Here is a 144,179-nt window from a genome sequence, read left to right on the forward strand (position 1 = left end):
CAGTGCCGCAATCGGCGGCCACTCAGGAAGTCCGTACGGCAATTGGCGGCGACTCCGGAAGTCTGTACCGTGATTGGCGGCCACTCACAAAGTCCGTACAGTGATCGGCGACACTCGGAAGGCGGGGCTCTGCGCAGCGGCAAGAGCCATCACGCGCCGCAGCAGTGGGAGTGGAGCCAGGGACGATCGCGGGTCCGACGCAGCGGGCTTGGATGTCTGGCGACGCCCGCAGGTCCTGCAACGCAGGGGTGGAGCCCGATGGCGGCCGTGAGTCTGATGACGCCGGGAGGCACTCCAACGGCGGCCGTGGGTCCGGCGTCGCGGCACCAGAGTCCGATCGCGGCCGCAAAGCCGCTGCCGCCAGAAGCACTCCGATGGCGACCGCGGGTCCGGCGTCGCGGCAGCGAAGTCCGACGACGGTCGCAGAGGCGATGGTGCCGGGAGGAACTCCGATGGCGTCCGTGAGTCCGACGTCGCTGGAACAAGCTCGGACGACGATCGGGCGTCGCAGCGGGAGCTGGTGGTGGAGGGGGGTCCAAGCGCTGGTCGTTGTGATGGTCGGATCATTCTGTCACGGTCGGTTGTGGTGCAGCATGGAGCAGGACGACCAAGTGCAGCTTGGACCAGGGTTTATTGGCGGAACTCAAAAGGCAACTGACATGACATAGCAAACAATAACTTGACTGACTGACCGGGACGTGAAACAAGACAGCAGGACATGACGGCACCAAGACAGGACAACACACCGAACGACAGGAACCAAAACCAATGACCAAAACCAACCCAATAACAATACCAATACCAATACCAATGATCCGACAGGGAGTGAGGGGCAGACAGGACTTTTATACACGACAGGTAACGAGAGGCAGGTGGGAACAATCGCACTAATCATGGGCACACAGGAGGGGAGGGGCGAGCACACAGACAGAAACCAAGACAACAGACACATAGTGGAGCAGTTGGGGGCGACGTGACAATTTTGTTGAGTGTGAAGACATATACAAATCCATACATTACATATGCAAAATTGAGAGAGAATATACTTCCGTAGTATTATAACTTTATAACTTCTACCTTACTTCCTTAAGACATTTTTTTTAGAAGCGGTTTTCCCATGAAGTCCTTAAATCCACTTTGACTTTACTTTGAAGGAGAACACATTCACAAAAGTGAATATATTTTGAGTAATCAAAAGCATTCTCATTTTACATGATTTTTTTAAGATCCTTTTGTTTTTTTTCCCTCCTGTCTTACATTAAGTGCCTTTTATTTGTCTTTTATTTCTTTAACTGTGAATGCTGACATTGCCAAGTTCTCATTGGAGGCAGTGTGAAGAAGTTATGGAGCTCTATGGGAGCTCTAAGAGAGTTCATGAATGTACAACTACAAAGAGAACTTTTATGAAGATAGAAGCTATAACTTTCATTATGTGTTAAGAGAACCCGTTGCAACAAAAACATTTTGCTTGCTCAGTTTACCTTTTGATGAATAACCACAATGGTGAAGTACACTTAAACGGCAGGTTGACAATTATTTTATTTAATTAAATGATAGTCTTACTGCACTCACTGATCAAACCCTAATACTTTATGTAATTTAATTTAATACATATTAAGTTGAAATAAGATCTTCTGCTATAATCACTATTATGTGAGCACATATAGTTTTCAGGTCACAAAAGATTTGGATTTAATACTTAATGTTGGCTGCACGGTGACGCACTGGTTTGCACGTCCGCCTTACAGTTAGGAAGGTGCGGGTTCAATTCCACCTTCGGCCCTCCCCGTGTGGAGTTAGCATGTTCTCCTCGTACCTGCTTGGGTTATCTCTGGACACTCCGGTTTCCTCCCACATCCCAAAAACATATTTGGTAGGCCGATTGAGCACTCCAAATTGCCCCGAGGTGTGAGTGCGAGTGCGGAGAGTTGTTCGTCTCTGTGTGCCCTGCGATTGGCTGGCAACCGGTTCAGGGTGTTCCCTGCCTACCGCTCGATGACTGCTGGGATAGGCTCCAGCATGCCAGCGACCCCCGAGGGGACAACTGGTATAGAAAATGGATGGATGGATGTTATTCTTTTCATTTTGGGCTATGTCTTATTTCCTTTGTACCTCAAGTAATCCGTGGGGGAACTGTCTCCATCTTTTTGTAGACACCAGACTGTCAAGAACCAAAGTGGGCAATGGAGGAAGGACACAGATGTCACATCCGTAATGACCTACATGCATACTTATCATCTTATGTTTAGCCTACTGACCGTGTGTGTCTGTCATTATCAAACTTAATCCTGTCTACCACTCTTTGTACTTCAAATAGAGCATTGAGCTTTGAATTTGATTCATCCCAAATTAAGAATGCATGATTAAGAGCAGAAAGTGACATTATAATGACCACAGGAACGCTTTGAAACATATTATTAAGGAAATGGATGAAGAAAGAAATATACCATGATTACTGAGCGTGACCTGGCAGAGAAACATAATAACAATATTGTGATTACCAAGCAGTCCACAAGATTACCGCCCCCTTGAGGACTAGTGGTCTGATTGTGATGGCATGATTATGACTTCAGGGGCTAGTCATGTCCCATCACAGTCATGCAGGAACTGTCTGTGGCGTTTATTATTGCTGCTTCTGACTCTGACTCACTCTAGAGAGTAATTAAACTAAGGTTTGTCAAATGAGGAGAGCTCATAGAGTAGCCTGTGCTCCACTGTTATCGTTACATTACACGTTGTGATGTTTATGAACGTCTGTCTCTAGAGATGTGTGATGAGATGTTATATTTAGAGAAAGTTCATGGCAAAGTCATGTCTTGCCAAAGTTTAGGCATGGTTTTCAGATCACCAACACATTTTGGATTACAACACTGGACAGCAAAACCATTATATGTACTTCGAATAAGCAGCACGATATGCTGATTTTGTATTGCACAGTACAAGCTTGGCTCCCCACTCCTATACAGACTGATACAGAACGCGGCTTCAAATATATTATGTTGATATGTTTACAGGGCAGCTCGGTGGAGCACTGGTTAGCATGTCCGCCTCACAGTTCAAAAACATGCATGGTAGGCTAATTGAGCACTCCAAATTGCCCGTAGGTGTGAGTGCAAGTGGGGATGGTTGTTCGTCTCTGTGTGCCCTGCGATTGGCTGCCAACCGGTTCAGGGTGTCCCCTGCCTACTGCCCGATGACTGCTGGGATAGGCTCCAGCACACCCATGACCCCTGTGGGGACAAGTGGTACGGATGATGTATGGATGGATATGTTTATACATTCAACAAGGGACTTTTTTTCCACACAATTGCCACTGGGAGTTGCCTCAAATTCATTTCTACACATCTATTAAACATACATACATACATACATACGTAAACCCTCTATGCCAGGAAAATGTGTGATAGATTTTGTTTGGCAGGTATTCAGTGACCTTGTCATGACTGCAAATGCTCAGTTGTTTGCCTCTTCAGTCGAATTTGGAGGATATTGCTTTTCCTTCTGCTCCGTCTCAGGTCTGAGAGCAGGGAGTTGAGTCCAGAGATTGTCAAGGTAGCTACCGAGGCAACAACTGGGTATGCGCATGGATGACATTTGGTCAACACAGATAAAGACCTGTTTGTGCTGTATAAAAAAAATGTATAAAAAAAAAAAAAAATGTGCATCACGTCTCCATACTTCTTGATATAATATCGATGTGTGTGTGCAACTGTTTCTTTGTAAAAGGCTCCAACATCAAGCTGCCTATTCCCCAGCCAACTTAGACAAATGGAAATTTAAACCGCCAAGCTAACAAGGCAGTTGACAGGGTTATATGAGGTCTATTTTCATTCTGGCATTTCCTAATGTTAAACACCAGTGTAATCAACAAGCTGCCTGGCTTCCTGTCTGTGTTGCTCGCGAAACCCTTGCTCTTTCTGTCTCTGCTAGAATTCATTTAACACATCCATATTGGATTTCCTAATGTGTGGCCCAACAAGTGGCTTGTACAACTTGCATCTGGGCTGCCTTTCTTACAGACAAGCCCAATTTGTGTTTGTGTCCAAGGCACCTGTCTGCTGGAAGGCAGAAAAGTGTGTGCCTATGTCTTGTGTTTTCAATTCAGAATGTGTCCTTGCCACTGTGTTACATAGAAAGGTTCAATTTGTGGCACAGGGATGAAATTCATTTCAGAGGAAATGGCCTTCAGAAGCAATACAAAAATTTATATGGAAATTTCAGCTGGAATTATTCAGAAGACTGTAAGAAAGCACAGAGATGGAGTCAGCAAATCAGACCTAGGGCGGTGCAATAGACCAATTTGGTGTTGACGTCACACACATATCTGTGATTGTGCACTTATCGCGGTGTGACCAAACTTACAAAAGAACTGGAAGAATTTTACGTCCCTGATTTTTACTTTAATCTGGTACTGTGTTAAGGGGTCGAACTTGAGGAAGCTTCTCAAAGACTGGGCATGACGTTACCTTTACACCAGCTATCCAGAATAAAATAAAAGTTAAGTTATACAGGGTCCGGCAAAATGATCTGACACATCTGTAGGTTTAATAAAATGCAAATAAATTAAAGAAACTTTTTTTTTCCTCGAAAAGTGCATAGGCCCTATAATGTCATTTTGTTTTGCTTCATTTCGTTCCATTTCATTTTTATTTCGTTTTTGAATAATGTTATTTTGGTCTTACCACTGCCACATTTTCTGGAGTTCTGGCAGTGATTTTCGTTTCAATGCTGATCCACTGGCTCAGAAGTTAGCAACCCATAATAAGGTCGTGTTTCGAGCAGGTACGGGATCATGTCTACCAAGTCTGAAGCGCAAACGGAACGCTCGTTGCGTTGCAGTTCCAGATTCGTTCTTGATAAACGTTTCCACAATGAAAGCGCGATGCTCACCGGTCCAATTCATGTTAGCAACTGAAACTAAACAAAATAACATTATTTGAAAACAAAACAAAAATGAAATGAATTGAAAAGAAACAAAGAAAAAAACAAAATGGCATTATATAAACATTTGTGTTGTCTTTAATCTATTTCCATTTTATTAAACCTACAAATGTGTCAATTAATTTTGTCGAACTCTGTATATACTTTTTGCTGGTTCATTTTTGTTGGTTCTATATCCCATCAAAACTAGGAAGAGTGGGCCTCATTTACTTTTTGTAAAATGTTTTCTTTGGTGCTATGAAATGTAAAACAAGTGCGTATCTGTGTTTTTGAAAAGCAGTGACCTTCGACCATATATTGATACGCGGTTAGCTCAGTCAGGTACTAATGTGTTCAAGCTTGTTTTCCTTCACAGCAGAAATTCCAATAATAGTCTCAAAGACTGAGCTGGAGACTCTCCCTCGTTACTTGTACTAAAATTAACTTTCTCTGAAATACTCAACACTTTGACACACATTCAAGCAGAGATGAGCATCAGATATAAAAAGGCATTAAATTATAATTATGATTACTTCCACATTCCCAAGTTTTTTTTTTTTTTTTTACTTTTCTGCCAAATGTATGAGGTCTTTCTGTTGATTGAATGAAGCTGTAATCTATCATTTCAATTTTGTGTGAATGCCTGACGTGATGCACCTAGGTGATTTTTTTTTTGTCCCAGGGTCAGTTGTGCAAAAGGCAGACAACAAAAGATGCCGGGATATCATCTATCATGAGCGACACTTTTCCTGCAGCTACCATAGGGATTTTATTCATACCTTACATTAATGTACTGCCTTGATTGGAAGATAATTGTCAAATTACTTCACCATTGCAAATTTGTGGCACATTTTAACAATATGCACATTTAACAAACTTATCAGATGTGAAAGAAGTATGGGTTGTATATGAAAAAAATGCATGGACCCCATGGAGTCTTTTTTTGTGTGTTTTGGGGTATTCTAGGTATCAAGGGGGGCTGTTTGGCGGACCTCGGGATCATTTACAATATTTAGGCCTCTCACCAGCTGGCCTGCTGTTACCTTTTTTTCCTTGTTATTGTCTTTTTTGCTTTGCTTTAGTGACTTTTAACTTCCATACTTATTGGGTTTCTTTGTGGCGCCGTTTTGACAATGGCATATTTTCTAGAAGCCTATTGAGTTCTCCTCATGTCATCAGTATGTCTTGTATACCCACGTGTGGTATGAATGCTGCTGGAAACCCGAATACTGCTGGAAACCGGGGATCAATAAAGTATCCATCCATCCATCCATCCATCCATCCATCACATTTTTGGCATTGAATAATTTGAATATTGAAAAAGACTGAACAAGAACATAAAATGTGGTCTCAAACTTAAAATAGGTTTCAAAAAGTACAAGCGTAATAGCTTCATGTCAAAATGTGTGTGTCCATGGAGCATATGTGACCACACATCTTTGTCAAATGTAACTCATTCACGCTGCATTTCCGTCTTGATTTCCATTCTTTCCCGCTCTCGGTCATCATCTTATCTCGAGATGTTATCCAATGAGGAGTCAAATCTCCAGTAGTGCTAATCTACCCCAAGGGAGTTACGATACCTCGTTACCATAGCGCACATACAGCAGCCCCATGTAGCATTCTCTCTGTATGATATCCTTTTCCAGAGAGGAAACAGACAAATAGAATACAGAGACAAGAGAATAGGACAAGTGGGAACGCAACATTGTTTAGCGAGATGAAAAGAGAAGAGAAGGTGCTTCAAGCATGTGTTTATCACATACATATTTGGACCCTAGAGGGATTTGAAGACTGGGCTTTGCTTTTCTTCTATTTTTATTCGGTGTCTTGTTGCTTTTGTTCATTTACCAAAATGATTGAGCTGTAATTAAATACATAAACATTCATTCATCTTCTGTATCGCAAATCCTGCACCACCGTGTCTACATATACAAAAACATATAAAACATATTTAGACCTTCCCTCCCTTTCTATACTACATCCTCATGAGGGTTACCAGTAACTAAAGCATCTCACAGCTGACTTTTTGTCTGAGAGATGAAGTAAAACCTGGATGAACTGGTCACCAGTCAATTGCATTATCGTCGCATTGGCATGTCAGATTAGTAGCTTTACAAAACCGTCAAAATACACAACATGCATTGCATTAAACAAACCACCTTTCAACGCCATTCCAGCATTCAATATAGTGGATTTTCTTTTCAATATGTTTTCCAATGTAATTACAGTATATTTATTTTCATGCAGGTATGATTGCCCATCAATACATTCATTTTCTATACTGCTGACTTTGGATGAGACCCGGGATAAAGCTTGGAGGGAGATTACCAATCATTCGCAGAGCACTTATAGGAAACAACCATTTACATTCACGGTTAAAGACATGTTAGAATCTTCATTTAACCTAACATTGACATTTCTCAGATGTGAGATTAAATTGGAGGATCCAGAGAATAAAATATGCAAGCATGGAAAGAGTCTACAACCTCCACAGATATTTAACTGACTCTGTTAACTGCTCAAGCTAGAATGTGAAGGAGTGCCGAATTAAATGTCTGGTCAAGGACCCAAAATCAAAACAAAACATTCATTAAATTCACAGAGAAGGAAGAAGTTTGGTGTCGAAAGGGTCAAAAGGTGAAAAGCAAGAATCAAATAGGAGGATTATCATGACATTGCAGTCTTCCAAACTGAGACTGGTTTCAACAAGCCCTGGGTCAAACAAGCCTTTTCCCCCCCCACTGTTTAAACCGATCATGGATTCTCATAAGCACAGTTTGGGGAGTAAAAAGTGGGAAAGAGGCATGTCAGGGAAAGCAGAGATAAGCAGGCATAGGCACACAGTGAAGAGAAAGAGCAGCAGAGCTACAAGAAGATGAGACGAAGGGGAGGTGGGAGCAGGCGAGGGTAAAAGCAGGAAAATAGAAAGGGCATCCCCAATTAATGGCAAAGGCAGTATGCTCCGAATAGACTCAAGTATTGTTTCCATCTCCATTCTGTCATTTTCTGTCTCTTTTCACAGTGCCTGTCATTCTGTCTTTGAGTCACATTCCTTTTAATGTCATCTCCCTTCATTTAATTTCTGCAGAATCGTCGAAGCAAGAGCCCTCTCCCTCCACCAACTACAAAGGCTGTTAGGAACAATCTCCTCACTCCTTGCTACTTTGGTGTTTTCACTGGCTTTCTGTCTGGATTTTAATGGGGTCAATCAGTAACTCAAAGTAATATCCCAGCAAGAAGTAATTAAGTTGTCAAAATAGGGTTCTTTAAACCTCTGCCCACATCTGATGGTGCAATTCAGTCTCTGCCTCCTGCTGGCTCATTAGCATATTTTTTATTATCCATCATTAACTCAGAGTTGACACTATGCTCACTTGGCAGACAGTTGTGTGCGAGAGAGTGGATGAGTTTGGGTATGTCTGCATAGAAACGTGTTTTCGTTTTGATTTGTGTATACATGTGTTCAGATGTTAATTATTACTACTTACTAAATTCTAAAGTCAAACCCAATCCATTCTGTTACATTGGATCTTTAAATTTAATGTTTTCTGTTCTCAAACTGCCGTCATTACATCCCATTTATTCATTGTAATGGCGACGTTTTAACATAAAACGATATAAAGGCATTTGTATTGTTTAAAGTAAAATATTTACCTAGACATGATGTGAAAAATAACTGTAGTAATATTTAATTATTTCTTTATTTTTACTTTTATTAACAGAATTATGTACTTCAAAGTTTCTCGCACATGCAGCATTACCATAAACACAAATTAGGTCCTGAAGGGTATTGGGATCTACCACTTGACCTTGTACAGTTTTTTAACACTAACATTTTTTTAATAAAATGACTGACTGCAGGGTCCTCAGGCAATATGAGAGTAGGGGGAGGGTGAACAAATTAAGAGAAAATATAGAGTCGAGGAGAAAAGATGAGCAGCATTAAACAGTAATCTGGTTAGCTACAGATGGAAATAAGCTTTCATTATTACATATTCCCAGTCTAATCTACAAACTATCAAAGCAAGTGTGGGGGAATTTTCTACTCCACTGGTTCCGTTTTGCACATTTATGAGCACTGAAGTGTCATTATTGCAGCCATCATGTATCAGACAGTTTGACAGTTTGTCAGGCGATGAAAAAAAAAACATAAACACATTGGATTATAATTACAAATACTACAAACCCTCCGATTTCCAAGTTATTAGTTGGGATAAACAAACTGCAGTGGGATGTGTTCTAAGAAATAAATCATTTAAAATTGATGCATGCTTGTCACAAAGGACTTCCAAAAAACACAGAGTGGCTTGGTTAGTTATCTTTAAATCATATTGACAAAAAAAAAAAAAAAATCAGTACAGCCTATTTTAAACAATGTGTATTTTTCCATTTCAAGTTACCAAAATTTCTCTCTGTATTTGAGTGTAAGTGTATATGACTGGCAGTAGAGAAAGGACTGACATTTTATGTTACATGTTCTCGTCATTATTTAAATACCCACGTGTTGAACCCAAAAAGAAAAGCCCACAAGCAAATAAATCCAAACGTATTCTGTTAGGCTTCAATGATTCCATCCTTGGATATTGAGGCACCTCGCATTCACACATTGCATGTTAGCACTCGGTGTCAGGTATAATGATGATTTTAAGTCAGACCAATGGAAGTCTACACCCCAGTGTACTCCCATGGTCTTTGCAGCGCTTCCATGTGCTCCAGAAATGGGCTGTATGACTGTATGAATAACTCCCACTCTATTAGTTCTTCAGGAATAATTCATTGTGGTAGCTATCGCACAATATAATGCAATGTAATGTGTCATATATAAGTATCATATATAAGGACGTACTTTTATAGAGTTTATCAGTGGGAATTTGCATCCATTTATCCATTGTTAGTTCATAAGTCACTGATGTTGGACAAGAAGAACAGTTTTTGTTCGAGTTCATCCCAAAGGTTTTTGATGGGGTTGAGGTTAGTGCTTAAACGTTTTACTACACTATAAATCCAAGCCTTTCCAGAGCTTGCTTTGAACACTCAGCCATTCTCTCAGAGGAACAGAAAAGGTCCTCAAATTTGGATGCATAAATTAAACAAAAATGTCTTGGTAGTATAAATATTGTATATTCAGGGGATTTGAAGCGGTCTGTACAATCTGTTAATTGAGTCATTTTGCCTCTCTGGCCAGCAGAGTAGTCCACAATTCCAACAACGGGATGGCCAGAAGAGAAAACGGATGGAAGGGGGTGTCTCAATACTTTTGCTCCTGAAGAAATATATGTATGATGCAATATACATCACCATTGGAGAGGGCGCACAAGAACTATATTTGTACTCACTTGTATGTACCGTATTGGCCCGAATATAAGACGGTGTTTTTTGCATTGAAACAAGACTGAAAAAGTGGGGGTTGTCTTACATGCGAGGTCTAGACATTATACCCATTCACAACGCTAGATGGCGCCAGATATCTTTAAAGCGAATGCTGATCTTAACTCCCCAGGCCAAAGCCAACCCCTGTCACGAAGAATAAAAATAAAAAATAGCGGTAAGAAAGAAAAGAGAAGAGAAGAAAATAAGAGAAGAGATAACAGAAAAGGGAAAAACCTGAAGCCATTCATTTACAAATGTGATTGCACTTTAGTTTATATTTAAATATTCAGATATTAAGATGTGACAGACAGTTTTTGCATGATTTGAATGAGGCAAAATAACACACTTTTTTCTCTCGAATATATTGTTATATTCATTTGTTTCGGATGTACAGTAATTATTTTCTGTATAAAAATTAAATTTGGTGTTCAAAAATTCTTTTTTCATACTTGAGTCTCGAAAAAGAGGGGGTCGTCTTATAATCAGGCTCGTCTTATATTCGGGGCAATACGGTATGTACCTTGCTGGCATTTTTCTGTTCCTCACAGAGACCAAGGTGATCGAAGAGAATATCACAACGGGGAGTTATGAACAGAGAAAAATGAATTGTTAAGATATGACAGCATCTCATTGATGTGATTACTTATTTCAGGGCCCATTTTCTGTATAGAAATTGAACAGAGCTTTTGTTCAGGTAGGCCAATTTTTCAAGCTCAGCCTTACTTCCGACACCTGTTAAGAAGAATAGAGACCAAGTCAGCCCACATCATCTTGTTGACCCACTTACAGACTTTCCATACCTTGATTTGCCTCAGCTGATTCCCTTCCAAGCAGTCAGCTGGCAAATCTCGTACAGAAAGGGAACAGTTATTTAAGCTGCTTTAGTCTGCCCGAGACTTCCTCCTGCTTCGCCTGGATGTCACTTTGCAGCTAGCCATCACACTCGCTCCTCGTTTGCATGCTGCGTCTGACTGCATCAGTGTCACTTGTATTGTCATTGGTGCTGACTGCTGTGTAACCTACGGGGTCTTTGCCTGTTTGTCTACGTGCCAGTGGCTTCCTTTGCATGTACATGGAAGGGCATACATAGAAGTCCCAGAACAGCGTTTTATAGTTATTTACCACACGCGAAGTTGTAGCACAGCTTTGTATACTCATTAACATATTTACTTTTAATCAAGTTTTAATAGTGATGTTGGAGTCATGGAATAGCCTGTTCTGTCTTGGGGTATATATATATATATATATATATTAGAAAACACCTTTTTTCTGGGTGGCCAATATAACTACAGTGATTCAAAAGAGAATGTAGCCAAAACGTAAATAAGTGATAAACACAGCCGTAGAAATGTATTATTTTGAATACCGTATTTTACGCACTATAAGGTGCACCTAAAAACCTCAAATTTTCTCAAAAGCCGACAGTGCACCTTATAATTAGGTACGACTTATATATGGACCAATATTGAGCCACGACAGCAGGTGTGTCTAAAGTCCGGCCCGCGGGCCAAAGGTATATATCTTATATATGGACAAAGTTTTAAAATGGGCCATTCATTGAAGGTGCACCTTATAATTCGGTGCACCTAATATACGGACAAAGTTTTAAAATGGGCCATTCATTGAAGGTGCGCCTTATAATCCGGTGCGCTTTATAGTGCAGGAAATACGGTAAATGTATCATTTTCCAAGGTACTTGAAAATGTGGTAATGATTTATTTGACATGTGGCCACAAAGGAGGTTTCTCTGTGTTAGTTTGATCCTAACTGTCATTGTAATGCATTTGCTTGCCTGCATCCTTGCAGTGTGAGTGTGTGTCCTGACAGAAGGAACAACAGACGCTCCTCATTCACTCAATGGCTTTACAGCACTGAGGGACCTATCCATATTTAATATCGAGTCTTTCATAATTAACAGACAGAATCTCGGTGCTGTACTAGTAAAGCTAGGACATCTCTTTCATTTTTGCACTTGTACTTGCCTGATCAGTCACTGTCATTGCTGGTCTCATTCATACTTGTTAGGACATGCTGAATCAAGCTTTTAGTTTTATTTTAATGCTTTGGGAATTAGTGGTTTCTTAGATTTGGGCTTGGTAAATATTCGATCAAGAAGAACAAATTACTCAATTTAACAATTCAACATGGACAATTTAGATTCTACAGGTAAAATACTATTTTACATGATTTGGAATGTCAGAGGATGCCAGAATATGTGGAGAAAGACCAAGTGAGCACAGGTAAAACATGCATACTCCAATAAAAAAGGCCCCAGGCAAAATCCAAACCTAAAACCTGTCCATCAAACCATCGATTTTGTATTCTGCTTATCTTTAATAGGCACCGGTTGGGGACCATCAACTTTTTCATGACTCATTTCCCTTGTTATTTTGTACTATTATAACTGTTATGACACTGGGGCAATTCTTTGATTTATATGACATGTAGCAGGAATGGGCAACTTAAACGATGGAGGGTACCGCAACTACTGATGGGCCACACACTTAATAAAAAGATATGACAAAAACGATGTTTTAAATATGAACAAAATGGTTTAAACAATCAAAATATAAGCACAGATGTTTTTTTTTTTAGTGCACAAGGACTCTCTTGCATAAATACCATTCAAGGATGTCACCAAATTGCTGAACAGTAAATCTACATTAAGTGCAAGAATTCCCTTTTTAAGAGTTCATTAAGTGGAAGAAATCATTTTTTTAACAAATATCAACTCACTTCATATTTTAATATTATTCAGGTACAGTTTGATCCTGCATGTTTTTCCAAATCCCAAAATTATTAGGCCAAATCATGTAGTTGAGGGAAGTTTAAGACTCAATGCAAGAGGAACTAAAGCAATGTGTGCAGTGGACACCCAGTCCATGCATGATTGATGCCCATTGAAATGCATTAGGATTTCTTTTTTTTCTATTTTTTGTTAAGCCAAAAAACCCTTTAAAACCCCTGATAAATCTCCACAGGTTTTTTTTTTGTGTTTTTTTTTTGTTTTTATGAACAACTGTGGTTGCTAAACTTAAAAAATGATTTCAGAAGGAATTTCAGTTTCTCTGACCATTGTCATATGATGACATGTTAGGCCTTGGCATGATGGTTCCATCTAAATTCCACCAGATATTCCATGAGGGAATCATGAGGAATTGTCGGTTGCTTGTAGGAATGCTTCGTTGCCCTCCAGCAAGTCGAATGGTAAGAGTTTGCCGTGATTTGATGTATCAAGGGAGATGTCAAAGTCATAACACACGATCTTAATGCATTATAGAGTCATCAACATTAATCAGTGTACTAATTATCTGCTTAAATTATAATTTAAGTAGTACATCTATTGAAGTTTTCCAAGCATATCAGATTGGAAATTGTGTTGCCTTCCCTTCCTCCCTCCTCATTTGCCTCAATCAAGTGATATGCAGCCATTATCTTCCAACATTTTTTTTAATTTCTGCCCCCACACCTTTAATCTCATCATTATGTCCTACCAATATAGCAAATATCCGATTATGACGAACGATCCTCAAGCTTCCGCCCTCACCTCGTTCTTTGTTCATATCCTTTCCAGCCCACTTTGCGCCCCTGGGATTTTGGTTAGTAATTACGGTGGATACGGGACACACTTTCACAACCCTTTTGCCAAGGATGCCTTTACAGAGATGCCAGCATTAGACTGCACACTAATATGTGTGAGACAAATCAGTAGCTTACTCTGTAACAAGAAAAAAAAAAAACACTGAAAACTGAAAAAGGTGCATGCAATTTTCCTGCCATTAGTAAATTCATAATAAATTATAAAAAATGCTAGCGGACCAAAACATTGAGTGCTCAATTTGGTATTACGCAAGCTCACAAACTCTCTGATGTAAGCACATTTTATTCAATTTAACAAGTTCCCAAATTACTGCATATAATTAGATGCTTAGAGGGGATTATCTGATTATTTTTAGTTGAGTACATTGTGTAGTGGAAGCTAAAATGCTATGAATGAGAATGAGTCCAGAATTTACACATTATTATTATTATTATTATTATTATTATTGTCAGGGTTTTCCAGATTATCCTTATCGTATGATTATGTTGGAATGCAACCTGTAATAAATAACCTGGTTAGATTAGTTTTATGCTTATGTTGGAATGCAACCTGTGATAAATAACCTAGCTTGTCCCATCCTACACAAAGTCGTAAAACACCCCTTGCTATGTTTTGACTAGAGGTCAACGGCTTTCTCTATTCAGTCCACTCTTGCCCCCACCTTGTTTCTCTTAATAAAAATGCTCTTGCAGGAGCCGAGAGTCAGACCTCCATTCGATCATCGTTGTACGCACAGCGACGAATGGACTCTCCACCTGCAGGTGTCTAAAAGGATTTACATGTCTCCCGTGTGGTTCTTGCAAAATAAGTTGGAGTGAGCGAATCTCTAACAATTATCATCGTAGTTTGTTGATATATAAGCTGAATGCACTGGACTATAAAACGCAGGTGTTTTAAATGAAATGTCCTGTATTACCAAAACAAAATATTTTTACAATCTCATCAAAATCATAAAAAAAATCATAGATAATACGCAGAGTTCAAGTCATGTTCAAAAGGTTGCGGCTTATCATCTGGAAGTAATAATAATTATTATTATTGATGCAATAATAATAATATTTCTTATTTCTTTATTGATTTTAAAGTTTTTAAATGTATTGGCAATTTTAAATGCTGTGATAAACTGGCGACCAGGGTGTACACCTCACCCTCAAAGTCAGATACTAGCTAGGATAGGCTCCAGTACACCTGTAACCCTATTGGATAAGAGCTGCAGACAATAGATGGATGGCTGGATGGATGATGCCACACACTTGAAATCAGCCTCACAACAGAATGATTAATTTTGACCTCGAGCTCCTGAACTTCTATCTACCCATAAAACTTACAGTATAGGTCTGAAAATGTTAAAGGTAATGTTTAAAAATAGGTATTTTTGTGATTCACACTTGATTTGATTTGACCCTAATAATGTCCTTCAAAATTCTAACAGCAAAGAGCTCTTAACTTACTGTGGACCTTGTAAGACAAAAATATTTTGACAACAAATATCTGTCTGCTTACAAATTGTTTTTCATGTTGCAGGTGAACACTGACCATGGAGTATGTGAACATAAAGGTCAACCAGCATTTAAAAGTAATTAGGGGCAAAATTACCAGTGGGTAATGGAGTTAGAAATTGCTCTAATGTACTAGACAGCTATACCTACTAATGACATTCAGTAAGCAAAATGGACAACACCGTGTGACCGGATTTAAAGCTAATGTAGTGAGAAGGTGCATAAATGAAATAAGCATGCATATAAATTAAAAATATGCATCAAAAATAAACTGTGAAATTCAAGGCACCAGTCCCCTCACATAAACAGTTTGCACACAATCTAATGGTATCCTCTGACATTCAAATGAGGAGCTTCAAAGGGTTTAGCTCAAAATACTTCTGTTTCTGATACCTTAAACAACTCCCCGAAGCATTGAAATGCTGATGTACACGTACTCATATATTTATGCATGCACACACACTTGCTTGAACACCTCGCACCTCAGCAAAAACACACTGATTGGTCCCAATGCAGAGACATTGAAACTGCGATTTTTTTTTTTCTCCTTGGAGATTCTGCATAATGGCACATTTATTATATTTTTCCCCGTGTGCTTAAGTTGTAAGCCTTGTTTTAAAACTGCAGGTGTCCCATAATTTATATATAAGTCTACCAGTTCACGAGCATTGCACCTATTCCTCGTAGTAGGTATAAAAGGCATTTGGCATCAGCTGTATATATACGAGTGAAAGAGCGACAGCGTTTCAGAGTTTCAAAATGTTCGCCGTTCTAAGGGTGACAATGTGTAGCCTCAGTTCAATTTCACACATGCTTTGCCCTAGAGCAAAGCCATCGGGGTTGAAGCCAGATGCTGACACCTCCCAGGCTGCTCTCACTCACCTTCTTTGATTTCACACAATACCGCGCAGAGTCCAACACAAAAACTCACCTCTGATCACATCTGAAAGGCAAGGAGTGTGTTGGTTCCTGGAAAAGAGGATTAAAGTACCCAGCAGGCCTATGTTTGTGCATAGACAGCGTGAGCACACACTTGCATCAATGCAAGAAAAGCAATCTCAGGACACTTACAATGCTTACAATGCCACTTTTGGCAGCACAGATATGCGTGCTGATGAGCAGTTCAAACATGCCCTTCTGCAAACAGCCCAGCTTGAGATGGAGCAATAAAAGTGCACTAGTGCTGCCTTTTAAACAAGCTGTGCTGGTGATGCCCATTCAATGCCGGAGCTTCTGCTCTGTTGACCTTGCCGCATTTGAGGTTCAGCTAGTTAAACAAAGGGTGAGATCTGAAAATAAATGCGTTGACCATACCATTATCCAGGTCTACAACAAAGAATATTTTATTTATTGTGCCTCCCCTTCCATATTACTTTTCACGTATTTTAAGTTCTTGTTTCTCCATAAAAAGGTGACACTCAGTGGCTTCAGATTCCACTGTATAAGGACAAACACATTTTCTTCAAATGACACTCAATATGTCACTTGTGAACCGCCCGCTGCATATTCTCCATGTCTTGTTCTTTTAGCTGTGGTCCTCTTTTTTTCTTTTTTCTTTTTTTTAATCTTTCTCTCAGTCTGCTTCTTACTCTCCTCTCATTCCTTCTTGGAGACACTGCTTGTGAATTATGTATGAACTGGGCTCTGCTCAATTCTTTGGTGAGGGGATTGTCAATACATGCTTCCGAATTGTCACTATTGGGTTTTGACCCAAATTATGATAATATCGCCAACACATCACAATGTTGTCCTGGGAGTATCGGAGATGTCTGTGTGTGTTTGTGCACAGAAGATGAACATATTTCTATACAATTCTATTTTATGTATTAGAAAAAATCCATGTCAGAGTACAAGGGCAGTTGGGGAAGTAATCAGGGTCAGCAGAATATAAACTGCTGCCTCCACAGTTTGTTGTTTGTTTCCCTTGGCCAGTGGAGCAGTGTGATTGACAGGAGGGCTTATGATGAACCTCATGTCTTGCATAAAAAAAAGATTGATAATGTTACTGCTCCGCAGAGATAAAATGTGTGTGCTCTGTCGATGAGAGAAAAATAAGAACGGTTACACTGTCTACATGGCATGCTGTCACATTGCATTATACATAACAAATAATGAAAACCATTTTTATGTGTTAATGTTATATTGACTCAGTTGGTGTTAAAAATACCACAAAACAGTTTCAACTATTTCCCTTAATAGAATTTTCCATAAATTTAACCAAAAATGAGAGTTAAATTTACTATAAATGCATATTTTTAACACTTTTGAGTGTAACTTTTAGAAAGAGTGAAAAGATCAACTATAGGTAATTAAACACTTTAAAATATAGAGGTAGGATGTGCACTCAAAAATAGTTCATTTTAGGTTTCAGAGAGTTTATTCCCAAGACTCAAATTTGCAGTTTGTGGTTTAATGCAGTTTTTCCCAACCAGAACGGATACAAATTGAAAACTAAAGTCTCATGACTGGACAATATCGAATGAGATTCTTGCTTCTTCCTGCAGACATATTAGTCATTACCATATTTTATACTGAAGGTGATTTTTTGTCAGATTCATTTCAGTCGTCTGGCATAGCACACCATGTCTTTCACAGCTCCTGCATATTTAAGTTAAGCTGAAGTACATTTCGTCTCATTTAAAGTCATGTAATTGCCCTCAAAGTTAAAATATTCATCAGACTCAGCACAGTTTTAGCTACGAGTAGTGCGAAAGCCTCCTGCCATTCTTGAAATAGTGCATCTTTAATGGCTTGAATTCACTCTCTGCGACACTTAGTGACTTTTCATGTTTTTGGTAAAACTGTCACATCATGTTGTAAAATTTGTTTTTTATATGAGAGACAAGTAGTACAACTAGTTGACCAAATGCAGCTTGGACCAGGGTTTATTGACGAAAACAAACTAACAGACTCGGTAAACTGACGTAACTCACTAACAGAACCAACAACAGGACTGACCGACAAAGACGTGAAACAGCAAAACAGGGTGACATTAACAATGATCCGACAGGGAGTGACACACAGACAGGACTTAAATACAAGACAGGTAACAAGAGGCAGGTGACTGAGATTACAATGATTGTGAGGTAACACAGGAGGGGAGGGGCGAGTACACAGACGCGGACAGAAACCATGACAACCTACATATAAAACAACCAGGGACGAGTTGTGACAAAGTGTTTAAGAATACAAAAAACATTTAAAAGTACAATATACAGTGTTTAAAAATACGATAAAATACAATAAACGTTAATAAAAGTCTTTTATGGATATTGTAACAATATATTTTCTCTACATCGTGGATTTTCACCTCTCGCGGGTGGTCCTGGAACCAATTATCCGTGATAAACGAGGGATTATTGTAATTTGTTTTGCAGTCCAACTAGATTACAATTTATTTAATTAATAATTAATTAATTAATTAATTAATTATTCAAATTACATAACATGAACCTTTACTAGGCCAGCTCAGTGGCCTAGTAGTAGAGTGTCCGCCCTGAGACTGGAAGGTTGTGGGTTCAAACCCCGGCCGGGTCATACCAAAGACTATAAAAATGGGACCCATTGCCTCCCTGCTTGGCACTTAGCATTAAGGGTTGGAATTGGGGGGTTAGATCACCAAATGATTCCCGAGCGCGGCACCGCTGCTGCTCACTGCTCCCCTCTCCCCCAGGGGATGGATCAAAATCACATGGGGATGGGTTAAATGCAGAGGACAAATTTCACCACACCCAGATGTGTGTGTGACGATGATCATTGGGACTTTAACTTTAACTTTACTTTTCAGAGTGTTATGTTATGGGATGCAGTATCATTGGCCATGCTTGTACGTGACTGCACTGTGGCATGCTATGATGGATGACAGTCATAAGTGCACATGGCATTAACATTTTAAGTTGAACTGTAACAGCTAATGCTAAGCATTGTTATTTAATAATGTAATGTGTCAAATGGAAAGTGCAAAACCTGGTTGTGTGTCAAAATCTGATTGTCAGTTTACATCACGATAGGCATGCAGGACTGAGAAGTAGCCATAATGCAAATTATACATTTTTGTGGAAATATGATATAAAAAAACAAAATCTTAATACATTTTATTATGTACATTTATATAAATTTGTTACTGATCCGTTTTTGAAGAAACCTTTCCTATGACGTATTTTTCACATAAATCAAACAAACCGATTTACCACCCAGGTATGTTTGTTGAATACTGAATGTTTCAATGCTGTAGTACACAAAACTTAAGAAATACTGGTTTGTTTTTTGAAATTGTCTTTTTATGTGTAAATTGCTATTTCGGAATTGTATTTCTATGAGCAACAAAAGATGTACTCATTTTCGGTCCAGCAAAAGTGAGAATATAAAGTATGAAAATAGCTTCATTTATTTTCATACTTTGAAATATCTACTTACCTGCAACCGAAGTATGGCCACAGACAAAGAGACTATGCCTGCCCTGTCTGTACACTACATGCACATTGGTATAGTTTACATAGTTTTAGTTTGGTATTCATCAAGTATGTTTGCTTCCATGTGTGGCAATGACACAATCTGCTAGACTACATTTGTCCAGACAATGCAAAAGCGCATGTCAGTCATCCATTGGGTATCGTGCAGAATGACAGACCAATATTGAGCTCAAATTTGCTTGAGGCTCCAAACCAGGCAAGGGTAGACATAAACACATAAATACACATAGGCACACCAACCATCTGCCACCCCCACCTCCAGTGGTGCTGAAACACAGCCATTCTTCAGCAGGGACTCGAATGCAAATAACTGACATTATCTACAGATCACAGGGATGACACTCTTTCCTCAAACCTCCACAGACGGTGGTGAGCCAAATGAGCTGTGCTGATTTCAAACAATTTCTATCTGTGCTTTGGGAGAATGACAGGCTGATAGGCAGGTCATGTATACATTATCTAAGTGCAAATCCAGAAGTTATTTTTATTAAGTTGTACAATCAAACTGTGCATTTTAAAAAACTATATTTTTTAAAAGTCACACAGTCACAACAAATTACAGTAATTTAGAAAGGGAACAAATATATTATATAATATAATTCTCCTTAGATGAATGTTGCATGAAGTAGGGAACTAAGATAAGTTGTTTACAATATTTATATGGTGAAGTAATTTTGACTTGAGTCGTCAATAATGTAGTGTCTTGGATTGAGCCTCCAAACTGTCCTTGTCCATATTTAACTACCTCATTGGAGCCAATAAACTGCTCCTGCTAAGACCTTGGTTTGCCTTTAAGGGACCCACATGAATTATAAACCATCCGAAGGGACAAGGCAAGAGTTTCCATCAAGATAGGGACATGAGGCAAAGTGATTTGAGCCATCATCCAACAATAAAACTAAAGTGGCTATCATGTCTCAAGAGACAAAATTTGTAGCCATGTACCTTTCTTGGGCAATATCTTCAAACTCTGGCCTTTTCTGTTGCACTCAGCTACAGGTCTGTACAGTTTCTGTATATTTACATTATGAAGGAGAGTGATGTCAGTTCTGCAGTACATTACATATTATCAAGAAATTAAGGAAACTTGACTGAACTTTCAGTTGTCGGTCTATACTGTACCAACTATTTTGTAAACATTAAGGGACATCCAGCAGGCCGTAAAAAGTTGTGTGCTTTTAATCGTGTGAGTCTCTGCTTGTGCATACTACGTACATGTGTGCGAGAACGAGAAAGAACGAAAAAAGTGATGATAACTACAGAAAACCCATTTGAACAAATTCGAAAGCATCTAGATAACTCATTACAGAATTAGAAATGTACTAATAAAGATTAATTACATGCACAAACTAATTACTATATCAAGCAGATGCTAAAATAACCAGTAAAAACCATAATTGCTACTGACTAGCATTAGTTAGATGTGAAGCGGGCTATCAAATTGCACTTTTTTATTGGACTACAAAACATGTAGCTTTGGTGTTTCTCACAACCAAACAATTACAATACATATTTAGCGCCAAAACAGTAATAAAAAAGCTTGATAATATCGTAAACTAACAGCCCACTGACACCTATCTCCTCACATAACGCTGTGATATTTAGTTTTGGGCTGGAAAACAAATGACAGTGCTAGACATGCAAGCCATACATAAAACTACTTTAGTTTGGAGTTGGTGACCAGCATACAGAAATAAGAAGATGCCGAATAATGAGATACGTATGAGAAGGTTTCTGAGGAGGACGATAATGTTGAGTTGCAACTAGAACACACAGACAAATATTCACTTCTCTCCTGAGTCCAGCTGCTAGTGCTCTTTCCCGTATCATATTTTTAAACATAAAAATGAGAGTTAAGATCAGGGGAACTTGAGAATAATTGTCAATCCGCTGACATAATTTGCCCCCCTCCCTAAAAAAGATCAAGTATAAGAAACCCATCTCTGCTGAAAATACCTTCAATACAGTATATTGCAAACAACAGAAAAATGCATGCTACAACCATAAGAAATGGGGAGGAACATAGTCATAAGGAGAGCAGGATGGCTTGATCTGTTGAACTTCATCCTCTAAATTAAAGGAGCCATTGAATCCAGTATCGTATGGCAGTGTGAGTGGTACCAAAAGCTGTTCCCGAACCTGTCATTTTTCAGAAATATTACTAAATATAATAAAAAAATAAAGAAAAACTGTTATTATAAAAATGTAGTTGCATAAATACCTTTTATAATTCTCACATGGTTAAAGATTACATACAATACTAGTACATCAAATAAAAAAAAATTTCACCACTCAATGTAAAACATTTTGCGTACTACTATTGTGTACTCCTATTGTGTACTCTAATGTACTATATCCCAGTTCCCTCAGGTTGAAAAGAATATAACTACTATTTCATGCTGTATCTTTATTGTAATATTGAAAATGTCAGTCATCTTGAACCTTTTTGTGATGGTGGTATATTATTACTTTTGGGCATAATACTCTTCAATAAAAAATGATATCGTATAAGTCGATTATGTCTGGGTCGTCACTATCTACAATGTTAGAGCATCTATCTGAAATGCATCTGGAACTGTGACTTTTTTTCTGATTACATTTATGTTTTTTGTGAACATGCACAATTGTGTGTGTGTGTTTTGTTCAGTAGAAGGTGTATAAATGTCAGCCTGTCACAGTAGACGCATCAGTGAGAGCAGGTGTGTTGTGACAGACAGGACTGACATTTAACTGTAGTTTTTACGCCAGAAACTCCATCCATCTCTGTCTTACACACAAGCACATACCTCTAGGCATTTATCAATACACACCTACTTTCAAGTCCTGACTGTATGCTGTCTTAGTCTTCTCGATTAATTGGCAGAATAAGTTGGTGAATAAGTTTCTACCACTTTTTGTTCTCCAGGGTGAGGGCTGAGCTAATGACGACCACAATATATGCTTACATGCTGGGCGAATAGTCAATCAGAGAGCAAACATAGATACGCTATTTCATCTGCCGTGTGTGTCGGAAGAAACACATATGCTATAATCTACGCAATATGTCTAGATCACTTTAACAAGTCTTGTACGTTAGCATGTTACCTATTTTCTAACGGCCTTTACCTAGTAAAATTTTACACAGTGGAACTGAGGAGACGATATTTTGGAGTAAATGATTCTGCAGTGTTTCGTGGTTGTTGATGTTGTTTTTGCAGTTTGAGATATACTAAATTTAAGTTTTGTGGAACTACACTGGGTTCTAAATTATTAGGCCAGTACTCATTTCTAAATATGCATTTTTTTTTAACTTTATTTAGTTTGCTATTTACAGTAAAAATAATTTTAAAAAATGTTTTTATATGATTGGCAAATCCACTCATTATCCATACCGATCTGAATTTCGGCTACATTACATGTGCCTACAGAATATTAACATTTGGCTGTTTTTTTCTCACACACATTGGCAGCACAATGGCAGTGAGTGGTAGTCTCAGCAGCTAAAGCCTCAGCTTGGAACAGGACTACCCTGGGAGAGGAACAGTAAAGCAGATTTGGAATGCTGCCATGATGACAGGCTAAGCCATTGAGATGCTTCGTGAACAAACCTGACATGGCCATAAAAGGAATTAAGGGGATACCACACAAACCTGGCTACAAAGAAAGGAAAGAGGGAACAGGAAGATGGAGGGTTTGCTACAGCATGCATTTAAATTATTGGAACTGCAACGATTCGGTGATTGATGATTACAACTTGAACCTGCAAGTCCAGGGTGTAACCTGTCCCCAAAAGTCAGCTGGAACAAGCCTGAGCTCACTCGTGCCTGATAAACGGGAGAAAAATAGAAGTAGGGATAAATGGATTCCGTCGAAATTCAAAGCAAATTATGGTTTATGGAGTGACTCGAGACGACAAAACAAAGCAGATTGGCATTTTTTCTTTTGAGATTTTTTTTTTTTTTAATGTACAGTAAAAGGTCAATGCACTGATAACTAGACTATGAATTTAGGGATTGGAGGGGTCGGTTTTTATTCAAGCGCAGTCACGCACCCAGAATACACATTTGTTTGGAATGGAAAGAGTTTAATTTTTGTAAATAAAATGTAAATCTCAATTAGAAACTTAGATTCACTGTGCAATATACAGTACACATAATTCAGCATATTTGTAACTGTTGTTTTCAAATGTGAGACTCAGGGTGGATGCAGTGTTGTAGCGCCAACAATATCAACACTTTTAAGGAAATAATCAGTCGAATTGGGTAGTGTGACTAAATGGGAAGAGATGGAGCAGCAGCAGATGCAGAGCGGTCAGAAAAAGAGGTAGAGGAAATTATTGTGTGTGTTGAGGTGTGACTGCACTTCACTACTTGACTAATGAGCTGCCGTTAACTCCAATGAAGTCAGTCCTCATTGTAACAACACCTGACCCCAGTGCGAGCACTAATGTTGTGTGACAAGTACATATACACTTCAAGCACAACTTTGGTCACCAACTCTCTTTTTTGTGTTAGTGCACAAGTGTACAGACTTTTAACAATGCCTGCTAGGATGTCTTTATAAATGTCTTTGATTTGTATGACTTAACTTTAAAATACAGTACACAAAGAACTTTTATGTACCGCATTTTCCACACTATAAAACGCACCTGATTATAAGGTGCACCTTCAATGAATGGCCCATTTTAAAACTTTGTTCATATATAAGGCGCACCGGATTATAAGGCGCATAGAATAAATAAATCAACGTTGCGCAAACGTTAATCCAATCCCAATATAGTAACACTCAAAATAGTGAAAACAATAACAATATATCAATAACTCAACATTGCTCAAAGGTTAATATCACACAACACACAAAATAAACACGTAAAGCTTACTTTAATAAGTTAGTCCTCATCCACAAATCCATATTGGTCCTTATATTTGATATAAAGCGCACCGGAATATAAAGTGCACTGTCAGCTTTTGAGAAAATTGGAGGTTTTTAGGTGCGCCTTATACTGCGGAAAATATGGTATATGATTTCAGAAAAGGGGACAAGCGATATAGAAAATGGACGATGGATGGATGGAAATATTTTTGTTCAAAATACCCAAGTGACCATTTTTCTTCAGTCAATACAGACAGAGACACCACCTGGATGCAGGGACTGTTTGAATAGCTGGCTAATAGGCCCAGCGCCAGGGGCAAACTGCCATCATCTGTGTTAGGAAACCTTCAATCAAATAACCATAAACCAGGCTGACTTAAAACCCTTTTTCACACTATTAAAACCTTGAAATGTCCACCTGTCACAGTTGTATGTGAAGAGCACAAAGGCATCAGCATACTATCAGAGACTGTGTCAAAAAAAGGAAAAGAGGAAATCCAGGGCCAGGGTTTGAAGTTTAACACGAAGCCTCACTTCTGCCGCTGACACTTACAAAAGGTAAGTGAAAAAGCAACAACACCAACATACAGTAAGAGCAGTCATGACATTGCTTTCTGTCAAAGGCAAATAGTAGCCTAGTGTGAGTATGATATTATAAAAGGCACACTTCTAAAACTGTCTATGTACTCTTTAGTGAGTAGCTATTTTAGGGTCATATCTCCAACTCCAGTTTCAAGCAATCTAGTGGCCGTGAAAGGTGTAAAGTAGATGCATATGTTTTATTTCGTTTTTTGTTTTTTTTCTTGCCCCCTGAGGCAGTTCCCATTGATCTTGTCTTTGATGATACAGCAAGTGTTACCAAAAGGCCAAATCAAGTATTTACTTGCTTTTTTGGGAAACTGTGATTCCATCTGGAAGACTACAGACAGCCACCATCATAACAGTTTAGTCAACTCTCATACGTTGGCAAGGTGGTCTTACCAGCTTCAGAATCATCTGTATTTGCCAATTATGAAAAAAATAAACCATCTCCAGTAGTTGCAGCCACTCACTATAATAAAATTAACACATAAACACAAATTACAGAGAGTCATTAAGCAGCAGTCAATAAGTGACTAATAAAAACAATAAAGCAAGTGTGCAAATTATGCAGAGAGTAATTAAGCAATATAAAGGGACCATGTGTGGTCATACTGATGCAATGACAATAGGGCAATTGTCATATGATGAGGAAAGTATTCTTAGTGGGATGTCTATTAAGAAATAAAAAAATAAATAAATGGCATTCTCAATCATGGTATCAACAGGTTGTTTGCGCAAAAGAAGCATGATCATGAAAAGAATCAGAGCAATGCTCACTAGATAGTTTTATTTCTGTTCTAGTGTTATTTGTTTGGGGTAAAAACTGAGGCAGCAAGGTGGCAGATCGGTTACCACAGACGCATTAGAGTTCAGAGGTCATGGTTTTGTGTTCGGGCGCCAGCTGTCCTGTGTGGATTGAGCATATTTTCACCGGTAGATTCTTCTTTTGAGGCTATGCAGCATAGAGAATGGATAGATAGAAAAGAAGTGACATAGAAAATGTTGTTTTTCTTGAATGCAGCCTCGGTTGTTTTTGACCTGCCACATTATACTGTTTATATGATGCAACCCTTTAGCCACATCATCTTGCGTAATAGCACTGACAAGCTTAAATGGTTTGACCTCATAAGCTGCGTGCAATTGTCCATATGGCAACTCTTCATTTGTTCTCGCGGGCCGCAAGCATTTTGAGTTGTTGCTTTTCTTCCAGCATTCATGCTAGAATCAGAGTCATGCTGTGGTCTGTCGTGCTGTGCCTCAAATGTATTTGTCCCATACACAGTGTACGGAAGCTCACTGCAGGCGGTAAAATGTTTAAGGGTGAAGAAGACAGAGGAGGATAGAACGTTTGATGGGTTTGCAGAGACGCTTTCATAGAGCCGATCAGTTGTTTGATGAGTTGAGTTGTAACTTTTTGCATATGGTATATCTTGTCTTATTTGAACAGAGGGACAGAGGAAGGATGCTCTCATGCATACATTTAGAAGTTGTTTCTTTTGGATTCCCTCTGTGATATCTAAGCAAATGCTGTAAATGATCATGTAGAAAGATTAACGTGGATAAAGGCACAGAAGCAGTTTTATCCAAACATTATGTTATTTAAATAAACCAAACAACAAACAAGAAAAGCAGCACTGGAGTCTTTCCATATCAGAAATTATTTCTTTTGAATGTTGAAAGTCACCCTCACCTGTCAATTGTCAAGTCAACATTTTTTTTTTTTTTTTTTTACAAACATGCCTTTTTATGAACCTTTAACTCCACATACTTGCAGTTGCACATGACACCAAATATAAGTGCTGTAGCACAAAAATGATGTTTAACAATGAAACGCTTTAGTTTTGTGATATTCCTTTCTAAGAATCTACAATTTAACATGCCTTTTTTGGGCCATTGTGGTCTTACTTACTGTGTGTCTTAGCACAGAAGTGTTCGTGCCCAGAAGTCTCGATCAATATTTATCATTTCCAACATGGAAAAGCATTTGGGAGGAATTAGTACCGTATTTTCTGGACTATAAAGCGCACCGGACTATAAGGTGCACATTCAATGGCCCATTTTAAAACTTTGTCCTTATATGTGGCGCACCGGACTATAAGGCGCACCATTAATGCATCATGTCAGATTTTTAATCCAAATCAAATCATTCTCCATTTTATCTTTTTTATCTCGACTTCAGACGCAACAAACTACTTTATAATCACAAAATAATGATCCATAGTCTTTTTTATTCATGATACATAGTCTTCAGCGGGCCAATTATGATTGATTTCATGACACAATGCTCCGTGCCAGTTTAAATTTAGGTATGTGGTCCATATATAAGGCGCACCGGACTCTAAGGCGCACTGTTGGCTTTTGAGAAAATCTTTGGTTTTTAGGTGCGCCTTATAGTCTGGAAAATACGGTAAGTAAAAATTAATTTCTAACAAATGAACCATCTGTTTTATATCCCTTTACCATTGGGACATACTCATTTAAACAGCACACTCAAATTCATGCCAATCAGCTAACTGTAGTTAGCGTCATTTAAATGATGCCTCTGACTATGCCTCTGACTATGGCTCCAACCACTCATGTATCCACAACTGTTTATCCATGTGTGTTTGATGGAGGGCTGAATCCATCCTTGCATCTGCCACTCAGCGCTCCTTTGTCCCCAAAGCTTCAGTCCTCCTCTCTTACCTGCCCTCACCAGATGGCTCACCACCTGCCTCGACAATCTACAAAAGCTGCAATCACGCTTCATGTCCAACAAAAGGAAACTCACTCTTCAACAAATACGAGATGCCTCAACAAGATTGCTCATACACATGACATACCCAATTAAACAAAAAAGGAAACTAGTAATCTGGTATGTATGCACACCTTTACATACAGGCCTTTGTAAACGACAGGTAAAATATTAAATGTATGCAGCAAATGTCTTGGGAGTTTAAACATATTCCTCTCCTTGGGAAAGCCAGCCTGGAATTATATAGCAAAAACCAGAGCTGGTATGAGATGCCTTTAGAGAAACAATATACAGTTCTTTTATCTGGATCATTTGTTGTCTTGAACACATTATCCAAATTACTTTGTGACTCATAATCTCACATTTGTACGAGTGCACAGACACTGGGGTATGTCATCATTTGGATACACATCTAGGAGATAATGATGGGTAGAAGGGTGTGGGATTTGTTAGATCTCCAAGCCTTTGCACCTTGATGATGCTTATTATCCTGTCAAACTGTGACTCTCCCTGTGTAGAGTTGTTAGTGACTGCAAGATAGTTTTCTTTGTTCGCCATATTAACACATTTGATCATGTGTCTATGTGTGTGTGTGTGTGTGTGTGCAGCCATTTTCTTGTTGCTATTGCTAATTATAGCTTCTGACCAGTGTTCCCTCTAAACTGCACTGCTGGTCACGCAGTCTCTGCGCACAAGAAACTCCATGCTGCGCACACAAAAACAAATCTGCATAAACTGATTGATTAATATCTAATGTTAGACGTAATCTCATCTAATTAAGTGGACGGATGATTTTCTTTCTGTGCTTTCAGGAATTGACAGGTGTCCAGCCAATGATATGATATGGTTCACTTATGCTACATAGCCAATCATAGGATTGACAGTGCCTGAACATGTGCCCTGCCCATCCGTGCCGCGCAGGTTAGCTACACTGCTTCTGACTGACAGCAGTAAAATTACATAGCCATAGGTGCACCTAACACACAGATAGAGAAGGGAATCAAGGGGGAAAACCTAAATGAAAGACCTCTAAAAATGCCAAGGTCATATTTGTTTTTCTTTATAATCTTTGTAATATCCGCAAGTTATTTAGACTTGAATTCTCAAAAGACCCATCTATCCATATTCCTCACTGCTCTTTGTAGTCGTGGGTGAACTGGAGTCAAGCTGACTCCACTCACACAAAAGGACAATTTGCAGTGTGGAGTTAGCTTAACATGCATGTTTATGGCATATGGAGGAAAGCGTTGATAATCCACAAGCATTGGAACCCAAGTAAAATTCACACTGGACAGAGAACAGATTTGACCCTTTGACCACAGATCTGTGAGGCACATGTGCACTGTGCCACTGCTCTTTCGAGGCCCCTCTTAATTTAATAGCCTATTAGTTGATGATCTCTTAGGGGCATATATTTTCCCGTGTGCTTAAAACAGAAAAGGCGTGCTGCTGCACACTTTGTTGGTTGTTCAGATTCTCCCATCAAATTAAGTGTGCGATGTACACGCTTTCATGAAATGTACACACTATGGGTGTAGTGACCTTGGAATCAGCATGTGACCCTGAAAAATCTCAGTCCGCACACTCTTCCATAGACTTACGCATCTTTTGCCTTCAGCGCTCCAGACTCCGCACTAACGACGAGCGCCTCTCGGAGGCAGAGCATCATATTGCATGTCATGTCACCTGCCGACTCGACTCATTTGTGCAGACGGTGCGTGCGGAAGGGCACACATGTCCCAATATATACTCATCGACTGCTCAATAATTGTATGTCCCAATAATGGCCAAACTTTGATATCCAGGTGAACTTTCACTTGCTTTGCTCCATCATGAGCACCATCATGAGCACAATATTCAGATTAAATTTCTTGTATTGCACTGATTAAAAAATGAATCCTCACCACTAGCGAGAATCATTTTAACTTTCGGATCCATCCACTAGTTAATACCACTTGTAACATATTTTCCAAAAGGATCTCGATAGAATTCACCTGTCTCAGGAAAATGCCACCATGTGGAAAGTACAGCCAACCTCCGACTTCCTTGATTGATACCTCTTTGGTGGTACTGCACAAATTTGCCAGGTGTGTCATGCCAAGACTGGATAATCACCATATGTAGTCATGTAAAAAACTGACTAAAGCACAAATGGGAGAGAATATCCCTCTTAGTCCCTATTGTGTGTAAAGTATGGATGGATGAATTTGGTGTGAAAGAACTTGAGAGCTCTGACTTCAACCCTCATCAAACACATTTGGGATGTATGAGAAGATGGGAACAAAGATTATTCAACATCAGTGACCACTGACCCCACAAATGTTCTTTTTGACTTGCCAAAAGAATGAAAGCTTTACGGCTGCAGAGGACAAACTATATTTTCTCCCATTTTGATTTCCTGTGTGGACATAGTCAATATTTCCATTTAGTCAATTTCAAGTCATAAAAGAAGCTCATCATCCTTCAATAGAGCCTCAAGCACATTAGTGTGTGTGCACATGTGATGCGATAATTAAACATTAGATGTTTCCCTTAAGTATATTGCCTGAAAGTTATTATGGTGGAAAAGCTTTCAAAAACTCATACTCCTTTCTCCTTTGTTCATTTCATTTCTAGGTTGACCAGATTTATTTTCTGTAGGCCACGCACCAGCGCTTTTCAATAAGCTTGCTTCTTTAAATTCATACCCAAGAGAACATTGATTTGGTTTTATTGAAAAGAGCATTCCTCATTTGATGCATAGCCTGACGATAGCTTGAGCTGTCAGTGAAATGTCCATAAAAGCCAAAGCAAAGAGGGCAGCAAAAAAAAAATCTCTTACAAGCAATTCATCACACTGCCATCCAACTATGTAATTATTTAGTTCACGCGTATGATTGATAGATTAAAGATAATGCATTTGCTTTTTACTGTTTACGTTTACTGTTAGGCATTGAATGTGACTATAGGTTATTGTTTTTTTGTTGCTTTTAGACTTAGTAGAGTATGCACGCATTTATTTTTTGACTGGAAGACAACAATCAAAATGAGTGCTATGCAGCTGTGCTTGTATAATAATAAACTAGAAGTTATATATATATATATATAATTAAGTAAAATGCAGTAATTTTTGTGTTTATATATTTTCAGGAACATGTTATTCCCTGTTTGAGTTCACTGTTAGTTCCTAAATACCATTATCCATTGATTTTTTTACATCAGTTTCCCTTTGGTCTAGTGCAAGGTTCGGCAACCCAAAATCTTGCGCCCCATTAGAGTTCACGTACCTGCATAGCAGAGCTGTCTGTTCGATATCGGTCACGTCACACGACTCATCATCCATCACAGGCAATTGAGAGAAAGCTGGAGCTGAATTGATGTCCTTGATTTGCTGATCGGTGATATTGTTTGTGCGGAGAGGCATGTCTTTAATTACTGAATGATCTCGGTTTTGTTTTTGAAGTCCTAAAATAGGCACTCTGATATTGTAATGAATGAATCCCTTCGTGTACTCGCCATCGGTGAACGGGTTTCTGCACTTTATTATCTCCGGGGCTACAACAAAACTTGCAGCAGTCGTAGAGTTTGGAGATGCAATCCACTTCTTGAAACTGTTTTTTCCGTCCTCAAACTTCTCCACCAGCACTGCAATTGCACATTTCCTCTCAGTCGCAACTGGGTGATCGGCAGCAAATTTAGCATGCTTTAGCTGAAAATGTCGCCCCAAATTCCTCTTCTTGTTATCTGACAAATTCTCAATACAAATCAAACATGCACGCAATGCTTAAACATTGGCAATAAAGGAAAAAGTTCAGTCCATTCTTTCTCAAAGCTTCTGTTCTCATCAGCAATCTTTTTCTTTTTGCCTTTTGAATCCATGGCCCATCACTCACACACCTGTTTGTTTACATCTCACCTGTGCCGTGTCGTAGGCTATGACGCAATTTTGCTATTTGGTGTCATTCTTAAATTCGGTATTTTTAATATATTTACAACTGCATATATTTTTAAAGCATACGAATTCTTGTGTCACGATAACCATCTAAAAGTCATATTTAAAAAAAAAACTAACAACTAAAACTTATTTTTCCATTTTCATGCATTTTTGCAAAAACTCCAGGGAGGTGTGTGCTAAAGGCTCTGGAGCCGCGGGTTGCCGACCCCTGGTCTAGTGTAAACCCACAGAGCACATAATTGTACATACCCATCTTATATATTTGCATTAAGAAATATCACATATCAATCATGTTCTTCAATTAAAAGGATATTGCTTCATGATATGATCTTTCAAACACCTTAATCATTTCCTCATTGAAAGACTGCTAAATGCCTATTGTCAAGATAATTGTCTTTATCATCTCCAGAGCGCAGAGACCTGCCAGGAAGATTAACTGCCCAGTTGCCTCATAATCTGTACCATGGCGTTATTCTTCAATTGTATTCTTTATTCTTAAAAAATTATGATTTTCCAACTTTACATGATTGATATGCCGATATAGTTCTTGATGCTCCGCTGATGTGGTTCTTGACGCTATTCAAACAAATGGATTGTGCCACCCCCAGAAGTGTAACTTTAGTTTCTATTATATTCTTACTCCTTAATTTGTCTTTTTTTATTTTATTTTTTCCATTTTGAAGTAATAAGGCTTCCCATGTTTAAAATCATGTGCACACGTGCACTCAGATCTGCTCTGATGCTAAAAACACAGCATTACTTTAGTTTGCAAGTTCTTAATCCTGGCATTATTACACTATGAGCTCCATTTTGGCAGACTGGCATTAGTGCGCCCTGCGTAAAAACGGCACAACTTGGTGTTTGTTCATGGCCGCAATGAGCCTCATTGGGCATTCCGCCGCATGAAGCTGCCCCCAACAGTTACTAAAGAGACCTCTGTACAAGTCAATGAAATAGATTCAAAGTCACAGTGATCGGATAATGATATTGAAAATATGTAAGTTTTTGTAACAGGATACTTGAGTGTGTTCCATATATATATATTCAGCTTCGCAGTGGTTTGCGTGTCGACTATGTAAGATTAGGTAGTCTTCAATCTAAATCAGCTCCAGCTCTTCCTGTATTTCTGGCATCTATTGTTATGTGAGCGGATGTGTGCATTTCAACGTGCTTCTGTGCATCAAATGCGGAGATGAAAAGATGCCCTGAGAGATCGTGACTCACTGCAGGAGACAACAATGTTTAATGAACCAGTTGACAGGACGGTATATGCATGTAGGCACGCACACACACACACGCACGCACGCACGCACGCACGCACGCACGCACGCACGCACGCACGCACGCACGCACGCACACACACACACACACACACACACACACACACACACACACACACCACCTTTACAGTTGTTTACAAAGGAATATAAGGAATATGAAAATGGGTTCATGTGCACTGCCAGTTAATTTGTGACACACGACAAAAATTTGTTTCCTCCCTGTGGCCAAGACCTTAATGATCTCACAAAGCGTAAGACTTCCGCAGTGAACAATAATAATTAGGAGTAGGAGGCAGATTGTGCGAGTGTGTGTTTTGGAGTTTGCGAGTCAGCTTGTTGCTCATGCTTTTGTAGGATGCCTTGCCTCTAGGGATATAAATCAATGTGTCACGTAATTGCTTGAGTGACCTTTGCTGATAAGAAACGGTAGCCTTTTGAAATCTCTATCTGTCTCTGTCACTTTGGCCATCTTCACCTCTCAACCGATGTGTTTGCTCTGTCACATGCGCTCACATCATCATATTCGCACACAAACTTTTTACACACATGCATCTTCATTAGCAGTCGGTCCACTTAATCTCAAATTTACCTTAGCTGTCTTTGGCAAGGCCAGAAGAGCTTCCTTCCTGTGACCTTTAAAATGGTAAGATACCATATGTGATGACACTGTGATATTGTACAAGAATACATTGTAAATTCCTGTACGTGATCATTTTATCGTTTGTTTCTTTATGCTGTGTCACTTACCTGCCACAAACACTGGAAACACCAAATATCAATACTGTGATTTTCCAAATCTTAACATCATTTGAAAAGTAAATTTAATATATTAGTCTTGTGAAGTAGCTCGGTGGTGAACTGGTTAGCACGGCCGCCTCACAATCAGGAGGGTGTGGGTTCGATTCCACCTCCGGCCCTCCCTGTGTGGAGTTTGCATGTTCTCCCTGGGCCTGCGTGGGTTTTCTCCGAGAACTCCGGTTTCCTCCCACATCACATGCTTGGTAGGCCAATTGAGCACTCCAAAATTGCCCCTAGGGTGACTGCGAGTGTGAACGGTTGTTCGTCTCTGTGTGCCCTCCGATTGGCTGACAACCAGTTCAGGGTGTCCCCCGCCTACTGCCCGGTGACTGCACGCCCGCGACCCCCGTGTGGAAAAGTGGTATAGAAAACAGATGGATGGATGGATCGTCTTGTGGTAATATTTGGTACAGGTTTAGAAGAACAATGTTAAAATATGCAGTATTAAGTGTAGATTTATTGCAAAACATTAATCCTTCCTACTCGAAAGAAATACAAATCTAAATATAAATATTATGTATTGGAATAAATCATCTGTGATATGTTACATAAGATGATTCGTTTGTCATTGAATGATTCTAAATATAAGTCAAATACACTTGGACACTTTTCACACTTTTGAAAGTCAGTGCACTGCGAATTAAGATTAAACCCATTCAGCGTGTGATCAGGATAAAACTCTGGGCACATGTCGGTGACATTGAGACGGTAAAAGGTCGTGTCATGGTCACAACTGTGTGATCATCTCTGAGCTCTGTTTTTCTCATCATCCATTTTGTTAAACCTCCTTTCCCATCTGTTCTTCCTCCAAGTTTTTGTTCATGCGGCGCTACATTTGCCATTTTCAGCAGTGTCTCTTGTTGAACTTCTCCCCTGTTGTGTCTGGTCAGTGTCTAAGAAGGAAAATTGGAGGATGTGATAAAAGGGTTGATTTGTCATTGTGGGTATGTGCTCCACTGAGAAATGTAATAGGCCAAGGCTCACCAAACGGTCTCCTATCGGCCATAAATGCAGATGAACATGGACAAATGCTCAGCACCTGGCTAGAAGCAGATGTGGCAAAGGCACTGTGAACAATGACAGCAGCATGAGTGTGTGATTGTGAGGCCTCAAACTTGAATAACTTTAAAGGCAAATTGTGAGAAACCAAGTTTTTGAAGCAACATTTAGTCTAGTCTAGTTTTCGTGGTGGGAATTGTGTCGAAGACATTACAGTAGCATTCCGACGGGAAGTCCAGCATAGAATCACAGAAATACAAATCCATGCACGTTACAACCATCTCACACTCACAGTGGGACTCCTGATGGGTAAAGCCGAAAATAATCAACCTGGAACGCATATCCTCTTGTGACACTGTGTTGCTTTCCTCTCTCCAGCTAAAAATAATGTTGCAGGAGCTGTCATATCATTAGTTTAATTTTCACAGAAGGGCTATATAGAGCCATGTAACTTGAAAGAAAATATCAAGGTGTCAGATTTGATAGTGATTTGCGACTGAATCAAACACTAGTCCGTCTTTTTCTTGGTAGTATTACACCTGATTTTTGCTACTCCAAGAACAATTTAGCAACAACTTCCTCAGCTGGTCTTTTATGATGAGAATATCTCAAAAGTGCTATTTTCTCTTTTGAATGGAGAGTAACAGTGTGGGTCTTTGGAATACACCGAATTACAAAACATCCCAAAATAACATCTTATCTTATACTACCTAGTTCCGTGTTTGCATAGCCTTTCGGTATATATGTTCAAATGACTATATACATTAAAAAACAATCTCTGAATTCAGGTTTTTTTAAATTTTGACAGATAAAATAGCACCTCATTTCGCAGTTTTTATTCACAGCTGCATTTGTCTTTTATTATTCTTCCACAGCCCCATTGGTATTCCAAGTGTCTCCTTGTCTTACACATCCTTCCGATTTCAATCATTTTCTTTTAATACGACTTTGTCGCGCAATGTTCTGTACTCTGATTGTACTGTTTCTTGGATAAGAACATTTGCCTTATGCATTTCACTGTTCAACTAGCACTGAAGTAAGAATGCAGCCACACATGACGAACAATTACATGCATAGAAAGATGAGTGAAAACAATGTGTTTTCATCATAGGAGATAATTTGTTTTTAGGCATCTTTTATGGGAAAAATAGAATAAAGAGAAGGTAATGTTTGCCTTGGCTAGAATGCTCTCAATGACCTTTCCCCAGATTAAATGTGTTTTCACACAATAAAAAACAACCGTGTGGATAGGTTTAATTCATGCATTTTGAGCAAATTAAAGTTGTTCCACTTATTATGCTCCCAATATGGAGTGTTTTTCCTCAAACCTTTGCATATTTAAAATGAATTAAACCGTTAAAGAACACAAACCGCAAACCAATTTACAGTGCAATAATAATTCATTATAATTCCTGCTGGGTTTTGAGTTGTTTAAACATTAAATGAGTATAATTCCACACTACCACAGCAGTTAACCAAAGCGGAGATAAACGTATGGTTAAAGGATTTACTGTAACATACTGTATATAGTAAGTACTGCATACATTTTGCAAATACTGTACTGGCATTTTATCAACAATACAGTTACAGTTGCACTGTATTCTACTTATATTTTTTGTTTGAATGTTATCCACCTAAAATTTGGGTCTCTATTACAAAATACTATTTAGTACAACCCAATGCCAAATAGTACCATAAAATATAACCTTTTCTGTAATATTACTTCAATCCTCTGTCTGAATACAATAGCTAACATGGATTCTGCGAATCCCTCAGAAAAGACTAAAATTCACACATGGTTGCAAACACATTCACAAACATACAAGAGCCCCCAAGTGCAGGGAAAACACACAACGTCCATTTTGACCAAAAGCCCGCGCACTGGTGGCTTTGTTCTGAGCGACTGCTTTAATCTTTAATGTGTTTTGGTAGCTAGTGGCTGCTGATGTTTCGTCCTCTAGATTGCCTCAGACTCTACTGTTGTCACACTACAGAGGTCAGTCCAATAACTTACCTCCCTCGGGGTGAAATACACAAACCACATCTGGTTAGTTACACGCACACAAACATAGAGAAGACACATAAAGGTGCACAGACGTGGACATAGCTTAGCCGACACATCCAAGAAATGCCTTCCGATGACATACATACATTCCACTTGGCGCAATGTCCAATACAATGTCAATTATCAATACTGTGTGCAAGTGTCCTTAACGTTCGAGGAAAAACGAAATGTAATGAACAAATATCAGTGAGGCTTGTCACTGCAACCTACCTCACACTCTTAAGTGGAGCAGAGCCTTTAAAACCACATTTTGCACATTGCAGCTCTTGCAAAATATACTGTAGACATTTTGTCCCCACTGACCAGATGAGTTTCATTTATAAGAGACATTAGACTAATCAAATGGTGGTGTTGTCAGTGTGCCAACATTCTAAAATAGGACACATCACTATCATTCCATTATAACGGGAAATTCACTTTTTCTTTCCCACAACATTTAAGCGCAAGAACATTTAACGCCCCAAATCCACGATTGCGCATATGACGATTCTATAGACCCTAATAGAGAGCTTCAGGTTCTGCAGCTCATGTTAACGCGGCAATTACTTTGGAGAGATACTATTCAGTTTACGGGCGACTGTCGAGGTACCCTTGAGCAATGCATCATACCCACTCCAGCGAGATGCAGCACTGTTTGTGCACCTCCTTCACTCCTTGCATGCCTGCATGTATAGAAATTGTGTGTGGCGTGCAATGCAAAATATATCCAGCAGAGCATGCATATGATAAACATGTTTTTAAGTCTTTCTCTAGGTCATTTGGAAAAAAAGTCTTCATAGACAAAATCAGAAAAAGGAGGGACCAAAAGAAAATCATCTGCATCCCAGCAGTTAAGGAATTGCGTTGTATAGTGACCGAAAATATGCCTAGATCAAAAAGCCATCGGCAGGGAAATCCCCTCAGCATACTGTGACCTTTTACAAAAATGGATAGAGCTGTATGAGTTTAAATTTTATAACAAAGACATCTGAAACCGTGAAAATAAATTGCAAAAGTCTGAGCTATATTATTCTCATGAGTAGATAATGTTTTAACAAAGCAAAAAAGCTATACAATGGAATTTTCATTAATCTCAAATATTGATACACAAGTTTTTTTGTTTTTTTTTTGGGAGGGGGGTATATAAAACATGGTGCTCAGCCTCTCATCTTATTCTTATGGGGTTTGGTGCCTTCCTAAAGGCACCTTGACATTAGGCTCAAATCATGACCTTATGGCTTCAAAAGCTCAAGCCGTTACGGATGAGCTACACAAACCGTGACAAGGATGCTAAATTTCAAAGTGACTGGAAGATTCTCATGGCGTAAATCATGGGTCTGGTGGTGCAGCAACAGGGAAAGACCAAGTACTTCCAAGTACAGTTTTGTCTATAAAGAAAACTTGGACATCTTTAAAAATGTATCAGACAAAACCATTTTGAGTCATACCTCCATTTTATGTTCCTGTTGAAAAGTGGATGAGGATAGATAAAAAAAATAATAAAAACACATTAATGCAAAAACAACCTAATCACTGGACGGGCTACCTTAAAATCATAACAAATCTCTACATGATATAATTTTTATTTATGTATTACTATTTTACATTCTCCCTTAATCCAAACCTGCATGTAATAATTGAATGCCAACATGCTCTCACATTTGCAATAAAATGTATAATAAAGTCTTACTGCAGCTGTGGGCCAAAGGCACAGCTGTGAGCAAAGTCAGAATTCGTACTACACACATAAAGGCAGAGACAAGACAGTGCTCCAAATCTGAAAGAATGCTCCAACGGTGCATTTGCTGCTCTGTGATGCCATACAAACCTCAACATTCAGTTCATGCATGCAATTAACACTTCACGTGGCATATTGATGACATATTGTGCAGTGGTGATGAAAACAGAGCTTGAAAAGAGTGCCTGACACTAATTTTAAGTCAAGCATCCTCTTTTCACTTTTCACTTTAATTCATAAACTGAAAGGACAAAGCATTCCCAGAGAACAGCATTCCTATGATGAGCTCTCTTATTGCTAACATCAGCAAGCCTACAGGGAATGAACAAGGGAGAGGAAGTGCAAGAGGTTGAAGGATGGGAAATTAACTAACATATCATGAACTTAATAAAGCTAATGGCAGCTTCATGATGAATACTTGCCAACAGACAGTGCCTTCACTTAGCACTGGCAGTCTTTTCTCAAAGCCTAATTTACTAAGATCCAAGTTGCTGTAAGTGTGTTTCTGTACTCAAACATTTCATGGGTGGCACATGACCTATGAAGATGCAATCTGCAAATGTACAACGATAGGTCTGTATTGTTTCAGTATTGTCCATAAAATTAGCTTGACCCATTCAAACGTTCATATACAGCTCTGCCATGCTCGGGGGCCAGGCGATTGTGGAAAAAATATGATATAATAATAATAATTATATTATTAATATATTGAAATTACGATCAATAAAAATGCATTTTCATTTATATTAAAAAATATATTTATTCTTCCAAAAGTCAACAATTCATAACTACCATCGCTGATACATCAAACACAAAAATGTAAATTATCACACTAACCGTTTGCATGCATACTGTCTGTATTTATTTTAGCCTGAGACAAAGCTCACTTCTTTCTTAACAATTTTATTCTTATTTTCGCATATCCCAAACATGGAAATTCCGATAGATTTATGTGCATGTTTTTCTCTTGTCTTGTTACCAGCTCTCAACACTTCTCACAGCAAAAGTGTGATTTTTCTGCATGGTGCTTTAGCACTGAAGGATCAGTTAAAAATAGTGCACGTCAACAAACGAAAAGGTTAGCCAATTAAAAGTAATTGCCTGAAAAAGGAGTTGGATGTGATGGCTGTTCTAGGAAAATAAAATAAAGAAATAAATGACATGTTTGCTACTGTCTGATATTGTAATCCATTTTCCCCTGAATTTGAACTCTCTTTTTATCTTGTCATCTGTAATTTTTTTAACTGTATGCTTAGCATGAAAATAAATCATTAGAATGTTTTCCTTTTTTAATTTGTTAAATCTTTGGGGCTGTGCACAAGTTAACCGAAGCATCACTTGTCTTTACACTTCATTTTAGTTCCACTTGACATGCCACTGTGTTCTCTTTCAAATGATGTACTGTAATTTAATCACACACCTGCTGGATTATTTATCTGGAAAATCTGTTACCTACATCAATTTGACCTTTGTTTGAGAGCCATAATTACAGAATCTTTTACTTATTTAGTCTTCATGAGTGTCAAAATATTAGATGACTCTCACTGTGGTACAGAGTACCGCTCCAACAGTGCAAACAACTACAAGTAGATCGCTGAAAGTGTTGTAAATTCGTAACTGCATGATTGTTTTTATCTTCGTAATGACAATTTGGACAGTTACTGCACCTCATTACATGTTGCAAGTCGACCTAGTAAATTGAGTCCCATCACATTTACTGTTGGGTTTTAGTAGCTCAAAATGTTGACTGTTCACTCAAATACAGAGAAGCAGAAAAACAAATGACTGTAGTTATAGCATACAAAAATTGTTTTCATCATAAAACGCAAGTTCAAAAAACATAGTTGAGAATTGTGCGTGTAAGGTGCATGCATCGTAAGGACAAAAAAAATAAAGCAATTTATTTTATTAAAATGATCTGGGTAATGGTCATCATCAAATTCAAATCGGAATCTGTCCCTGAACACATTTTTTACACTGATTTCAAATATATTTTTACTTGAAGTAAATCACATTTTTGGGATATTCTCATCTCATATAAAAGCTTGCACAATATGTTTTTTAGCATGCAATGTAATTTCTGGCAATGAAGTTTGAGAAAAAAAAAATCCAACTGTTGCTGAACAAAATTACACATGCACTAGGGTTTACCCCTAATACAAAAATATTACAAAATATATTGTAAATTATTATTCTGAATATTTGATGTGCTGAAAAAAGGGCAGAGTCACAGTATGGAGGGCCAGTGAAGAAAAAATGGTGGGTTGACAGGACTCTGACTTTTTTCTCAGAATTCTGACTTTAAAGTGAGAATTCTTACTTTCTGTCTGACTTTCTGAGAAAAAAAGTCAGAATTCTGAGAAAAAAAGTCAGAATTCTTTTTTTCACAGAATTCTGACTTTATTCTCAGAATTCTGACTTAAAAGTGAGAATTCTGAGAAAAAAAAGTCAGAATCATGTCACCCCCCCCCCCGTTTTTTTTCCTTCTTCACTGGCCCTAATCCTCTTCCGTACATCAGCGCAAAAATATCGTCTAGAAAAGATTACGTGTATCTCTGAAATTGTTGAGCGGCGTAATCACAACACACACACACACACACACACCACACACAGACACACGCACACACACACAAAGTACCAAGATGAGATACACTTCCATATACGTATGAATCACAGGTTGGTTTTGCTTCCCTTGTACTTTTATTTTGGACTTTTTCATTTTGAACTTATCACTTCTATTTTCCTGGCTTTAATACACAAAATGAAAGTCTGTGAGCCCACCTTGGCCACCATCTCACAATCCTGCTCCCTTCCAATTTGCTCACATCTCTATTTCACCTTTTTCTGATTGTCCTTTTTGTATTTTCTTCTGTGCGCATCTCCTGGACTCTCACATTGTTTGCAGCTCTCTTACTCTGGTTCAATCTGTCACTCATCTTTTTGTCTCCACCTGTTTTTACCCACTTCCAGTAGCCTAATACATTATTCACATCCTTTTCTTTCCTTATCCCCGTTTCCTTCAAATTTTGGGTGGCCGTGAGGAAATAATTTGACAGTCCAAGTCTGCCATTTATCCTCATTTGCTGTCAACCATCTGAGTGATTCCTATTGAGAATGATGGAGTGGGGTGGATGGTTTGGAAGGAAGGGGATGTGTTGGGTCAGAGAGCCGGAGGACACCTCATCTTTATCACTCTCCACCAGATGCCTTTTCACTGGTCTTCCTTTTAAACAGGTGAAATGAAGTGCCATCAACACACCCAAAAAATAAGACTTGCTATGTATTTACAGAGTAGGACAGATGACTTTAAATCCAGCATGATTTTTTTTCCTCCCGTCTTCCTTCAAGTTATAAAGAGCAGAACTCTACCTTGACTGATTATTTGCAGGGTTTGTGGCTGCTCAAATCGGAATTACGTGTTTGTTGTTGTTCAAGTTGGAAGGAAGGAACGAACGAACAAGCGAACACGCACACGCACAAGCTCACACAGCTTGCCTCTTCATCACCATGACCAGTGGTAGCCTTAGAGACACACCAATGCCAGAGCAGGAGCTTAATTTTCAGCATCTTGGACAACAACACGTTCAAACGGAGTTTAAGTGTAAATGCTTGTCTATGGGTGTATGAAAACCTCCGTCCAAAGTTAGCTGTGTACTGCGATTTATGCCGCATTACACTAAAAACACTTTAGTCAGAGCAAACATATATTTTCTTTTTTGTTATTTGCATGCTTCATCTAGAATGCCTGGGCAGATGGTGGAACATGATGGGTAATATGAAATAGGCTCTGTTGTTGTAAATATGACTCATGTGATTAACTCTTATTTGACAAACAGCCTTCATTAAATGTACATTACCCAACTGAAAATATGCCTGATGTTCATACACACGATGTGAAAAGGTCAAATATAAATGTTTTTATATAAATACCTGGATTGTATTTACAAATGATTGCTTTCTGTTCCAAGAGATGAAATTCTTGCCTTGCAGTGTTTATCAGACCTGTTAGACAGTTTCAATCTGTATTTTCTATGGGAAAACATACATCTGAGGTTAATTGAAGACTGAACTTTCTACAAGTATGAATGTAAGCGTGAATGTACCTTATGTTTGGAAAAACTATTAATACTCAAACTCTCACTGTTGAGTGTCACTAGCTGGTATATTTTGTCCTGGTTCTTTAGCTATAATGCCCACTATGCAAATAGTAATTACCAGGAGGCTATCTTCTCAGTTTAACTATTTAATGTATGCCAGAAAAATCGATGCACAGCTGTGGAGCCTTCTCTGCGAGATTGCGAAAGAAGGTCTAACCCCCACCTCCAAGGTCCCTATTCTTATAGTATTCTTGTCCACTCTCCTGCAAGGGGGCAACTCTGCCTAGCCTGTGTGATAATGCGTGACCGTGCAGTCTTAACTAAGATCAACTCCTACGCAAGTGCAAAGCAGGGCTGTGGACTCGAACTCGGGGACTCAGACTCGGTCGGATTCGGTCATTTTTGCCGAACTCGGACTCGGTGCTGATTTTGACCGAGTCCACCGAGTCCGACAATAAAAAAAATACGTTCAATTTTATTTTCATCATGCTGCTGAGAATGCGCGTAGGAATACCGTCCACAGCCCTGCTTACGATCAATGCGGCCACGTTGAGTTGCACTTAGGCTAATGTTATGTACCAATGTCAAGGACGATTATGTCACCCAGCTTATATCATTGATGTGTTTCGATAGTTGTGGGGTCGTCACTAATTATTTGTGTTTAGAAAATGTCTGAGCTATAATGGTGTAATTAATGATTGAAAAATATTATCTTACATGTCTCTTCCACTCTGGAGTTGCCCACGGTGAGAGGCGTCGAGCAGGTGTGGGTATACTTATTGCCCCCCGGCTGGGCGCCTGCACATTGGGGTTCACCCCCGGTGAAAGAGAGGGTAGCCTCCCTCTGCCTTCGGGTGGGGGGACGGGTCCTGACTGTTGTTTGTGTCTATGCACCAAACGGCAGCTCAGAGTACCCACCCTTCTTGGGGTCCCTGGAGGAAGTGCCGGAGAGCGCTCCTTCTGGGGACTCCATCGTTCTACTGGGTGACTTCAATGCTCACGTGGGCAATGACAGTGAGACCTGGAAGGGCGTGATTGGGAGGAACACCCCCCCCCCCCCCGATCTGAACCCGAGCGGTGTTCTATTGTTGGACTTCTGTGCTCGACACGGATTTTCAATAATGAACACCATGTTCAAGCATAAGGGTGTCCATGTGTGCACTTGGCACCAGGACACCCTAGGCCGGAGTTCGATGATCGACTTTGTAGTCGTGTCATCGGATTTGCGGCCGCATGTTTTGGACACTCGGGTGAAGAGAGGGGCGGAGCTGTCAACTGATCACCACCTGGTGGTGGGTTGGCTCCGATGGTGGGGGAAGATGCCGGTCTGACCTAGCAGACCCAAACGCTCTGTGAGGGTCTGCTGGGAACGTCTGGCAGAATCTCCTGTCAGGAAGAGCTTCAACTCCCAACTCCGGCAGAGCTTTTCCCACATCCCGAGGGAGGCGGCGGACATTGAGTCTGAGTGGACCATGTTCCGCGCCTCCATTGTTGAGGCAGCCGAACGGAGCTGTGGCCGTAAGGTCGTTGGTGCCTGTCGTGGCGGCAATCCCCGAACCCGCTGGTGGACACCGGCGGTAAGGGATGCCGTCAAGTTGAAGAAGGAGTCCTATCGGGCCGTTTTGGCCTGCGGGACTCCGGAGGCAGCTGACAGGTACCGGATGGCCAAGCGGAACGCGGCTTTGGCAGTTGCTGAGGCAAAAACCCGGGCGTGGGAGGAGTTTGGTGAGGCCATGGAGAATGATTTTCGGACGGCTTCGAGGAAATTCTGGTCCACCATCTGGCGTCTCAGGAGGGGGAAGCAGTGCAACGTCAACACTGTTTACAGTGGGGATGGCGTGCTGCTGACCTCGACTCGGGACGTCGTGAGTCGGTGGGGAGAATACTTCGAAGACCTCTTCAATTCCACCTACACGCCTTCCATTGAGGAAGCAGGGCCTGGAGACTCTGAGGCGGATTCTCCAATGTCTGGGGTCGAAGTCACTGAGGTAGTTAAAAAACTCCTCGGTGGCAAGGCCCCGGGGGTGGATGAGATCCGCCCCGAGTTCTTAAAGGCTCTGGATGTTGTGGGGCTGTCATGGCTGACACGCCTCTATAACGTTGCGTAGACATCAGGGACAGTGCCTCTGGATTGGCAGACTGGGGTGGTGGTTCCCCTCTTTAAGAAGGGGGACCGGAGGGTGTGTTCCAATTACATGGGAATCACACTCCTCAGCCTCCCTGGTAAGGTCTATTCAGGGGTGCTGGAGAGGAGGGTCCGTCGGGAGGTCGAACCTCGGATTCAGGAGGAGCAGTGTGGCTTTCGTCCTGGCCGTGGAACAGTGGACCAGCTCTACACCCTCGGCAGGATCCTCGAGGGTGCATGGGAGTTCGCCCAACCAGTCCACATGTGTTTTGTGGATTTGGAGAAGGCGTTCGACCGTGTGCCTCGGGAGGTTCTGTGGAGGGTGCTTCGGGAGTACGGGGTGCCGAGCCAACTGATAAGGGCGGTTCGGTCCCTGTATCACTGATGCCAGAGTCTGGTCCGCATTTCCGGCAGTAAGTCGGATTCGTTCCCAGTGAGGGTTGGACTCTGCCAAGGCTGCCCTTTGTCACCGATTCTGTTCATAATTTTTATGGACAGAATTTCTAGGCGCAGCCGAGGCGTTGAGTGGGTCCGGTTTGGGGACCTCAGCATCGCGTCTCTGCTTTTTGCAGATGACGTGGTGCTTCTTCAGGCCGTGATCTCCAGCTCTCTCTGGAACGGTTCGCAGCCGAGTGTGAAGCGGTTGGGATGAGGGTCAGCACCTCCAAATCCGAGTCCATGGTCCTCGATCGGAAAAGGGTGGAATGCCCTCTCCGGATCGGGGATGAGATCCTGCCCCAAGTGGAGGAGTTCAAGTATCTTGGAGTCTTGTTCACGAGTGAGGGGAGGATGGAGCGCGAGATCGACAGGCGGATCGGTTCAGCGTCGGCAGTAATGCGGACCCTGTACCGGTCCGTTGTGGTGAAGAGAGAGCTGAGCCAAAAGGCAAAGCTCTCAATTTACCGGTCGATTTACGCTCCTACCTTCACCTATGGTCACGAGCTATGGGTCGTGACCGAAAGAACGAGATCCCGGATACAAGCGGCCGAAATGAGTTTTCTCCGCAGGATGTCCGGGCTCTCCCTTAGAGATAGGGTGAGAAGCTCGGTCATCCGGGAGAGACTCGGAGTAGAGTCGCTACTCCTCCACGTTGAGAGGAGCCAGATGAGGTGGCTCGGGCATCTTATCAGGATGCCTCCTGGACGCCTCCCTGGGGAGGTGTTCCGGGCATGTCCCACCGGTAGGAGACCCCGGGGACGACCCAGGATGCGCTGGAGAGACTATGTCTCTCAGCTGGCCTGGGAACGCCTTGGGATCCCCCGGGATGAGCTGGATGAAGTGGCTGGGGAGAGGGAAGTCTGGGAGTCCCTCCTAAAGCTGCTGCCCCCGCGACCCGACCCCGGATAAGCGGAAGAAGATGAATGGATGGATGGATGGATGGATGGATGGATGGATGGATGGATGGATGGATGGATGGATGGATGGATGGATGGATGGATGGATGGATGGATGGATGGATGGATGGATGGATGGATGGATGGATGGATGGATATCTTACATGTCCTGTGTTTCAGAATGGTTATTTAATTGGGCGACAGTGTGAGTTTTCAAGCATTTTGCCTCATGCCAATGGCACTCAGGGTTAAGGATGGGCTTCAATTACTATTTTTGTAAAGCCACGCATTTAATACCATGTCAAATAATATATTAGAGTATAGGTTATGTTCCAATGTATCCACTTCTATCAGTTAAATTGTCAACCGTACATTTATGACTATGCCATGAGTGATCTACATTATGAACTAGCGCAACTCCGGTAGGGCAGGGAAAATGTTATCGATCCGACGTCCGATTGGAACGTCGCCTCACTTTTACGTCCGCGCTCTCAGCAAGGGATCCTATATAAGCCGAACCAGCCAGTGTGAAAGCAGTTGCGTTCGTTCTGGTAGATTTTGATCTAAATTATCCTTGAATAAAGACTAAGTAGTCACATGAATTAACAGAAAAAATGGACAGCCGGACTCGGACTCGGACTCGGTGGTCAAGAGGCCGGAGTCGGACTCGGTGCAAAAATCCGACCGAGTCCACAGCCCTGGTGCAAAGTATGTCATAGAGAATGGAAAGATAGTGAAAGCAAGCAAAAGGTCACAGCAAGATAAAGGCATAGCTCAAGCTACTACCTAGCTAATCACATGTGGCAAAGAGGCCTATTCTAACATCACCACCAAAGTCATTTTTTTTAAATATGGGACCAAAAGGTTTGTAGAGTATACTATTTGAATAAATGAATGAGACTGAGCAGCAGTGTGTCTACCATAGGTTCATCAGACAAAGAACCAGAGTTCAAGAATCGAAATAAACGTGCAATCCTGTGAAATTGGCCTTTTTCCTGCTGGTTTGTGCTCAGTGAAGACCACCATTACATTTAACAGGCGTTTAACTGCGAGAGTGACTTTTTCCCCTCGCCGACACACTCTTGCTTTTATGCAATATGCTCTGCATCGCCACACAAAACTCCTGTTTGCAAGAAAAAATTATGTGCAAAGCAAATTTTGCACCGGTGTCAGCACATTTGCCTGCCGGGTAAGATTTGAGATACTATATGGCCACAGAATGTTTTTTTAAGATACAATGTTTTGAGTTTGTTGAAAAGTGATAGCGTTTGAACAGAATATCATCTTTGGATGCCAGCATATCATTTTAGATTTTGTCATGCCTCAAGATTTATAAAATTGTAGAAAAAACAAGAAGCCATATTTGCTACAGGTAAGAGACCAGTAGAGGATACAAGACCTGAAGGTGAGCTCTTTAACATCGCTATGTTATTGGGGAGATATTATCTTACGCAGTTTGTAACAAGTATAGTTGTCGCTCCATGGTTGAAGTTGCAGTCCCCCTAGGACAGGGCCTTTCGGCCGTTGCCAAAGATGGTGGGATAGCCAAACAAACAAAGAGACCGGGGTCACACTGCAGAGACAACTGTAGTCAAGGCACTTGTTCCCTACGCTCATTAAACTCAACTCAAGATGCTTCTCTTTGCTCTCAATTGCTCTTATACAGCCATGCACCACTTCACAAACACACACTTGTGCACTTATCTCTCAGGCAGCCTGTCACTTCCTCACACATGCACACTCCAACCGCAATTGGCTGATAAGAAAATTCTATATGCGAGGCCTCCGTGCATTTCATTGGTCCATTGTGATGTGTTTGGTAATTTCATTGGTCATTTGAGACAAGACTATGGATAAATCTATTGGTGGGTTGGAATGACCCTCATTAGTAAAGATTCAGAAATAAAAGTAGTTATAATAAAAGCCACAGGCTTCAAAGCGTGATAAAAATAAGTAGTATTTATAATACGGAAAGTACAGGAAACAGAAAATAATCTAATGCAGTTTTTCTCTTGAGCAAATTGTTGAGAATTACAGACAGAAGGTGGAATTTTTAAATTGAGCTCTGAGGAAGGCTTATCCATTCATAGAATATGATAACTGCTTAATGTAGCAGAATGTTACAATATATTGCGGTATAATAACTTACAAACTTCCCACATGGCCATACATATCATTGGTATTTGTGTTCTCATTCCATAGTCATGATGATGAAAGACTACTACTTAAGTCTTACCCTAACACATTTAAATGCAACCACCTACTGTGCAAAGCAATCCCTTATAAAGCAACATTTCATCAATATGTCTAGGATCAAATCAAAGATCAAATATTTGTTTATTTGCCAAGTTTGAGCATGCCAAACAAGGAATTTGAATCCGGTACATCTTGTTCTCTGTACAACATTTTGGTAGCTAACAACATTCAGGACAACATGTTCAAAAATTGACAATTATTCTCAAACATCCCCTGATCTTAAACTCCCAGGAGGGCAAGAAAAAACTCAAAACTTGTACTAAGGGAAATGAGAAACCTTGAGAAGAGACCACATATGGGAAGATCCCTCTTCCAGGCTGCAATGGATGCTGAGAGGACACATAGTACAAATAATATAGACAATTCAAAGATGAAGTGTCGAGAGCGGGATGTTATTGCACAGCAATGGCGCCCATCTCAAGGTTAAAATAGGGTCGGATGCACTTAGTTTAACCCAGTGAGATGAATAAAAAAATTATAATTGCAATCAGTAAACAAGAAGCATCCTGTCATTTTCCACAAACACATGCACACACACACGCACACACAAATAAAGATGTTTCCCTCTTCTGCTCACATGAACAGCCATGCATGAAATCAACCACAAATCTGCAAGTCATCCATTAGATTAGAAAAGGTGACTTTTGTCACAATGTGACACCTAATTACTCAAAAGACCCTTCAAGTGTCTTAGTGAAAAAGTTTTCACAAGTTTATATTTCTTTCTTTTTCTTTCTTTCTTTCTTTCTTTCTTTCTTTCTTTCTTTCTTTCTTTCTTTCTTTCTTTCTTTCTTTCTTTCTTTCTTTCTTTCTTTCTGTCCGGCCGTCCCACCCTCCCTCCCCCCCTCTCTCTCTCTCTCTCTCTCTCTCTCTCTCTCTCTATCTATCTATCTATCTATCTATCTATCTATCTATCTATCTATCTATCTATCTATCTATCTATCTATCTATCTATCTATCTATCTATCTATCTATCTATCTATCTATCTATCTAATCTACCGAATAGAGTACAAGTGCAATTTGTTAGCTACTACACACAGCACTGTTCTGAGATGTTACAATTGCATTAAAAAAAGAGGAGCTTGTCCGTAGCCCCTTTTCTCCCAGACTTTGCTTTCATCAGGGACTGCGACAGAGAGAGTAGATGTGATGAGGATGTTATTAGATGCTTTGTTGGAGGAAATGGTGGTGCAGGACAGAAAATCCCAGAGGGATTGAATCCTGATCATTGTACCAAAGGTAAAGCTGGGTTCTAACACATGGGCAATAAAGAGTAGAAGTGCAATCAGCAGCAAGCTAGCTTTGATATTGTATTGAAAATGCAATAAAGATGATGTTAATGTTGCACTAATTAACTTGTATTACTGACTAACAGATGATGATATCTTATATCAATCTTGAAGAAGCAATAAGGAAGAATAACAGAATATCATTAGCATCATTTAATTATCCTGATCTTCCTGGTTATATTTGAGAAATTTGCATCTGCCTACCTATTTTTTTCAAACTCAATAAACAGAGTTTTGAAATAGATTAGTAGGCTACATGATTATAAATCCAACTAAGGAATAATTAGGCTGCATCTCTGTTGTCACTCATTATTTGCAAATGTAGCAGACTTTTGTTTTCCATTTTTAGTATAATCCACATTGCATACTACAGGAACATGTAAACAAAAACTATTGATTTAGAAAAAGCATTAAACAGTGCGTATTTCATGTGTTTAGTGTTTAGGCACAGAACTTAAGGTGGGATTTTTCCTTTTTATATATCGACCACCTCATCTCCTGAAATGTATTGTTCTTTCTCTTGTTCACTGGTTACGTTTTTTCAACAGGATGCATCTAAAACAAAAAATATACATAACCAAAAGAGAAAATGTGATTTATAACAGGATTGAACAGGTCTGTCTGAACGCAGCCTGAGGCAAAATTAGATCTTTAGTGCATCCAGATTCAAACAATAAGGCTCTTTTGTAGTCTGAATATTCACAAACCACATGGAATCACATTTTTGCGAGAGGGATTGAAACCACATTCGGAAGGAAGTTTCATATCCAATTGGGACACAAAACCCAATACGCCATTCAAAGTGCGGCGAATGCTGAAATTAAAAACAGCAATCCCCGAACAGAGGAGGAACGGCATTGCCTTATCGCTATGTGAGGAGTCGAGTTGCATAAGTGAAGCTCGACAGTATGTATCGCAGCAAGTCCATTAATGAAAACATTTCACGTGTTGCCGGCTTGCCTCTGCTGCAAATATTTGACATTGAGCATTTTGCATGCTGGACGACACTGCCATTCTGAAGTTGTTGCTACAACAACCTGTCAAATGGGTCACTGATGTGGCCCAGTCTGAAAAGGGCCGAATCCAATTTGGACACTTGCTAAAAACTGTGTTAGTCCTAAAAATCAGATTTGAGGAGGAATCTGATTTGAACCAGATATGCCTGCAGTCTGAGTGTGAGAAAATGACTGGTAGGCACTAAAACATCCCCTCCCAAAGTGTTGTATCATATCTCTTTCCAGTCCTGTCATAATCCTTCCTTTTTCACACTGTCCCTTCTCTGTGTGATGAGGCCAGCCCTTCCATGGTGATGAGGCAGACATAGAGTGATTAAAGTGGAAACTCAACCGGTGGGAAAACTGACCTCAATCAGAGCCATTCTACCAAGAGGACATACGCCTTCTTTTTTTGTCCCTTCATCCATTGCTCCAACTCACTATATCCCGAACTATCATCCCCAATCCTTTATTCTTCCTGACCCGCTCCGTCACCATGTCAGCGCTCCCCATCTCTCATCTCCCCTGTCTCGGTTTCCGCTCTCATTTCTCATCTTTCCATATCCACTCTTGGTGATCACTGGCAATTCATCATCATTGCCTCTATTGTTGTGTGATGCTAATCTGCGCTTCTCTGGAGCTTTTCAGTTTGCTATCAGCTGTGTTACAAATCTTGCACGAGGAAGAAGAAAAGAAAATCAACTTATAAGGAAATGGCACTAACAAGGTCGACTCTGATTCCTAAAAATGCTACCACTCGGAGATCGTAACAGTAAGGGTGCAAAAGGCAATTTTAGAGTTTCACATTTTATTTTGTGCTTGTTTTGTTTATTTTATGTCTGTTCCATTGCGACGCTCTAATACTTTCCTTCCAATTGGTGCACCCCAAAGGACTGCTGCTTTTTTGTCGATCTAACCAGTTATTTTTTATAGCGCTTACTCTGTTCAAGGTCATGGGGTGCTTCTGGCAAAAACTGGACTACAACCTGAACTAATCACCGGTCAATCACTGAGAGAACATATGTAGACAGAAATAATCAATTGTGTTGCTTTTCTTTTCTTGCTTTGTGTTGCAGTTGTTAGGGAAATTGGAAGAGAAATCACATCAGACAGTACAGACGGTAAGTGGAAGTCATGTCATTTTGTAGTTTAGTTTCAAAATGATGACGGCTGTGAAAAAATATTAAATCTTAGTGCATGGCCATGTTTTTTCTCACAATTAGTCTACTTCTAACTCTTTTGGAGATCAGGAATTTAGTATGAAATAGTCTCTGATTGAGGCAATTTATCAGATGCAATAGACTTTGATGATGATGAAGGTTAAAATATGAAAAGCTTTCTTACCCTGTCGATAAATAAGATAAGATAAATGTCACTCATACCAGGATGTGTTGTAATAACATTGTTAAATGATCATAATTCTGTTTCTGTTTTGCAAATATCGGCGTGTATGAACACTGTCAGCTTTTGCTTTGTTTATGCAACAGCAATGTAACATATATTTTTTCTTTTTATTTTATTCATCAGCCACCACTGTCTATATGAGCCTGTGAGGTGTGCATTTGTGTCTTTTCTGATGGTAATTTCCAATTAAGTTACAAGTATAGACCTCAATTTTTCCATTTAAAATATATTAAACAATAAAGACATATTCAACACTGTTATTTCCCTGGGCCAGTGAATATCCTGACGGGGAATTATTCTTTTGTTTACTGTTATCTTTTGCACTACAATAATCACAAGTCTTTTCTCACAGTGGACAGAGGAGGTGCGATAAAGCTGACCTTCCTTCTACATTATATTTCACTTCATAATTAAGCAGATATGCATAATATAATTATTATGACTGTAAATGCTGTTATGGTCCCACGAGAGCTCTCAATTTCCTGGTGATAACCAGTGCAATGCAATCTTATTATATTTATGCTCATTAGATTATATGAAATATTGAATTACTCAGGCACCAGAGGCATTTTAGTATCTCTGCTGAGCCGGAAGTGATGCAATCACACTGGCCCCATTTCCAATGATATTTAAATCCTTTTCTGCGTGGATGGTCTAGCCAATTGGCAAGCAACTCTTTCTCCATGCGTGATTTTTATTTTATTTTTTTGTTAAGCATGTTTGTGTGAGTGCATAAATAGGTAGGAGATGCCGTTGAGCTATTTGATGTGATTTGAGAAGATGTGTACTGTGTATGTGTGTGGCAACCCTGCAGTGTTTAATCCACAGTCTGCACAGTCTACTGGGTGCCAATAATTTTATTTTTCTCAAACAATCAAGCTATTTTTCATCCCCAACAATTTCATATGATTGCAGCAAGTTCAAAATGCTGACACATAAGTCAATAAAAATATTCCCTAATTTTCATTAATGAAAATTGCATTCAACCCTTCGACTTTCACTGATTAACTTATTTTACACACATTTGCATCAACAAATAATTTCAATGGCTGATTTTATATGGATTATGTGGAGTACACTGCATCTGCTTTTTGTTGAGAATGTCCACATGGTTTGGTGCGTGAAAATCATACTCTAATGCCTTCAAACCAGGCCAACTATATTCCGTTGCATTGCTGTCAAAAAAGAATCAATTGCTTTTGCAGTGCGTTGTATTTATCTGCATAGTTTCAGGCTCAGCTATCAGTTATGTAGATATGTAGCATCTGGCTGAATCCGAGCAGGGAGTAGATTTTTGGTAGAGATTAAATGGGAGCTGCCCTTGGGCACAGCGGCCACGCCACCATCCCTAAAGGAGGCCAGGCACCACAGGCATGTCAGCCCTAATTTAGTGACAAGATCCGCCACGGGTGTAACATGTACTTTCTACGTGGTCACATTTACTATGCGCCAGCTCAACCTTTTGGAAGTGATTCTAGTCTTCTGTTTTTTTTTTTCCCTGTGGTGCATATGCTACGGTGCACCTCCAATTTATTTTGAATTGCCTTTCTCCCCACCATGATCCTGTCATGCTTGCTGCCATGATACACCTCTTCAAACCATTGATTAGTCAAAGGGCAGCTTTTGTTTCCTAACACAGCAGACGCAAAGCAGCCACTTAACTGTATCTAGTACATCAATCTCTCTGTGAATGCTTTCATTGACTCAATGCTCACACTGCCAAACGCTCCATATCATTCATTCACTGTACTCTCCACACTACGATCTTCCGCTTGTCACATTCTCTCAACATCCATGCTGCAATGTGATCCTAAGGAGATTGACTTTGCTCCTTTTGTCTGACTACAAATTTGTCATGCTGCCCAGGGCATTCAAGCACATGGCCATTGTGCATCTGATTTCCTTGCTGTTGGCCCTGTCTTTTGCCAGACATTTCACACTATCCACCCCCTTCGGTGGTGTTCCTCTAACAATAATTTGGTTTTCTTTGTCGTTCGTGGAAACAGTCATGATGTGATGATGTGAATACAAGACCATAAAAAAGCTGTTACTATACAAATATTTCTGGACATAGCGGTGGTGGAAAGAGTACTTGGATAGGAATTTTGTGCATTCTTGTTATGCTCTGTTATTGGTTTGAATATTAATTGAATATATTTTAAAATGGTGTTAGGCCTTGATTTTTCCCCCCTTTCTCTGTCATGTATTTTTAGCTACACAACTGATAAGTGCATCTAGACACTACAGTTAAAAGTAAAGATTCCTGTCCATTGTCTCACTGAAGGGCTGATTGATCAGAGTGCCAATCAATGGGATGGGCCCAGAGCTAAATTTATCTTTCAGCATTTATTGTGAATAATGTTTGACCAAATGCAATTGGAAAGGACAAAGCTTACATATGAAGCTTAATTAAAAGCTTAATAAAAGCTATAATCAACACTCACATCCGAGCATACATGCTCCCCTACCCCTCCTCCTCATACGCATATACTGCATCAGTGGAAGACCGCAGATCCCAGAGCACACTCAGACAACACCCCATAATTCAGTTTTTAATGTTTATTATATTATTGTGTTTATGACAATTCCGCTTAAGGGGATCAGTTACTGCATCAGGACTTTCCTAAATCAAAGCTTTTTCACTTATCAAATGCATACCTCTTGAGATATTTTTCTCCACTGAGCATTGCTTCCTATTATAATTTTATCATGAACATCTGCTTCCTTGCTTGGCACAGATGAAGATGGTTTTTAAGCATTTCTTTGTGGTGCAAGAAATGTATTTTCAGAGTATTACTCATACATGCAGGTAATGCATTTTTTAATTACTTTTAACTATTTTCACTCTCCTATGCACTATTACACTTACATATTGGAATATATATTTTTTCCAAATCACTCAACCAATCATTACCACAGCTAATCAGATCATACAAATGGGTACATGTTAATTAATTCACTTGAAGGTAATCACTGTTAATGAGAAAATGTGCCCATTGAAGACCTTTTTTCCCCAAAGTCTTGAGCTACATTAGTTTTATTTTAAGTCAAAATTATAAAAGAAAAACAGTACAAACATTGTTTTCATCCAAATACATGTTTTCCAAACACCAAACGTCAAAAGGCAGAAAATGCATTACACAATGAACCTGTAGCATGTACAAAAGTAAAAGTTTCATTTCAGATTTGAAGTAGCTACAACGACAGATTGTAATTTTTAACTGCTAGTTAGACACAAATGTTACGTTTTAAATTTTAAATTCAGACTTTTCGGTAAAATGTGAAAATACATTTCACCGCTATCGTGTTAATTTGTTCAAATGATGTTTTTGTCAAGATTTACATGAATCACCTAAGAAGGGAAATTTGATTTCCTAAAAATGTTTAATTGTATAATTGACATATGTACAGTATGCTAAATATTCACCAACTGCGAAAACAAAACAAAAAGCATACTTAGACGGTGGCCCTCCATGTAATGGTAAATCCTTGATCCACACGGATTGATATTGCAGTTGCATCTATAACCAGCTCCTGTAGATAAAGGACAATTAAAAACGTGTGTAATATGACGATAATTGTGCAATTTTAGTTGGTGTAAACCACGTGCTGCAAAACACATCATATTGTTATAACTCACTGTTTAGCATGAATACACTAACATAAAATATAAATTTTGCTGTCATATATCATTTATTCCATTGTCAGCTTGTTTTTTTGAACAAACTCCCCTGAAATGCCCTAAACTCATTTGGTAGGAATTCTGATGGTTACATCATTGACATAAAGCTTAATTGTCTCTGTTCTTTGTCCTTGGAACAAGTTCAAACCCTGTTTTTGGTAAACAAGTGTGCTGGAGCCAAACATTGACCTTGACTTGACACTGTCTGGAACTAACATGGGGGGTATGAGAAAACACAGAGCAAAACTGCAGTTTTATTATTCTCAGTGACTTTGAAAACTAATGCCACCTCCTTCGCAACTCATGCCTCATGTTTGTCATGTTTGCGCAGAAATCAGTAAGCTACTTCCTCTCAACCCTGAGACATGTAAAATGCCTTTCCCTCCCTTAAAGGCAAAGGTCCACAGGTCCTCCCCTTGTGGGTCACCATGTGTACGTCATAACTACACCAAAAATAGACAAAGGCAGATTGATGTATTGACAGAAACATCAGTAACATGCTTATTTGGGTGTCATTGGACACAAATGTTGCATTTGTGATTTTCCAGCACCATGTGGCATCATGTGTGTGCCCTTAAATATTTCAGTTTGAACTGTTCCAACCTCTCCCCAGAGTTGTCCATACTCAGAAGTAGATGTTTGATTTTTTTTTTTTCTCAGAGTTGCAACTCTGTGGGCTTTTATTTCACATTGAATTTCAAAATGAATGATTTATTTTACCAGATGTTCTTGACTGAGTTTGCAGTTCATTTAGCGGTATATTCAACACAATCAAAGAAATCAAACACAGGAGAACAATAATCAAATACAAATAAGTATAATCATGCACTATATTCACATAGCTTGCTCTATTGTGTTTGTATAATTCGTGCATACAGTGAGGGTGAGACAGGTAATTTTAGTTTTAATTGTATGAAATTAGTTTCCAAATTGAATTTGGATATCAAAGTAAATATGTTTTTTGTCAGAATAATCAAACTGGATTGATGTTTGAATTCAGTCAGTCATGACGTTTTTATCCTAATCTGTGCTGTTAGTGTTTTTCCTTTTTACTTCTCTTTGTATTAGATACAGTACCTTTGGAATGTTACTAAAATGTAATATATAACTAAAAGTGTATTTTAGAAAAATACTCACCTGAGCGTCAGCATTATACTGAGGTGTCAGAGGATGTACTGTTTCAGTCACGTCCGTAAGAGTCACCTCTGTGATATGCGCGCTGATCCCCCAGACTTTCACGATGCCAAGGGTCAAATGATCGGCTTCAAACAAGCCGTTGTGGAGAATTCTACCTGACAAAGTGTTCTAAAGTGAAAAGAAAGAACGATAATGAAGAGAAAATTAGTATTTTATGTTGTTTAGATGTTAATTAAGAGTTAACCAAGGTTGTTGGAAAGCGTGATTTGCCATTGGACACAAAGTCTGCACATAGTTCATTTGTTCAAGTTGTTTGATGGGGTAATGCCTGGGACTTTATAGAAGGACAAGACAGAAGGACTAAATGAACAGAATAATCACCCAGAGCATGAAGTAAAAAGACTGATAACCACCAGAGTTTCCCCATATATGACTCATCAGCTGGACAAAGTTCCAGACAGAAAGAAGCTTGTGCAGCAGCAAATCAGACACTATGCTGTCGAAGCCAAAAGGTATAAATAAATGCAACGTTATCACATTTTAATGTTTGATAACTTCTACCAACATTGATGTCTGAGTATAATAGCATACTGGTGTTCATAAGGATGTTAAGGGTGGCAATATTTTGCGTCACTCTCCTAAATGAACTCTGCCACTACAAGTGATAATGCAACATAATCATTATGGGCACTTTTTGTAGTGGCTTTTTGCTCCAAATGATTGGTATACAAATGCTCATTGATATACTTTGAATCTGGTGAACTTTTGAGACTTCCAGTGCACATGCGCACTACTTACAAAATGCTCGTGTCATTCTTTGATCCTTAGGCTATTTTAACAAAAACATTTGTTATAAGAAACAATTGTGAACTAACTAACTAGTGTGAAAAGAAATGCATGATACTTCTCATTTAAAATATAATGTAATGTTCTATAATCACAAAACGTCTGCGGCCAAAACGTATAAAACCAAAGGCCAGAGGACAGACGTTCAAATGTGGGAATACACACTCACACACACACGCACACACACACAAACACTCACACACAAATGGCATGGGATGTGCTAATCTGCAAGGCAGCTTTGGCCTTGTTGCCCAACTTTCCTCATCTCCTCGCATCTGCCCGTTCATGCTCACATGCGCACAAACACATACGTACACACACTCATTCTTTCTTTCTCTTCCTCCTCCCTTTGGCTGACAGTGTGCCTGCTTTATCGCTGTGTGAAATTGCTTTGGAATGAGCCTGATGGTAGGCAGAGGACAGCCACAGATGTTTGGCTCCGGTTGCTGTATGTGTGTGTGTTCAGTGCGTGTGGGTCTGTATGTTTGTGTACATCGAGCTGTGAATGTTTGAGATTAAATGTATGCTCATTAATGTGTGTCCGTGTGTGATAGCGTGTCTTTGCTTAGATGAAAAGAGGATGGGGCTGGGTTAGTTGCATAAATCCAAGTGATCAGTGGGTTTGTGACACTTCAAACTTAAAAGGGGTGTGGTGAACACACTTGTATTCATCTAAACAAGAACATGCACTTCCAACTCACAAAACAAATGTAGGGGTCAAATTTATATCGAACAATACTGGCTTTAATATTTTTTATTCGATGATGATTTATTGCTGTTTTTGCCATGCTGCCTAAAGTAAAGAATACGTTAATAGAGTTCTGGGCTAATTTTGGTACCAAATTGCTGTCTGCCTCAGTAGATTCACTGCAGAAGAACAAAAACACCAGACAAATTAAGATAGGAGGCAGCAAACATATTTCAGTAACAACTGCAAATAAAACAAAGTAGTATTGTTATGAATGTTAATAAATTAAAATCTCAATAGAGTGGTACCATGAGCTATGAGTTTAATGTGTTCCATGACCAAGCTTGTAACCCAATTTATTTTCATTTTAAATCAACACTCCCCATAGAAACAAATTGAAATATTATCAACCCATTCCAATTGCCCCCAAAACTCCAAATTGTATTTTGCTGCATGTTTTATTGAAGTAAAAATAAACTGATGAATAAAAGAAAAATCATAGTAATGACAATAAAAGAGAATGGAATTAAGTGTATTTATGAGTGTGGTATAAGTATGTTGCCTCTTATCACAATCAATCCCATTGAGATCAACAGATAGGTGAATTTCCTTATAGTGGAAACGAAATCTTACTCCCTATCCCTCTAAAAATGAAAATAATGAACAAATATGCTTTCTTATTGCTTCAGTGGAAAGCAGAACAAACACATTATGTGACTGTTTTTAACATTCTGTTCCCATGATGAATTGATCCTAAATGACTTCTCTGCCAGTACTTTTGGACTGTATACACAGAAAAACATTTTATCTCTGCATCATCATCATGATGTACCACTGCAGTGGTGACAAGTTAATGTAATAAAAGGATCATAACTCAATGCCCATTATAAACAGGCAGCATAAATAAGTCATCCTTCCTGGGATTGGTGCTTCACAGTATTTTTTGAAGAGGTACATTTTATTAACCTTCAAAGAAATTACACAAATTCTATTCTACAGTTTGGACAAATTATTACCTGCAAAGGTGACCTGAAACCTTTCACATTCACCATCCACTGTTCTCTGGTAAATCAATGATTTTAAACTATTGCTGCATTAATAACAATAGTGACGATAAAGGAATGAAAAGACGTGGCATTTAGTCAGAGTCTGAACTCACCGATTCCACAGCATATGAGGTCAGTAGATATTGTCTTTTTTCAACCGTGTCTGAGGGGGGGAAAATAATTAAGTATGAATTATTGAAATACAAACCACCGCAAACAGAAGTATGATCTAAAAACATTATAAATGTACTACATATACAGTACTTAATCAGATTCTGAAAAGTTTATTTATTCCCGTGAGGTAATTACAGTAAGGGAGGAAAGATTTACACATTAAATTGGCCCAAGTTTAAAATATGAATATATAAAAAAAGAGTATTACATACATACATCATTAAAACCAAATACATTGTGTTTGGAACAATTACCATATTATTAAATGAGCCAAAATTGAACTTATATGTAAATGATGTGGCAGGACACCCAAACCAAACATCTGGGGATGATAGGCAAAAGTCAATTATCATTGGCAACTCATTGATAAAGTAACACATAAAATGTGTAGAAATAATTTGATGGTAAAAAGGTGCTCATTGTTTTTTTTAAACCACAGAATATAATGTGTAGCATCTAGACTTTTGCTCACGTTCAAGCATTGCCATGTCATACATAATAAAACTTGAAATCGCTCAGCATAAGTCAATGTTGTTGTTTTTTTACTTGTTTGTTTTTTTTAGATTCAACTAAGCAGTACATTTTTTTATTTTATGAAAAGTTTAACATTAAACATCACACTTTTGTGTGTATTCTCCAATGCAAGGTAATAACAGTTGTTGCTTAAATGTGTAAATGGCTTTGTAGTTTGGCTGGATCAAATGACTCATGAATTATTGTTTATTAATAGAGCAGTTTGAAGAATGAGTAAGCAAATACTGTTGCACTGCTTAATGAGAGAGGAGCAAATATTAGTTCCACAAACTTGTAGATGTGTTGTGGATTGAGATACAGAATTGCTGACCATGATAAACATTTGTAAGTCCATCTGAATGTCAGTTAAATGCATTGCTAATATTGAAACTCAAACAAAACGCAGGTAATATGTCACTTCAGTGAGCGGAAAAGCAAACAAGACAAATTAGGCCGGACATTGAATGAGGAGGGAGGAAGGAGAGGAACGGACACGGGAAATTAATTCATTATTATCTATTACTCCCCTTTTTTGCAAACCATCTTTTGTCACAGTGTTGTAAAGGCATCGCCTATTTACATATCTGGGAATGTTCCAGTTAGTGGGAACCATACGCAGCGAAACAACTTGTGGAGTGGCGGGCACTTTCAACAAGGAGGGCTGTTTTATAGTGTGCCACATGTGTGTGATTTTTTTCTCTGTTCCTGGATACAAGGAGTTTATTGAATACCCCAAAATGTATTGTTTTCCAAAATGTCTACAGCCTTTAGCATTTGTCAGAACTAAACAGAAAAGTAACTCTAAATGTCATTTGATACACCCCCATTGTAGCTGCCTGTAATTGAACATTTGGAAACAGCAATGTTCTCATAGGTGACCTTTTACTCACCTATTCCATCACCGTCATCCCAGAAGAACAATCCTTGAGCAGTCCCATTGTCACTTAGGGCAACGATGAGTCCCAAAGGATTCTTTCGGCTAAAAGAAAAATGCTGGTAAGGGTTGCAGCAGTGAAGGGCACCTGCTATATTTATATCATTGCTGGCAGGGACCCACCTGATCTTTACCGCGCTCAATCACACAACACCCTCTATCAAACTTATTGCCTTTCTCAAGCTTGCTTTAACCATCCAAGCCATTCACCCCACCCTGAGTTGGGAATAAGTTGTAAACTATTTTATTGATCATATAGCAGGCATGCAATTTCTTGGAAAGGCCTTATTTTATTGATAATTCTGTGTTCTTGAAAACATGCATTCTGATTAATCTATTGTGCATTTTATAGTGTAATCTTGCTATTAACAAAATGTCCAGTGGTGATTGACAAAAACCTCCATCTCCATCACGCTTGCCTGAGGCGTATTGTTGAGCTGTCATTTGGTTTTACCTGTAGTATGTTGTGTTCTCTGGTTTTTGCCAAGGTAAGATGTATCCTCCTCTGATGTGTAGATTGATATGGTCCATTGGTGTGTTCATCCAGATCTTTTTGCCACGCACTTTGACATCTTTGGCCTAAATCAAAGGGTGATCATGGCAGCTCATTAACTTTATGTCAGCTTGACACTTTGTAAAATAATGACCGATAAGACCAAAAGGGCATTGAAACGGAGGTGGCATCCATATCAGTTTCAGTGGCTAGCAGCAGGAGGACAACATGATTTCTTTACTCTTCAGTCTATTATTTTGCACCATACTGTTAAGTGAGCATTACACCTCACCATTAAAGCTGGTTATTCAGTTGTTTAGCTGCTTTTGTTTAATTGCATTCTTTGAGTGAGGAAATGGCTTAAACATTTATGGTGTCACTTATTGATGGTGCTTTCTGATAATTATAGCCATGGAATAAATTTGGTGATAAAATGATTTCAGTAACAGGCATGTTGAATTGAAGTTGTAATCTGCTGATACTCATAAATATAAAAATAACACTGAAGGATTGAATTTAAAAGTGCTTTGCTAGAAATGTGCTTTGATTTGTATTTCTGATGAGCTATTAACTGTAATAGCTCATCAGAAATATATTATATATAATATATACATACATATATTTTGCAATTCAGTAACAAATGCTGTAATGTCATTGTGTGCTGTCCAAGTGGCTAACTCTCTGGACTCACCGTATGATAATCATACCAGCGTGCATCAGGAACATAGGCTTCAACTTGTGTAGTTCCCTGCCAATCACAAAGCCTGGTAAGTATTTGAGAAAATTACACAATAATACCAATGTTTGTGCGTGCGCACCGGTTCAAGGGCCGGAGTGATAAGAAGAGCAGGTCCCCAGAGAAATTGTTTGTGAATGTCCCAAGTAATTCTCTCGTTCGTAAACCTGTGACAGATCGGCACATTTTGTTAAATATGACAAAAGAAAAGACTTAAAATTTTCACATCTCTAGGTTCTTTTAGAGTTGAGTAACCAATCGGTTTAACAATGCAAATGCAGCACTTGCCTGAGATTTAGAGGTCAGATTCATTTACATAAAAGTAATTCAGTTCAAATGTATCCTATTCATTCATCAGTTTTTATTTTATTGTACTTACTCGTGCAAAAGTGGTCTGACAACCGTGTTTCCTTCTGTATGAGCCTCATACATGAGTGTGTACAGGTATGGCAGAAGTGTGTAACGAATGTTCAGGACTTTCCGAGATGCCTCTGCAAAAGTTGAGTTCCAGGAAACAGGATCTTGTCTCTGAAAACAATACGTGCTTAAGAAATAATCCTTCACTAACAAATGTATGCATGCTATATTTTTTTTTTCCTTCCATTTACTATGAAATGAAGAAAGTGAACTAGTATTATTAAAATTCAGATAGTTCAATTAAAACCACCAGAGAAGGGATGTCTGCATGAGAAACCTTAATCCCAATAAAAGGTTGTGACCTAAAGATGAAAAAACTGTCAAGGCACATGAGGGATTGTTGAATTCCTAAATTCACACTGAATATAAAAAGCTGTGCCCGATGTTGCTTTTCTCCCTGCTTCTTTTCTAGATGGTGCATAGCCAGCTTCTTCTTTTCCCTAAAGTTTTTGATTCCAAGCTAAAAAACACAGACTTGGGTAATCATCCTCTAGATGTTATCCCATTTGCAAGCCATTACAAAACCACTGGAATAATGGCGTTTGTGTTGGGGGAGTAGGTGATGTGCAATGGTGCTCAGATCACCTTGAGAATTCAATTAAATTCCCACCCACAATACATACGCACACACTTACACACACACACGAACTGTCCCGTCGAGTACTTCAGACTCTATTGCAGAGAAATTTTGTCTCATGGGATCGATCCCTGGACGGGCCTTATTGGATTTCTTAGATGTGTTCCAAAGCTCTTAAAGGTCACTGCAAGAATGAATGCCACCAACACAACAACACCGAAACAGTGTATCTTTTTGGAGATTTATGTGTGTGTGTGTGTGTGTGTGTGTGTGTGTGTGCGTGTGTGTGTGTGTGTGTGTGTGTGTGTGTGTGTGTGTGTGTGTGTGTGTGTGCGCGTGAATGTGTGCACGTGCACACCTTTGTATTTTTTGCAAAAATTCGGCTCACTCCCAGAGAACAAGTACTACATGCTCTGTGAAGATATTCAGTTTTTCAACTTTTCACTGAGCACAAGTACTTGGGAGTGATTACAGTATTCAAATTCAGTAAAACACAAATGGTCCACCGCAAACCAGTCTGGGGAGCTGTTCGACTGACAATTTCTTCAGATTTTGAAACACTTTATACACGGCAAAACAAGCAAATGCTGTGAATTTGGTTTTGAACTTAAAGGTGTATTCTTTCATTTCATCGTCAAAAATAATGATTACAACCTGAACCTCAGCTAGCTCCTCAAATATGTATCTCCATGTCAAAAAAAGTTGTGGTTTGAAAGTGGAGTGATATTTCTCCGTCATAGTAAACTAAGCTTTAATCATTCCGCTCGGAGTTTACTCACCGGGTTGCCCTTGCCGTTATGGTTTCGTGAATATGGATAGAAGGCACCCAGCTGCATCCAGCGAAGGCACATCTCATACTTAGCTGTATTGAAGAACCCGCATATGTCTGCCCCAGTCTGAAAGTGAAGTCCGATGAAAGAAAAGAAGAGACAACAGTGAAAATAGGGTTGCTGGATTAAAATCTCGGCTCAGGCTGAGTTTCATTGTTCTCCCAGTGCTTGTGTGAATTTCTTTGGGTACTTTAGCTTCCTTTCACAATCCAAATGCATGCATAATATGCTGCGTTTACACTAAACTCCTGGTAGCCATGACAGCCCACAACAAGTTGAAAATAAGAGAAGAGGATGGGCAAATGTGATTGGTATGGTTGGAAGTGAGACAGTGGACATTCATGGTGCAGATGATGAACCGAGCCGGTCGTAATTAGGCACTTTTTTTTTTCATTTAAAGGTCCAAACAGTTGGATAGAAATTCATCAGACGTTCACAAATATTTGCAACCTTTAACAAACCCGGACAAAAAAAACATTTGCTTTAATGCATGTCTTTAGCAGCCTACTGATGGAAATTACTTTTTGTTTGAAGAATTGACCCATTTTTTTTAATGTTGACTGACAGCAACAAGATCCCCGCCTCCTGTTGTAACAGCATGCTGTACAAGATGTCCTCTGATCAAACGGTCCAACAAAATGAAATAACATCACTGTGGCCATGTAATCTACTTAGAGCAGACAAGGTCACATCAATAAGATTATCCTATAAAAAAAAAAAAGATTAGAAGATGATACTTACATAAGGGATGCCAAACAGACTGAACTCCATCATACCTGCAAGAGAGGAAAATCGTGTGTGACTTCCCGCTTTTCACAAAAGGGATGGGTGTGCAAGCTCATGTTTTTAGAACGTTAAATGTTATGAGTGTGTACTGTACAGTACCTATTATGGATTTGTACAACTGGTCCCAACTGGCATTGTTGTCACCCAGCCAATGCCCAGCCCATTTTCCACTGGAGGGGTAAGTGGACCTGGTCACCACTATACCTCGTCTACCAGTCACATTCAACAAGGCACTATATGAAGAAGACAAAACGCAGTTATGCATAAAAAACATTATCTGACATGGTAAGGCTTTTGGCTTTCACACGCTATTTCAGTCTAATTGTGAAAGAACATTCTGACAGAAACACATAATGTAGGATCTCACTCATAAGTAGGCTTTGTGTGGGACCAGCCATAGAGGCTGTGGACATCATAGTGCCTGACTGGTGTCCCGTCACTGAGTATCTGTTCACTGTTCATGCACAGAGTCTTATGATTTAATCCAAGATGTTTAGATTCCAAGGCTATTTGGACAGAGACACAAAACACATCCAGAGAGAAGAGTTATTGTTGCTTGACAACAAAATGTTAGGCTAAGATGCATAACATGATGTTGTGTAAGTCCTACATGGCATATATAGAGGCTTCTCAAGCAGAAGGTCACCCAGACACTTCTCCCCCACTGTGCCATGCACAAAACTGGCAGGTTCATTCATGTCCTGTGGGTAAGCACAGAGATACATTTGAGTGTAAAAGTCCAAAAGAAAATTGGACACAGTTAGGCAGTATAAAAAGAAGGTAAATGTTCTGTACTGTTCATGGTCACTTACAATCCACAGGCCATCAAATTTCACAGTTTTCTGATAGAAATCCATGATCTCTTGATGCCACCACTTTGCCGTTGCATTACGGAAGAAGTCAGGGAAGGCAGTGTAAGCCCTGTAGAGCTGAGAAGATGTGATTAGGGAAATAATTGCTGCATGTAAACTGAGTTTATTGCGTCATTGTAACTTGTACAAATGTGCAAATTTTCCAACCAAGATCCTGCATATTCATACACAGAATACACCTTGGACCTCCAAAGAAGAAACCTTCCAAAGTTAAATGATTTGGAATTCAGCCAACGTTTCCTTGCAAAACATGACTGTTTTCTTTAAAAACATTCATTGAATTGGTATTATTTCCTCTGCGAAACAATGTTTGCGCAATGATATCGAGCATGGAGAGGATTGTGTTTGACTTTGGATGGTTCACTATAAAATATCACATATCTTTAAACCATACCTCTACTTGAGTGTCCCAGTCCAGAGACTCATTTATTGCAGCATTTGGGTAATCAGGCCAAACCTGCAAGGCAATAATGCCAATTACATAATTTCATACATTCTGTTTACTGTATAAAAAGTATTCTTGCATTTAATTTCTGTATGGCTATTCAGGCCATCTTACCTTTCCCCACACGATGTCATCGCTAAGTTTTTTGGGCCATTTAATGAAGACATCTGCGGCCTTACCCCTCTCATAGGCAGGATAATGGGTCTCATTGCCTGAAATGGCTGGGTCCTGGTATTAAAAAAAGGCAACAGCATAAATTAAAAAAGCAACAGTTTCTAGTTGGTAACATTTATCTGTTGGTAACATTTAGCCGATCAAGCTTTGTATGTTTGCCTTTAGTCTATTTGGGTGTGTTATTCAGAATTTTAGGTTTGTTGATTACCAGAATGAAGATGAACCTCATGCCCTCTTTTCTCATGTCATTAACCAGGGAAGGTAGTCCAGCAAACTCTGGGTCCAGGACAAAGTCAAGCTGCCGTTTCATGTAATCAATATCTGCATACTGCACGTCCTGAAGATTCAATTTAAAAAACAATTACACAAATATCATCCACTATAATATATAACTTCCATACACCATCAATGTCAATGTTAATGGTATCATCTGCAATTATGAAAAACCAGTCTCAGAGTCTCAGAGAACTTACGTAGGGAATACCCGCTTCCCTCATTTGTGTGTATAGATCTGCTATCTCCTTGTCATTAGCATATCCATAACGACATAGCTGAAATCCGAGGGACCAATAAGCAGGTAGAACAGGTCTTCCAATCAGCTATTAAGACAAAAAACAAACGAGGAAGTCAAAACACTTGAGCAGAAAAAAAAAAATTTGGAAATAAATGTGTGTCTATGTGTGCGTGTGTGTTTGAGGGTAACATTTTGAATTGTGAGCCTGATGGTGCGCGTGTGTGTTGTGTCTGGCCCTGGGCCTTCGTTGATGGACTGCAGCAGCTGGGAGTTTTTCACTTCATTGCATTCTCTCATTTGGACTCTCTCTCTCTCTCTCTCTCTCTCTCTCTCTCTCTCTCTCTCTCTCTCTCTCTCTCTCTCTCTCTCTCTCTCTCTCTCTCTCTCTCTCTCTCTCTCTCTCTCTCACTCTCTTTCATACGCAAACAAATCATGCAATTAAGAAGACTTACAGCAGTGTACTGCTGGACAACATTCTCAGGTGTAGGTCCTAGGACCATGTAGAAATCTAGGATGCCTCCCACAGTTCGGTAGGTTAAAGCTGGCATAGGCTGAAAAGTCACATCTGTGTACACACGCAAAAAAACACGTTTATTTTAACCTATTTAATTATTTTTGCTTTGTGTGCAAGTCATGGTTTTCATGGAGAACGGAGGGGAAAGGCAAGAATAAAATAATACCAGAATTGTATACATTTGCATAGTTATATTTTATGCATAATTTATGAGTGTGCATACTCATTAAAGTGCCATTTGTATGTACTCATTCTTGTTGTGGGTCGATTTACTAAAATATAAGACCAACTGCATTCCAACCATAAAATGTAATAGATTATTCTACATTTTTATAGAAAAACAAGCCTTATTGTTTTAACCAATTTGGAATTGCCGTGTGTGTATTATATATCCATCCATTTTCTACAGTCCATGTCCAACTATTGGGTAATGAGTGAACTGGTCCTACCTGACTTTGTGTTAGAGGTGGGCTACACCCTGGGCTGGTCACCAGCCAATTGCAGGGTAGCTAGACAACACTCAGGTTCAAAACTTTAGGGCAATATACTGCTAAATTAACATACCGTGCATGTTATTGAAATATGATAGGACGCCGCATAGACTAAAGGAAACCCAAGTGGGCACAGTCAGAGCATGTACACTTCATACAGGCTTGAGTGTGTTGATTTCCTCTCACCCATTGCATTGCTGTTTAGCAGCAGCACACCATGAGCATCAGTAGTGGTCTCGAGGCCCATATAGAATGGATGGACTCCATAGCAGTTCATCTTGTACTGTAATAAAGAGAGCATGGTCAAGTTTGGGACGTTCATTTTTGGTTGCTACGTTTCTTGTATGTTTGCAGAAGAGCATTTTTGTACAGTTTTAGTCATGGCAGCAGTACAAATTATAGTGCGGAGCTTTGAGATTCGCTTACCCAACAGAACATTACAATAAGAATATAAAACAAGATGGACTGGGCAACAGGGGATACAGTGATGTGTTAGAGACAGGAAATCTGCCACTTTGAGATGTCAACATCTATGACGAAAGCTCACGGGCATGTCAGGCTTCATCAGCTTCCGAGTCGACTGGTACCTGAGGAGCTGTTAAAATTGCGTGTGCGGGTGTTTGCGTGCATGTGTGTACGTGGTTGTGTGGGTGCTTATGTGTCCATTGCCTTGCTATCTGTTTGAAATAATTCCAAGGAGAAGACAGGGGTTATGATGTAGTGATGTCCCTATAAGGTACTGGTGCTGACTCATTGTATCCCATGTTGTTATTGGAGGGCAACCTCTTTAGTTGAAAATTATGTAGGAAAAATAATTTGTATTTAAACAACCCAAGCCAACCCCTCTATAAACACATTTGGTGACATATATAATAATGTGGAAAATGTTATCATCTTAAAATGATAAATTCCAGCTTCTAAGCAGTCCCCAAATCTGATTTTATTTGATCAAATAGTTAAGCAGAGAAGAAAAACAACCCTTCGTTTTGAAACGTGTTTCAGTAAGATACTTACACCAGGAGGCTGGTCTTTGGCGAACATACCCCAGGTGTGATAGTTCAGGTCATGTTTGTATGTTGAATGTTCTGTCTCGCCAAAGCCGTAAATATACTTGGATGAGAGACGTGTTGATACTTGAATAAACATGTCTGTGAAGGTAAAACCTGGCACCGCTGAGTCCCAACTGAGAAAAAGTGAGAGACTCAGAATCAATCAGAGTAATGATTGTAAAGGGAGTTATTCACGTTACAAAGTTTAACGCAACACAGTTAATTCCAAAGGGAGTAATGGCACATTTTCAGGTAGACTAATCAGCCACATTTCAAATGACGTAATCACCCTTCCTCAGAGAGGTCCCAAAGTATGCATATAAGTACTATTTATTTTTTTAGCATTGTAAACATGACTTCGATGTTCTTAGCTACAAGTTACTGCCATTTCTTTAGCTCATATATTGTCACTGACTTCAATGCAGGTGGTCACACTCATTGACTGAAAGCAAATAACCTCAGCAACTAATTCCCTGTTACACTCAAGGAGAGTTTATATTGACAAATATGTTAATCACACATAGGGAAATTGATCTAGCTAGGACACCATATAATTGATTTATTATGAATTGTATGTTTTTGTACCTTTACTAAATGCGTTCATTATGTGTTTGCTAAACCTGCACCAATATAGTATGTTAATTATTGCAATTGTAGAGTGGAGGGGTGTAGAACGGTAGTATGTACAGTACATCATACTGAGAGGGGCTAGTGCCAAGGCTAAAATATTAGAAATGGCTCTCAGTTTGATGGTATGCAGTTTTACACTACTGTGGTAATACAGTTGGTTAACTGTAACAATTTAGTTTGGATCAAAACTAACCATAAGCATCTTTGTAAAGACATTCATTGTTTCTAATGTCTATATTAGATGTCATAAAATTGTCTAGAGGCACCGTATTTTGTTGCCAGGAATTGTGTGCAGCAATGCTTTCAAATTACACATACTGTCCAATTGTAACTTTAACGTCTTGCATGAGTCGAATGTTATATCGATAGCGAACAAAAATGCAACTCAGCATAATTTTGATAACATGCACTAGTTGGTAGCATTCAATGTGACTGCATCGAGCCAATCAGAAAACCAAAAACCAACTATAGTGTCCTTTAACATTTGCACTCACATTGTGGTCCCAGTGCTTTTCCGTATGACCTGGATGCCAAATGGATCACTTTTATAAAGGACTTTGTAAAGCCGTTCGTCCTCATTAGTGTCCGGAACAGTTGGGACAGAGAGCGGGACTGGAACCTCATAACGATCACTGGCTGGGTCCCAGATCTGGACAGAAGGGCATATTAGTACTTGTGTGGTGAACACACATGATGGAAACAGCTGGTGGAAACAACAACTCAGCATATGCTATTGACTGATTTACTATATGGGCAAAAATACTGGGACACGAGGGCCATTCAAGGAAATTAAGGAATCTACGTATAATCCACAAAGTGATTCTACTCGGTTGTGTTAATTAATAGTTCACAATGATGAGACGTCATGATACATGCACAAATAAACATACCTTGAACTGCAGCATGCTACTGCTGTGGTAGGTGACCTGAACATGGAGGATGTCAATGTCACGTGACTCCGAGTGGCCCCTGCTCTGGTACCTTTTGTTCCGAATGATTTCAAACCGAAAGCCAGACATGGTTTCTTCATTTATTCTGACATGATATCCATAGTCTTTTGGATAGTAGCACCATGGAACCCGTTCAATGTTGCTTATCTGATAAGGACGTTGAAAGAAAAAGAAGATTTTAGACTAAGAATGAAACATTTAGGTATTTTTTCCTAACCTTCCAGATGCAGCCTCGGCTCAAGCACTTTGCCTCATCTGCATGCTCCTCCGGGTGGCAGTCAACACGCTGGTACTCCTCTTGCACCACCTCCCAACGCACAAGATACGTCTCCCCCAGAGTTAAAGACAAGCGTCGTATGAACAGAACCTGCAAGTGGCAAAACGTTGTCATTATCTACCCTGGGCTTGAATGGCAACCAGCCAACACTGTCGTCTGCCTTTCAATCACAGTCAGAGAAGATATAGGCTCCAGTATTCCCACAAACCTGAAATGGGTAAGTACGGTAATTTCAGGACTACAGGATGATATATTCTTTTCCCAGTTGCTCTGAACCTGGTGGCTGTGAATGCGAGACTGTTCAAATTTATGGATTTTTATTAACGAGGCTCATGCCACCAATAGTCTCGTCACATCCGACAGCTGCAATTGACCAACACGTCACAGTGGACCAATTAAACTGTCTGAGGTCGGGCTCATACTGAATCTTTGTACCATCATGATGGTGTACATGTTCTTGTATTCCAATTACAATGAAAACTGATGACCAAATAGAAAAAAAAACACTCTTTACATGTGATGTGATTTTTTTTTTTTTTTTCTATCAGCAAATACATTAATCAGACCTGGAGTTGTACAGTTGGAGATTGATGTAAAAGATTTATCAGAGTTGATGTTTCTATTTAACACAACAGTTGATTCTTCTATTAAATCAAATGATTGATAGAAACATGTTACAAGTTGTTCAAAACAGATAAAGGACTTTCCTGGAAGTTTTCTAGTCATAATAAAGGTGAAGAGGACAATAAAGTAAGTGCATATTCATTTTTATGGCTTTTATGGCTGTTTAGCCTTCAAATTGGGTGTCCTGTCTAGCGCTGACATATCAGAATTTACTTTAAAAACCACACCGGACAGTAAAAATAGCCATCACATATCAGCCTTTACATTAAAAACCACACCAGACAGGAAAATATTAAAGTCTTGCTGTTTTATAGCATACCAAAGAGATCGGTGCATCACATTTCTTTTGTTTTATATACACTGTACAGTAAAACACGACTGAGAACAAATATCGAGTGGAATGAGGCCAGTCCTCCTGCATGGGGAAGCTTTGTACAGACAGGCTTCCTTGAGACTGACTAATGGGTGATGTTTGTACTACCAATTAAGACACATCTGTTAATTTCCAAAGCAGCTTCAACAGCCTCTATGGGGAACTATGACTCACACAATCTTGAGGGAGCTCGGCAGTTATAGTACCACCCTAAAGTTTCTGGATCTGTTTGCTAGACATTAGTGATGTTCATCAAAACGTGTTCCTTTCCTTTGAACTCATATTCCCGTTATTAGAATGGAATAAAATGTCTGATGGGGAACTTCAAAATGCAGATGTTTATCTTGGGATTACTGTGAAGGCATGATTCAAAATTTAAAGCAAGAAACTGGAGCCAAAGACACAAATTGCAGTGAATGTTCCAAGAGTTGTGTACAGAGTTATATAATAAGCAAACTAGATAAATACAATTAGGGAAATTAATTAAGCTAGCAGTGACTGACAATCTTAAGCTTTATTTAACTAATGTTGAATGTGTGGGAGCTTGGCTCAGTCCGACGAGAAATGTGAAGAAAGTTTAGAGCGCTTTGTCCTTCACCTTCAGACAAGGATGGTGTAAAATCTGATAAATGTACTCTTCTGTGTTTGACCAGAAAAACCTTGAGCATGAAAGAACACTTTTCTATATGAGGAAACAATCTAAAATATTGCTTAAATGGATGTTTTTTCATTTTATAGACTCTTGTCTTATAGGTTTTTAACTCATGACCCTGTTTGCACATGAAAGGGTTGTTACCCTTAGTCATTTTTTTTCCCCTGTCTCTTTTTATATAAACACCCACCCACAGTAAATTGTAACCATTTCTCACACTTAGTGGCTAACCTTGAAATGGTACAGCCAAGACTGTAAAGTCATCCTCCTTGCACCTGTCCTGCATAGTTGCAACATGTAGTCAACCATCCATCCATCCATCCATCCATCCATCCATCCATCCATCCATCCATCCATCCATCCATCCATTTTCTGAACCGCTTAGTCCCCACGGGGGTCGCGGGCGTGCTGGAGCCTATCCCAGCTGTCATCGGGCAGTAGGCGGGGGACACCCTGAACCGGTTGCCAGCCAATCGCAGGGCACACAGAGACAAACAACCATTCGCACTCGCACTCACACCTAGGGACAATTTGGAGTGATCAATCGGCCTACCAAGCATGTTTTTGGGATGTGGGAGGAAACCGGAGTGCCCGGAGAAAACCCACGCGGGCTCGGGGAGAACATGCAAACTCCGCACAGGGAGAGCCGGAGGTGGAATCGAACCCGCACCCTCCTAACTGTGAGGCGGACGTGCTAGCCAGTGCGCCACCGAGCCGCCTGTAGTCAACCAATGAATCATAATTATTTGTATGAAATTGAAAATACTTAATACAAATATTGCCTTTGCAAAGTACCTAAGTACCTAAGTAATTGTAGAAGTACCATTTTCATATTTCACTACCATGCAACATTCATCAGTATCAAATGGCTGCTTGAGCGCAAAAATAAAAAAAAGCATCTCTATGAAAGTTAATAATAGGATGCAAAAGTGTATGAATGAAGTTGAATATGACTAAACAGTACCTCCTTGGTTGCATCATGCTCTATGCTGGAATCTGGAACAATGGTCGTAGAGTTTCCATGTGACCCAGAGCCCACGTGTGTCACAGAGGCAGACACAAGAGGATGGGGAACCCCTAAGATTGTGATGTTTTCAAAATGTAGGTTGTTGGGATCCCTGTAGCCAGCATGTATCACCTGCATGGTGAGTACCCCCTGTGACGCAGAAAAAGCAGCTTGATATTTAATCCAAGTCGGACAGCCATGAACCTAACAGTTTTTAACTACTAGATAAAATGCCCACTGTAATAACTAACTCAATTATTTTTGCCTTTATGTCTGGAAATTTGACACATTTCCTTTTTTAACTTTGAAACTGAGCCAAGATCAGATCGATATATATATACTGCTGAATTTGCAAAAAAAGATGTGTTCGAGGGAGACTTACATGGAGAACAGTAAATTTGTAGTGGATGTAGTTTCCTTTTTTAACAGTGTCTGTGAGAAAAAAAAAAGAGAACAGATGTTGGAATTTGTCACAGTGATTTGACATAGCCGGTGTACTGTCACACTGTGTGACTGACCTTCATTTGTTCAGCTGTGTGAGCAGAATGTTTAAACAGTTTGGTACAAGCATTTTCATTTTGTAAGTTGCGCATCCCTAATGGAAACGCTGTATACGTGCCTCAATCAAAGTTAAATAAAAAAAGTGTACCTGAAAGAGTCATTGTCTCGCATATGCGTTCACATCGATACACATTGTGTCATTTAGAATTCCTCTACTACTAATAGTATGGTTAATTTGGATAGAAATTATGAACAATGTGATAAAAGTGCTCAAATCTGTCAGAAAATGCCTTCCAAAAATCAGAACATTTAATGACTTGCTGTGCTCTTATTTGGAACAACATAAACACTATTTGTGAAACATTACCTCTGGAATCTCCATCATCCCAGAAAAACTCCCCTGCAGCCTGGGCTTTGTCATCAAGAGCAATAATCAGACCCATTGGATTGCGTCGACTGTAGATCAAAATAGGACGGAGACAATGTTCACAAAAATTACTCAAAACAGTCTGGGGATGTCTGGCCATTGCATCTGCAGTAGCTAAAAATAGAAGACATATTTCCCCTTTTGTTGTTTGCATACATGCGTGTGACATGCAAGTTGAATAATTACCAGCTCTGCCGAACCCCTGAAGCCGACTCACTGAACCCCTAGGGTTCGATCGAACCCAGGTTAAGAACCACTGGTCTAATAGCTATCTATCTCTTAGACCAAAGAATGGAACCCCAATTGCTCTTATTGGATACAGATGCATGCAAATCCGCCAACAGTCCAAGCATTTTTTTTTTTTTTTTACTTCAGTTCAAAGTGTTTTTGTGAGTCTGTACCTGTATGTGGTGGTGACAGCTGCTTTCTGCGTGGGGAGAACAGCACCGCCTCTTATGTGTAAACCAAGCTTGTCACCCGGTAGATGCAGCTTAATTTTTTGTCTGCGCTCTGCCAACGGTTTCATCTGATTGGTAAGACAAGAGAATCTGTTTTACAAATTGTCTTAATGCAGGTCTGAGTTTTCATACTACGAGTACACTTCGTTATTTTGCTTAGTATACCAACCCAGCCACTTCCTATTAAAACGCCTTCTGAAGAGTCCTCTACGGTTCCTCTAAATCTCATTGCTGCATTGCTGCTGAGCTCTAGATAGTGCACACTTAATTTCTGATCTCCTGAGGCCTGAACTTTTATGGCAGGCCAAAACAATTTAAAAAGATCTTCTCTCAATCTCATCTAATTCACCATCCTATTCTAGGTCCTGTTATCCTCTCATGGGATGCTCTAATTTTCTTTTCTTTGCGTTTCCATCGAAGTGTGTGCCATTTTTTTTTTTTTGTAAGTACAGTGCTATGGGTGTGTGGTATGGTTGTATTTCTTTATTTCTTATGTATTTTCTAATTTATTTTCACCCTTGAGAGACATTTAATCCTTGGGGTAAAGCTACTATTTTAAAAACTTGAATTTTGTATCATTAAACTGCAAAACGGAAATATAAAATGCTTTTTGTTTTGGTTGTTTAAAGGTTAAGGTGTCTTTTGTTCTTCTAGTTATAGTTATTCCACTTTTCTTTCTTGCTGTTCCTCCAACATGTTCTTTTTCACTCATATTGATGCTTCTCTTTTCATTCCATATTGACCTTTGCTGTTAGTCCTGCACTTTTTGCTGCAGATCAATAGCCCCAGTTCCCTCGTCCTCCACCCTAGATAACCACTAAGAACCAACCCGGACATAGGAACCAGCAGCAACGAGAAATCTAATCGTCCATCTGATCAGCGACCGCTTTACAATGCCACTCTGACGTTCAAACTAAGATCCCAGAGGGACTCAGCACCTCTTTTATCCTTTCATAAGGGAGATGGTTTCTCGGTTCTCATCTGCACCTCCAGTTTCACTCTATCTTTGTCTCCAGTCGCACTCTGTCTTATCTCTCTTGTCTCCATGTCCCCGACAAAGAGGTTCATGCACAGACTTCCACGTGAAACTGTGTTCTTTGTGTGCTAATGCCTCTTAATACTGATAAACCCCCTCTGCAATCATTCTCTTGAGCATTACATTCACCATTTGATTGCACCTGTAGAACTGAAGCATTGTAGCACGATAAATTAATCCAGCAGTGATGCAGTAGCAAAGAATACAGTTTAGCCTAATCATGATCTTCTTCCCCGTTGAGCCAGCTTAAGATATTTACTTTTTGTTAAGGCTGTATGGAGGAGATGCTAATGTGGTGGTGTTGACATTTGTGAATCACTTGTTTTTGAATTGGATTACCCTATATGTCTACACAGAGACTTAAATCATGTAATTGGGGGCTCATGTTCTTAACTAAATGCAAAATAAACATTTTAATGGTGCTATGTGTTTGTCTCCTGTCCCTTTCCATCGCTGATATCAATCTCTGACAGGTGTAATTATTAGTCTCCAAGATATAGTTTAAGTAAAAATACTTTTTTTTTGCAAAATGGGGAAAAAATGACCATTTAAGGAAAGTGAGTTATGAGAGGTAAATTAATTTAAAAAATCTTTAATACAGCATGTTGCATGTGTATGTTCTAAATAAATAATCCCTGAAAAATATGTTGAATTAATTTGATCAAAGAAAACTCAAAATTGTGTAAAATAGAAAATGTGAGTCACAATGAGGATACAAAGTCTTACCGTCTCATAGTCATACCACAAGGCGTCTGGGATATAGGCATCCAACATAACCACGCCCTGCAAAAAATAAGAAGTGCCAAGACTTGTCATGCATAAGCAAATTTCATTTTCAACCTTCCAACCATAATTTTTTTTCTTCCAGTCACTTTATTTTGTGAGTCTGAATTACAGAGAACAAAGAGTAATGCCTTAATCTTAAACTTTCAGCTAATCAACTCTTAATATATTTAAAATATGTGATGGTAGAAGCTAAAGTACACCACAAGGGAAGCCTTTTAAAAATATTAACATAATCAGACATTACGTACCTCAGATTAAGTCATTTTAAAGTCTATTGAGTGATCTGAGATTTTTACTCAGCTTTTTGTGACATTTAAGTCTGCAGCACTATGATGCAACCGATGATGGAAAAGACCATATCAAGTGACAACTGGCAACAATTTTTGATGGCTCAAGGTGGCAGACAGACAAGCGCAATCAATAGAAGAGCACCAGCCTTTTGATAGCGCTGTCAGATTATGGCTCTTTTTGACAGGGAGGAAGGCAGCAAAGATAGAGCATTGAATCAAGGAGCCACCCTAACCCTCCTTCTCAAAAAGCACCAATTTTTTCATAACAGTATGTCAGTGGTGTCGAGCCATGGTGCCTATCAAAAGCATGTCACGCGTCATCTCTTTAACAGCACGTTTTTTTTTAAAGACCAGACAACAACAAACATTTATATATTTATAAAGATGTCTGTGTTTGAATTTCAAACAATGAGTGCATGAGCTTTTGGTTTTTGAAGGGTGACATTTAATCCAGAGCACAGGATTGAGGGACTAATTTACCTTACTGTTACTTTTTACTTTACTACTATTAGCAATCATAGCAATCACCATATTGGCTAATACGACAAAAAGAGAAAGGTTAAGTATTGCTGCTAGCATTGCTGCTAGCTGTGATTTGGAGACATAGGGCACGAGGCCTGTCTCCATGGTGACATGACCAAAGTAAACACGTTAAACCACAAGGTAGATCAGTTTGATATGCAATGCGGTACTATGATCAATCGATAGAGGTGAGATGATAGCAAGCAACATGGAAAGTGAGCAAGAGTAAGGTGAACAAGATCCTGCATGAAATGGAAAAAGGATCAGACAAAAGATTTGACAGCAGCTGATTAGGAGAATCAAGATAAGAAATGGAGCTCACATTTGATGTAAGCAAGAAAAAAAAGCTAACTGGAAAAAATTGGGCAAAAAGATGGTGTGGATGATGACCAGAGGGGATGAGGTGAAGTAAATCAATAGATCTACCCTGTTTTCCACAAAGATCAAGGTTAGTGCAGCTACTTGATCTGAAGGGTGGAGCTTGAGCATCATTAAAGCAATGGGTAGGTGGATGGATGGAATGCTGAATCAAAAAAGACAGTGAATTAAAGTTAAAGGCAATAGTGTAAAGTAGAAAATGAAGGCTTAACAGAAAAAAAATGTGGGATTTAGCATTGAGCAAAGTATTCACATTTGATTGAAAGTCAGAGGTTTAAGACGCTCTAAAGTTACATTTGAAGAATTGTTGAAAACTTTGCTTTCCATTGTGTATTGTGTGCAATAACTTTGCTGGAAAAAAATGTTTCATTGATTTTTTCGACACTGAGCATTAAGTTATCTTCAATTATGCTTCACTGTCATCGTGTTTTACCTTGGCAGTTTTTCTTGTTTGAGGAATGCATATTCCCGTACACGAGAGTGCTGAAGTAAAATAAGCCCCTGGTCCACAAGTGGTGATGGAATAATTTGACTGCCACCACCAATGTTGACGTTGGTCAGTGCATCTGTTGTGTTCATGACCTTTGAAAACTTGAGTTTATAAACTTTTGTTTTTATTCTTATTGGTTTCAGTGCAAATGTTTATGCTTTTGCTATAATCCCTTGAGAGCAGCACCTTGAAGTACTTTCAACTTTTCCACAATCACACCAATTGAAGTAACTTGATACAGCCTATGAATCCAATTTACTCTCCTCCTGCATAATTAACAAGGGGCCATGCTAAATTGCTCATTAATCAGGCCACTTTGACACGACCGCAATCGTTGAATCTGTGCACATACAGAGATCCATGTACACTCCAGCGCAGTACAGAAAACTTAGCACTTGCACATTACTACGCGCACTCGCACACACACTTCCATCTACACTTCTAATCTGCTTGTAATGAGGTCAGTGCTCTCATTAGAGCTGAGAGAAAAGAGGGAGGGTATGGAAGAGGAAGAAAGAGGGATGAGAGGAGGGGAGGGCAACAAAGCAAATCCCATGTCATGTTTTCCCAGTGGAGGTCAATGTGTGTGTGTGTGTCAGATGAGCTGGTCTTCCAATCTGTACGTCACATACGGCCTTAAAAATGTCCCATTTCAAATGTCCTGGTCTCGAGGGGTCAGTAGTTTTAGTGATCTACGATCCGTGTGGTTGCGCAAATATGTGTTGTTCGTGTTGACTAACCGGGTCCAGTACAGGTGTGATGAGCAAGTGTTTCCCCCAGAGAAACTGGCGATCCACATCCCAGGTAGCTTCATCAGAGTAAAACCTTAAGAGCAAAAGTAAACAATAAAATACCATTCATTAACATCCAGAAAAAAATGCATCATAAATTAAACAGAGCAACTGAGAAAAAAAGTTCATTTCCTGGAAGTAACACTCATGTTGTGGGATCCATAATATTCAAAATGACTTACTCATGCATGAGGGGACGTACTACGGTCTCCCCTGTGGTGCTGGCTTTGAAGAAGAGTGTGTAGAGATACGGAAGCAGTGTGTAACGAATCCTCAGGTAGTGTTTGGAGCTCTCCACCAGAAGTGAGCCTGCCCCATATGCTGCTGGATCCTGAGGCTGCAGACAACATCTATTACTGAGATGGGTTTTGATGAGCAAGAACCTCACTTCCCCTCTGATTTGTTTTAGGGGGAAGCACATTCATGTACTTACAAGTCAGCCTTGCAAGTTGCACTAAATTTCTCACATTTAAATATGAAATGGCTTATTTTCATTTCTTGGAAACATGGGGAGAAAAAGCAAAAAATAAAATCTTTCTGAATTATTTGTTTTGACAATCTGAAAACATAATATGATAATTATTGATTATTGGTTATTTTTCTTGGTCATGAGACACTCATCACCTGTTCTATTTTTGTGGCCCTGATAAACATGGAAATGTCACGTCTGCTGCCAGAGCCTTTATTTTCTTGTTGTTCATCAGTAATGGTCTGATTTTTCTACCCACTCCTTTGTGCTTATCTGTAATAAATAATCAGTGTTGGATGTCAGTATAAACACTGCTCTTGGCTCATTGAGTGGCTTCTCTCTGACTGTAAAGTCTCATCTCATTTGCGACACTCATGTCACAGCAAGTCAAGTCCCAATCCCTAACTTATTTGTCAAAAGAATGTCATAAATTCTGCATCCACATTGTAATAGTGTGGCACAGGGTGAGGCCAATCTACACTAATGGTCACAAAGTACAAGAGCTGTATATTACTACACAGTAAAAGACAAGTCAAAAGGTATAACCAAAGCAAATGCATTATGTAGACAGTGGTAATTTTCCTTTCTATAAGAAATAAGTTTTCAGAATCAATCAATATACTTTATCCAGCAGTTTGCAACCAGTTGGTTAGGTTTGTATCAGAGCCAGCATATTTTGAAATGCACTTGCACTGAGTGCATTTGCTGTCCTTTGTGATTATTACTGATATGTGTTAAAATGTTACTTAGCATTGTGGACCAACCAGTTGAGATCACAACAGTTTCTCTAGAATTGGTTATTTCCAAATTCAATTGTCTACTTGGGTAAAAATAGTTTGAGCTTGTCTGAGTGCAATAAGTTGATTGCCTTTAGGCATAAATGCTATTGTCAGTGAATTACCGACCCCTTCCATTATTCATGTCTCTTGTACTTAATTCTCTTGTACACCAATTTATTTAAGATGGATGGTTTAATACCGCAACGAAAGTGCAACATGACCTAAGAGCACACTACCTTGTAGCCCTGAGCATTGTGGTTGCGGCTGAAAGGATAGAAAGCTCCCACTTGCATCCAGCGACGGCATAATTCTTCACTTGAGTCGTCAAAAAATCCACAGATGTCAGCTCCAATCTGAAATGCATGAAAGCATTGTATATTTATTTTTCTTGCTGTACTCCTGCAAGAAAATGGCATCCGTACAGTAAGGTCTAGAAGTATTTGGACGCAATCCACAACATACGTTTCATGAACATTTGCAACTTTGAAAGAAACCGGATGAATTACGATGTGGACGCAGTATTCAGCGCCTTCAAAAACACTTGCAATTGTTCGCCGCTCAGTGGGATGGTTTAGCACCTTAAGAAAGAGACTTTCTATGTATTCAAGACTCCTTGAGCTCTATTGTTTACTATTGGCCATGGTTTACAACAAACTCAGTTGGTGGGAATTGATCAAAATCCCATTTGTCTGTCTTGTTTTTCTCCCTGTCAATGTTAGAAATGTGTATTGTGTGTGTGAATACAGAAGAACCTTAAAGTCACACCTTGTCGTCAGTGGCATATTAAGACCACACAACTGATTATTGTGTGCGTGTGTGTGCGTGTGTGTGTGTGTGTGAGTGCGTGTGTGTGCGTGCGTGCGTGCGTGTCATCGACTCAGCAGTGTGCTCAACACAGTGCGTGTGTGAGGTGTGTCAGATGTGCTAATGCTGCAGGAAAATAAATGTTTTTTCATATTCTTTACGGATGTCATTTGAGGTAGACTTGCCCTCTCTGTCAGCATTGGGATCAATTAGCAGCTAAAAGTGTTCTGAATGCCAGAATTGCATGGTAATTAAGAGGAAACTTGAAGGAAGTGTTTTATTGCCTCTGAGTAAGCATTCTGACTAACCTTGGCTGCAATTCTGAATTGTGAGTTCACAAAACCCTGAGAATTCATCTTGTCCCGAGCCCACTGATTTTCTCCAAGCCAAGTGTGTTTGGGGAAGGGTATGCATTTGATGTGACAAAAGCAAGAAGTGCCAAGGCCGAGAGAAACAAACAAAGCATATACAGCGACACCAGTTGACGAATGCCTGGACTCTGCAAATAATTCTGTTTTCGCAGAACTATTCAAAGTTTCCTTTTTGAAAAAAACAGTGAGAGGCGTTCTGTTCATTTTTAGCTGGTAAAGATGCTGGTATTGATAGTGTTATCCTGTTTATCATCAAATTGAATGTCCATGTTGGATGTCAAGTGTACTTTATGGGCCAGTGGGTCCCATTGGCCCCCATGTAAGTCCAGCACTGACTATTGTTCAGGCAAATGAACGTTGATGAGTGTAATTGGTTAATTAAAGTTTGAAAGGAGAGGAAATTGTGGTTGCTGAGATCTGCCATATTGAGGCAGATATTGTGGAAAACAAGGGAATGCTAATGAAGATGAGTGAGAATTGTGCGAGGGAGAGCAATACAACAGCATCAATGTCTAACAACTTTGTAGCTCCTTCATGGCAACTAGTAGTTTCTAGTCATTGTATCCGAGGCCAATGAACAGATAATAAGAGCAGTTTGATCTTAAATGAAAGTTCAGAACTCACGTATGGAATTCCAAATAGACCAAACTCTAGCATGCCGGGGATGGCCCATTTTATGTCATTCCAGTTGGCAGCATTGTCCCCCAGCCAATGACCTGAATATTTCCCTACACCCGGAAAGGAGGAGCGGGTCAGCATCAGAGTACGGTTCCCACCAAACACACGCTGCAGAGCTCTGAGGAACAGAGAGAAAAAGCAAAGTGGTCAAAGATGATTTACATGAATATAGACCCTCAGGACACGTGGTTTGGTTGAATACACAGACAGAGATTGTGATTATTTATATCTACGTACGTAATGTTTTTCCTTGAAGGAAATCGAAGCCGAATTGATTTTCTCAAATATTCAGAACCCACTTATGTTTACACTGCAATAGTTTCATTAGGTACTTTAAACATCTATTGCTTTCTCTGAGGCAAACGTGAAAAAACTATTGATAATAATAAATAAAATTACAAGTGAACTAGAGTCAAAAATGATTTTCGTGCCCTCAATAGTCTAAACACAATGTTCTCATCAATATTGTGGTGATGGAATAAGAATTTAGCAGATTAATCCACCTGCTTAAAACATTCTACCACTTCTGGAGTTTGTGATAACATCAGAGCTCACCTTTTTTTCTGGGATCTGGTTAGAAGTTTAGAGAAAAAAAGCTTGAGAGAGCAGACTTAGATGGTTAGGGACGTGTCGAGAGATAGTAAGTATAATAGTAGCAGGGTGAGAGAAAGAGAATGTTTATAGTTGTAGTTAGGGAAGACATGAGGGAAGTTGGTGTTAGGGAGGAAGATGCAGAAGTGCAGTGCATTTTTATCTCATTAATTCTGGACTATCGTTTGTAACCCACCGAAATTACATAGATTAAGATGCAACTATTTTTATAATGCCACTGTGTATTTTGCTCTAAATGGTCCTCATTGGTCTAAATGGATTTCAGCCAGTTGGCTTCCAAAGCACAAGTTGGCAAAACACAAATATTGATTTTGCACTCACTTTTCAGTAGCCAGCACCATGGAGTAGCCATAGAGACTGTGAACATCATAGTGGTTCCCCCAGGCCTGCTTGGCATCCATACACAGAGTCTTACTATACATCACCTCATCTATAATCTCTGTTGGAAGGAAAAATGATGGCAGTGATGGGTAGAAATGGATAAGATGGTGAGCCCGTTTACACGATCATACAGATCAGCTAACTGTGAGTGATGACAATATGCTATAATCAACAAACCCTCATTTGCGGTATATGGTCTCAGTCCATTATTAGAGATATTTGTCCGAGTACATACAGGTGTCATGACGTACAACTCAAATTTCCTGTTATTTTCTGTGCATTTTCTTGTTGAATTTCGGATACCGAGAGTCACCCATTAAAATGATACGTTTCACTTAAGTCACTTGTTCCTACTACAGTTGAAGGCAGACCCACTCAGCCGGAATAGGAACAAATTGTTGCCAGATGATTTTTTTTTTTTGTCTTTTGCAGCTCAGGCTGTTTGTACAACATTTCCACTTTACCTGTGCAACTGTAAAGAATGAAATCAATCAGATTAACGGGTACACATGGCGGAAGAAAAAAGCCAGTGCATTGGAAAGTAATGTAGGTGTGTTTGTCCAATTTTGCAAAATTAGAGAATGGTGGTTATCTTATAAAGCATACCACATTATGTTGTTTACACAATCACCTGAATAATGTGATTACTCCAGAAATTGGACAGGGTAAAGAGTAAAAATGACTCAGGAGACAGGCCTTTGAAATTCCGCGACAGACTGCTGTACAGAAATTGGATGGGATGGTTGATGGGAGAATGTCTCTTACTTGGAGTGTAAGGAGGATAGTTCAAGTTATTATCGTCACAGCCCTTAGTTGATCCTTTCTTGAAGTTAGCCACTTCATTCATGTCCTGCAACAGGATGAGCCATAATTAGGAACCAATATACCTTCAAAAATTGCAATTATCAATAAAAAGATGGATATAGCTTTCAAAGGGGCTGCTTGTTAAAACTGAAGGAGCAATACTAATAGTACTACAATACTAATAGTACTATTCACTTGTAATATTAACTTTTTACAACTAAAAATATTGTTTCTTGAAGACAGTTGTTTTGATTGACAGAGGTAGATGAGCAATATTTGTTTTTGTGCTTGTAATTTGCAGTACAGTAGTGGAGAACTGTCCAGCATTTGGATGCGAGCAAAGTTTGACGCTCTTGTGTGGCTAAATAGAGTGAGCAAAATTAGAGAAATATAAAGCAACATAAACAGAATAGTCTAAATCCATCCATCTATTTTCTATACCGCTTGTCCCCACGGGGGTCGCGGGCGTGCTGGAGCCTATTCCAGCAGTCATTGAGCAGTAGGCGCATACTTGGAAAAAGATTACCTTCCATTATGCTTTGTACAGATATTTGCTGATGTTGGACGTAAACATTTAGCAAACCCATGCTAAGTAAGACAACCTAATTAGCCATTTGACTTTTTGAGCTCTTATTTCGGAACTCATTTGACTTATGAATGTCTGGCTTGTTTAAAAAAAAAAATCTGAAATTAACTTTGGTAATACAATTTTAAAATCAGACTCACTATCCAGAGGGCATCATGTTTGATCTCCCGGGAGAATTTCTCATACTCATCAACCCACCAGTCGATGCAATTTTGGCTGGTGTAATCTGGAAACACAGTCACTCCTGGCCACACCTGAAAGGGACGAAGAGCGGTTGGAGTAAACACCAACAATAGTATTGTATCTCCAACAAAAGGGGAAAACAGCATACAAAGTGTCAAAATGTTTTTAAAAAATGGTCGGATGGAAACTACCCAAGTGTAAGAATCTGAGAAAGACGATGCTGAGAGGGGAAATCGATAAAGTATTAGAGCTCTAGATATGACCATGTGATCTGAGGCATCCTGTATATCATGCTCAAAGGAAAATGATTGATCCGCTAAGAATGAAAGTGATTTCACTTCTTGGTCTCTGTACGCAATTATGGCGTGTGAGGAATAGCCTTGTAGTCAATCTCAAGGTTGGTCTACTTTTCTCAGACTTCCTGCAACAATAAAGTAGTTAGATGCCTTGGCACATGAATCATGCCATTGCATGAGCTTGGTAAACACGCACACACACATATACAAACACAGTTTACTTTTTTACTTTCAGGCAGATGTTTCTGGCAGGTGGCGAGAATGCCAGGGTTCTTTGATGCTAGCAACTTTTTAAATTCTATGCTTTCTCACGTTTGCTGGATTTTTTTCCCCTTCCAAATCTGTTACCTTTTGTAGTTGTATACTGTCCAGCTGCCTGCTTTCATACTCCTTGTGTATAATTCAGTTCTTCAAAGTATAAATACCAAGAATAAAGGGTGTTTTTTTTTTTTTTTTTAAATAAATAGGATGAAATTTTAGGTGAATCTCAAATCTCCCCACACTGAAATAAGTATAACTTTGTATAAAGCGCTGTCTTGGTCTCTCTCTCTCTCTCTCTCTCTCTCTCTCTCTCTCTCTCTCTCTGTCTCTCCCTCTCTCTCCATGCTTAATCTGCGATGTGGCGATGTAGAACATTTTAAGATTAAATACTAATGTGGAATCAATGCATATGTTTGACCTGTTATAAGCAGCATGAAAAGGCGATTAGCAGTGGGACTGAACCTAATCGTGTGCATAATCAAAACAAGGCTGTAAAAGCATAAGAGCAATGGAAGTTTATCCCTCACACATCCACCCTTCACAGTGGGTATGAGCCTTTTAAAAACAAGCTGTGCACGCGAATGGGCAGAAAATAGCACACTAGGGGTTTGAACTTCCATTAGGGTGTGTTATGGTTTGATGGAAATTAGGACAACCTAGTCACCCAGACATCAGTGTGCATACAAAATACACTTGCTTCATAGATGACCTACTCTAAATTACATAGGATCACAACAAATTTCTACCATGGTCCATCTATCCATCTCCTATAGTACTTGGATTACAACATGAACATAGAGTGACCAGTTTAAGCTTGCCAGAGGCCAACAGACGCATTTTTTATATGATTTCCGACTAAATCCTCCAGTGAACTCAGCTACAATCAACAGAGATTCCTTATTTGTTATGCTGATTGCAATGTTAAATGGAAGATTAAGCATAATTACAATTTTGTAATGATCATGTACAGTGTGATACTCATCTTACTCATGTCTAATCTTGTTTAACTTGTGTTTGTGTACAGAACATAGATTACACATTTATTTCATTTGGACAAATGACTTGCTAATTCTAAGACATCATTAAAAAAGAAATAAGCAGTCCGTATTAAATGGAGATAAGAACACAATTACTGTCACATGACCAGTATTATTTAATCCCTGTGTATTTTTATCTCACCTCTCCCAATAAAGGTGTATTGCCATCTTTTTCAGTGACCCAGGCTTTCTTTTTAGTCCCACGGTCAAAAGACTCATATGGCGCACCCCCAACTCGTGTGCTGGTGGCAATAGCGGGATCCTGGCAAACACAAATATATACAGTATACCCATAAGGGGAAACATGCTATTAAACTGTGTGAATCAACTCACAATGAATAAAAACAAGGTAACGATGTGAATATTGGCATATGACACTGGACCATTTGGTAATCAAGTCAGGACTCTGCAGTCAAAATCCTTCAACGTTATTTTAATTGACATTTAATAGCTACAACTAAATTACTGCCTTTTCTGAAGGTAATTTGACCTCTAAAAATAATTGAGTCAACAAAAGGCAACAACATATTTGTTGTGTTAGAAAACTAATATGTGGTGCTTTTATTAAATGGCTGTTTACTTCTTTTCAAAGCTCTTTATGATAGATAAAATTGATAATACGCTTCATTGATGCTGGGGTGTTTCCTACCAGGATGAGGATGTATTTCTGTCCCTTCTCGTGAAGGTAGTCAGCAAACTGAGGCAGCTCACTAAACTTGACTTTATCATAAGTGAAGTCTTTCTTATCCTCCATGTAGTCAATGTCAGTATACTGGATTTCCTGCATAAGGTTGTTCCAAACAAAATGACAATCATAAACACAATTTTCCTGTAAGATAACCAACAGCAAAATAGTATGTAAAAGAAAAGCCTTCAAAAATAATCTAGTATGCAAGGAATCATGAAACCATAAACACAAATTAAATGCCCAATTGTATCACTGTTCAAAGACAAGAATGTACTGTGTAATTTTTATTTTTGTCTGAAAACTAAATAGCCATTTTTTAAATAAAAAAGGACATTCAATACAATTTGAACTAGACAATAACTTGAAATTCTCTTTGGAAGCACGTTTTTCATTGAACAATGACACTGGGTATTGCGCTTCAAAAAGCTTGGACTGCTGCATGATGAAGAGGACTTCACATGCTGATCTGCAAGTTGACCTCATGCATAAAAATGAGAGACTGAGTAAGCACGGAACGAAGGAGGGGCTCTTCTGTTCTGACACTGAAGAAGAAGGCTTTGGTTGGTTTAGTGCGTAGGTGGAGTAAGATGAAGATTGCGATCAATGACTTTGCTGGAAGGCTACTTTGTAACTAGCCGTGTTTGGCATGAATAAAAAAAAAATACTAGTGTTTGAATTAATTAGAATCTATCTGTGTGATATCTGTCTTTGCAAATAGCGCTAAATCACTATGTTTAGCCAGACTCTTCTGTCAATTGACTTCAGGAGTTTGCTGCATTGTCATCCTGCAATCTTTGGACACGCAGTAGATGAAAGATTGAACAAAATCAGTGATCTATTTTATCGCATTTAGTCATCACTTAAGGTGGGGCAGTTTTGATTAGGCGGCGATACTGTGAAATACAACACTGATGTGATAACATTGTCTGAGAATATGAACTATAGAGATTAAGATAAGGAGTTTATTTTGACAATTAATTTAAAAACAAGTGTCATGCCTCAGTTCTCGTGTCCAGAGTGACTTTTGCCCCATCAAGAAAAAGCCTTTGAAACTCTTCACTCCAAAAAGGGTTTATATCAATCATCACTGATAGAAGAGAGCACAAGTAGGTTTCATATTTTGATCAGGATGAATAAGATGATGAAAGGAACCTGTCCGATTGATCTTTGATCGGCATTAACATTCACTTGCACTTAAAAAAAAAAATAGTGCGCTCACGTTTGAACCTGAATTGAGCCTAGCAGAAGCCCATTATTTAGCAGAAAGCTGAATAACCCTGTCCAAGCTAAAGGCCGTTGCAATCGCTCACACTTTCTATCCAACTGCTGCTTTCACCTCCATATCACGCCTCTGCGGATTGCCTAACATGTCAGGTGTATGGAACCACATGCTGACATATAAACTGTTAAAAAAATAACACAGGTCAGGTCGCAAAGGTGAGGAACTGATATTATTCACTGAGAGGATTTTACCTGTGCTCCTATAGAAACCACTGGAAGCACACATTCTTACTTATGTTTGTTTTCGCATTATTTGACAAAATAAAGTCAGTGAAAGAAGATTCGTGCCATCACAGAGACAACATGCAAATCTACCACGGTTAGGCCGAAGTACATATTCGAACGCTCAAACTTATGTATTACATACAGTATTGCAAGGGTCTGAAAATAATATAATCAGAGCAAACAAAATCTTACATATGGAAGGTTCACTTCACGATTCCTTTCCACTGTTTTCTTGACCTCACTCAAGCTACCATAGTCCCACCTAGATAGCTGGAATCCCAGTGACCAGTAGGGCGGGATGACAGGCCTGCCAATAAGCTGAAAGCACAGTAGGTCAGGAAAACTCATCATAAAAATTGGCTGTACCAATATAATAGACTGATCATGTAGGTAATCCCAGGTTATCATGCCATTGAAATTACATTGGCAAAACTATTTACTACATTTGAACAAATTGCCCAATACAGCACGTTTCTTGAATTGCTTTTCTTAATTTTCTAGCCGTGTATCACCTCGAGAAACTCCTGCACCACTTGTTCTGGTGTATCCCCAAAAAGAACATAGAAGTCAAGAATTCCTCCAATTGTTCTGTATGTCACTGCAGGTGCAGGTTGCAAAGTCACCTCTGAAAATAGACAGTAATGAGAGCCATTAGTGACACATAACCTTAAATAGCCAAATAAAGCTTTTGACGTGTGCACCATGCTGGACTCAGAAATATGCATGTTTTTTTTGGTTTTATATTGTTCTGTTTTTCACCCATCGCATTGCTGTTCATAAGGAAGACCCCAAATGATTTTCCACTCGTGTCTTCCAGACAGAGGAAGAAGGGATAGTGTCCGTAGAGGTTGTGTGTTCCCTAGAGAAAGAGGTAATTATGTTTGGTAAACACGGCAGAACAAGATTGCTTTGTAAACATTACATGTAATACATACTCAATTGAATTCGTTAATCATTAATCAAAATGAGAATCTATTAGGTTCACACCATTGTGTATGTTGGTTGGTTGTAGTGACAGATTACAGTTAAAGGAATAATGAAGATTGAGTTATGAGCCTAATCTAAACTCCTCTCCACATTTGCAGGTGGAAAGCGGAACGTTGAAACAAATGGTAAGCAGATGGTTTCCTGCTCTAAAGTCTCTCACGAAAAAAAAATTACTCACAGCTGGAACCCCGCATCAGACATCAGTTTTCTTTGTTCCGCTTTATAGATGTTTTATCAATGAATGAAAGTTCATAACGCAACATACATACGTATATTATGTATATACTGTTTTCTTTTTTTTTTTTTTTATTTGCAGTTGTGTTTCATAAAGTGTAACATGTTTTTGTTTGTGACATTTTTGTTTTCGTAATGTGCACTCTTTGTATGTGTTTGAGTATATAGAGGCAAATGACAAAATAGCATTTACACACTTACTCAATTATGGGATCACTCACCCCATTAGGAAAAGCATCTCTGGTGAAGATGGGCCAGGTCTTCCAGTTGATGTCATGGCGAAACTGTCTGTGTACATGCTCTCCGAGACCATAAATATTATCAGATGGAAGTTTGGCAGACAGCTGTAGAAACTGGTCTGCAAAAACCAGTGGTCCCATTGTTGTGTCAAACCTGGATGTAATTTGTGATGAAAATATAAGAAAATTGAAAATTGGAGGTAATGCAAGGTTGTCAGATAATACAATAGCATTTTTAGTAAGCAAGTGAGTCTAATCTCATATCAATGCACTGGAAATTGTAAACATCTTGATATTATTCTGAATGTTTGTAATGCTGAAGATTTTACAGGATAGATCAGACACAAAATGTCATTCAAAGCTGAGTCATTGCGGATGTGTCCAAGTGTAGGTGCAATTTAGGGCAGGGGAATCCCAGGTACTATATTCCAGATAATGGTCAGGCCAAGGTTCTGCGTGCGATTTTATGATCTACTACAGTTTTTATTATGTGAAAGATAAATAATAGTTGATAATAATATGTACGTTGATTTGGTTTGCTGAGACATTGATTTGCTCTTGACTATGTGAAAGTTAAACAGAGCTAGAACTACTGTAGCGAGATGTAAAGTACTCAAGCAAAACTTGAGTATTCCACATGCACATTGTACTATGCTATACAATACAGTATACGTACTGCATATTCCTGCATTTAGTGTAATGTTTTCTTTGTAATCTGCACTGTCCAAAAGAAAACACATTGTTGAATACATTGTTATATTTACAGAAAAAAATAGTCAATCAGCAGTATAAGAACTTACAGGACTTTGTTGTTCTCCTTCCTGCGCACAACCAGCCCAAAAGGTTTGTGTGTGATCTCCAGAGTGTTGTTAATGGGAGTGGTCGGGTGCTTGCTGAGGCTGTTAACATGTTCATGGGGTACCTCAAACCTTTGCATGTGGGCGTCAGATATCTAAATACACAACAACCACGAGGAGATTAAATCTGAGATTATGTAGAATATTCACGTGACAGTTTGTCTGGTTTTAAATGTGTGTGTGTGTGTGTGTGTGTGTGGTGGTGGTGGTGGGGGGGGGTGTTATAGTGTCAACCTTAAAACGAAGTCGATTGCTTGATTGCATTTCAGCTTGAAATGACAGTTCCTGTATATCTGCTCCAAACAAGGAAGGGGATGTCATTCTCTTCAGATGTGCCTTCATTACTGCCATAAAAATACAATAAAAACAAGGTCCAGGTCATAAAACAGAGGCAATCAAAATATAAAGACAATGTGTAATTTAGAATAACAAAAATGAATAAATAGCTTTAAAAGAACTGATATTAATTATTGTATTGTTCCTCTGTCAGTGCCATGCGTTTTTTTTATTATGACATTTGATGGTCTACCAACACATAGTGGCCTTGGACAATCAAAATTGATATTGCATTATTTTAAACTACTACAATAGAATGCAATGTTTAATTCAATAGGTCAGATTTTTTTACACAGTAGTTTTTTTTTTCCTTGTCAATTGAAACATTACATTTGAATAAGAATACAAATACCAAAATCTACTGTCTAAGTGTTCGATGCTCATCCTTTTGCCTTTGTGTGTTTTCATTTGCATAGTATTTCAGGAGCAGCACATTGAATGAGCGGTTAGCACATTTCCATGGGTTCTGCAGGTTCTCCAGCCCAAATGATAAATTTTACTACTGACTCAAAATTATCTTAATGTGTGAACATTTCTGTGGGTGCAAAAAGCCTGTTGGGAGAAGTTTCACCTCATTTGTGGATCAAATGAGGACAAACACTAAAATGGAATGTATGGAATTAGTAGTAACTAGTAAAGTCCTGTTTAAAAAGTGCAGCCATACATTTAGCTGTAAGGTCCAGTGGTGTCCATGATATTTTCCAGATGAACTGTGTAAGTCCTTTTAAAGACAATAAATTTGCTACATGATTGCAACAGTAGGATTGAGCATTACCGTAGCATATTTTATGTCACATTTCACATCTCATACAGGAAAAAAAATTAGATTTTTGTCATCAACAATCTTATTTGTTGATCCCTGGCAAAGACTTTACACATTGGATTTGATTAAATTACATCTTGGTCAAAGAGAGGTGCACCAGATAACTTCCCTTGTTAGGCAATGTCAAAGTTACGCAATGGCAAAGATGACCTGCCATATTTTGCCCTGTATTTAGTCTTTCACAGTATCAAAGCTCTCAATACAGCTGAAAGCTGTATTATGGTGATAAACCATCAGTAAAAAACTTAAATTAAAGCAAAATGATTCCAAGCAGGAAATCTGCATTTTGCAAATTCAATCAGCCTCTCAGAGAGGCTGCACATCATGTTTCACTGACAGACATGCCTGAGGCAAAGTGAGTGAAAAACAAGATGAGGGTAAGACAGACAGATAGCAGTTATATAGCCACAGTTGGACTCCAAACTGAGTTGAAGAGATAAATAAATAAAGACAGTCAGTGAGCAAAAGATGAAACACAGGTGAAAGTAGAAGTTATTTCCTTATTAAATCCACCAACCGCACTAAGATTCGCAAGAAATTAAGAGGTATGTCCATCAGTAAAGCAAATTCAATTAATCAGTCAAACTTATGTGTTTTTGCTACCTCGATAAAAAAATACTATAATAATGGGAATAGAAAAAATAATATGGAAATAATGATGGAAAGGAAAATAATATAATCATGTCAGTTTCAAATATACAAGGTTGTTATTGGTTTTAAAATTCAAAAAGAGAAAATGAACAGTAAGGTCTTATCTGGGATGGTTTAACATTGTAATTGGGAACCAAATTAAAACTACCGTATTTTCCGGACTACGAGTCACAGTTTTTTTTAATAGTTTGGCCAGGGTTGCAACTTATTGAACTTATTAACACATTATTATATCATTTCAGGGCGGTTAGCACCGGTTAGCACCGGTTAGCACGTCCGCCTCACAGGGTGCGGGTTCGATTTCACCTCCAGCCTTCTCTGTGTGGAGTTTGCATGTTCTCCCTGTGCCCGCGTGGGTTTTATCCGGGCACTCCGGTTTCCTCCCACATCCCAAAAAAATGTTTGGTAGGCCGATTGAGCACTCCAAATTGTCCCTAGGTGTGAGTGCGAGTGCAAATTGTTGTTCGTCTCTATGTGCCCTGCAATTGGCTGGCAACCGGTTCAGGGTGTCCCCCGCCTACTGCACGATGACTGCTGGGATAGGCTCCAGCACGCCTGCGACCCCCGTGGGGACAAGTGATATAGATTATGGATGGATGGATGACAGCACCTCCAAATTCCAGTCCATGGTCCTCGATCGGAAAAGGGTGGAATGCCCTCTCCAGATTGGGGATAAGATCCTGCCCCAAGTGGAGGAGTTTAAGTATCTTGGGGTCTTGTTCACAAGTGAGGGGAGGATGGAGCGCGAGATAGACAGGCGGATCGGTGCAGCGTCGGCAGTAATGCGGACTCTGTACCGGTCCGTCGTGGTAAAGAGAGAGCTGAGCCAAAAGGCAAAGCTCTCAATTTACCGGTCGATTTACGCTCCTACCCTCACCTATGGTCACGAGCTATGGGTCGTGACCGAAAGAACGAGATCCCGGATACAAGCGGCCAAAATGAGTTTTCTCCGCAGGATGTCCGGGCTCTCCCTTAGAGATAGGGTGAGAAGCTCGGTCATCCGGGAGAGACTCGGAGTAGAGTCGCTACTCCTCCACGTTGAGAGGAGCCAGATGAGGTGGCTCGGGCATCTCATCAGGATGCCTCCTGGGCGCCTCCCTGGGGAGGTGTTCCGGGCATGTCCCACCGGTAGAGAATGAAGATTTCATTGGATTTGGAGTGACACGGATAGTCTGTTCTTGTTGGATGGTATTTATGCTATAGTTATCTGAATAACTCTTAATATGTTACATCAGGCGGTTCTCAGTTCGTTGTTTATGTATCATGTAACGTTAACATACGGTGCAATTATTCAGCCTGTTGTTGCCTCTATTCTATTTTTATTTTAAATTGCCTTTCAAGATGACATGTCTGTTCTTGGTGTTGGATTTAATCAAATAAATTCTCCCCCAAAATACGACAAACTCCAGTGCGACTTATATATATATTTTTTTTTTTCTTCTTAATTATGCATTTTATGGTTGGTGCGACTTGTACTCCGGAAAATACGGTAGATTTTCACCCCTCACCCTTCATAATTTAGAGGTTAAGAAATTATATATTTACCATAAGGATCCGGTTGCTCTACTGATTCAACAATGTATCCATGGTTGGTGGAAAAGAAGCACCAAGGTACGTTTCGCTCATCTAGAGGCTGCCAACAACATCCACGCTCCTGGCATCTTCTCTGTGAGAGCCACATAAAGTTAGGTGTTTATTTTTTTCTTTTCTGAAATTTTATACAGACGGTAACCTGGCCTTGGTATTATTGCAACAATATACGTATAATTGATCCAAATAAAGAGATGGTGCATAGTGAACTAAATCACACAGATGGCCTTTAACAAGGTGACAAGGCCCAAACAGCACATTACTATGATAATAATTTTAATAGGACTATTGTACATTGAACATTTATATGAAACCAAACATAAATCAACACAGAGTAAATCGGATTACCCCCTTAAAACTCCAACATATGAATGTTGTTACTGACACAAGTAATGTTTGTATTCACATAATCATTGTAACTTAGTAGATATGTAATAATCTTGATTAGCTGCAATGGCTGTCGAAATATCAAAGAGAACCATGAAGGCACTAAAGTATGTAAAGGAGTCCAAAGTCTATAAATATGTAAACCCTCACACATTGACTTGACACACCTACCTTGGAGGCTCCAGCGTCAGGGAAACAGTCTACCCTTTCTGCAAGCGCAATATTTGGGCACTGTGGAACAAACACCTCTGTTGTCTCTGCCAAAAGATATGATATTTCCTCATGACAAACACATAAATAACAGTTGTAAATACTAAACGGGATGACCGTATTCTGTGCTTTATTCAATAGTCAACTATAAAAACATAATTAGCAAAGTTTAATCAGTCAAAGCTTCTTTGTTCAGTATTTGATCTAATTATCTATTCTACCAATAAACATTTGAATGATTAATCACATTTGGTAATCTAATGCAGTGCATATTATTCCAAATGTTTATGAATTGTAATACTCACATCCCACAATACACAGAGCACTTGTTCAATCAAATAAGATTCCCTAGTGGTATTGAGCAGTAGTGTTGAGTTGTACTGCACCATGCTAAGAGATGATTCTAATATTTTGGTTACCTTATTAGCTGCATAAAAAAAGGTCAGTAGTTAGTATGATTTAGTTGACTTTACTCAAATACAGCTGTGGCATATTTTAATCAGTGTACCCAATATTGTGGCCCATAAAATTGAACTGATTGGATTTCCATGCACATGTAGATTCACTCACCATCCTTGATGATCCCAGGTACGCCCGTAACAAAAAGAACCAATAGAGCAATGGCTATTGCCAACATCAATGCAAAAATGACCATTAACATCACCTCCAAACCCGAGAACCGCTTTCTCCCCATCTAAAAGACACAAAACCAAAGGCATTCAAAGGTCAACAACCAATTAATGGCACCATGATTCTAAAGGCAAGGTCTCAAAGGTCAGATATAATTTCACGCTTAATGAGGCCCACGAGCAGCACACACACTAAAACAAATCATCAACATTCACACAACTGACATACACATAGGATGTGTGCACATTTACCTTCGGAACAATCAGCAACCTTTAACAAAGCCATACCAGCCACGTTTCCAGACAAATTTACCCTGCTCTATTCTACCCTACTCGCCTTTATTGGTACCTTCTCCTTTGTGGTTCAAAAAAAAAAAAAAAAAAAAAAAAAAATGTAGCCCGGTTCCAAAACGTGACGTTTTTATTATGGAGGCCACTAATTGGTCCAAGACAATGCTTTACTTGCATTTTGCTTGCAGACTCAAACAAATGCTTTTAAGTTACAGTCTGCAAAGTAATAGCCACGTAAACGTACACGCTTGCGGCGGATGTCCCATATTTTCAAAAACAAAAAGTCCACCGTGCATCTTCACCATGTTTGCTTTCACTTTCACAACCGTGCGCTCGAGCGACGGTGGCTGTAACGTGATGTCACCAGTAAGGTGAGGCGGGGCTTTCAGGTTGTGTGAACAACTATAGTTACTATACCGTCAATAGAAATGCTCCTGAAAATGTTAAATCTATTTTCTGTTTCCTGTAATAATCAAACATCCACATAGAGTTGCAAAATCTCCAGACAGGTATGAGCAAGTCATTTCAAAGACATTCATCATGTCACACCATTAAGCTTCGAAGACAGAAACAAGTTGAATGTCAAGCTGCTCGTCTGGGTTTGTGTCTGTTTGGGTGAATTAGACATTTATTGGCATGCTGTTTAATGTGCTGTGAAGATCAAGCGAGGGCAAAGAAAGAGACAAATGTGCCCATGGCCCTGTGTGATTCTGAGTCATATGCACATGAAAACAATGAAAAGGGCCTGAAAACATTCAATTTAACGAAGAGACAAGAAAATATTGCAAAACACAAATGAATGTGTTTTAAAGCATTGTTTCTCTGCCGTTGTCTCACAGGGGCCCAAATTTTCCAGTTGTAGCTAAGACACCAGCTTTAATACACGTGAAGAACGAGTCAGAAAACGCACTGGTCAAAAATAAACTTTAAAAAAGAATGTGTATCATATTTTAACTACAGTTGCTCAGGCTACATATTCAAAATGCCTTTCAGACAACCTTATTTAGTACCTTAAAATGTCAACAATCAATGCAAACGATATTCTTAACATTGACATCTGTAACAATGAAATGTCCTATGTCTGTACCTCTATAACCCAAGGAGCCCCCTGCAATTTTTTACTTCCTGTCCATGACCCACCAGATGACAATCACTGGTGTAAACTATACTTCCTTAGATCAACTTCCCATGACCTCACGGTAGAAGAATGAACAGCCTCCACCCAGAATTTTGGTTTACATGCACTCTCCTCCAAAAGTATTGAAACAGTGAGGCCAATCACAAGGCTAAGTATTTTGCTGGAGACTGTTTGTTGGGGACAAACATATTAAAGAATAACAAACAATAAAAGAAAGTAGAAGAAGAAATGGATGCAGAAGAATTAGTAAATAAAGACTGCAGTAATGGCAACTCATGTATGACACAGCACTGCTGCAGCTGCTGGAATGCGGCATCCGCCACATCAAGGATTTACTATTTGGTTTACAAAATGTCGGAGTGAAGCAGTGTGCGCTTGGGGCTAATTATCCAAACGCACCCCACGGTAAGGTAGCATTGATTTTGGGGGGCGAGTCCGAGCTCTACTCTTCTTGGTCTAGTTTTTTGTAAAACAAATTTCCCTCAAAAAGCCACTTATACTCTGGGGTGACATGTTGTTGTTTTTTTGTTCTTCTTCATGGTGCATTTTTTGACTGGTACGACTTATACTCTGAAGTGATGTATAGTCCGAAGATGCAGTATTTGTGGTCTCTGTGATTGAAGAGTAATCATTTTTGTAAACTTCAAACAAATTGTTACTATACAAGGCAAGAGAGCTGTCCATAATAGGCTGCATAATGAAATGTGAATTTCTGCAGCTGCAACAGGTTTGGAAGTGCAGTTGTATTATTCATTTTGCGGTTGCACCTAAAACGACTCCCACGAGCACTTTGTTGTTTGCTGTGAATCATTTAGCAGTCTGACTATAATGAACACAGTTCATTTGTTGTACAAACTGATAATGTAGATTAAGTATAAATGATTAATTCCTTGTTTTAAAGAAGTAGAACTGCTTTAGCTGTTGTCTTACCTTGGCTCTCTCCAGTGTGTCCTGGGCAAAGTTCTCTTTGAAGTGCTTGAGCCGAAGACAGATAGCACCTTATAATACACATGAACTTTTAGGGCCCAAACACACACACACACACACACGTGCACACTCGCACACACACACAGATATGCACACGCACTCACACCCCACTCGTTTAACACCGTGCTATTTCGGGATGACGATGCAGGACTTGTTCAGTAGAATAATGTACCAGGATAAGATGAAAGACCCAATGAATGACATAGCCACAATGATTGTTTATCATAAATATATTAACAAAATTTGAAGACAATTTTGAAATCAGGGACCATTTTGTCAAAATACTACACACAATTCTTACAACCACACGAGTAGCAGAACACCAACAAATCCTTTGCAAAATGAAACACCCATAAAAAATTCAATGTATCTAAAAAAATGTTTCCATGTGAATCATCCATGACTGAATTTTGTTTGAACCATCTACATCATGATGTTGATTACCTTTCAGTGTTTCTATTTCTCAGTGATTATTGTAAGTGACGCATTTAATTATTCATTTCAATCATTAATTTCATATATTTTTATTTCTCTCAAAATACCCAATCGAGTCAATATCTCAACAGAATCACAACAAAAAATGTCCCAGCTTTCATACAACCACGGTTGTACGTGACACTGTGAGGTCAGTAAACATCAGACAACCATTCTATACAGGCAATGATTTGTATTCTGCTATACAGTAGATGTGACGATTACAGTGAAAATAAAAAAATAAAACAAAATCTGGAAAAAAAAACTGAAATGTAAATACAGTCCAGAGAAGAGTTGAGCGTCATCTCTTTGCCTAGATGGGTCTTGCCAGAAAATTGAATCAAACCTTGACACGCAGGTCTTGGTTAGTTTTGTGTTTTATACTTGATAATGAAAGGGAGACAAACTTCAACAAATGAGTTTGCAGACGACCTTGTGGCTTATTGATCGATTTTGAGCTCAGGTTTTACTTACATTAGACTGTTGTTTAAAAGATTTTGACAGTTGCACGTGTTTGGAAATGAGTTCTCGTTGAACATTGTGAAAATGTTTTGCCATTTTGATCTATTCTATTTGCTGGACCTCTCTGCATTTTATATTCATTTCATGTGTTACAATGACTCTACTGATACTGAGCAGACACTTCAGAAGGCAGAAGTGTTTCTAATATTATTTACTGAACCGCACGAGGATAGGCATATTAAAAGTGGCTCTCACTCTGATGCAGTCTAAATTTAAGCTCTGACTGCTTATGCAAAAATATAACACTTATCAAATATCTTCCTGACCTTGAGTTGAGCTTTGCCCAACAGTGAAGCATTTTGGATGCCAACTGTTTTATACATTAAGGTGTGCTTTTAATTGAAATAAGTGCACAGGGATTTGTTAGCTTTTTTTTAATGAACTCCCAGTCCCCATAGAGTAGTTTTGTTCTTCTCTACACCGCCTTTGTTTCCTGGCTTCTATCTTTGTGCAGGAAAAAACAGATGACTGACACTGTTGTTACACAAAGACGCAAAGATTTAGTATGCTCGCTACAAATATACAAAATATTTATCTCCCTTCTTTGCATTGTATATGTTTAGGCAGTTGAGATTTGTTTTTGTCCATGGTTTCGTAAGACCATCCATCCATCCATCCATCCATCCATCCATCCATCCATCCATCCATCCATCCATCCATCCATCCATCCATCCATCCATCCATCCATCCATCCATCCATCCATCCATCCATCCATCCATCCATCCATCCATCCATCCATCCATCCATCCATCCATCTTCTGTACCGCTTGTCCCCACAGAGGTCGTGGACGTGTTGGAGTCTATCCCAGAAGCTTCATGACACTACCTCTAAAAGCACACTCACCATTTTTTAAACATCTTTCTTAAAACCAACAGTGCCATCTAGAGTTGTCAAAAATACAACTGGCTCATGAAGCAAATTTGAAGCTTCATTTTCCCATCACTAGTGGAAATATTTTTCTGTGTTAACCAACACCATGATGCCTATGTTGTGATTTTAGAAAACAAAAAAGAGGCTTCACAATCATCTACTATTGTACCCGCTCGGTCTATGCAAGTAGTAAAAAAGACAGTGCAAGTGACTGAAATACTCTTCCAATGGTGTCTAAATATATGTACAATGCTTATGTGTGTACAACAAGAACATTAGTACCTCTTGAATAGCGGCATTTTCCTAATCCTTCACTGATCATTCTGCTCACTCATCAGAGCTTCTCTTTTTACAAATCCAATTCCACTCTGCCAGTGCCAATTTGAGGTGCTCTCCCTCTGGATTGTAGCACCGCGCCGATTTCAATAGAACAAACTGAAATTGGCTATTCAGTCCCCTGTATCGATCCTGTCTTGTTAAAAGTAAGCACTCAACGTTGAGAGCTGCCAACACAGTCAGCCGTAGTTTAGGGCTGACTGTGATAAAATGTGTGTGGTGTGTGTGTGTGTGTGTGTGTGTGTGTGTGTGTGTGTGTGTGTGTGTGTGTTGGTTTTGTCAAAAAGCAATGTCAAAGTACTTGATCCGCATGTTAAAGAAAGATTAAACACCTATTTATGTATCCATTTAAAGTCCAATTTTCATTGATTCGAGTGCAGAAGAAAAAAGCAGTTAACAAGCACACAGATGAAAAGGTACAGGTCAAGGTTGGTCAAGATTGTTTTCTGTGCACCACATGGCCTCCTCAGTCTTGTAGCATATCTCATTTCAGTTGTTGATGAGACCCAACACAATCATGTTATCCTTAAACCTGATGAAAGTGTTGGAGCTGTGCGTTGATGTGTAGTCATGAGTCAGCAGTGTGAAGAGAAGGGGCCTCAACACATATCCTTGGGGTATTCTGTGTTCTAGAAGATGGCGCTTGATGCTTTTGATGCCAACCTGTACTGTCCGTTAGATCTTCAGCAACCACTTGTACAATAAAATGTTGCGTCTCAGTTGGTCCAGTTTGTGGAACAGCTGTTGGTGTTGAATGCTGAGCTGAGGTTTATTAACAGTATTCTAAAATAGGAGAGCTTAGTACTGCCTGGATGAGTTACACCATACCATGAAGCGTGACAACACATTGTTCTTCTCCATGTTGGAATTAGAGTATTGTTGTGAATGAATCAACAGTGCTTAGACAGTAGTGTTTGTAGCCCTGTAGTTCACTTCATTATCTGAGTTATGTCCATTCTCAAATACTGTAATAAACACTCATTAATACTAAAGAGAGCGTTACTATATAAGCAAAGATGTGAATATATATAACTGGGCAGTGACCTTGTGAATTGTGCTCTTGTATTCATTTGAGTTATAGAACGTCAGAAGCAAACACGGGTGTGAGAGAGATGAATACAATGTTCTCCACAAACATGATGCTTTGTTTTGGGATCAATTTAGTATTCCATAATCTATTTAGCATTAAATGCCTGATGGTAAGTTTATTCCTCTTGCTCTCATCATATTGTGTGAGCGGATGCTATGCCGGTAGCAACAAGGAATTTCCTCGTTGCCATGGTAACTCTGAGCTGCTGAACTTTTGTCAGGTGCCAAGAGCTCACATGCAGTAGAATTGTGTTCGTTATGTGAGTGTGCATGCAGGCGCCTGTGTCTGTGCATGCTACCTCGCTGAGTTTTTCAAGGGTAGAAAGGAAACAGTGTGTATACTTATCTTTGTGAAAGACTGCAATTCCCCTTTTGCTCTCTCATTCTCACTCTGGCAGCAGCCGTCTCTCTCTCTCTCTCTCTCTCTCTCTCTCTCTCTCTCTCTCTCTCTCTCTCTCTCTCACACCCCTCTCTTTCTCTAGTTTATTTCTGTGTGTCTCTTAATCTGTCTCTCTCTCTGTCTCTCTCTCTTAAATATATTTCCTAATTTCCTATATCTTGCAGATACACTGCTGTTGTATGCTTCACCTTTTCATTAAAAATGACTTAAAGGGACTCCTCATCTTCATCACCTTTCTCCTCCCTTTTCCCTTCATCTCATTTTACCTCCTACACAAAAAACAAAAAGTAAATTAACGTGCACATTGCGTTTACCCTCTCTTTCAACAACCTTCACCATGAGATACACATTCTGTGTGTACACACTGTCTTGATGTTTTAACTGGCTATCAAATGCTGCTCTCTCACTTGATTCTACTTTCATTTCATTTTTTCATTTCTATCTTTCTTCCTTCACCTAATGGTCTTCACAATACATTTGAGGAATTATGTCCTTGAGTGAAAGTGTATTTCTGTTACAATCTAAGTCTGGATGCAAAAATAACAAGTTAAACATTGCAGAAACAGATGAAAATGTTCTCTTTTTTTTGACACGTTCGATGTATCCAATGGAGTTTTGTGCATGTGTGTGTGTCTGTGTTATATGGGGTGAATGGCTTGTTGTTAGACTGTGGCCGAGCCTACCAACACAAAGGCCTTCTCTTAGACTTCAGTTAATCAATATGCAGCTCTTCCCCGCATCACTGTCCTTGTGTTATAAATACGTGTACACACACACACACGTACACGCTCTAAAGGGAAACGGACGCACACACTTCATCAAAATTCCGGTCCAACGTCACTACTGCCCTTGTATAAATAAAAAGTACAAAAAGAGTTAGGGAAAGCTCAGATCTTGAACAGGTCTTGAACAGGTCTACAATTCCAAACATAGGTCGATATGTTGATATCCACCTCACAAACACATCAGAAAGCAGGAGATACCTCTTTAAATGATGTTAAATTGCGCAATACAATCTGCTCACACCAACTTATAGGGCATTGTACATATACATACTATATTCTATTAGAACTGGCCTATTTCCATGCAAAATTAGTGCCACTGTGCCTGTATGAGCTCCCTGGGCACAGCCCTGCTGTAATGAGCTTCACAAAAGTGGCTGCAATACACTTTTTAAAAGTGGCTGACATGCTGCGCTGAAAATCTTGTATTCAAAATGAGTACGACTTGTGGTAAGGCTTAAGGCAATTGGTAAAAATTGTAACAGAAGGAGCTAAAGTATCAATATCAAATATATATATTTTTTAGCTTGAGTTGGAATCAATGAGGACATAATAGATGGACCGCAGATTTACAAAATATTCTTAGTTTGCATAGCATCCGTGCAGAAACAAATTGGTGCAATTATTGATACCGATGCATTGACAAATACTAGCAGAAAGTTTTAAGTGTTGCCATCAGTTGAGGTATGCAATGCATGAAAACAATAAAATAATTAAGGCATTTGAAATTTGAAGTAACATTGGGTAGTCAATTAAAATGCTTAGTGAAGTTAAAGAGATCCATATAGTTTAAGATCAAAACAAAAGTATCCTCTAGCTACTTGTAATTTTCTGCTCCTGCTTTGACTCATCGCAGGAACACTGCGTCGAGGATGGACTATCAGGTAACCTTTGTGTGTAGGCCTACAGTCAAATTTCCACTTAATGTACATCTCATGCATGAGATTGTGTGTCAATGGGTTAATTGTTCAAAGTGGAATGCTTTAGGATTATATTAAAAGGTATATTCCTTAAAAGTAAGGCAGCATAATGTGATTAGGTGATGTGCCTTGCATTTAAACAAGTGAGTATGATGTCAAATAGGTTGTATTTCACAATGTAAATGGGCTGTTCATAAAAGTATTACAAAGCCCAATTCCAATTAAAATGGAACCTTGTGTTCCAAATATAATGATTTCCAAATCCTTTTCAAGCTACTATATTCATACACTAAAAAGACAACAATTAACCTTAAGAATTGCCTTTGTGATCATTTTTAGCTTGGTCGATTTCAATTACTTTTTTTCTGATCAGTTATTTGAATTCTTTGGATTATGGAATTTCTTTTTCAGGTTTTTGAGGTCATTTGTCGGACAGGCTGTCAGACGAGTTATATTTAAGTAATTCTTTGTTTGAAGACGCCTTGAGGTAACTGCGCTTGGACGTGCTTGGATGTGGTCAGTGAAATGGAACACCTTTCCAAAAATGTGATTAGCTGCGGGGGGCATTACCTTTTCCTCATAAGGAGGTTTAAATACCATTTATGTCATTTAAAATATGAAGTTAATTAAAACTAAACTAAACTTGATATTTTTGTTGCCTTTACTTAGTGTGATGGGCTTTACATTCAATCGGGCAAATTTAAAAAAAGAAAAATAATTCGAGAACGAGAACGAGATGAATACGTTTTAACGGTACTCTGTTCCCTTGTTACGGGGTGTGATAAAGACAACCAACACTCAACCTGGACAGATAGATGTTTAGATGACCAGGGCAAGCACGAAGAACTAAAGGATCACGGTGGTGTGAGGAAAAGGTGGATATACGGGAGATGCATGGAGCAGAAGACGAGAATAGCCCTCCAAGTCCACGAACTGGCCATGTCTTTCGCTTGGTTTGTCTCTTACATCACTTGGCCTGTCAACCCTGCTGACCTGAACAATCCATCAAGTGCTGCTACTGCTGCTCCAAGGGATGGGGAGGAAGATAAGGTTGTAAGGTGAAGGAGAGAAAGAAAAGACTGATTGAGAGACTCCAGTCAGAAAGAGATGACACCCACCCCAGGTTAGTTCAGAACAGCACCGGGACAACGTTCCTGGCTAAAGTTGTGACACCGGACCTCATTCACAACATTGGGTAGAATGACATCAATTGCATTGGTACTAATAGGTCTGAAATAATTACATTAAAACATCAGCAGTGCCACTGTGTTAATTTGGCCATAACCTCAACAATTACCAACACCTTCCTATGGCATCACCTGCTATTATCTTGAGTAAAAATATTAGGCGTCCATGTAAAGTGCGACGTTTATCTGTTTAAGAGGCTCTGCATCACTGAGATTGAGGGCCACTGTTTGAGGACATAAAGTGTGCCAATTAGGGTAAGATGACAAGCGCTAAAACAAAGAATGCACTTTATTTCGAGCAAGCTTTTTATAGAATTCCATTTTTGAATCTCAAGGGGCCTGCACCCCGAGTTGGTTCTCTGATGGTAAAGTGTTTGCCAATTAAATGAAGCGGGAATTTTTCCTTGTGAATGCTGTGTAACGTGTTTTATTAATGTGAAAATAATTTGGAGTAATGACCAATTAAATTTTTGATAAATCACCCTGACATTGCTTCGAGTGGCTCAAACATATCACCCATGTTTGCTTTAATAGGCGAGCAAAGCTATTTGAGGTTTACATTACCTTCTTCTCATCCACCTGCCCAGTTCCTCCTATCACTGCACAGCCAAAATGGAATCCAAACTCCACACGAACAAGACTAAACATTTACTCAGGTGAATCAGTGGAGCATGCTATATAGCTATACAGTGCTTGACTTCTTCTTGTCCATTACTTCACTTGATTATGGTGTGTCTCCTCACCCCTCCATCGAATCTTATCACACCTTTACTTCGCATTGCCTTGCAGGATGGAAAGTGCAAGAGGGGAGAAGACCAGCGGGGATGAGGAGATAGTAGACAGAAGAGTGACAGCAGCTCATAGCTGTAGAGGTTGTGTGTATGCGTGAATGTGTGTGTGTGCCCTGTCTTTCTGGGTTTTTTTTTCATCTCAATCCAACTGTCTCCCCATCATGTGTTCTCTCTCAAACACACACACAGCAGGGGGCTGTGTTCCTCTCTGTCTAGTTCTGTTTCCCTAAGGGTTCTCCTCACCACTCATACATATTTGAGATCTGGTGCTGCCCTCTGTGCCTGACAACAGAATTCCTTCAAGCACATGCATATGAATAGACATATTTGGACTAATATTTTGCACGCCAATCAAATTGAATACCCAGAACATCACGAATAGTCGGAGGGAACACTATTGCTCACAACTTCATAAGGCACCAGAGACTTAACGGCAAAAATAAACAAACGGGTTAAGAGAGAAAATAACACAGTGTAGTCTGTACAAGCAGGCACGAGAATGGATTGATGGATGGATCATGGTGACCAGCAGTGTTTGTTAATACAGCCGCTGGTTGCCATGGAAAGCCGGTGGCACCGCCCCAGCATAGCATCTGAAGGATACAGAGTGGAGTCGTCAAATTGACGAGTGTGCCATAGTTAAAGGAGTATAACTATTTTTTATATTGTTTCGTACCAAATAATTTCACCATGGCAATGAAAGGTACACAATTATGAAAACTCAGTTATGAAACCATCAAAATGACGGCTCGGTAGTTCTAGCGTTAAAGCTTGTCGCACAAGGTCTGGGCCCGGATGTAAATGTATGACTCATACCTTGAGAAAATCGGGAAATGCCAAGCAACACTTTATTACCATGGTAACGATGCACCAAGTTCATTTTACATGAGGTCAATCTATCACAGCACTGGCCTCATCCACTCAATCGGGCAGTGTTGAAACAGGTGTTTTGCATGGGTGCTTTCAATACTAATATTACCGCTTACAAGTCATTTTTAAATCCCTCGAGCTTCTTATGACTAACAACGCCAGTATCTATATGAAGAGGCATGTGAGTTGGGGGATGCATGCAAGTGTTGGGTGGTTGTGTGCTGATCTTCTAAAAGCAGTCAGGCCTTAATTAAACCAACGCTTGTATTGTTGAGCTAATACTAATGATGCAAGTGATTCACAATCATTAGGCAAAAATCTCCACAAATCTCTCCCTCTCTGCTGCAGTTGCTGGACCAGCAAAATATATATACACACACAAACACACACACAAACACGCACGCACGCACACAATGTTGTATTATATTATATTATATTATATTATATTATATTATATTATATTATATTATATTATATTCATGCACACAATTCAGAGGTGCAGGCTTTGATTCCAGCTTCTTCTGATTGACCACTCCAAATTGTCCGTAGGTGTGATATTGTGAGTGTGGGTGGTTGTTTGTCTGTGTGCCATGCAATTGGCTGATGACCGGTTCAGTGTGTATCCCGCCTACCACCCAAAGACCACCCATAGGCTCCAGCACATCTGCGACCCCTGTGAGGATAGAGGTTCATAAAATGGATGGATGGATAATAATAATGTGTTTTATGTTGGATTTTGTGCAGCATTCTGTCATAGTTCAAACAACACATTTATTGAAAAAGGAAAATGTTAAAAGTACTCCATGCATTTCCTCCAATGAGGAATGTTTGAGTGCATGCTCACATGTGCATTATTATACACAGTATACCCTAAATGCATTATACATGAGCAGGGTACAATGTGCTATTTGAACCCAATTGACCTGATAAATTTGATGTTTGCTTCAATGCTGACCTCGCTTCTAACATGCATAATTTAGTTCTTGTATGAGTAGCCTAGGCTTTTGTTCAGTATATTGTACTCTGTGTTTACAGCATCAGTGTGTGTTTCCAACTTGTTTGTATTGATCACACTGCATCCTTTTGACCTCCGCTTTCTTTGCTCACCAGTTTTCATTTATCACCTCTGCTCTGCTTCATTAGATGTATCCATTATTCTTTAGCGCTTATTACCCTATGAAGGGTCAAGGGGAACCCGGCCCGATCCCAGCTGACAGTAGGTGTACACCATGGAACGATTGCCAGCCAGTTGCATGGGTTATGCAGTGAAACATGTTGCAGTCACCCATATGGCAAATTGGAGGCTCCAGTGAAGCTGACATACTTAATTTTTGTATATGAGTTGTTGTCAATGAAAATGGTAAGAGGAAGAACACGTTCACAAGATTCAGCTTCCCTCATCCCGCAACATTTTACACTGGATGTTCTTGTGTAAAGTTAATATATTCCTAAAAATTCAATGCACATTAGCCACATCAACAAAATTTGAAACAAAATACAACACAAACTAGATATACCCTATTTGTGCATGTTTTTTAACTCTCAATCCATACCATTCACACGGTTGACTGATAATCCATCTATTTATGTCTATCAATTCATATTGTTGACAAGAATTCACAATTGCCTTATTTGCCAGCGCACAACAATGTGTAAAGCCTTTTAACACAATACTCATTTTAGGAAACACACACATATTGTTATATAAACAGATTCTTTTGTTCAGACAATAAAAATTGAAGTTGTTACCTGCTGACAGTTTCGTCTGATACTCCAGTCTTCTTCAGAGCCGTCATCCGACGTGCTGCTGACGTGCCATTTATCCATTTATACATCGATCAAAATTTAAACTAGTCCAGTCTGGCGATTTGTACAGTGGAACAATAAACAAAAATAGAATAAAAATAATTAAGGGTTGAAAAATCCCCTTCCATGTGAATAATGGGAAAAAAAATGAATTGAAAAAAAAATGTAAAACCATATTTGTTGTCAAGTGTCACCTCATTTGTAATAACTGCATGAAAAAATATGCCAATTAAAAATATGCTGCAGTAAGAAATTCAAAACAGGTCATTCTGAAATGGAAAGTAGGCCTTCAACTGTGGAACAAAGACTTACGTATATGGGTTGTTCACCACTAAAGTGAGGGAACTTATGCCACATATTTAAGTCTCCTAAAAAATCCCCTCCTTGTTTTCTGAAATAGTGAAAACGTTTCACTTTGTGTCCTTACACACTCAAGACTGAAGCAAACTGCTTGCTGTACAAATTCAACAGTTTTTTTTGTGCAAAAACTCAAAAGTGCCAAAGTCTCAAGTAACTCAAATCATTTGGCAAACAAAACCACTTTATAGCTCAAACAAAATTCTCTCTTTCTCTGCTCCAACATAGCAGGTCAGTACGTACTGGACTTCAGGCACTGCTGACTTATGTTTTCATTTTTTAAGGACTGACTTGTCTCTTCATTTTGATTTTGGTTGAGTATTTCCAGCAGAAGTGATTGAAGGGACAATATTACCACAATTCTGTTCATAGCAGTGATGCATTGACAATCTAGAAATGCATAGTCCTATAGATGTTCCAATTCTGTGCGCCACAAAGGTTGAGCAACACAACAATCAGGTCCCAACCGAAAGAAGACTACAAATTTTTCTTTTAATACCATCCATCCATCCAGCCAACCATTTTCTGTACCGCTTTGTCCCCACGGGGATCGCGGGTCTTTTAATACTATGGAACCCAAAAGACATCAAAACGTCATCACAACTCAAGAGACAAATTTGCCCCATTTCCTCCCCAAACCTACAAAATTTAATTGTGATACAAATTAAACTTATACCATAGATTAAACAATCTATTAAAATATCAATACACCCAATGAGACACATACTACAGTACATAGAGGCAACACACACTAACACACACGCACACGCACACACACACATACATAAATGAGGATTTGGCACATTTGTATGCACCACCTGCACTAAAGTGCAACTTCAGCATTACGTTCAGACAGCTTGGCTTCTTCAGCAAACTGGAGATAATTCCCTGTTTACCCAACAGCATATCACATATCTCACCAACCAACACACATGCAATGCGCTGCAATGTAAAGATTTTTTTCCCCTGAAGTCACTGCTTTTTTACACTGCCTGCATGACACGAAAGCTCTGCTTTGGACTTTTCCTTTACTTAGTAATTCGGATGATGACCACTTTTCTCATTGACAAAAAAGCAGAAGATCACCACTTTCACGACATTGTTGAATGTAGGAGGACGAGTCTGTGTCAGCCACTTTCTCTATGTAGTTCAAAATGTATCCAAATGCGTCACATCAGGGTGAACAGCATCAACGCCAAACAGACTTTATGCACAGGGACTAAAAACGGAGTCCACTGCCACGGGAGAAAAACAGAAAATATTACATTTAATCTCTAAATGATTGAAAACAGGAAAGACAAAGCAGACAAAAGGAGCAACAGTTTTAGGATAAAAAGAGAAGACCACTAGCAACAGATGTACGTACATGCACCATGCAAATGTGCACACACAAAATAAGGCTTCAACTTAACTATAAATGACAACAGTTGAAATTACAAGACTGCACCATCAAACTAAACATCAACAAGGGCACGCATCAACGAGGGCACGCCTGGAAACACATTTCAATATTTTAACAAAAGTGGCAGTCCAAAAAAAAAGATTAATGTCACGGCTTTTTATTTTTTTATACTCCAACTTAATTTCCTGTGTACTATATTGGGAATCCTAAAGTTAACGTGTTTGATAGAAACCAGCAAGCCGATCAACAGAAATGGAGCAAGTATCACATGCTCACACACGTGCACAAACACTTTTGCTGTTTATGAAGTGATGTCAACACATAAATAAACCCTACGAGAAATATCCAAAGACAAGGTTAACTCCCCTGCAAAATTCAATCATGTCTGACAGCACAGGGAACACTTCAAACATATAAAATGTATGCATGTCATTGTTTACATTTTACACAGGAGAACCTACCAGGCAGTCTTAAATGAATCCCTCTGGTTGCTGTTATGCAATATTCCAGCAAAGTATGAAATCCCTTGGAGATATTAGTGCAGGATAACAAGAGGATTTATATAAAACGACTCAGTATGGTGCAGTGGGCCAAAACAGCAGATTGTGAAACGTAATAGTGAGAGTTGCGGTCATGTGGTTGAGAATGGAAGCTTGTTAAGATGTATAGAACCTAGCAACTTCCTCACCCTCAATGAGCCCCAATTCATATTTATTTATTTATTTATTTATTCATGGGGGCGGCTGACATTGAAGGTTGGGGTTAACTGATGCATGATGATGGTTTTAATCAAAGTGAGTGCAGAGTAAAATTGCTGACTGATATTCACGGGAAAGGCGAGGCTGCTTGGCTTTGGGTGTGTCCCTGGAAAAGATCATAAACAGCATTAAACAGTTGCTTTCTCGGTGAAATTGAAATGTTTGATACTAACGGCATTATACAAGCTTGATATTGTAGACAAGCCCAAGGGAAAATTTTGCTTGAGGTTCCTTTTTATGTAACATATTATGTAAAATAATATTATTTTATTGTGGAGCGAAGTCACAAAAATTGTTATGTTTCCTTTGCAAAACAACTCATTTCTGCAAGGAAGAATCAAAATATTAGTCAAATATCGTTCCCAAATTTTAGAGCATGTACTCCAAAATTGTTTTAGTCAACAGCAAGTGTTTTTCTTTGATTTTAGCCTGATAGACATTTTCATTACATTTGGCAGCATTCCGACACAAACATAATAGACGAAACTTGTTTAGTCTGCCAATTTTGACCTTACCGGAACATTTTGAATAGACAATATAACGAGCAGTTTTTCTTTTTTTTTGTTTAAATTTATTATGTACTAAAATACCAAGAAAGCAAATAGAATTCGTAATTCTGAATCTACTCTCGGAGGCAAATCATTTTTGTGTTGTCCTCCAGTGGACTAAAATAACACTGCTAGTTTTGGGGCATTAGCGCAATTACATATAGATTGATAGATAGATAGCTTCTTAACACTCTAGCTCACTCATTCTTTGACAGGTTACATAACTGAAAACTGAACACTGCCAATTGCCACACATACGTATATTTAGTTTAGTTTAGGCATAATTTTGCTTTTCCCCCAAGAAAATTAAACACGTAGAAAGACCAGTGTAGTACTGAAATAAATGTGATCAACCAACCTCAAAAATATGAAACATTTTTTTTCCTTCAGTACCTCAGGCCAAAGTAAACAAGAAGAAAAGCAAAGGTGACTCAGTAATATTTTTTTACAGATTGTGCATTGACTGCCGTTTTGCTAGAAAACCATCCAGTTCAAATACATTTTTACTGAATTCTCCTGAACCCAAATCTAGTTTAAGATTCTACTTTCACCACAGACATGGCTCGTGAACAATAACACAGACCAGTATTCCCCAACGCATCTCAACGTCTCCTGACATCTGTTTGAAGTTTCTTTTTATTAAGAAGGCTATACCAGACGCATAATCACTGTACATTGATTTAACATTACCTTTACAATTAAAGTCTTCACTGAAATTACAGAATAAATATATGCACATTTTTCTTCAAATCTTTGTGTGAGAGAGAAAACATTAAAAGTGCCTCCTACAAAGCTGTTAGTGGGTGATGATGGGGCGAGGACAAGGCAGGGGGGGGGGGGGGGCAGGATCCAGAGGCAATTGTGTGGAGGGTGGAGGTTTAACAAAGTGCATGGAAATATCCAGAAAAACTTGAGCGTCGTCTGATAATAATATTCACAAATGTTTTACCATCCGTGCCTCATTGGCGCATCCTTTATGAGAAGCACCCTGATAGAGACAGAAGTCCTAATTAATGGGAACAACCATAGTCATAAGATATAAAAATTAAATAGAACACTGAACTGTTAATACGTTGCGGTATCTTTCTTCACAATGTGATGAATTGCAACCGCCTCAACGCTACCCCACACCCCTCACTTCCTGCACTGCAGCGAGTGCATGCAGCAAATTGCAGTTCGTATTCATATTTGTTTTATCCATCTTCCACTGATTTCCCATAGCCTTAATGTGCATGGCCTCCGGGTCTTTGTACATCCTAGTGAGGGGTAAAAGAAGCAGAGAATAACCCTTCAATTCAGGGAGACGTCCTGCTCCCGTGTGTCAAGGGAATTCCATAAACAAAGGATTTCAGGATTGTGGTGTATATTTTTTTTATTCCCTAGTGCCTCTCTTAGTCCTTTAATGCACTCCTCTCAGCAAGTAGATATATTTATATTATAAAAATAACAGATGCTGACATTGCTGGCTACTCTGAAAAAAAAGGCACTTGATTGAAACATCTGAGAACAACCTCTTCTCCGTAAAGATTTAGGCGGCACTGTAATATGTTTTATTTCATATCATGCTGCCTTGTTCAGATTGACTTTCTTCTAATATTGGTTTTGGGTGGTTGTGTTTTAAGGATAACAAAGTGATCATGTCAGGCCTTTCTCCTCTGAGCTACAAATGTTAAAACCGATACGATTTTTCCAACACTTCGAGGTAATCCGGCTTGGTTTGGAGTTTGGCCCTTAACTCCAGGTAATCGCTTTGGGACGGTTCGGGGTAGCAGCCTTTCCCCGCCGTGAAAAGCAAAGTCTCCTTCAGCCGAGCGTCCTGTTGCAAATCTGGGTACTGCATGCCAGGTGGGTGTGCATGTGCCACGTGCATGTCCTTGATTTTGGAAGCGGTCCCGTAAAGGCAGTCCACGAAACCGACGGTAGGCGTGGGCCTTTGACTGTCAATGACCGTGGGGCAGAGTCCACCGTTCTCATGAAGTCCTGCAAAGTCGGCTGTGGTGTGGTTGACGCCGACGATGGTGTTGAGTTGAGAGTTGGAAATAGCCAGGCTCCACTCTCTTTCTTTCTCTAACAAGGTTCGATAGTTGTTGCTGCTACTGCTGCTGCCATTGTCTTTCTTGGCTGAAAACTGCCCTCTGTCTTCATCTGACGGTGCTGCTATCTCCCCCTCTCGGGGCTTATAGATGGGGTTGTTACACATCTGAGTCACAGGATGTGGGATGTAATCATAAACATGGCCATGGGAATGTGAGTGACTGGGATGAGTGTGTGTGTGCAAGCTGGGGGTTGGCTTCTCCAGTGTACTCGAGTTGCCGGCGCTGCTCTGCCTTGGCGCATCCTCAAAAATCCTGCATTGCATCTGGATCCCTGTCAGATCCACCTCAGAACGCTTCCTGAAGGGCAGCTTCTTCCTCCGACGAAGAACAAAGGCAAACAGCCCGGCTGCTACAAACACAGCAGAGATGAAGAGGATGAGGAGGCTGAGGATGAGGACGGACAGCGGAACTGCATCTCTTCCAGCTGCCTCCCCCATTCCAGTACTCCTGGTGGTGAGGTCATCCCCACCAGGCTGAGCGGGTAAGGAGCCTGAGGAATATTTAAGTTCAGGACAAAGTACTTCAACCTCTAATGAACGCAAATCCTTCCCAAAGGCAAACTCTGGCGTCTTGCAGATGACATCTCCAACCACAATGACAGAGGAGAGCTTTTCCACCCATTGTTTGAGAGGGATGATATCACAGGAGCACTCCCAGGGGTTCTGATGAAGGTCAACTTGGACAATAGAGGTCAGGTGCTCCAGGACTCCACGCACAGGCAGGGAAAGGAAATAATTGTTGCGGAGGTTGAGGCGAGCGAGGTTGGTGCCAGCGAAGACGTCATCGGGGAGGGAGCGCAGCAAGTTGTCATTGAGAAAAACCAGCTGCAGGTTGGGCATCAGGGAAAAGGCGTTTGGTTGTATCTCTCGTATAACATTATACTCAAAGTAGAGTAGGCTCAGCATTTGGAGTCCTCGAAACATCCCGGGTGTGAGCTTTTCGATGTCATTGCCATTCAGGTATAAGCTTTTTAAGTTTGGCAGGTTGATGAAAGCGCCCTCCTGCACATAAGATATCCGGTTGTTGCCTAAATGCAATAAATCCAAACTCGAGAAGTTCCAGAAATCAGAGCGGTAAATTTTCTGTATTAGGTTCCCGCTGAGATATAATTTCTTGGCATTGAGCGGCCTCGGCAAAAGGTCAGAGATGTTGTGAAAGCCTTTCTCCTTACAGTTCACTGTTAGGCCCAAGTCAGTGATGTGAAGGTTGCAAATACATCCGGCGGGACAAATTATCGGGATTGGAGGTCTTGTCTGATAGCCGGCAATGGGGGGCTGGTTGATGCCTGGGTAAATACTACGCGGTGTTGGGGGGTTCTTGGTGGGACGAGGTCGTTTTGTGGGCTTTATTGCAGAGGATGCGGTGTTGTGAAAGGAGGAGAGCATGGAGGATGGTTTGGTAGGCCACGTGTTGTCATTGTTGAATGGGATGCGTGGAATTCCCAGTTTGGCCTCAATCTCAGAATCGGAGAGCAAAGGGCACAGCTCATTGCGCTTGATTTCCCGTAGGTCTTTTCCATGTAAATGGAACGGGTACTCGCATGTTATTTCGCCTACCAGAGCAGTATAAGGAATTCTCTCCAGCCAAGTCTTTAGCTGGACAATCTCACACACACAGTTCCAAGGATTCTCCTCCAGCTGAATTTCCATCAAGCTCCGCCCAACGTACTCCAACGTCCCTTTATAGGGCAACGTCTTTAGTCTGTTCCCCCTAAGGTCCAAATGTGTTAGCGAAACAGACCGGAAGAGATAATTGGGGAGCAGTGGAATCAGATTGTCATTTAGTATAAGTACTCTCAATTTGTGTAGGTGCCTGAATGCACCACTTTCAATCCTTTTGATAACATTGTAGTCTGCTTGGAGATACTCTAAACTTTCCAGTCCGAGGAATGTGTCATTCCGGAAAATTTCAAGTTTGTTCTCGTGCAAGAAAAGCCGTTTGAGTATTCCCAAGCCGTTGAATGCTCCAGCGTGGATATCTTGCAAGGCGTTATTACCGAGATTTATGGATATGGCGTTGTTTAGATGGAGAAAGCTGTTAAAGTAGAGCTTCCTCATAGAGTTTCTCTGCAGGTTGAGTTTGAATGGCCGGCTCCATATCTGAGCAATCTGGCTCACATTTGTAAATCCTTTGCTGTCACAGTGCACGTGGAAGATGCCCTCTTTGACCTCGCAGTAGCAGGGCTCGAAGCACGGCTCATCGATCTCCTCCGAGTCCTCCAGTAATGGGATCGGGGTGGTCCATCCTAAGGCTATGGTGCTCAGCAAGGTAACCCACAGCATCCTCGCTGACACCGGATGGGTGAAGTCTGGACTCCAGAAAGAGAGCCACTTCACAGCACTGCAACAGAGAGAATGAGGGAGAATGAAAAGGGGGGTAGAAAGTAATACACAAACACACACAAATCTGAAAAAATAAAGTTCGAGGTGTGGGACGTGGCAAGAATAGGTGCGCATTTGTCATGATGAAATGGAAAAGCACTTGCAATAACACAGGAGACTTCTTGATATGTTGCCACGGGTACTTCAAACAAAGTGAGCTGAGTAGACTTGGAACGGGGATGCGATATCCATGCGAGAGAAACAAATCTCCCATAGCGTTAGCATCACCGAGCAGACCCAGGTCCATTTATAATACAGCAGATATGCTGCTAAGGTTGTAATAAATCACCTCAGAGATGCTTATCGCTATGAATAAACAATGGCAACAGCAGGTGGGTGAGGTTAGCAGCAAGAGGAGACACCGTCCCCCTGGTGTATTTATTACATAACAGGAGACTCAGTCACCTTCTTAAGTAATGAGAGCAGTGAAAGATACACTGCAGACCGAGAGTGCTGAACGAACTTAAATATTCAGCATTTTTGGAATAAATCCCAGATATAGTATGACTGTCCATGAGTATATATGAGACATGCATAGAGGCGTATTAATTAAATAAGAAAAATAAAACTAATCTAACAAATAGAATTAAAAAAATACAAAATGTAGGATTAAAATTAAGACAAAACTGGAAACAAACTACAAAATAGAAAATATAATAGAAAAATAAAATGGTTTCAACATGGATGATCACACTAAAAAATGAATGCAAAATTAACATTATTTTAGAGGTTAAAATACAACCTTTTATTGGTTGTTAAAAATGCAAATAATGCCGCACACCAACACACGCGCACACACATACACGCACACATGCGCGCGGTTTTTATCTGCCCTCACTGACGGCATTTGCGTTTAGGTGAGAAGTCTGAGTAGGATTTCAGCTACATTTTCAAGACGACTCATGTTTGAGGAAACAAAATGATTTGGGGTTAAAAGTAACATACTGATAATTTGAACATTATCCAAAATAAAACAATTATTAATATTATTTTAATTTGTCGTCTTAGTAACTGGTTTAAAAATCAAAGTTCAGCACAGAAGTAATGTTCCATTCAATGACGCACACACCGACTCCGGGAACTGTCCGTTCAACCGTAGGTGCTGAAATCCAATGAAGTCTTTGGCGGAACAAATCCGCTGTCCGCGGTTCTGATTTAAAGAGCAAAAAGAAAGACTGAAAAACGAATAAAGGCAAAAGAGGGGAACCTCCAGTGAAAGCAGCAAATGAAGAGAAAATTGTTAGGATGTATTCCTTGGAAAAGGCCCCCAAAAATAACAAATTAAAAGTCATTCGATATCATTATTGTGTGATATCTTGTGATTCCTCGATTTCCATCCATTTTTTAATATTTGTATGTTTATTAAATAAAATACAATTTATTTATTTGTTAATTTGAAATCATTTCAATGAAGTGGAATTGGTATACATACTTAGTTTAGAGGGATTGCCACTTCTTCATCCTCCTGCGGCGTGTTCTGTTGTGGCCCGCAACGTCCTGCACACTGTCCGATGCCGGGCTGCGGGGGAGAAAAAAAAACAGAACCAGAAGTGGAGGTGAAAAAAGCGTTGGAGAGCAAATAGACGGAGCAGATATGGAATGCAGAGTAGGGATCGACTTGGAGTAGAAGAGAATGTGGCATTGATTCAAAGTCAAACGCACTTCAGTTGAAAATGCTAAATACTTTATATTAGAACGCAACAAAAGGTATTTGCATTAGCCCTGCCAAATCTTCTCTTTAACTGAAAGCACTGAGTTCAATCTAGCAGAGAGCATCGCGCTCGTGGAAAGAGATGCCAAGCATAATGCAGCAACATTTGGCCGTGGCTGACGTGCTGAAAAGAACACGACTATTCCACCATCATGTTAAAGTTAACACAGATGCATACGTTACAAAGACAACTGCATACCCATTTACAGCATACAGTCAGCCAACTCACCTTAGGTTTGTGCTGCAGCTGGGAAGCATTGGGGGATATACTAGCAGTACTAAAACAAAAAGAAAAAACGGGGGAACAATACTTTGATTGTTAGTTTTCGCTCTCTTTCTTCCCCATCTCCCGCTTTCTATCTCCTTACCCTCTCCCCGTGGCTGAGGCTAAAGGAGAGGAGGAAGAGGAGAGATGAAGACGTGAGAGGAATGTGAAATCTCTCCCTCGCTCTCCGGTGACTCTGACTCTCTCCCCTTCTTCTTCCCACTCTCCTGTGTGTGCTTAAAATGCAAGTCCTCAAGTCCAGCCCGTCCTGCCTCTTCCTCCTCCTCCTCCGCCGCCGCCGCCTCCCGGGTGAGCGCGCTCGACGACTGCGCAGCCGGGTGACAATACTCTCATCAGGACCGTGCCCTCGTTACGGTTGGAGCAATACGCAGCAGGAATGTAGACGGATTGCTCGGCTGCCTTTATTTAGTTTCATTTGCCCCCCGCAAGCTGCCTCGCTTTCTTTTCCACGCGTCCAAAAAATGCCTGCTGTCGTGCGTCACAGGAGTGATGAGGAGGGACTGAGCGAGTCGGAGAGGTGGAGGGAGGGAAAGGGTGAGAGACGCAGAGAAGAGAGATAGGGAGTGAAAGAGAGGAGGAGGAAGAGGAGAAGGAGGGGGAAAGAATGATGGAAACCATTTGGAATCTTGGGTGAGAAGATGTTTTCGTGCAACACGCCAAAGAACTAAAGATAATGTGATATAGGTGTGAGTGAGACTGGCAGACCTGTGTATGTCATTTGAAGTAAAAAAATACATTGTTCTGTTTATTTTACTACTGAGAATAGATATTAAGTAGTTTGGCATTCCATCTAAAATCGCCCAACTCCTCTGTGATGACGACAGCAGGTGATCACGACTATTTAAAGCAAGAAGGGAGAGGCGTATTCACACTCTGTGCTCCCCCCCCTCCTTTCTCGATCTGCTTGCCTTCCCGCGTCTCGCCTGCAGCGGGCAACACGCGTCCGTTCTTTGGCAGCAGTAGCAGCAGCACCAACGGGAGCCAAAGCACAGACTGAGACAACGTCATTTCAACCAGCTCTGCAAAGACAAACGTGGTATCGTGTATCCCTCGACATGCAAATTACGTCGGTGCTCACATTTGTGCTGATGTAGAATTACAGATATTTTCTTTGACAACAAAAAAGACCCTGGTAAAAGTAGAAGTGGTTAGGCTACTGAGTCAACTCATTGACTTTAAGTAAAAAAGAGATGAGATGCATTAAACTACAAAAGTAAAAAGTACAAATTATGTTTCATTGTCAGTATCGATTTTGATAACCTGGAAGAACAAAATACAAAACTTATCTGCACGCAAAATAGTTTCCCTCTTGTGTCATTAAGACAAAATAAAATCACTATCAAAACTTATATTCATAGCTTGGCAAGTATGTGAACTGAACAACATAAAATGCTGAGTTTATGATACCTACAAATGTCACGAACGGATGGAAATGGCGACCAAGTGCAGCTTGGACCAGGGTTTATTGGCGGAACTCAAAATACAGACTCGGTAAACTGACATGACTTAACAAAACAACATGACTTCCCAACCAAAACATACTTGAAACCGACAGAAACCAAAAGGACATGAAGACGACACGACAACAAAACAACAATGATCCGACGAGGGGTGAGGGGCAGACAGGACTTGTATACACGACAGGTAACAAGAGGTAGGTGGGAATAATCAAACTGATCGTGGGCACACAGGAGGGGAGGGGCAAGCACACAGACAGAAACCAAGACGTGACAGAACCCCCCCCCCTCCCACGAGGGACGGCTCCCGAAACCCCCATGTGGCAAAAGGGGGGCGTGGGGGAAGCGCACCGGTTCAAGCGACCTCACTGGCCATGCCAAAGTCCTAACCATGCTCGGCGGCAACTCTGAGGACATGGACCGCGCACGGCGGCAACTCGGGGACATGAACCGCGCTCGGCGACAACTCGGGGACATGAACCGTGCTCGGCGGCAACTCAGGGGACAGAACTGCACTCGGCGGCGTTCAGGGGCCCAGGACCACAATCGCAGCACACAATGGGGACCTGAACCGCAATCGGCAGCAACTTGGGGGCCAGAACTGCACTTGGCGGCGTTCAGGGGCCCAGGGCCACAATCGCGGCACACACTGGGGACCTGAACCGTAATCGGCAGCAACTTGGGGGACAGAACTGCACTCGGCAGCCTTCAGAGGCCCAGGGCCACAATCGCGGCACACACCGGGGACCTGAACCGCAATCGGCAGCAACTCAGGGGACAGAACCGCACTCGGGCGGCAACTTGGGGAACAGAACCGCATTCGGGCGGCAACTTGGGGAACAGAACCGCACTCGGGCGGCAACTTGGGGAACAGAAAATCACTCGGGCGGCAACTTGAGGGACAGAACCGCACTCGGGCGGCGACTCAGGAGCAGAACCGCAATCGGCGGAAACTCGGGGACAGAACCGCAATCGGTGGAAACTCGGGGAAACACAACCGCACTCTGCGGCGACTCGGGGAAACAGAAGCGCAATTGGCGGCATACGAAGGTCAGCGCCGCAATCGGCGGCATTTGAAAGTCCAGACCCCAATCAGCGGCAATCGGAAGGCGGATCTGTGGCAGCAGCAAGAGCCACCGCGCGCCACAGCAGTGGGAGTGGGGCCAGGGACGATCGCGGGTCCGGCGCATCTGGCTTGGAATCTGGCGACGCCCGCGGGTCCTGCAACGCTGGGATGGAGCCCGGTGGCGGCCGCGAGTCTGATGGCGCCGGGAGGCACTCCGATGGCGGCCGCGGGTCCGGCGTCACGACAGCGAAGTCCGATGACGGTCGCGGAGGCGATGGTGCCGGGAGGAACTCCGATGGCGGTCGTGAGTCCGGCGTCACTGGAGCAAGATCCGATGGCGGCTGCGAAGCCCATGGCGCTGGAACATGCTCAGACAACGGACGTGGATTGGGCGTCGCAGCGGGAGCTGATGGAGGAAGGGTAAACTGGGTAAACTGACATGACTTAACAAAACAACTCGACTTCCCAACCAAAACATACTTGAAACCGATAGGTACCAAAAGGACATGAAGACGACACGACAACAAAACAACAACGATCCGATGAGGGGTGAGGGGTAGACAGGACTTACACGACAGGTAACAAGAGGCAGGTGGGAATAATCAAACTGATCATGGGCACACAGGAGGGGAGGGGCGAGCACACAGACAGAAACCAAGACAACCGATACATAGTGGAACGGCTGGGGACAAGACGTGACAACAAAATTACAAATGACCTGATGATCTTTTCTTTCAGAATAGATGGATATTTTTTACCAGCATGAGCTGGTGGCTTTTAGGCTGGCACAGCACAAACCATTGTGTTGCCACAATATCAAAGAATTCTCTAAAACGACGCCATGGATATGAAACATCTCTCCAAATGTGTTGTCATTGTCGTTAATGACTCCCAGTTCACGTTACTCCATGTCACTGCTGTTCCGCATATTTTGCTGTCGTATAAGGTTTCAATCAATCAATATCTAACCGCAAGTAACTCTCTCTCTAGTTACGTCTTTTTTTATGCCATGTCATTGTCCAAAAAGTGGCTGCTCTTTTCCGGCTAAGAGCTGGGAAAATCTCTGAAGTCCTTAGATAGAAAAGAGCATAAAATTATATGATCATTGAGGTCAAACATCCAATGAATTTTGGGGCAACACCCAGCTGGTTTGATGGTTCCCTTCAGCCCACCCGAGAAGACGGGCAGCGGACGTGATATTTCAGAGAAGCATTTGTGAGCAGCTGCTGGTCGACAAAAACTGACATTCTTCTTTATGAAAAGCCATCGTTCACTCCTTCGGTCCGACAGCTAATGTCACACAGAATGACATGGGGTCACTCAAAAACATTCATTCAACACAGTGAACATGTTGTATATACTGTAGGTTGGCATTTGTCACAATGAAGAACTTGTGACCCGAAATGTTACAGCTAATTATAAAGACTGTGGCATTTTGTTATTTTGGCAGCCGTTGCGGAAAATGGACATACAAGTATCAGTTCAAAATGCCAGAAGAAAAGAAAATTAAGCAGCTGGACTGTCACAGCCGTTTTGTGATGACATTGTGATGAAAATTAATAACCTGAATGGGCTCTGATGAGCAACCTTCATTGTTGCATCCTTTATCTCATCTTGTTTTTTTTATTCCACTTTGATCCTCAGCGGGCTCCACGGAGTGAAGAAATACTGGCTGGAACAGTTACGATTCCAGCATGAAACAAGGATCCCACAGAGTACAACTTTTTCAAAACACTGATCTCATTCTTTCACTCACCCCAGCAAACATTTGACCTCATGTAAGCGTTGGAATGTAAATCGACTGGGTCTTTGCGGGTTTTCTCCTTTTTTTTCTTCAGTAGGCGTACGCACCCTAACTCCCTAGTGTGTGTTATGTGTGAAATACTAAGTGTCTACTTGAACAAAGCAGGTGTTAATTGAACTTTTCAGGGCATCTTAGGTGCAGTAATATTAAGGCTCATCTCTGTCACCATGGCGACCAAAATATATTGAAAACAACATAGATGGAACCTTAACATGAAATGTAGCACGGTAAAATGTCAACTGTGCTGAAAATCGTCCCTCTGTTATTTCTATGGCATAGATTGTTTGATACAGAGACAGATGTACAAATTAATGGTAGTCGCAATGCTTGCACAGTTCTGGACTGATAATAAAATTGCTAGAGGAGATGGACTAAATACCCTTCCATTTAAACGTGTAATGGTCTCCATTAAAAGTTTTCCGCTTCTTGTTATCAAGCGGACAGTCAGCTTGACTGTATCGGAGTCACAATGTCTGAATGTTCTTGTTTACCTCCTGGTCTGGCTGACACTCCACAGAAGCAGCTGTCTGCTCTCTCTACCTGATGATCGCCTTACTTTCCTACCTGTCGATGTGGTCAATTCTAACTGAATTTGTGGAAGAAAGCCAGAAGCCTACGCTAAAAAGAGTGAAACTGGAAGAGGATTTGTGTTTCATTGTCAGTTTCATCGCTGCTTAGTCTGTGGCTAGTCACTATCTGCTATGAATCATTAAAAAGCATGACATGATTTCATTAATGAGAAGCATGTGCTTTTTCATTATTCCGTTCACTGTTCAAAACAAAGAATGTCTATGACATCATGACTGACAGCTGCAAGACATGGCAAGCCAGGCCTCCTGGAGCATTGGAAGAAAGCCGAGAACTGTATTAGTTGCTGCATGATCTTTCTTAATCGTCCTTGCATGGCCTGGCCTTGAATTTCTAGCCTGGATCGCAATGAAAATAACGATCTGCCCTGTGTGAAAAGAACACGAGGCAGAGGGAGAATGTGACAACCAGAGGTGGGACGATAGGGTAAGTCACGATTCAATATTGTGCCGATTGTGGCCCACACACAATTTCATATCTACGATATTGGCAATATTCTGTCAGAATTTCTTAACAAAAATATTTCACGACACATGTGACTCAAAGAGATACCCATGAAAATTAAATACCAAAACTTTGCACAATGTACAAAGAAACATGTTCATGTGCATAGTGTGTCACTTCGTTTGAGCCTCGCGAATATAAACGCTGCACAGCTGGGAAAATTAAACATTAATTACATGTTTTATGTTCACCAGGACAGTGCACTGCGTTCCGATATTAAAGTCAATAGCAATTTAATTTTGCATAGTACATCACTGGCGTCTTGTAAATGTAAATTTTATGTGAAGGAAGAGAAATGTTAAGCCAGTTGGTGAATGGGGTCTTGGACAAAAGAGCAACCAAAGATAAGAAATGAGCGAGACGGCACTTTCTTTTATCTATTGACCTCCTGAAAATACACACTGGCATTGAAAATTTGAAAGCCAGATCATTGTCTCAGTAGCACTGCTTCATCACAGTAGATTTCCTCTATACCTCAGGAGTGGTCTGAGTTTAAAGTATGGAATATGAAAGCAGCAGGAAAGAAAAGTTTACTTTGAGTGTCTTGCATTATTCGAAGCTCGAGTTTAATGATTCAGTCGGGTACTCCCTGTTCTAGTTGACATGTCTGCATTTCATTCGTCTCAAGATTGAGTTCACACCGGCACAGACAGACACACTCATGTTCAAGCAATGATTTTCATTAAAATAGATATCTTATATATTAGTTTAATAAGGTCAAAGTCATACAGCAACATTTCATATGCGTATCATGAGCTGTTTGAACACTGTGCCAGGTCTGATTTTTTTTCTAGTAGCATAGTAGTTTAGCGTACCTTGCTATGTAGGTTGCGACACTTCAAAACAATAAATTTACTCAAAGATTTCAGTGCAGTCGTTTGCACTAGACGTATTGCCGCTTGAAATGGTTTCCAATGGATTTAAACAATTCAAAAGGGCCACAGACACTGAACTGCAAAATAGATTAACTATAAATAAATTATAAATACCTTTTTTATCTATAGTTAATTGAATGGATGAGGACATAAATGTTATATTATTTGTATGTTTCTTTAATTATTCCAGTTTTGGCGATTTTTAAAGAGACTATAGCTGTTATTCCTTTACTAAGTTTGAACTTAATCTTCACTTGGATTTATTTTTTAATTTATTTTCATTGTTAACTTTCCGGCACTTCAATATAGGGTACAGTAATCCTAACCACAAGGACTGTCCTGTTAATACATCATAGTGTCTACACCCTGCATGTGTCCAAGCTTTGTTTATCTCCGGGGCAATCTTGCTGCATGCTTTTGCCAGCGATGGTGATCTTGCCAATAGCCCATGTGGAACATGCTCACACACACATGGTCATGTCTATGATTCTAGCCTAAAGCCATTTCTGCTTTCCTAGCCTCAAACTGTCTGAGCAAAAATACCCATGCCACGACTGCTCGGAGACCTCATTTCAACAGACTGTTTTCTTCCCAGGAGACATATGCATGTGTGGCAAGCAGGAACTATAGGTTGCTGGCTCATCTGATTTTTTCATGGTAAAGTTACAAGAGAATAAATAGAAGGATGAGGATGACAGGATAAGTATCATGGTGAGGTCTGGAAAACATCAAATATGCTCACATGCACTTACGAGAACAAAATAATCGTAATGCTTTGGAAATTTAAAGTGATGTTGTCAACTAATGTCAAAGTGAGACATCTGAGGTAAATGGAGCATTTTTTGTACTGGATAAATAATTTGAAAATGTTTTCGGGGCTTCACATGGAGAGATCACAGGAGTAATTATTAACTTTTCAGAACTTTTTCTTTCACTTGCATTGTTGACAGTTAATCCACTGAGCTCTAAAATGCAAATAAATGGCAAGACACGAGACACTACAGAACACACTTGCAGACCTCAAAACATTGCAGTGCAAGTACAGCCTTGATGCATTACAGATATCTAGGTGAAGTTAGTCATGGACCCTTAGAAACATAATTAATTATCTTTCCCTTAGCTATGAACATAGTTTACAATTTAATGGGGTGATCCTTCAAAGTAACATAAAAAACAACAACATATTTTCCTGTTTTTAAGGGACATTGCCAAACCACAATAACCAAAAAGTTGCATCCTCATTAGATTGTGGTTGAAGCTTGAACTGATCACACTGGAAGCAGAGGTGTCAAATCCAGGTCCAGAAACAGAAACTCTCCACTGTTTCAGTTTAATAATAGCAACTGAAGAGTAAATATCAGGGTGAAATGACAAGCTAAATAGAGGTTCCCAAAGCGAACATGATCATGATACAGTGAAAAGAGCACAGAATAGGCGAGTAATAAGTCGAGGGAGAAATGATAAAAAGGACTCCTATCATGAACAGTGAATTCTATGAGTCTGTTAGTGGTGTCTTTTTTAGTCCCTCTGTTGTAAAATTTCACTCGGATTCCAGTTCTTCATAAAGGGGAATGAACAGGAAGAACTGGGTCAACTATATGATCTCTATGAGGCAAAAGTAGTTTAGGCTTTGGACATTTCTGGACTGAGGATACAAATAACATACCAGCAGCAAAATAAACATAAACAAGCAAACGTATAAAATGTCAGTTTGTTTTGAGCTCTGCCAAGAAAAGCCAAACAAGTCCAAGGCCATTGAGCGATGCTTCACCCTTAGGATTAATTAAATGTAGCTTACAGAAAATTGTGTGTCAGGTGTCATTATCCAACAACAGTGACCTCTGACCTTCTGCTTTTGCCTTTTCTGGATAACTGGACGAACGTTTTGAAATATTTTAGAAAAGTTCCCCATAAAAGTGGAAATGATTATAACTGCATGGGGCATCACGATACACATTATCTTTCTTTGTCCCAATATTTCGGTTCATGTGGTTTCGTATCGCAGCCATTCACTTGGCAAGAAGCTGTATATGGAAACTTGATTGGTGTTTTTAAATATTTTATCCCTTGAAGTGTGTAATTTCTCTCCAGAACCAACAAATAATTCTTAAGTTTAAGTTATATGTCAGCGACTTACATTTGGATTGAATGTGACGTTCGCATCAGCAGAATATTGTATAAAATACTATATATCAAGGATCAACCAAGCTCACTTGAGGCTTTTGTTGCCAATGCATCATCACTACAAGTGAAAAATTATTTGTTGGCTTCACCGACCAGTCATTCTTTCTTACCAGTGAAAATGTGATGGATTTTTGTTGTCACTTTGTAAGATGAGTTGGACGGCCATGTATGATGGACTGACTGGGATGCCTGACGCTGCTTACAATAACAACTTTTTAATTTTTTTTCTGCCTTGCTCAGAGAGTAAATAAGAAAGAGACAAGGACTTTTGCTTTATCGAGCATCCCAACGTTTTGCAATATTTCACAGTCAACAGACCTTGTAGAGCTTGTATAAGGTCATGGATTGTTGTTTAATTCCAAAGTACAACCACACAGTCATAAAGACAACAATTTTCACTTGTGTTTGTTGGAGGCAGTGATGTTATCTTTCCACTGACGTATGTAAATCTCTCCATTTGTGCTTTAGAGGTAATATGTATTCAACTCCATATTGCAGCTACATCGCAGCCCAGATTTTGGCGTTTTGGTGAAAAATAGCCTTCAGTACTCCCTGACCAAACAAAAGTGTATGGTTCCCTTTCATACACTGACCAGCATGTGCTCTTTGTCATCCAGCAAATATGGCTTCCTTATAGACATCATTAATTTCATATTAAAAAAAAAAAAAAAAAAAAAAGAAAGAAACAGGCCAAAATGTTGAATTTGATTTGGCACGTCCACATTTCCAGGTTTGGCCAGGCCTGGAGCATTACCGCAATGATGTTGAACAAATTGTACAGTATGTGCAGATCACATGTCACTTTGTCCCACTTTGCTGTATGTCTTCATATTTGAATTTAACTTAGTAAATTTGTTCTACAAGAACCAGTAGTTGCTTTTATATTCAAAGCACTCTTCCTGCTCTTGCACTCTTGAACATGAGGCTAAGAATCCAATCTCCAGGGACGAGGAGAGTAAATGGCAATTTGAGCTGCAGCACTTTGCCAGTAGATTGTGTGGATTATGTGTGCTCTTTCGGCTTTGTTGCAGGTCTGCAACAAAGTCAAACAGACAGCGTGATGGACGGAGAAAATAACAAAAATGACACAACGTACGGCAGACTAACAACCCAGAATCGTGGCTTTAAAGGATCTGACTAGGTGCTGGGAGAACTTGTCGAAAACTATACTAAACTTTATTAAGTTGACCAGCAGAGACACTACCATGTAAGTTTAGAATGACCCGAGTGTTAAACACAACTTTCATGTAAATATCGCTGGTGGGCTAAAACCTCATCAGTCACATCTTGGTGAAGTTCAAGAGACAGATTTGAAGAATATGCATGTGTTGGAATGGCCCAGTTAAAGTCCAAACCTAAATTGTATTGAGGATCTGAGGCAAGACTTGAACATTGCTCGAAACATCTACTCAGAAGATGAAAAAAGTCACATTTTTATGGCCCAGCTAGCTGGCCCTTCGAAAACTTATTGATGTCAGAAACAGTCCCATTGCTGATAAAATGTTACATTGACCAGCACTTCTGATTCTGAAGCCTCTAAGCAAATAATATTAATATGATGAATGTAATCGAACAAAAAGATCTAACATCTACGTACATACTTGAACAAGAAGCAGTGCAACCAAGAGAAAAGTCACAAAATGAAGTAACTTTATTGTTGAGGATAAATGAATACCATTTAATGGAGCAAATTTTACAATTTAACTTGTCAGTGCTTCTTGTAGTGTTTACCAGAAAAAAAGCCTTGCTGGCCCTGACCCCACCACTGATAATATTATTCATTAGTGTTTTCTGTGAAATTGAGCCCACGATGATTAAATAAGGTCTTCAACATGGGCTCAAACACATACTCATAGGTTTTCAAATATTATTAAATGACTCATATTGCCTCTGTTTTTTTTTGGTCTAACCAGTGGGAAATGCGTGTCTGTGTTCTGTGCTAGTTGAAGAAGCAATAGGAAGGGGCTTTGATAATAACGTTGACAGAAAAACCATGAAAAACATGCATGTTTTAATAGCTGTTTCTACTCACCCAGACGTAAACCGGTTCCCTGTTGCTTCTTTTCCCCAACAACCTGTGTCAGCAGCACACAATGATCAAGAGGGGTCTGGTTGGTGTCAGACTTGTAGTGTGGCGACTCACCCGGTTCAAGACAGAACAAATTTATCTGGCAAGCTGACAAAGCCTGTAAGTTGTGTACTTTCTACAGCTTTCTATTGGCATTGGTACTGCTGTCACTTTCAAGCCAGTTTGTTCCCCTACATCCCAGATGATATCATTTATCGGAGTGGGGCGTGCCCCCAACTTGGAGCATAAATAGTTGGGTTTTCCACACCAGCCCAGCTTGCTGTCCTAAACTAAGCCTTGTTATATGATGTGAAATATGAGTGATTCTCAAACAACCAGAGGAAAATAAGACTCCATTAAAATGGGCTGCATGCATGCAAACAAACAATGGCACACTTATGAAAATCATTTTGGGGCATTGTCATCCTGCAAACTGACTTCACCTGTTGAGAGGCATGATTAGCACTTGTAGGGGTCTTGTAATTGGACACTGCAGTATCCAGTGCAGAACGGCCTTTAGAGCTCCAAGCAGGATTTAGCCATGATGATCCACACAAATCTAATCCGTTATTACGCAGACACGGTTTTTCACATCAAAAGCCCAGCATGGCAAAACGTGATCAAAAAGTTACGTCAAAGATGGTTACAATCAGATTTTAGGAGTAAATCCAGCCTGAAAATCCCACATATTTTATTTAAACTGAATCACTTTGTTTCAAAGTGTTTTCAATTGTTTTATTTTTCCTGTTAAATTTATTATCCCCCCCATCACCACCCTGACACTTGAGGAGATGCTACCAAGCAAGATGAGCAAGGTATGCAGATGAGAAGAATAATTTTCATATTGTGCTTTTGTTAGTTGTCACCTCGAATGGACTATGTGGGGTGGTGATTTATTTTTCTTTTATATATACTTTTAAATAATTCTAACTTAGAGAACATTCTGCATATTCCACATTTGATTGTTTCACCATTAACAACATCAATGAGAGAGAGAGAGAGGGGGGGGGGCTGACATTCAAGTTTGTCATTCACTTTGCTTTAATTCTGCCAAACAATAGACATGCCGGTACAAGGACAAAGAGAAAGCAGGGTGAATTCTGTATAGGTGAGCTTGCTGTGTGACATGATAATCAGTATGTCTCATGTTCTTCAAAAGAATGAGAAAATCCCTCTGGGGAAGGGGATGTACAGCCATGCATGTGTGAGTTCAAGGGTATGACTTTATTAGGGAAATTCATCTGTTCGGGTTATTTCTCTCTTTCATTAAGCCTCCATCACATCAGTTTCTGACATCTGCTGACGTGAGTGATGGGAATCCTCGGTATGGCATTGTACACCAGCACTTTAACGTGTGCATCAACTTTGGTTGAGGGTGAATGTAATCTAATACCATGTGGATTGTTAATTGTTAATTTACCAGATACTTATTGGATCACCGCTAAGATCGAGTACAAGCTTACAACTGTACAACTTACAACCTCAACCCAGTTTTAGAACTGTAAAAAACGTGCTGCATTTACAAAGGTTCGGTAATAATTCTTCATTATACCCTATTAGCTGTGTATTCATTTTAATACTGAGCAACATGTCTGTTAATTTGGGAATTAAGCTACATGAATACCCATTTCATGTCATTATAATCATTATAATCAATCTTAATGAGCCAGGCCAATAGCTAAGGTGTGTACTGTGCTTCCACTTTTTCACTTCCCGGTTTATTCAGATGTCTCATTCTACATTGAGACAATTTGCCTCAATTAGGCTAGTATTTTGAGGCTGTGTGAAATAAGACTACTGCAGGAGATTTTTTTGCTTATTAAAGTGTGAAAACACTGCACTGTTCTGTCAGTTTTTATTCAGGGCTTTGTCTTGTCAAAACATTTGCCTAAAAAGTCATTGGTCTTGCAAAGAGGATGAGACACTTTCTGGCAGGATGTGAAAGGGGTTCATTGTCTATGCCATCATTCTGCAGCAGAATAATCCTGTCGTGCCGAAGTCAGTCTCTGACCCGAACAAGTTTGGGGCAGCTCAGAAACAAGTTCATGATCTGTTTTTTGTTCATGCATGGCAACCACAGGCCTACTCCATTCGAAGCTTCCCCGCTTACAAATCAGCTAGGGTTCATTGCAATGTCCAACAATTAATGGAGCTCAAACCAAAAAGATTGTACAGATTGATCAATATAGGACATGTGATACGGTTTTCTGCATACAAGAATGTTGGAAAACAATATAATCTCACAACACTGAATACTGAGCGTTCAGACTATCTCTTTAGTCAAGATTCCTCTCGAGACCGCAGTTATTGGTACTTAGTGAGACACATAAGTAATACATGTTAAAATAAAACATTTAGTTGATTGATGAATATCCAGCAGTATGATTCATAGAATTTATTCATAAATTGTATCCTGCATTGTATGCGCAGAAGGTTTTTTTATTTTTATTTTATTTTTTTTTAACAAGGTTCACAATTGGATAATGTGTCATGTTAGCATAAAGACAAAAAATTCCAATACAAACCTTTTCTCATTAGGATCACGGGTAAGCTGGAGCAGGTCCCAGATGACTTTAGGTGAGGGGTATGGAACACCCTGAACTAGTTGCCACTCAATCGCAGGGCAATTATAGACAACAATAATATGCCACCATGTATCACAATAGGGCAGAACAATTTGGGAAAATAATCTCATCTGTTGACCCGACAAATGTTGGTGACTTCCATAGGTCTGAATATGAATTATTACTGGATTTGTTTTAACAACACATTGGTACAGGACATAAACAACAACAGAATTACTGAGAAAAATGTAAACAGAAATATATACTTTACAACTAAAAGTGACATACTGCAGTAGAATTGGTCCTATATGTGCTCTAATATTGCTCACTTTTTACCCTAGTAGAAACCTTTGCTTCGGGAAACTAAATCTGTAATCTGCTTAGTCGTGTTGATGCATCCGACATTTTTAATCAGCGGTATTGAAAGGAGAGCAGCTCAACGCTAAGGCGCTTGGCAAAAGCACTGCATTGAGAGGAGTAATGGAGAGTGGGGGTGCTTGGATGTGGGGATGAAAGCAGGAGCGTGCGTTGTATGAATAAGCAACATCCTTTTTCCCCAAGCAGGGTTGTATGTAGTTGCTGACTCTTAAATTAAGATTTTAACAACATCTGAAAACCCGAATAAGATCAACAGTTCACTGTATTTCGTGATCAGAAAACAAGGAAGAAGAAATTTGTTGGCACTTTAATTTCTGTAAAAAAAAAAAAACCGTACCGTGAACTGTAGTGTATGTGAATTTAAAATGATTTACCAAGATAAAAATGAGAAAGGTATAGTTTGTGTTCTAACAAAAGATAAAGCTTTTCTTAGGGTGAAATAAATTGGTTTTATACTTGCCATGGAATTCACATTGCAGTCTCAATGTGATGACTGCCATTTTGGGTCAGTTAAGGCACTCTCATGAATCGAATTATACTTTTCTTTGTTGGGTCATTGTCAATTGTCCTCTGTCCGATGTACCGCCTTGTCCAAGTCACGTCTAAATGTATTTTTTAAGTTATCTTGGTACTTTGATGTCCATAGTTTTGACTTCCTGTTCCTTTAATTTTTCCTAGTGATCAGATCCATAGTCCTCGAACCCTCGCCTTGCCCTGCTTTGTTGCCACAGCTCACTGTTGGAATCCTTTTTGTTGTGACTTTTTATCACAGTCATCTTTTGTTTGAACTTTGTCAAGAACTCTCCCTTTTGGAGCACTTCATGTTGCTGTTTTTGTTTCATTTAAATTACAAATTTTTGATTGAACAAATTTCTTGGGGTTATAATAGATGACAGGCTGAGTTGGAAGCCACACATCAAAAACGTAAAGTCTAAAATTTCAAGAAGCATGGCAGTCATATACAAAGCAAAAGAATTACTGGATTATCATTTACTTCGTACACTTTATTGTACTCTTGTCTTGCCCTATTTGCATTACTGTGCTGAGGTTCAGGGGAATACTTATAAAACTTCACTACAGCCACTTATCATTATATATATATAATATATAATATTATAATATATATAATTATTTTTTCTGTTTGTTGGTTTATTTTTTGTTTGTTTGTTGTATGGACTTATATGTGGCACTTTAGAGTGTTATTTGTTTTGTTTTTTCTTTTTTGTTTTGGATGTTCGAAATAAAGATTGTACCACAGCCCCACTTCCTTGCTTCCCCGCATTTGGGTCATCAATCCCACATACCAGCTGTCTAAAATTTAGTCTACTTTTTGTAACAAAATTTGCAAATGCATCAGATGACTGGCTACTGAGTGCAGCAAAATAAGGCCCTCTGTCTCCCAGCTGGACTGAAAACACCTCGGCATCTCTGGAAAAAGGCCACACTGTTTTTAGTAGCTGACACCATTCTATTGTATTTAGTCCTCGATGGAAAGAGAAGCCACTTCATTGTAAACTATTCTTCTGTGTATTTTATTAAGAAGTGTCTCAAGGGTGAGCATTGATTCTGCTTAAATGTGAAACGACCTCATCCAGTGGCAACCACCAAATTATATATTCTTTGCTAAATGGTAATGTGATTGATGAATCAGTAAATCCAAAATGGACCGGCTGTATACATATTTAAAAGGTTAGGGTTAGTTAAATTGGTAGTACATCATTGTAAATGGTTTGCGTATTCCACTTGAGATAATGTAAGCGAGTGACAAGGGTATTCATCTTAGGACAAGGTTAAAAAACAATGACCTTGAATGGTAATGCTTTACAGCTATCTTGTTAATTAGAAGATATTACTGGAATGGAGCCATAAGTGTGACAAAGATACAGAAGATAGAACCTTGGCATGGGGGACAGTTTTGTTGTTGAGGAGTAATTGGGAAAAACAGATTTGATAACAATGAATTATCGACCTTTGCTCTACACTGCTTCTCCATTAGGCTACCCCATGTAAATTATTGTAAAGTATATTCAAGGAGATCTAAAATATTAGCATGTATCAAACAACCATTCACACTCACGATCAAACCTACGAACAATTTACGAGTGGTCAATCGCCCTACCATGCATGTTTTTGGAATGTGGGAAGAAAGGCACGGGAGAACGTGCAGACTCCACAAAGAAAGGCCGGAGCCGGAATCAAATTGTGAACTGTGAGGCAGACGTGCTAACACTGCTCCATTGTGTCGCCGTGGAATATTCCTAAACTTGAAATTTAGAATACATTCTGCTGTATTAACTGCCGCTGCTCCTAGTTTGGCTATTCCATACACTCCGTCCACTGAACCAATCAATTTGCCCTGTGGAGTACCATGATCTTGAAGTTGTGTTTAGGAAAGATGAGGTCCAGTCACTCTCTCCGCACCACCCATATGACTGCGCCACTGAATTAGTTCCCAATGCTCCATTGCTAAATGTGAAACTGTTCAAAGTGTCGAGACCTGAACAGAAAGCCTGAAGACAGTCTCGTCTCTTATTGGTGCTGGATTATTCGTCACTGACAAGGATAAATCTTGTCACCATTGCGTTGATTACGGTGAACTGAATGACATTACGGTGCAGAGTAGAACACTGGTTAGCACGTCTGTGGGTTTTCTCTTGATATTCCAGTTTCTTCCAAATCATGCATGGTAGGCGGACTGAACTCTCCACATTGCCGGTAGGTGTGAGTGTGAGTGCGAATGATTGCTCCTCTCTTTGTGCTCTGCGATTGGCTCGCAACCAATTCAGGGTGTCCCCTGCCTACTGCCCAAAGTCAGCTGGGATATGATCCAGCACTCCCCCGACCCTCGTGAGGATAAGCGGCATGGATAATGGATGGAAAGATGAATGACATTACCATTAAGAAAAAGTTTCCACTCCCCCTCATGGACTCAGCATTTGTTCCTTTCTGCTCATCTACTATTTTTACCAAATTCGACTTGCACAATGGGCGGCTCGGTGGCACGCTGGTTAGCACGTCCATCTCACAGTTAGGAGGGTGCCGGTTCGATTCCACCTCCGACCCTTCCTCTGTGGAGTTTGCATGTTCTCCCCGTGCCCGTGTAGGTTTTCTCCGGGCACTCCGGTTTCCTCCCACATCCCGAAAACATCCTTGGTAAGCCAATTGAGCCCTAGGTGTGAGTGCGAGTGCGGATAGTTGTTTGTCCTGCGATCGGCTGGCAACTGGTCCAGGGTGTCCCCCGGCTACTGCCCGATGACTGCTGGGATAGGCTCCAGCGCACCCGCGACCCCCATGGGGACAAGCGGTATAGAAAATGGATGGATGGATGGATGGATGGATGGATGGATGGATGGATGGATGGATGGATGGATGGATGGATGGATGGATGGATGGATGGATGGATGGATGGATGGATGGATGGATGGACGGACGGACTTGCACAACACATACCATTTGGAAGGAATGAAAGAGGATGATGAGTACAAAAAATGGCATTCAGTTCTCCTCAGGGGCACTCTGAGTTTTTCTGTCTCTATTTTCGTCTGCTATGCAGTCCATTTTTTGTCTGTTAACAGACCATTATAATTTTTTTTTAAACTTTGCTTTCATATAATGCCATTGTGGAAGCAGCCTTGTTATTGCAATAATCTCAAACTCGTTAAGCATGACATTTATACTTTATGGTTTGAGGCAACTTTCTTCAATATTTATCATCAGTGGATCAGGGCTGGGAAGATGGATAATTTTCATATAATACCTTGTTACAAAAAAAAAACAAATCAACTAAATAAATCTGCATTTTTGACAGGTCACGTCAATGATTTTCTGATTAAATGCAAGGTTTAAATGACACTTATGCCAGCAACTACCACATGAGATGTGAGCATGAGCTGGTCCATTAAAAATGAAATACAAGGACACAAACTTCATTAATAACGGGTGTTTTTCTCTTTATTATAGGCTGCTTGTGCTTAAATGAAAGAGGAAGAAAGTGTGTATTTTGACAGAAAATCATCGATTCAGTCGCACTGTAATTTCACTTAGTTATAATCCTAACTATAAGAGTATCAACTGGTATTGCTGATTGGCAAATTAATGCTGCATTGTATCTGACAATCACACATTTATAACGAACACAGGAAATTAGTCCTTATCACTCAAGTCAATAATGTAATTGGGGTTATTGCAGGCGTTTAAACATGAGAATAATGAATGGCACTTGCTTTTTGTGAATACTTCTCATTTATCTGCTTGAATGGAACAATGGTCTTGGCAATCACTGTTTAAGTCCACTGTCAAGCCGTTGACAACACGTCCCACCTTAACTATGCCTTTGTGTTGAAAATGCTCATTTCTGTAGACGTGTGGGAGCGGACTCTAATTAATGAATGTGTCAAAAATGTTGATCACCACTCAATCTTGACATCTGTCCCCCGGCAGCTGTTATTTTTTTACTCAATAGAAATCACTCTTTCCTAGTTTGGGTATGAAACAACTGTGTCTATTTTAATTGTATTCAGTTGTCATGCCTGCAGTTTTTCTATGCATGACCATTCCGTCTTTCTTTAACTAGACTGTGATGTGGTATTTTTTTTTATGTATTTTTTTTTAATGTTAATGAAAATGTTGGTAAATTATATTTTAGCGTGTGTTTAGTGTGTGTGCTGACTTATTCTTTCACACATACAAAAAAAATACCTACACCTCATAATTCAAAAATAATTTATTTTACTGTTAACATGGTATGAATAAACCAAAACCCTTTTAAAAAAAAAAAAAAAAAGAGAAACACTTAAGTTTTAGTCTAATTTAATACTATAAAACATCATGTTTCACATGGATTAAGGCTTCTCTTGTAATGCATTTTATGCACGTATTGCCAATACTTTATTAATATGCATAGAAACAAATATATTAGTAAAAATACAGACATTCCCTGATGTTAAAAGCAAAATAAAAAACACTTTGGCCTCATGAAATGTAACACTACTTGCTCTATTTCTGCTCCTGGTGCAAGTCAGGTCCAGTTCTTTGATTTCAAGTCCAGTTCTCTGATTGTTGTCGAAGTATGGTATACACAATTCATTTAATTCAGTCGGGTCTAAAATGTAATAAGAACTTTAGCTATTGTCGCCAAGATAAGAAAAATATTTTCCTCCTGTGTACTTTACCAACAGACTAAAATGATAAACAATGAAATCATAAGAAACGTGAAATTGTAGCGGAGCATTATTCCATTTGCAGTCATACAAGCCTCTCGCTCATCTGTGGACAAAGACAGACACATACTCGTAGGATTTTTTTTAAAGTGATCATGTTATATACCGCACATTAATTATAAATATGATATACTGTGGAATATAACCTGTTTTGTAAACACAGGGAAACCTAAGTGTGAAAGATGTGTGGTCTGATTGATAAAATGTCTGTTTTGTAGTTTAACATGTTTTTGTTTGTTTTCGCATAAAATTGGAGAAACCTACCTGAAATCTTCTGTATTCCCGGCATCACTTTATTCCACAAGTAACAGTCTTTGGCTCTCATCATACTTCGTTTTTCTGGAAGGTCAGAGTTCAGTGTGAAATACTCTTGGCCTTCAGGGGTGAACAAGGGCCATGCAACCCCGTCAATTCCTGGATTTCTGAATAGAAATGGATACAAAAAGATTTGAGATGCATTCACACAATACCAGAAAAATTACATTTACATAGGCTTTAAGGGCAGTTCATTCTAAATATCAATCCCCAATAAAAGTATCATGAAGAAAGTATAAGTTCATCCACCTTGCTGCAGTATAATTTTATGTTGTCTGAATTTGTGCTCTCTCTTGTTCCTTACGCGATAAGTAAGAGGGAACACATCAAATCCACCTGTTGCATCACTGGTGTTGTTTAATTTTTTTTAGAAAACCCTAATCTTTCACAAATGTTTGAATGAACCAAATACACGATTAGGGGAACGAAACAGTCGGTGATTGATAAGTGCCGATAATTTTGCTCATATGTACGTATTTGCTTATACATACCCCGTCCTTGCAAAGTTGCCCCAGTGTTTCAGAAACTTCTTGGTCATGTTCACTTCCGTCATTGTGTATCCCCATGTTCCATTCAGTGGCAATCCGAACACAAACTCTATCTCGTAACCATGTAAAACACCCATCCATGCTGGCCAAGGATTTAAGGAAGATTGGTGGTCAAAAAAGTATTGGAATATTTTACCGCCCTGTTGTGAGTACCTGAGGGGAACAAATACAGAGTAACTGAATTTGTAGGTCATTAAATAAACACCATTGCAATATAACAGTAACAATAAAACATGCTTGCTAGTATTACCAAGGGTATTTTCTTTCTTTTACGTCCTTCTCATCAACCAAGCTGGCAGGTAAATGAGCTTTAAGGTGGTAGCTCATTTACATACCGGTTGATCAAACTGCCATAAGTAAACCAACATTACTCTAATACTATCAACATTCTTGAATTTACCTGTGAGCAAACTCTAACAAAGGACAAACAAAAAATCGGTCTCCAACCAGATCCCCCAGGGAGTCACGGTTTTTCATCATATTATGCTCATCCGTCCAATCGGTGTAGTGGAAAATCGCTCCTGTTTCTGCAACACCGTCTAAGCCTGCCATAGCAAGCCGCACTCCTTCCATGAACTCCATCCTGGTGATGAGACTCTGACTGGTGATGTTAAATCCTGGCATCCCATAAACTAAAAAGTAGGTCCCTTCATTCTTGTTTAATCCAAATAACACTTCTTTCTTTGGAAGTGTATTACTCTGCAGCAACACCTGTGAAAAAAAAAGTGTTTTTTGAGTTATTATTTGGACTTTAAGTCATGTTTGTCTTCCATTCATATTAGTCTTCTGTGAAGCAGATCTCTATACACAGTGTTTACAGAATTATACTTTGTTTGACCTGTCACGCACGAAATAGAGGACAGTGTTTGCCTGGGAGACCAAACAGCCAATGATCCTGAGAAGGAGGACCTGAGCACCTTTTAAAACTATGAAACCTAAATTCAGTGTAAAACTCATGGGCTTATTGGCTATTACACTATTTGACGCCTCACTGTATTGCAGGCGGAATATTTTTGGAGCTATCAGCCATCAGTGCCCAGTCCGTCCCTGTCTGAATACATGTTTATTTGGTAAGAATTGCTGTGCAGAGGTCAAATTTGGTTAGCTGGTGACTTTGAAGATGAATCCTGTGAGGGTGGTTTACAGATGAAAAGCAAAAGTGGCTGTTTGTGGTTTGTCTGTTTTCTGCAGATCATTTATGCAGAAAGTCATTCCACTTCATATGACTATTGTTCATTAATGAGTGTTTTTGTAGCTCCGAATACTTCAAAGCATGAAATCCCTTTTCCCTAGTGGGGCATACGTGCTAGTTTCAGAAGACAAATTCTCCATTTTTTTTATACTATACTCATTATTAGATAGCATCAACAGACTCAAATCAGGATATGAGCCTAAAATCGTACAGTCTAAAGTGTAAAACCTGAATCTTGTGCCATACCCGGATAGACTCAGACCTACTTCAATTTCATCAGGCAGGAAGTCCCCATCCACAGTAGGTACAAAGGGAAAGGGCATTATTGTCAGTTCTGTGACAACATCATATTGCCGTGAGGTTATCACCCAGGGATCAGTCGTTTGTAAACAGATGTCCAGTTGAGCTGGAGAAGATGTGGGGCAGCCGATTAAAGTTGCCAGCATCATGGACCTGGATGATAAAGTAACAATGTGGCTGTTTAATCTTTAAGACACCAGGTTCAAATAGTCACATTGGTATGCTGGCTTGTAAAAATAAGAGTAGTACTTAGGGCCATGATATACTACTTTAAAAATAAGCAAGGGTTGAAGCCTGTCACAATATATTTGAAGATCAATGTTGGGTTTAGAGTTAAAAAAAAAAAAAAAAAAAAAAAACACCACAGAGATAGAAAAACTTTTCATTACCTTTCATAGGCATCAGTCTTGCCGACTGACGCCCATGGTGCAGTTGGAGAACCACTCTGCATGACAGCTCTTTGAAAAAGGTCATGACTACCTGGGGAGAGGAGGTGGTAGCCGACAGATGCAGACCCAGCACTTTCCCCAAAAATTGTGACCTGTGCAGAACAGCAAATCAAGAGGAATCAGTTTGTTACCTTGCAAGTTAATTACTGTTTCAATCCGTAGAATACAATTTCAAACTTCTTACCTGTGACGGATCACCCCCAAAAGCGACAATATTATTGGCTACCCATTGGAGAGCTAACCGCTGGTCCAGGAGACCTGCATTGCCCTGGATGTTGTTGTCAGGCAACGCCAAGAAACCAAGTGCACCTAGTCTTAATTACATGAAATTGTGATTGTCAGAGTTAGTTCTGTAGTGATGCAGCCAAAAAAATTATAATTACATAACGTTTAGTTCAGTTGTATTCAACGTTTGAGTGCAATACATTTCAGTTAGCTTTTAAACTTTTATTTGATCTTTTTTAATTTAATGTGTATGTAATTTAAATAGAATTATTTTTAAGTGCATATTTCCCTATATTTAGGCACTGTTCAAATTCATAATGTTTCAGAGACTTTCAAGGATACTAAATGTACTTTGTAGAGAATATACGTAAATTTGTCTCAATTTTTTTTATGCCTACTCTATGCTATGTGTACTTTAATGTTGGTCATGGTACTTGGAGAGCTTAGATTTTTTTAGGTGCATGGTGATTGACGTAAAAACTTTGATATCTACTGCCCTTGTTAAAACCATTCAACGGTAGGTCAATGTTAAATGTCATGGAGAAGGATTTGATCCCACACCAGCTGCAACAAAGTCCACTAGTTTGCTAGAAATCGGTCACCATTATCATATAATTGGATTTACACTCAAAGTTCTCACCTATAATTCATTGATACCACAACAACACTTTCAACTTTACTTAGGTAGCGGCCATCATATAGGTCCAGAGAGGATGTTCCTGAATGAAACCCCCCTCCATAGATCCAGACAAGGACAGGAGCCAGTGGACTCTGACTATCTTGGTTGAAAGGGGTCCAGACATTTAGATATAGACAGTCCTCGCTCAGTTTAGTGTTTGGGTTCCACATCTCGGCACCCATAAAACCTAAAAAAATAAGAAACTCTAGTTCATCAAGTGAAATGTGAGAGTGAATCAAAGACTGCTACAGGGACTCACACTCTTCTCTTAGATATATGGAGGTGAACTTTATTGTTAGTCATAAATTCAAGCGCCTCATTTTATGAGCATGGATTATAAAAAGATGGCAAGCGTGGGTTCTGCCAACGTAGTATCTAATTTTGGTTTTCAAATCTATATTTGGAGAAATTTGGGTGGCATTTGTAGTGTACATATGGCTGGTACTATCTGGTTTCCAAACAACCCTCCCTGACAGGTGGTTGTGTCTATAAATAGCAATGTATCTGTGACCCAAGCTTGTTCCATCTACAGTAGGCGGCTTGGCTTGTCGAACTAGACACGTACAACAGATAAATAAGGTAGAGAAAAAAAAAGCAATTTTAGCTTTTCTTTTTTTTTTTTACATGTCATTGGTCCATTTTTTATTGGTCCATTTTTTTAATCGCATACTAGAAGTGATTTGTTGTACAATATGAAAGCACTTCCTCTTGAGATGTCTTGGTGGGGTTTGTAGTATTACTTTCCAAATTTTTTCCAAATGACTTCTACGTTTTGAAATATTAGTGCAAACAGTATTTGTCAAAATCCCAGCATGAGCCAAAAAACACATTGGTGGCAAACGATACAGTTCCCACCCATCACATACTCTCCTGCCAAATGTTCTTTTTCAGTCTTTCATTTTGTACAGTGCCATAGCCCAACAAAAGAACAAACTAAATGAGAAAACTGGAAATGAAAAACTGTGACTGTCTGTGTGTCAAGATGTCATACCTGGATAGAATGTATCCGGAATCTGGTAGCAAGAATTTGCATAGTTGGTGGCATCTAACACCCCCTCCCATCTTTCTGCAGGCTCTGGAGCTCTGAATCTCAGTTCGCCAAGAGGTGGTTTTGCATAAGGAATTCCAAGAAAGGTTCGGATACTACCACCGAGCACGGGAAGATATTTTCCTCTAACTTTCCCATTGCGAGTATTGACTACAAGGTCATTCTGTGTGGTGAATGACAGGATGGAAAGCAGCATGAGAAGAGCAAAGTTCATGTGTCCTGAATGTGTCGCCATTGACAATCCTAGCAGAAACACATACATACATGCATAAGGTTTCATATTAGATTCCAGACTAAAATAATCAGAAAACGTTGCTGTCAAGCCTGATGTGGCATGCAGGACGTAATTTTTTAAAAGTTGTGTCTTTAAAAAAAAAAAAAAAAAGACCGGATTACTTCTTTTCTGCAGTTGCACTGTAGAATGTCAAGTATGCAATTATGGTGCAACATATTTTTGATATGTAGTTGAATTTGATTTATGTTTGTTTTTCATCGTTAGTTAACTGAATACGCAAATGTTATTTCCAGTGCAATTAATGCAGTTTCTTAGAGTTTCTTTCTTTCTTTATTTTTAACAAAACATAGATTGATCTAATGTATGGGCATTTATAGGTTCTACAATATTTTTATTAACACTACAAGAAAAAAATCTGATTAACTTTACGGTATCATTCCACACAGGAGCGTTTAAAGTCATTTGTGCAACAGGCATCTCTGGATGAGAATAAACATGTTGAAGTGAATGATTGTTGTCCAATACAGGCAAATAATATGCAATAATAATTAAGACAAATAGTAAAGAATACACAAGGTAATTGGAGCATACTTCTGTAAATTGTTAGTAAAACACGCCATATGCGCGCCAAGAAGCGCAATAACAAGATTGCGTGCGCGTGCGTGCAAAGTGAAAGCACCTCACATTGGACTTTGAAACACATAGTGATAATCCCAATTATCCCGTCATTTTGGGGATATTCCGCACGCACGAGTCTCAACGCAAAAGGTGCAAATGCCGTCCAACAATGACGCGCGTCATTGAATAAAACCTGAGCGCCGAATTTAATAGTTACCCACTGCAAGTTATCCTATGACGTCTTACCTTGTCAGACGCAGTTTCATTTAGCGTGGAGTGGACGCTGTGTTTGACATTGGGAAGGCGTGGAATCATGCTTTCTGTCCCGCGTCCGTGGATTTATCCCCTCCCAGCGTTATACAATAGCGGCTCCCCAGACTCCAATGTTATTGTATGAATAGAACTACGAGTGATAATGAGAGCAAACTAGAGAGTTGAACCATGTGACCAAGCTTTACCTGGGCCAATCTGCAGAACACACACCTGAGAGACTATACTTTTTCCATCTTCTTTATTTATTTATTTATTTATTTATTTATTTATTTATTTATTTATTTATTTATTTATTTATTTATTTTTATTGATGGCTTTCTACTCTGAACACACAGTACTCTATTCATCTTTACCACAATTGTTTTACAATATAATACATCCTTATTTAGTGTAGCTCTTTCCCAAGTTTGTTTTATAGGTTTAAAGGTCAGCTACTAAGATCAGATAGACTTGTATGTCTTTCATCCGTTGCATTCATTCTGATTCATTTTATTAGTGTTACAGCCCTTTATCTAAATTTAGAAACTGCAACACAGAATTTCATAACAAACCAATCAAATCATGAGAAGAAATATGTGGTTTTGAATTAAATACAAATATATATATATATATATTGTTTTATCTGTTTTAAACTTTGTATTCTAAATAATGTCCTTTTATCTCATGGCCCCATCGATGCACATCTTTAAAAGCTAGGTTGAGTGAGACGTCATACCGAGTTCCACTTTATTTTCATTACAAGAAATTCCTACTTGTTGATTGCTTCAGTGAACGTTCCAAGAATTAACAAACATTTTTTTATGGCATCCTTAAGCGGTGATGTATTTTTCTGTCTGTATGCCAGTCTCACATCTGTGGCTCACTATTTCAACACAGCCGTCCTTGAGAGTGGGATTAAACATTATGGCTAGCCTGTAAACAGCAGCGTTACAAAAATTAGTTGGATAGATGCGCAAACACAGTACAGATAATGTGATGATTAATAGCATTGATTTGACCCAGATTTTTTTTTCCCACCGAAACTTTGCGAACCGGGCTCTGGAACATGGACAAAACGGCTTGATGGGGAGTGACTTGTAGCTGGGTTTGGAACAATAGGGAGAGCCCAACAATAGGATCCCCCTTCCAGTAACTCACCACCTGTTGGAGGGCTCTTCTAGGAAAAGCACTCCTGCTGGGGATTCCCTGATCAGCTGGGGGATTCAGATGGGGACAGGGAGACCCAGAGTGGCATGAATGGAGAAAACCCAAGCTTTTTTTTACTCAGAATGAATGCCTCGTCCTTATGTGCACCCCTGGTCACAACTGTAACAAAAAACATGATAAAGATATTTTAATTTCCCCAAAACAAAATGACAGTAAAAAATGTGCAAAGATCACTATTGACAATTAAGGATAAAGCAAAACTTAAAGTATTGTCTGAATACAAAGCAAAACTAAAAAGTCCAGTGCAATAAGCCACTGTAATTTGTGGATGAGAAACATCAAGCCGTGCCACAAATAATGGCAAAAGCAGTGTGTCCTACTCTGAAAGGTTTATGATTGTTGAAAGATGACACAAGGTGGAGTGAGCGAAAAAACAAGGTTGTGCAATAATAGACAGTTTTTAGGCAGAACTACTGCAGCTGCGTGTATAAGACAGGAAACAGCTGCCAAACTTCCTCCTCTACTGAGTTTTACTGTATGTGAAGTCATGTCTTTATGCACACGCAAGCACAGACACGCGCACACACACGCACACACACACACACGC

General features: G+C 39.6%; 3 protein-coding genes across 4 annotated transcripts; all 3 read right to left on the minus strand.

Moving 5' to 3' along the window:
* Positions 1-54,870: 54,870 nt before the first annotated feature.
* si (sucrase-isomaltase) lies at positions 54,871-98,302 on the minus strand. Its single transcript, XM_049725374.1, has 48 exons — positions 98,193-98,302; positions 95,775-95,898; positions 95,166-95,251; positions 94,563-94,683; positions 91,442-91,551; positions 91,151-91,302; positions 90,333-90,504; positions 89,650-89,749; positions 89,403-89,515; positions 89,083-89,208; positions 87,346-87,477; positions 86,839-86,958; positions 85,060-85,173; positions 84,295-84,379; positions 83,470-83,587; positions 82,483-82,654; positions 80,920-81,036; positions 79,618-79,772; positions 79,385-79,469; positions 76,905-76,961; positions 75,086-75,210; positions 74,625-74,713; positions 74,139-74,188; positions 73,715-73,906; positions 71,042-71,191; positions 70,765-70,971; positions 70,369-70,523; positions 69,210-69,378; positions 68,382-68,478; positions 67,643-67,755; positions 67,150-67,275; positions 66,885-67,013; positions 66,617-66,730; positions 66,452-66,514; positions 65,998-66,114; positions 65,796-65,886; positions 65,553-65,691; positions 65,285-65,418; positions 65,141-65,175; positions 64,349-64,465; positions 62,955-63,103; positions 62,658-62,742; positions 62,531-62,587; positions 61,801-61,925; positions 61,303-61,391; positions 59,839-59,888; positions 57,146-57,313; positions 54,871-55,860 (listed from the first exon to the last, which is right to left on the minus strand). Exons 2-48 carry the CDS (start codon positions 95,896-95,898, stop codon positions 55,783-55,785), a joined length of 5,472 nt encoding a protein of 1,823 aa, XP_049581331.1. The 5' UTR covers positions 98,193-98,302; the 3' UTR covers positions 54,871-55,782.
* Positions 98,303-111,981: 13,679 nt separating this feature from the next.
* On the minus strand, positions 111,982-118,364 carry slitrk3a (SLIT and NTRK-like family, member 3a). 2 transcript variants are annotated; one of them, XM_049725460.2, is made up of 4 exons: positions 117,920-118,364; positions 117,781-117,829; positions 117,273-117,359; positions 111,982-115,799 (listed from the first exon to the last, which is right to left on the minus strand). In XM_049725460.2, the coding sequence occupies exon 4, from the start codon at positions 115,739-115,741 to the stop codon at positions 113,033-113,035; it is 2,709 nt and encodes a 902-aa protein (XP_049581417.1). In that variant the 5' UTR covers positions 115,742-115,799; positions 117,273-117,359; positions 117,781-117,829; positions 117,920-118,364; the 3' UTR covers positions 111,982-113,032. The 2 variants fall into 2 exon arrangements, with proteins under 2 accessions (XP_049581417.1, XP_049581415.1); XM_049725458.2 differs by having other exon boundaries at positions 117,781-118,364.
* Positions 118,365-135,250: 16,886 nt separating this feature from the next.
* Positions 135,251-142,556, minus strand: LOC125972098 (cholinesterase). The gene is made up of 10 exons (XM_049725475.1): positions 142,400-142,556; positions 141,244-141,543; positions 140,214-140,439; positions 139,533-139,662; positions 139,289-139,440; positions 138,866-139,052; positions 137,808-138,118; positions 137,351-137,560; positions 136,809-136,966; positions 135,251-136,590 (listed from the first exon to the last, which is right to left on the minus strand). Exons 2-10 carry the CDS (start codon positions 141,533-141,535, stop codon positions 136,493-136,495), a joined length of 1,764 nt encoding a protein of 587 aa, XP_049581432.1. The 5' UTR covers positions 141,536-141,543; positions 142,400-142,556; the 3' UTR covers positions 135,251-136,492.
* Positions 142,557-144,179: the final 1,623 nt, after the last annotated feature.

This window comes from Syngnathus scovelli, chromosome 7 (assembly GCF_024217435.2).
Source record: "Syngnathus scovelli strain Florida chromosome 7, RoL_Ssco_1.2, whole genome shotgun sequence".
Taxonomy (NCBI): domain Eukaryota; kingdom Metazoa; phylum Chordata; class Actinopteri; order Syngnathiformes; family Syngnathidae; genus Syngnathus; species Syngnathus scovelli.

Excerpts from the sequence above, each read along its gene's own strand:
- si (XM_049725374.1), bottom strand. The coding sequence starts at position 95,898 with ATGGGGAGAAAGCGGTTCTCGGGTTTGGAGGTGATGTTAATGGTCATT. Across the intron at positions 81,037-82,482 it reads GTCTATTTGGAATTCCATAC|ATTGGAGCTGACATCTGTGG; the intron begins GTGAGTTCTGAA and ends CATGCATTTCAG. Across the intron at positions 65,176-65,284 it reads GTTGTACAAATCCATAATAG|GTATGATGGAGTTCAGTCTG; the intron begins GTACTGTACAGT and ends CCTCTCTTGCAG.
- slitrk3a (XM_049725460.2), bottom strand. The coding sequence starts at position 115,741 with ATGCTGTGGGTTACCTTGCTGAGCACCATAGCCTTAGGATGGACCACC.
- LOC125972098 (XM_049725475.1), bottom strand. The coding sequence starts at position 141,535 with ATGGCGACACATTCAGGACACATGAACTTTGCTCTTCTCATGCTGCTT. Across the intron at positions 140,440-141,243 it reads TCCGGATACATTCTATCCAG|GTTTTATGGGTGCCGAGATG; the intron begins GTATGACATCTT and ends TTATTTTTTTAG. Across the intron at positions 136,591-136,808 it reads GGGAATACAGAAGATTTCAG|ATGAGCGAGAGGCTTGTATG; the intron begins GTAGGTTTCTCC and ends CTTTGTCCACAG.